We start from the raw sequence: 129,614 nt of genomic DNA, 5'->3' as shown, positions 1-129,614 counted from the left end.
CATTACACTTAAATCTACACATGAGAGAACACACAACACAATAACCTTTGACCCAATTGATAAGATGTAATTGCCCATCTAAACATACAAAGCCCTGTACACATCCATCCCTTAAAAACATTTGTAACAACCTGTAAAGGTACAGTGTGGAATCTTAACGTCACCCGCCATATTGTCCTGCCAGGGCTTCTCTCCCTCTCCCTCCCGTCTCTCCCTCCTTTCCATTCCAGTCTCCTCCTCTTCCTTCAAACTTTTCTCCTGCCCATCCTTCCTTCCCATCCAATGACAGGCCTCCTTCTATCTTGTACCTGCCTCACTTGTGACATCATCCCACAGTCTTCTGACAGCCAAGGGCACCAACCAGGCTTGCATATGGTACACGTGCACATAAATGCAAAATAATAAAATTTAAACAAACGATATTTGTATTTTGCTTATATAAAAAGTAGATGACACCAAAGAGGGTCGAAGCTTTTGGGAACTCCTATAAAAGTAGATTCTGAAAAATCGAAGCCTACAGGACACTACACTGCCTCCTAGGGTCTCATTTCCATTTCTTTAAAACCTTTTAAAATGTATATTCTGCCAGGCAGTGGTGACACAAGCTTTTAATCCCAGCACTCTGGAGGCAGAGACAAGTGATCTCTGTGGGTTTGAGGCCAGCTGGTCTACAGAGTGAGTTTCACACAGAGAAACGCTGTCTTCAAACAAACGTCACCTTGACTTACAATTTTCTTTCTTCTGTTACTAGGAAAGCCCCATCCAACTGTTACCACGTTGGAGCATGGAATTTGGAGTGACCTAGACCTGTGTTCAAGGCCTGTGTTCCATGGTCAATCATATTTGGCTTTAGAATAATCTCTTCCATTCCCTTTGAGGTCAAAATTGTGGGATTTTGTTGTTGTTGTTGGGTTTTTTTGGTTTTTTTTTTTTTTTTTTTTTGGTTTTGGTTTTTTGTTTTTCCCATCAGAGAAAGGAAGGAGGGAGAGGCAGGGTTAAATGCACATGCTACTATTGAAGAGGACCCTGGTGTGGGTCCTAGTATCCACAAGGCAGCTTACAACTGGTTGTAATTCCAGTTCCAGAGGATCTGAAGCCCCTCTCTTGCCTGTACGGGCACTTCATGCACAGGTGCACAGATATGCACGCAGACAAAGCACAAGCACACGTAAAACTTTAATAAATAAACCTTAAAAAAAAAAAGAAAGTGCTCCTAGAATTTCATAAAGGAAAGAAAAAAGAAAAAAAAAGGCCAAGAACAAGATGAGCTAAAAATCGAGACAGCTTATAGAAAATGAACCCAAAGCCACAGCCAAATATGTCTGCTCCTCTAGGCTGCAAGGAGACACTGGGTTCCTTCAGAAGACTGGAATCATGCAAAAAGTTTGCCACATGCTTTGCTGTCTGCTTATGAAGGTCCGAGAAGACAGGCAGCAGCAGGGGGAAGCACTACATACTACCTTAGGTGGGGAATTAATGCTCACATAACCGCAGGTGTGGCTCTTCAGCCACGGATAGGTATAGTTGCACCCGGCTGTCACTCTCAGACCCACCATCTTTGTCAAGCCATCCAGCTTGTCCGAGCAGCTCTACTTTTGCTTTCTTTCCCCATTTCTTTGGAATACTGGCCAAAGCTTACTCACTTTGGGAATTCCTTGCTCTTTCCCTGGAGTTTCCTCCACCCACCCTCTTGCAATATCTTGTGGGCTTCTCTCTTCCTCTTGGTCCTCTTCATTCTCCAAGTGACCTCCAGATTCAGTTTGCCTGCCCTGAGGCTCTATTTTATACTTTTTATAAGATTGTCCCAGAATTTCCTTCTGATTTGATTCTTAAATCCTTTTATGATTGAGACTACACTTTTCCAAGAGGGGAACCCAAGATGAGATTCCCCAAAGTTTGTGATGATGTGGCAACCACAAAGGGACCCTAAAGAAGCTACTCAGAGGGCAAAAGGGGTGACAATTCCAGGACCTTAGAAGCCATTCAGGCAGGACCTTACACAGCGACTTTAGCCACTCACTATAATAGCTTTCTTAAAGGAGATCCTAGATTTCTCACTTGAATCTGGCCTTGGAAACCATAGGGGAAAAGACTAAGGAGAAGCCAGATAAGTTAGACATGGTCTGGTGCCCCTGAGTGCCGACTGAGGGACTCTGGTGTTCTTTGTTCTTGGTATTCAGACTACAGTTTGCAATGCTCAGATGTTTGTATAAACTCATGGCTGTTCCCAGCTGGATGAAATCTTTCAAAGGAAAAAGAGACAGGGGAAAAAAATATTTGCACTGGGATGGCTTAACATGGGTATAGTGTTGTCTCATTGTTTAGAGTGTCGAAAGATTGGAAACACCTGTTCATATTGAGCTTCTAAGTGGCTAAGCATGGTTGCCAGGTTAAGTTTTTCCTCTTTCTTGCCCTGGCTGAGGACCAGCGTTCAGTTCCCAGCACCCAACTCAAGAAGCCTACAACTTCCAATAACTCCAACTCCTCAAGATCAGCCACGCTCTTCTGGACTCCATCGGCACCTGCAATACACGTGGCGCGCGCACGCACACACACACACACACACACACACACACACACACACACACACAGTGTGGTACATACACATAAATGAAAGTATTTCAAAATATATAAGCAAATATAAAGAGTATTGTCTTATAGACAATTGCACTAGGCTCCGCCCAACAGCTACCTAGCAACAGCTTGCGTCATCACCGCGTCTAGGCGTGAGCCAGGTGCAACAGCGTATAAAAGGACCGCTTGCTAGCCCAGCCCCACTTCCTCCTCTTTTCTCTTCCAGTGTGATCCCGGCCGGCCTCTCTTTCTCTTTTTCTCCCCTTCTGTCCTCTGTCCCCTTCCTCCCTTTCTCTGCCTCCCTCCCCTTTTCCAGGTCCCTGCTCCCCTTCCTTCCTACAATAAACCTCCTTTTATACTAGGCCTGTCGCATGCCATCATTTCTCAGAAGACACCTCAGGAGCAGAATAAGTAGAGATTCTGAGATCGAGTCGCAGCTGCTGAGTCCCCGCAGTACCGGGTGGCGGAAGGGAAAGGAAACGTCAGACAGGATCGTGAGAGAACTCTCTACCGCCGTCTAGAGGACTACGCGGGTATCATTTGCCTCTGCTGGGAAAGCTTCAGTCTTAGGATTCTGTTACAGTTGGTCCAACACTTAGGAAGTATTAAAATATTAAGTGGTCATCTGAGGAGATGGCTCGGGAGATAAAGGCGTTTGCTGCTAAGCCTCCTGACCTGAGTTCAATCCCTGGAATCCACGTACAGAACTGACTCCGGAAAATTGTCCTCTCTTGTTCTCTACACACACACACACACACACACACACACACACACACTCACACACACACTACATAATGGTTTAGAGCTAAGATGGCAATTTTTTATAAGATGGCAGCCAAACAATTTTAGATTGCATTTCTTCCTTGTGTGTTTTTTATGTGTGGACCCAGTACTTTAATGCTTTGGTAGATATCGGAGGGCAACTTTTGGGCTTCAGTTCTCTCCTTCCACCATGAAGGGTTCTGGGGATCAAACTCAAATTGTCAAGGCTTGACAGCAACTGCCTTCCCCTGCTGCTGAGCCCATCTTGCTGGCTCATAAAATAATGAACTTTATGCCTTACATAGTTTACCATGTTGAAAAAGAAATAAAATTTCAGTTTAATGAGCTCATTCTCTTTGCTTCTTTAACCCTTGGTTTCCAGACTGGCTGATTGCTTCTAAGTACTACCTAGTATTGTGTTTTTTTTTTCCAGAACATTCCAGACCCCATTTTCTCAGAGACCCAAAGACTGAACAGCGGTGATACTTTGAGGGAGGCAAAAGAAACAGAGTAGAGTTGTGCTTCTGACATCAAAGGCTTTGCAGTCTGAGAGAAGGTGTGGGGGAGGGGCGGCGTCTGTGGAAAATGGCAGTTGGTCATCAAGAGATGAGATCTAGATCTCCGGGGACCCAAACGAAATCAGCTCACATGTGTGTAAACTGACATTTCTGTGTCCTAGACCAAGGGAGAAGAGCAGACATGCAGGCAAACAGCCAGTGGGGACACATCCTTGGGAAGCCACAGGGAGGACAAGCTCCCAGGGCAGTGAGGAGGGGCCCTTTGAAATCCACTGGGACACAGTCAGAGGAGCCAGGGGAATGGTGTGTCTTGTTTTCTGCATTTTAACACAAACCGTATACAGCTATAGCAGATGCAGTGCTGGTAAATACTGGTGGATGTCAAGGGTCAAGTACTCTGTTTGCTTGTTTGTTTATTTGAGACAGGGTTTCTCTGTGTCACCCTGGCTGTCCTGAAACTCACTCTGTAGACCAGGCTGGCCTTGAACTCGGAGATCCACCTGTCTCTATATTCTAAATTTATAAGTACAGACCTCATCCTGTTTGTGATGTTGGGTCCAAGGGGTTAATAGTTTAATATTTTTCATATAGAATTAACATATTTACAATTGAATGTTTTTTCTTTTTAAAAAGATCTCATTTTAAAAATTATGTATATATGTCTGTGTGGGTTTTTTCCTCTTTTTAAAAATTATTTTTTGGGGCTGGAGAGATGGCTCAGCGGTTAAGAGCACTGACTACTCTTCCAGAGGTCCTGAGTTCAAATCCCAGCAACCACATGGTGGCTCACAACCATCTGTAATGGGATCCGATGCCCTCTTCTGGTGTGTCTGAAGGCAGCTACAGTGTACTCATATACAATAAAATAAAATCTTAAAAAAATAAATTTATAAAAAAAATAATAAAAATTATTTACTTTATATACATCCATGTTTTGCCTGCTTGTATGTCTGTGTAAAGGTGTCTTGTTCCCTGGGGTCTCAGGCAGCTACGAATCAAACCCAGTCCTCTGAAAGAGCAACCAGTGCTCCCAACCACTGAGCCATCTCTCCAGCCCTTGGGTATTTTCATTTTCTCCCTTTTCCTTTATATTTTTGAGACAAGGTCACTCTATGTATCTCTGTCCTAGATCTCACTGTGTAAGTTAGGCTGGCCTTGAACTCACAGAGATCTGCCTGCCTCTGCCTTCCAAGTGCTGGGATAAGATTATATGTAGTTTTATACAGGTCTCTGGGACTGTAGTTATGGGTGGTTGTGTGAACTGCCCCGGATGGCGGTGGGGACCAAGCTCAGATCCTCTGCAAGAGCCGTGCATTCCTGACTGATGAGCTGTCTCTCAGCCGCAGTTTGTCTCCCTCTTTTTTTTTTTTCTTTTTTTTCGGAGCTGGGGACCGAACCCAGGGCCTTGCGCTTGCTAGGCAAGCGCTCTACCACTGAGCTAAATCCCCAACCCTTGTCTCCCTCTTTGTAAGATATTTTTCTAATTCTCTCTCTCTCCCTCCCTCCCCCATCCCCCTCTCTCTGGTGTGTGTGTGTTTGTGTGTGTGTGTGTGTGTGTGTGTGTGTGTGTGTGTGTGTGTGTGCAAGAACTCACAGAGCCCAGAAGAGGGTATTGGAGCTGGAGTTACACGTGGCCGTGACCCTCCCAAAGTGGATGCTGGGAACTGAACTCAGGTCCTCTGCAAGAGCAATATGACTCTTAGCTACCGTCTCACCTCTCCAGCCATCCCCTCTCTTTTCCACTGTTACAGATACACAGGTAATATTTACGTGAGGAAATAGTTCTGCACCTTTTTCTTTAAAACAAGGTCTCCTGGGCTGAAGAGATGGCTCAGTGGTTAAGAGCACTGACTGCTCTCCCAGAGGTCCTGAGTTCAAATCCCAGCAACCACATGGTGGCTCACAACCATCTGAAATGGGATCTGATGCTCTCTTCTGGTGTGTCTGAAGACAGCGACAGTGTACTCATATAAGTAAATTTAAAAACAAAACAACAACAACAACAACAAAACAGCCCAGGCTGGCCTCCAACTTACCATGTAGCCTAGGCTGGCCCTGACCCTGCTACCTCTACCTTTCTAGTACTGGGATGGCAGGTGTGCAGCATAACACCAGGCTCAAGATCTTTTCATTGCTTCGCCTGTTAACACTTTAAAGACAGGCACTGTGATCCTAAGTGAAAGGACACCCTATGAGAAGCGAAGCTCTGAGAGTACCTGGTGCTCACCCTGAGAACACCAGGAATGCACCCCGACAGCACCAGGGTCTCACCCCAGAGCACTGGTGTTGACCTCGAGAGCACGGGGGCTCACCCCAGGCACCTGTGACTCTGTCCCTATGGCCTGTGTTACTTTTTCGTTACTGCTGTGGCAAAATAAAGAATAACTTTTGGAAGTTATTCTTCTGGAGGGCAAATGGGTCATAATGGCAAGAGCAAGGTGGGTGAGATAGCCAATCACAGTGTTCACAGTCAGGTAGCACGAGAGAGTCCTGATTTGGGGGTGCTCTGCTTCCCTCTCTATCCTGACTTACAGCTAGCAGTTTCTCACCCACTCAGCATCTTCTGGGGTTCTAAGATAGATGGCATCTTTGATTTTTGTTTTTCTTTTTTTTTTTTTTTTTTGGTTCTTTTTTTCAGAGCTGGGGATCGAACCCAGGGCCTTGAGCTTCTTAGGCAAGCGCTCTACCACCGAGCTAAATCCCCAACCCCTGATTTTTGTTTTTCAAGAAAGGGTTTCTCTCTGTAGCCCTGGCTGTCTTGGAATTCGTTCTGTAGACTAGGCTGGCTTAGAACTCAGAGGTCTGCCTGCTTGGATGAAAGGCATGTACCACCAAGCCCTGCTTTGGTTGAGACCCTTTGAAAGTTCAAAGAACCTGTTTTAGAACCTCACTGGTCTGCCTGCTGGGATGTCCTGCCATCCCCAGGGAGAGGTGCTCTCAGGGAGAAAACGCTGTAGAGAATGGGCGGCGGCTGCCTGCCTCACTCAGCGACAAGACAGACAGGCACAGTGCTTTCAGAGGCTCCCTCGAGAGTGTGATTTATCACATCGGAAAGGACACAGAGAAAAAGACAAGGGGCTGGTGGGACAGGAACCCATTCTTCAAGAGACAGTCGGGTGTGGCCAAGATGGAGAGGCTGGCTTAATTGATCTTTGAGGTGACAGAGGAGCAGGGGTAGGGCTGGAGAACTAGGAAGGGATCTAAAAGGATGTCTGCACAATCAATCCCAGTAGGAAGTACGTGGTTCTGCTGTGGAAGGAAACTGTATATATAAAAAGGACGACATAACAGCTCCATGGTGTGGTTAAGGGGAAGATTTTTACTGTAGGGAAGAGAGAGAGAGAGAGAGAGAGAGAGAGAGAGAGAGAGAGAGAGAGAGAGGTGTCAGAGATTGGAGTTTAGAGCTGGGAAAGTAGTAAATTGAACATGGCCAGTAGAGGTGGGAGGAGGGAGACCAGGAGAGCATGTGCAAAAAAGAGCAAAAGAGTGGAGGTCAAAAAGTTCTTGAGCGGGGCTGGGGATTTAGCTCAGTGGTAGAGCGCTTACCTAGGAAGCGCAAGGCCCTGGGTTCGATCCCCAGCTCCGAAAAAAAGAACCAAAAAAAAAAAAAGAAAGAAAAAGAAAAAGGGGGCTGGAGAGATGGCTCAGCGGTTAAGAGCACCCGACTGCTCTTCCAGAGGTCATGAGTTCAATTCCCAGCAACCACATGGTGGCTCACAACCATCTGTAAAGAGATCCGATGCCCTCTTCTGGTGTGTCTGAAGACAGCTACAGTGTACTTATATAAATAAATGAATAAATCTTTAAAAAAAAAAAGTTCTTGAGCAATGGTGGCTTTTGTCTGCCAGAATTTGGAGAAATAGACTTTTCTTTGGATCTGACAGAAATGGCCCGTTCCTAGGAAGCTGTACACAGAGGACAAATGAGAGGAAGACAAGAACACACACAGAGAGAGAACCAAAATAGAAGGGTTATAAGGAGATTGGGGGGTGGGCTGGAGAGTGGTTAAGAGCACTGACTGCTGTTCGAGGTCCTGAGTTCAAATCCTAGCAACCACATGGTGGCTCACAACTATCTACCTGTAATGGGATCCAATGCCCTCTTCTGGTGTGTCTGAAGAGAGCGACAGTGGACTTCTATATAATAAACCTTTGGTTAAAAAAAAAAAAAAAACAAATCGGGAAGGGAAACGCATGAGTTGGAGGAATTTTGGGTGGAGGGAGAGGCAAAGAGTACTGACAAGAGTCAGGATGCCAAAATGGACTCTGAAATGTGTGACAGGCACTGGTGATACTCAGGGAACTCAGGGAGCTCGGAGACCAGCATGCACTGGTATACTAATAAACTCCACAGGGTGCTATTTGTCCCCTCTGCCAGAGATAAGGAAAAAGGCTCCTCTTGGCAGAGGGAATCTGGCTCTACGAGTTCCTGAGCAATGGTGGCTTTTGTCTAACTGCCAGAAGTTGAAGAAATAGAGTTTCCTTTGGATCTGACAGAAGCCTCGGGTCCTTAGGAAGCTGTACAGAGAGGCAGGAAGTATTCTGATTGCTCTGCGGTATGAAGGTTTAATCTAAGGGAAGCTGTTTAATCTAAGAGAAGCCTTATCTAGAGACTGAGGTCATGGGAGAAAAGTTCCGTGCTGGCATCGTTACCGACTCTATAAGAGGAGGGAGAGAGAAGAGAGGACCAGGAAGATGGCCAACGTTCAAGCCTGATGATCTGAGTTTGAACCCAGGGGCTCACTTTAAAAAGCCAGAGAAGGTGGTGCGCATCTGCAGTCCCAGTACTCCTGAGGTGTGATGGGAGACAGAGAAACACCACCTGAACACAGTCCGGCCAGTCCCGAGGTAGCTTGTGCAGCAGCAGGAAGAGAGACCTTCAATTTCCCTGGACCTCCTCATTGCGTAGCCTATTGACTGGCTCTTTGTTTTGTTTTGTTTTCCAAGACAGGGTTTCTCTGTGTAGCCCTGGCCTTCTAGGAACTTCCTTTTTAGACCAGGCTGGCCTGAACTCAGAGAGCTCCACCAGCCTCTGCCTCTCAAATCCGGGGATTAGAGGTGTGGTTCACTCCCCCGCACACCCCCCCAACGCACACAACGTGTCCTTTGATCTTTGAGACACCCCCCCCCCCCGCAGTGCCATCTTCGGGGGAGGGGGCAATTTGAGGGAAGAAAGGACAAAGGCGTCTCAAGGCCTTGTGGCCTCTGGCCTTGTCAGACCCTGCTCAGGTTTCGCCGGCCATTGGCTCAGTGGCGCCCCTTCACCCCACGATGCTCAATCCACAGTTTGTAATGTTTTCATAGCTTGGGACTGAGAAACATCCTGGAAAGTTGCAGCGCCCCCTAGTAATTTGTAGACAAGCACATTTGCAGACGCTTCCGAGACATAATGGATCCCCGTCTTTGGTGTTTAAGAATTAGGTGGTTAACCATGTCCTATTTATTAGAATAATGTGTACGACGCTGGGTTGGGGGTGGTGGTGGTAGGCAATGGAATTTCTGACAAGAGGGCGGTTGTGAGTTGACAGCGTGCGGAAACACCAAACTGCAAGGCTGCCTTGGCCAGAGAAAAACTGGTGGGGAGGGGCGGTTATGGAGGGGAATCCACCTAATTTTTAGTCAAAATACGGTGTGAGAGTGCTCCGGGTGGTGTGAGGGTGGAGTGGGGGTTAGAGTTCCCGTCCAGCCCAGAGCAGGGGCACAAAGTAAACACTGCGCCTGGGGCACTGGAGAACGAGGGCGACAAGGAGCATTCACCGTCCCCGCCTGAGCACCGTTGGCGGAGGGAGAAGGGAGGGAGCCAGGCTCGGCATCTCCCTACCCCCACATGGTTATGTGCAGCCACTGCAAAGAGAGCAGAGAACAGGAGACTTTGCGCACCCGCTGGAGAGTGGGCGGGACTAGAGGGGAGGGGATCAGGGTGTGGCCCGACCACCCTTCCAACTTCCCTCCTACCTGGTTTATATTCAGGCAAATAGAACCAGTTTTCTTGGTGTCCATGGATAAGAAGAACGCTGTTTTAAGGATAAGGGCGCAGGGCGGGGGTAGAGGGTGGGGGCGGGGTTAGAGCTGAGACATGGTCTAAAAGACCGGCGCTCCAAAGAGGAGCCGCTCTGCCAGGTAATGGAAAGGTATTCCTTTTTCATCAGGAATGAATCACAACTACCCTCGTTAGGAGACAAGCCTGCTTCAGAGCGCTTGGCCAGGACCCATTTACTCTGACTAGAGAGTCCTGGGAAGACAAGGGGAGTACTGACTTATTATTTGTTTTACATTTATTTATTGTGTGGGAGAGTCAGAGGGGCATGCGGGTGCGCACATGCCACAGCTTGTACCTGTGGAGGTCAGAGACAACCTGTGGTTGTTGATTCTCTCCTTCCACCACGCAGGCCTGGGAATTGAACTCAGGTCTTCAGGCTTGGTAGCAAGCACTTTTACACACATATTGTTTTCCCTCAAAGTCTCACTAAATAGCCAAGGTTGCCCCAAACTTGTGATCCTCCTGTCTCAGCTTCCCAAGTTCAAGAATTATAAATATGGGGCTGGAGAGATGGCTCAGTGGTTAAGAGCACTGACTGCTCTTCCAGAGGTCCTGAGTTCAATTCCCAGCAACCACATGGTGGCTCACAACCATCTGTAATGAGATCTGGTGCCCTCTTCTGGCCTGCAGTCACATATGCAGGCAGAATGCTGTACATAAAAATAAAATAAATAAATCTTAAAAAAAAATTATAAATATGGGCTTTTTAATCCTTGGGACAATCTTTTTATTTTTGTTTATTTAAATTTTGAGACCAGGTCTTTTGGCCAACCCAGGCTGACCTCAGACTCACTCTGTAGCTGATTGAACTCCTGATTTTTTTCTGCCCTCATCTCCAGAGTGTTGGGATTAAAATGTGTATCACCACATTGGGGCTTGCTGCAAGCTAGGTAAACACTGGACCAACTGGGTTCCATCCCTAGCCCCTGGAGAAGGAAATAGGGGGTACAGACAGAAGTCACAGCCCCAGTTCCTTGTGGATTTGAACTTGGGTCTGATGTGTGCTCTGGGTGGGAGGTTCTGTTAGCAACAGGCCTCAGGATGAATGGGTGTGGGAGCAAGCCAGCTCTCCTGGCCTAACCAGGACGGGGCAGGTGCCTCACTCACCAAACATGGCCTTGAGCCTTAGGAAACAGTTGATGAAGTTGTCAAAATCCACGATCATGTTGGCATCTGCATATCTAGCAACGACCACCTCAGTCACCCTGTTGTTCATTCTGATGCCTAGGGAGCAGGCGGGAAGACAGTAAGGGTGGGACTCAGGCCCTCGAATAACCCCCCAGCTTCCCTGCCTCTTGGCCACCTGCTTTCTCTATTGCCAAGCGCATCTCGTAGGAGTTCAAGTTCCCTGAGCGGTCTTGATCACACTCTTTGAAGATTTCCTGAAGGCAAATAGGCGTCATCGGGTCCCAGTAGTTGAAAAACTGATTATTAAAGCATGATTGGCTTATAACACCTGCCCAAGACCCTGGAGCCCCGCCACTCTGATCGGCCACTTAAACCTCTAATGTTTCTGCTCTCTACAGGTTAAAGGGTTAATCCAAGCATAGCACAGGATGTTCATATCCTGCCCAGTGCTTTCTCCAGGCTCCCTTCATGACTATACCAGGCTATACTGGTTACTAACCAGTTTGACTGTGTGTATGTATGTCTCTCCACAGTTCTAATGACTTGTCAGTTCCCACAGCTCTTGGCTCTCCTTCCTTTCTTTCTTCCTTTCTCTCTCTTTTTCTTTCTTTTTTAAAGACTTATTTATTTATTATATGAGTACACTGTAGCTGTCTTCAGACACACTGGAAGAGGGCATCAGATCTCATTACAGATGGTTGTGAGCCACCATGTGGTTGCTGGGATTTGAACTCAGGACCTTTGGAAGAGCAGTTAGTGCTCTTAACCACTGAGCCATCTCTCCAGCCCCTCCTGGCTCTTTCTTGAAGGGTCATTTACCATCCATTTCTTGATCTTTTTCCATAGGATATGGAACTCATGAAGCCCCAGCTTTCCAGAATCGTCTTTCTAGGGAGATTAGTCAAGGATAAGATTAAAGAGGGCATTCTGGGGCCGAGGAAACAGAAGGCTTCCACACAGGCTAGGGGCAAGGCTTGAGGTTACTGAATGCTAACACAGAATTGGGATCTCGAGCTACCCCCCCCCCCATTCCTTCCCTATGACCAGGAGGGTACTGAGGTTGGAGAAGAGATGGCCACTTCTGAGTCAGGCTTGGAGGGGTCAGGGGAGAAGATGGGAAACACCCCCGTTAGGCTTGCCACAGGGCACAAAGATACGTCCATGAGGTTGACCATACGGCGACAGACATCCAAGCTAAAGCCCTTCGACTTGAAGCTCTTGACTGTGAGGAAGGGAAGGGGTAGGAAGAAGAGGTGGATGAGTACAGCATCAAGGAGGCGGGGAGGGGACGGGGACCAGATGGGGTGGGAGGAGCCACGAGGGTGTGGTGGACCACTCACATTTACTTGACATCTTGTTGAGAAGTTTTTGTAGGTCATACATATCTACTTGGCTGTCCTAGGAGAAAACAGTTATAATCACCTGCTCTGCCCGTGCGCCCGGTGGCCCTTTAGCTTCTGCCCCTGGCCCTCTTACCCGGTTTGCCAACGTCTCAAACAACTCTACAGAATTCTGGTCCAAATCTGCATCAGTGATGGTCTCCTGGGGAGAAGGATGGAGGGAGCCAGTCTTAAAAACACCCTTCATACTTCCAATCCCTCCAGCCCAGAGCTTCCTGTTACCTCTTGGAGTTGCTCAAGCATGTTGACTTCATCCAGCAACCTGGGCATAAGAGAGTGAAAGCTTAGGGGTAACGAGGTCAGAGACTTAAGGTGATCTGGGGAGGGTCCTGTCATTGTATGTGGAGCAGTATCTAATAATACATTAAATCTGGGCCCTGGTTTCATTCCTATTTCTACTACTAATTTAGAGGGGCTGGAGAGATGTCTCAGTGGTTAAGACCACTGACTACTCTCCCAGAGGTCCAGAGTTCAATTCCCAGGAAACATATGATAGCTCACATATTTAGACCTCATATCGTCATGCCTCAGTTTCCATGACATAACATAAGGTTGATGTGAAGGAGGACCAGAATCTGACACCCTGTATCCCCTTGGGAGCGCGGAACCTCGCCGGAGCGCGGAACCTCGCCGGAGCGAGGCTGGCCCCTCACCAGGTCTCACTGTGTTTCTCTGTGAAGACTCGAAGCAGGAAGTCAGCATCTTTATGAGGCTCAAAGGTGGAGGGGATAATGACGTACTCCCCGGGGGGCAGCCGAAGATGGCTGTTCACCTCCCTCGTGTTGGTGAAGATCTCTGAAAAGCCATGGTCCCGATATTTCATAAAGAAGTCTTTCTTCAGGTGGATGTCCTGGAGGTTCTGAAACTGTACGTACCCTGGAGGTGGGTACCGGACTAGCATAGGAGAGCAAGGAGAGTGGACCTCCCTAGGTGAGCCATCTTGTGGGCAGGTTTGATGGTGGGTACCAAGGACCACTGTTGTGGCCTGGACAAACGCCAGTATGGTCTCATCCTTCCCCGACTCCCGCCATTGGGTAATAGGAGTTACCATCCTAACTCAGGGTTCCCCAGAACTTTTCTCTGGATCCCTCCCCTTGCCAATTCATATGTAGCCAGGAGGGGGCTGGATGCCTGCCCGGGAGTAAGCCTGTTGTACCTCCTTTGGGACCTGAAAGAGAAAGAGAGAGAGAGTCAGATCTGCAATGAAGGGGTTCTGACCATCAGCGAGGTGAGTGTGCATTGTGTGTGTGATCCTCCTGTCTCCTCCTGCCTCCACCTCCCAAAAGTTGCCGTTACAAACCTGTGCCACCATGCCCAGTTTTACTCACGGCTGGGGGTAGAACCCAGGGCTTCTTGCACATGAGTTACAATGCTAGCTCTTGTTTGGTTTGATTCTTTTGGAGACAGGTATCGTGTAGACCAGGCTGGCTAACTAGGTAGCTGAAGCCAGCCTTGAACTCCTGATCCCTCTGGCTTCTGCAGGTACCTTACCTTTGTTCATGTGTACACACCCACACACAGACACACAATTAAAAAAAATTTTAATGTACATGTGTGGTGGTGCACACCTTTGATCCCCTTACATGAAAGGGAGACAGATGCAAATCTCTGCGAGTTCAAGGTCAGCTTGGTCTATGATCTATAGCAAGACCCAGGCTATCTAGGACTACATAGAGAGGCTCTGTAAATTAAATTAAAAACTAGTATTTTCTCCAGATGATGGTTGTGCATGTCTTTAATCCCAGCACCTGGGAGGCAGAGTCAGGCAATCTCTGAGTTCGAGGCCAGCTTGGTCTACAGAGGGAGTTCCAGGACAGCCAGGGCTACACAGAGAAACCCTGTCTCAAAAACCAAAACAAGCTAGATGTGCTTGTGCACATCTGCAGTCCTACCACTCCTGAGTGAGATGACCGTGAGGACAGCAGAAACACCAGCTGCTCACAGACCTACCCGTCTGGGGCAGCCATGACACGGCAGGAGCAAAGAGAGACTGCCACCCAACAAGGTATCGAGTGAGAACTGACTCAAACACACATGCATTGATGACAGAGAAAAAGGGGCAGAGGAGAGAAGACTCAGACGTGGTGTGCACACTTCCAACATTTGGCAGAAGCAGGAGGGTGGGGAGTTCAAAGCCAACCTTGGCAACATGGCAAGGACAAGGCTAGCCTAGGCTACATGAAGCCCTATCTCAAAAAAAACAAAAACAAAAACAAAAACAAAAACAAAAAAACAAAAAAAAAAACAATAGAGCCCTGGCTTTTCTCACCCTACTCTTCAGTAGGTCGTGACCCAGCAGGAAAGCCCACCACCAGACACCAAGCAGATGCCTTTGCTGTCTGCTGTGATGTCAGAGAGGTGGGGTTAGTGGACCTCTTCTGTGGATAAATTAGCCTGTCTGTGGTATTCAGTTATCCCAACAGGAACAGGGTAGGGTGGAGAACCCACAGCACAGGCTATCAACACCCTGGTTCATCTTATTTTGAGACAGGGTCTCACGGTCCAGACCAGGCTGGCATGCGACTCATGACAACCCTCCAGCCTCTGCCCCTTGAAATGCTAAGATTACAGACAGGCCACCACACAGCACATAGCACATTTATCCTGGCAGGTATGCTGGGGTACTGAGGCTGGGTATATCCTCCCTCAGCCTTAAAATTGTTTGTTTGTTTTTTTTTTCCTTAAATCGAGCTTTCTATTACTTAAAAGGCTCCATGTGCATCTAGCTTTCTGACTCTCTGCTGTGTCTTCAGAACTTTTACAATATTTTCCTGCTCCTCAGTAAGGAAGGTCTCATGAGGTTGAGTGTCATCCTGGTGTAGGGGGCCAAAGTGAGCACTGGCCTCTTAAAAATTCTTTTCCTGGGGTTGGGGATTTAGCTCAGTGGTAGAGCGCTTGCCTAGCAAGTGCAAGGCCCTGGGTTCAGTCCCCAGCTCCGGAAAAAAAATTCTTTTCCCATTTGCTTTATCTATATGAGTGTGTTGCCTGCGTGTTTGTATGTGGGTTCCTGAGGTTGTAAGTCACTCTGTCGGGGCTGGGAATTGAACTCCGGTCCTCGGAAGAGTAGCAAGTGCTCTGGTCCCTTAACCTTGACCTTTTTTTTTTTCATTTTATTTATTCTATGGATGTGTGTCTGTCTATGACATTCGTGTGGAGGTCAGAGGAGTAGGCTGTCTCCTGAGGGAGTAGGCTGTTTCCTTTCACTGTGAGGAACTGGGGGACTGAGGCCAGGTTGTCAGGCTTGGAGGCAAATGCCTTTACTCACTGAGCCCTTCTGGCCCCAACCCCTGGACTTCACTAGAAGTCTGTTAAGAAGGCTGTACTAACTGGATATCCTGACTCACTGCATAGGAGAAGCAGCCCCTTGCCCCACTTCCAGTTTTGTCCTCTTGGGATGGCGCCTAGGGTGTCCGTACCCTGGGCGAGCTGTTTACTACTGAGCTCCTGGAGAGCAGCCAGAGGCTCGGCATGCATTTGGATCTTGTCCAGTATTCCATACTTGTCCATTGTATAAGAGAGTGACTAAATGTGCGTTTTTCGGACCTTGCAAACCATGACTGGTCTTGGAAAATGCAGATTGGGGACTTCCTTTTGGCCTCACTGTAGTGAGCAGTTTTGATGGATTAGAGTTTTGACGGAGGCCACACTTGGGTGAGGGTGTTGCTGAAGTCTCTTGTGCTCAGGAATCAGGACACCCTTAGTCTCTACCTCTGCCCCTTCAGTGTGTGAGCTTGTGTGGTCCCCTTCCCTCCTCTGCTTTCAGTCTCCTCTTTTTTCCTATGGGCAGTAATAACTAGGATGTACCTAGTCTTTGGGATAATGCCTGCCACAAAGGAAGTGCTAGTTGGTGTGGTAGGTTTAAAATATAAAAAGAACAGAGTCAGGGGCTGACGCGATGACTCAATGGTTAAGAGCACTCTTTGCTCTTATAGGGGACCTCGGTCTGATTCCCAGCACCCACATGTGACTCAGAACTATCTGTAACTCCAGCTCTAGTGGATCTGACACTGTTTTCTGATCCCTGTGGGTATCATATCAGGCATATATCTGATACAGAGATGTCCTCGCAGGCAAAATATCTGAGAGAGAGAGAGAGAGAGAGAGAGAGAGAGAGAGAGAGAGAGAGAGAGAGTCAGAGAGACAGAGACCGAGAGGGAGAGGGAGAACAAACATACAGAGGCCCAGGAGAAGCACAAGATACCATCGCTTCAGCAGGGCTGTGCAGCCTTTGGGGGGCCTCACACTCACAGGGGTCTTAAGAAGTGAAGCATACATCTCTGAGTTCAAAGCTAGCCTGGTCTTTAGAGCAAGTTCCAGTTAAGGCTACACAGGGAAACAGTGTCTCAAAAACAACGACAGCAACAACAACAACACCCCCCAAAACTGAAAAAAAACACCCCAAAACCAACCCCAAAACCAAAACCTAACAACAATAAAAGGAGAGAAAAAGAAAAAGAGGGAAAAAAGAAAAAGAAAAAGAGACACACCTTTAATCCTAGCACTGGGGAGGTAGAGGCAGGTGGATCTTTGAGTTTGGTGCCAGTCTGGTGTACATGGCAAAGAAGAGGAGGAGGAGGACAGAGAAGAGGAAAGGGAGGAGGAGGAGGAAGAAGAGGGAGAGGAGGGAGAAGAAGAGGACAGAGAAGAGGAGGGGGAGGAGGAGGGAGAAGAAGAGGACAGAGAAGAGGAGGGGGAGGAGGAGGGAGAGGAGGAGGGAAAAGAGGAGGAGAGGGTGGAGGAGGAGTGAAAAGAGGAGGAGGAGGAGGAGGGGGAGGAGTCAAAGGGGAAGCACATGGCGGGGGGGGGGGTGTCCCCTCGGGAGGCACACCGAGAAGACGACGAAGCCTATGGTGAGCAGCTGGGGTCCCTCTCGAGCATGTCTCCAGTTCTTCTGCATCAGCGCCACCAGACACGTGCAAACCATTTCGCTTTTGTCAGAGCTATCCTCTGGATCATCCGTTTCTGGGAGAGAGATCCTAAACTGGGGGTTGCTCCAGAACGTCTCTGTGGAAGATGCAGGTCAAGGTGGCTGTGCCGGGTCAGAGCTTTCTGTCTTTAACTGGGCCCTTTTGGGGTGCACTGGGATTCCAACCATGTATCTGCCTGGGTTCCTGAGGGCTGTGGTACTTGACTGACTCTGTCCTCATCCACCCTGACTCTATGACCTCCTGCCCAGGCCTACTTTCCAGGTTGCCCTCACCCACCGGGGTAGTTTCTGCAGCCCCCTGCAGTGCTCCCCCTTCGCCAGCTGCCCTCAAAGAAGGTTGTGTGCCAGCAGCTCTTGTAATCCCAGGAGGAGAGCGCGTCCGGGGTGAGGTTGCAAATCTCCAGCAATGTAAAGTTGCTCATGAAGTCTTCATAGGACATCCTGGGGCGGGAGCACAGACAGCTGTAGGTACACTCCAAGTCACACCTACAGGCCCCTGACTGTGGAGGGACTGGAGGGACCCTAGGACCTCCTCATCCGAGGCACACAACAGAGGAGAAGATCATCTGAGGGTTGCCTGTGGGGAGGCTGAGGCCCCTCCAAGCCACACTGACCAGAACTCCCCGTCTTCCTTCTTGTGCAGCAGCTGCATCTGAACTTCCGGCATCACCTCTTCCCACTCCTTGGCTCTGCAGAGAGAAAATGGTGGGCGGGAAGGGCAGCCACCTCTCCCAGTTCTTATAAAACCTCGCACGCAGCACTGGGGACAAGGGTTGGCTCTGCTGTGACACTGGCTTCCATGGGGACCCTACTTGTGTTTTTGTCCCCTTCTCTCTGGTCAAAGCCCTTACTTGTCACTCCAGGCTCCATTCCACTCAATCCTGCCCCAGGGGTTCTGGATTCGAATTAGGGTTTCCAACTTGTCTCTGTAGTAAACCTGGGGAGAGAGGCATGAATGCTCAGGACACCCGTCAGGGGTGGCTCTCACACACCCCTGACTCTCACGGGAGGCCATTTGCCTGTACTCACATCTTGTAGGCCGGTGATTGCATAAGCGTGACCTTTCACCAGCATATTATGGGCCATTTTTTCCACATCGTCACTGTTGGTGGCCTACAGGAAAGAAGGGAAAGTGAGATCAGGCCTGGAAATCCTAAGAGAGCCGTTGTTTTATGTGACTCATAACACACATCTCCTATATACGGGGAGGGGGCATGTGCATGTCTAATACAACATAGAGGCTCTCAAATTCTCAAAATCTCTATCCAACGATTCTTTAAGTCCTGATTCTCCTGCCTCAGCCTCCTGAGGGTTTATAGACACGAGACAGTACAACACACACACACACACACACACACACACACACACACACACACACAGCCGAGGTGGGTGCATAGAGGGGAGAGAGAAAGGGAGAGGGAGGGAGAGACTAACTATAGCGGTCACTTGTATGTGTGTGGTGAACGTGAACACGTGGGATGGCCAGAGAAAGCCGCTGGGTCTCTTCTCCTATCGCTCTCAGTGTTTTTTAAATAAATGTTTATTTTTATTTTATGTGTACCGGTGTTTTGCTTGCATGTCTGTACTACACGTGAGCCTGGGGCCCTAGGAGGCCAGAAGAAGGCATTGGATCCCCAGGAATTGGAGTTACAGGTGCTGTGAGCCGCCACATGGGTGCTGGGAACTGAACCCAAGTCCATGGCAAGAACAGCCAATGCTCTTATGCGCTGAGCCATCTCCCTGTCTTATATTTTGAAGCGTAATCTCTCACTGCACCTGAAGCTTATCGCTTTGGGATAGGCTTTAAAAAAAAAAAAAAAAACATTGGTAGGGGCTGGAGAGATGGCTCAGTGGTTAAGAACACTGACTGCTCTTCCAGAGGTCCTGAGTTCAAATCCCAGCAACCACATGTTTGGGGGCTGGTTGGCTCAGTGGTTAAGAACACTGACTGCTCTTCCAGATGGTCCTGAGTTCAATTCCCAGCAACCACATGGATGGCTCACAACCATCTGTGATGGAATCGGATGCCCTCTTCTGGTGGGTCTGAAGACAGCTACAGTGTACTCATATGTAAAATGAATAAAAATAAAATAAACCGTGGGTGAGAGGGATTTGAACTCAGATCTTATGTGGAGAGCAGACACCTACTGAGCCATCTCCCCAGCTCCTGTACTTTAGATCTGGAAGCTGGCTCACCTGCGGTAGTACAGGGAGAGCCTATGTGCTCCTAATGCCGATTCCCTCTGTCCATTTCGCAATACTATACTACGAGCTGGGTGTGGCGGGGTAAGCCTACAGCCCCAGTACTTGGGAGGTGAAGGCAGGCAAGTTTCTGTGAGTTTGAGGCCAGCCTTGTCTACACAGTGACAAAACAAAAACGTCCCGCAGAACGTGCCAGTTTGGATGTAAACTGTACATCTCCCTCTAGCGTTAGAGTTTTGTGTGCGTGTGAGTGTTTTTCCCTGTGTGTGTCTGTCCACTGCGTGTTTACACTGTCCGTGGAGGCCAGAATGCAGCTTTGGATCCCCTGAGACTGGAGTTACAGATGGCCGTGTGCCATGTGGGTGCTGGGAATTGAACCCTGGTCCTCTGGAAAAGCAGCCAGTGCTCTTAACCACGGAGCCACCTCTCCAGCTCCTTCTTCTGGGTTTTATCACTGGTCACCTGGGGGTGGCTGTGCAGTTTTATCACACATGTGGTTTCATGGATCCGTCACCAAAGTGAGGGTATGGGTCACACATCTCTAAAGGGCCAGGCTCCCTCATCCTCTCCTCCCTCCCCTGACCATCACTAATACTCCAGGGTGATGCTGTCAACACGAGAAAGTCACACAGAGGCAGATAACGCCCCACCTATAGGGGGCATTGTTGTATCCCATGGTATGTAACAATCAGTTGGTTTAACTTAATTGATTCCCCTGCGGAAAGACAACTAGATTGCTGTTTTCTTTATGATTATGAGTACACCTTGCCCGACATTTGCGTACAGGTTCTGTGGGGAGGAAGTTCTCCTCTGCCTTTTCAACCAATGCCCTGCCCCCACAACTGCTGTTATATGGAAGCACTCTGGGTACATTTATTTATTTGAACAAATATTTGTTGAGTGCCTATTGCATGCTGGGAATCGTCTAAAGTCCCAGGGTCCAGCGGTGAATGCATCAAACAAAGGTCACCACCCTTCTGGAATATTCTCCCTCCTCCCTGGAAATGGTTGAAAACTAAGAAAACTTGCATTATGAGTTACACAGCGTCCCAGAAAATACCACAGAGAAAGGGGAGACAACTCGGAGGCTATGCCTGCTGGGAACGGCCGTTCTGCGCTACAGGCTGACAAGACTTGTTCAAGAAAGGGGCAGTGAGGTGACAAAGTGTTTGGGGAAAGAACCTTGGAGTCAGGGTGGGGAGCAACATTAGGCTCATAGGCCCAGCATCAAGAGCCAGCTTGGCTTACTTCGATGGAGCAACCCATGAGGGAAGACTTCTCCAAGGCTTTCCTGAGGAGCCTTAGCAGGTTGTGAGGGGGATTCTGGAGCCGAATGCACTGTGCTATGCCGCCTGTGAAGTCTTCCAAACCCTCCATAGTGCTGCCTCCAGTCAGTGCTTCGTAGGATCCATTCAGCCTGCAGGCAGATAGGGCGCTGTTAGGAGATGCGAGTTGGAGCGAGCAGTCGGGCAGGATGGTGGAGGAAGTGAGGCGTGCCTTATCAGGGTCTGTCTCCTCCCCTGGTTCAGTTAATGGCCTGGCCCACTTTCCTTGGCAGCCCAGGCCATGCGGCTCAAGGCCAGCCTGGTTCCTGGCCTGGGCAACTTACTTGGCGTAGGCCTTCTCCAGCAGGGCGCCCCAGAACTCCTGCCGATGGGAGGCGTGCACGAACACCAATTTGTTGTTCTTAGTGGGCAGCCGGTCGTCCACCACCACGTTCAACCAATGCCCGAACTGCCAAAGCTGTGGGTGGCAAGGGGACATTTGTCTGCATACAGGTGAACTTTGTCCTTAGAGCGCCCTCTCATGGCCAAGACAAGAATATACCAGTGACAATTTCACTCAAACTTTAGCAATAAATAAATAAATAAATAAATAAATAAATAAATAAATAAATAAATAAATAAATAAATAAATAAAATTATATGTGTGTATAAGTATAGGTATATTGTGTGTGTGTGTGTGTGTGTGTGTGTGTGTGTGTCTAACTGTCTGTCTGTCCGTCAGTCATTTTTCTCCTTCCACCATGCAAGTTTCAAGGATCAAACTCAGGTTGCCAGGCCAGGGGGTAAGTACACTTATCCACTGAACCATCTTGACCAAGGCCCAGTCATTCCTTAGAATAGGGGAGTGAACAAAAGCCTTAAAATCTTAAAATCCTTCACCATTTCTGCACCTCCATCCCCCCTCCCCCCCACCCCTGTCTGGCCCCAGCATCAAGAAAACCCCATCCACATTCAGACTGACACCCTATCCTGAAAATAAAAGGCAGCTGGAGGTTGGAATTTCAGAGATCTTAAAATCCTCTCCCCATTTTATGACAGTTAAAATAGTTCCTTTATGGGTTAAAGGACCAGGTCATACAAATAATATGGTGGAGATTTTCAGTATCATGGTACCTAATGTGCATTTGTGGATGCAGGCACGTGTGTGCACACACTAACACACACACACACACACACACACACACACACACACACACACACACACACGCACACCAAGAACAGGAAGAGAGCCACAAACAGCTCATCGTTTTCTTTGGAGCTTTAAAAAAAAATAACTTTCGTGATTTCTTTCATAAGCAGATATTTCTTTGAAAATTAGTTGAAAAGTGTCCCCAAACAGTGTCACGTGTGAAAAACAAAGTAAGTACATACATGAGCTCTCTCTACCTCCCTCCCTCCCTCCCTTCTTCTCTCCTTCTATCTTTCCCTCCCCCACTTTCTGGTTTTCCCTTTACCTGAAAATGGAAGATGCCAGCATAGTTTTTCTTGAAGCTCTGACTTCTAGGCACCACACGGAACAGCAGTTTGGGGCTCGTGGTAAGGGAGCCAATGGCGGCCAGCAGCCAGCAGTCTCCTTAAAGGCAGGGAGGTAGGGGTTGCTCACATGTGTGGAGGCCCCAGATGCCCGACCAGAGAGGCAGACCCAAGGATCTCTTTCTACCTTTTCACTGAGAAGTGTTAGAAAAGGGGCCAAATGGGGAAACTGAGGGAACTTGGGCTCTGGGACAATGAGCTCATATCCTTGTTCAGTCAAGGGAGTCACAGATCATGCTAACATGCTTTGGTTTGGGGGAATTTGGGTTTGGCTGCATAGCATTCTGCTTGCTCTCAAGGCGGGCTTCTATCTGTTGAACGTATCCACTAACTTTTCTCTGCGGCCCCCCCCCCCAATTCCCACTCTATGCACAGGGTGCAGTAGTAGCCAAAGGCCCACGATGACTCCTGAAACACTTGTGTAATCTTGGCGTCTGGGTGGTGGAGGCTAAAAGGGTTGTAAGTTCATGTGTCACCAACCTGTTCTACAGAGTGAGACCTTGTCTCAAACCACTCAAGAGCTGGAGGGATGCTCAGCCATTAAGAGTACACCTTCTCTCCTACAGGACTGGGAGTTCAGTTCCCAGTAGCCATGGCAGGTAATTTGCCACCACAGGTAACTCTAGGACTAGGGCAATCTGACAGACAGCGCCCTCTTCTGGTCTCCACAGGCACTGCATTCATATGCACATACACACAAAATTAAAAAGGAAAATCGTGCCTGGTAGTAGTGGTGCACACCTTTAATCTCAGCATGCAGGAGGCAGAAGCAGGTGGGTTTTTTAGTTCAAGGCCAACTTGGACTATAGATCGAGTTCCAGGAAAAGCAGGGCTACCGAGAAACCCTGTCTCAAAAAAAACCAAAAGAAAAAAAGGTGGGGGAGGGGTGTAGAGAGGTCTTGTTGCTCTATCATAAGGACCAGAGTTCAGCTCCAAGCACCCAAGTCAGATACCTCACAAACACCTGTAATTCGAGCTCTAAGGGACTGGATGCCCTCTTCTGGCCTCTGAGGGCACCAGCATTCTCATTCTCTCTCTCTCTCTCTCTCTCTCTCTCTCTCTCTCTCTCTCTCTCTCTCTCTCACACACACACACACACACACACACACACACACACTTTAAAGAAAAAATTTAATGTAAAAAAAGAAATATGCCTCCCCCATCACCCACATTGTACTAGAGATGCTGTTCTGTGTCTATCCCACTGCGAGTCAGTCCTGGAGCACAGGGCCATACATCAGACATCTACTGCTATCTGTCTCCTGGGATCAGTCCTCAGTGACAGGCCAGGTACGAGGTGTGAATTCTGGGGCCTGGCCAAGCTTTTGGGCCCTGACAAATTTGTGATGGCTAGAGACCTCTGGGTATTGGAGGGAGGCTGAAGGCAGGAGGCAAGATTAAAGACTGCAGTCATCACCAACACAAGGGCACTCGGGGGTCACTGATTTCTCGGCCTCCTTTACCCAGCATCCCTCTGGCCCACTGAGCCACAGAGGCAACTGTGTTTCTAGGGCTCCTTGGTCTCTTGCTGTACTTATTTCTGCCCCTTTTCCTGCCACAAAGAGAAAATAAAGTGGTTGTGGTGTCTACCCTGGTGATGAAGGGAGACTGTGAGGCAAGATTAGCTCAGGAAGGAGAAGGTAACCCGCTCCCCAGAGCAATGTCAGGAGGCTCTGCTGACCCATTGTTTGAGGACCTGTGCTAAAGTTTTAGTGCTTATGTCAGACAATCCTTTGACTTCTTTCTCCTCAAAAGATCTGATCAAGTCTTCTTCTTCTTCTTCTTCCTTTTTTAAAAGTCAGGGTCTCCTATAGCCCAGGCTAGCTTTAAACTCACTGTTTAGCCTGAGGATGACCTTAAATTTCCCCACCTCTTCCCCCACCCCCATCCCAGGCTCCTGGCTAGCCTGGAACTCACTGTGTAGACCGAACTGGCCTTGAATTCATGAGTAATCCTCTGACCTCATCTAGCTCTTGGGATTACAGGTATACAGCACCATACCCAGTTTTCCACAATGCCGAGGATGGAACCCAGGACTTCCTGCATGCTAGCCAAGTACTCTGCCCACTGAGCCACACCCTAGCCCCATAATCCTTTGCATCCTGAGTATGGGCCACGTTCAGGGCTGGCTCCTAACAAAACATTGTAGAGGTATGTGTGTGTGTGTGTGTGTGTGTGTGTGTGTGTGTGTGTGTGTGTGTGTGTGACATTTTTATGTGCATGGAGGCCAGTATGGGGGGGGGGGGGACACTGGATTCCTTGGAGCTAGAGCTTCAGGCGTTTTGGATAACGTGGATAACGGACTTGTTACTTAGGTGCTAGGACCTGAACTCTGGTCTTCATCTTTTTTTTTTTTAAAAAAGAGCTCTTAACTGCTGCCTTGGGTGATTTATCCATACATCAACCTCACTACCTCAGCTTCCTTCCACTCCAGATGGCAGGAGGGACAGAGGTCACATGTGGCACTTCTGCTGACTGTCATCTCTTGGAAGGGGAGGAAGAGGGAAACGGAGTCCTACTCTTCCAGGTTAGAGAGCCATCCGGTTGCCCCCAGTCTTTCTTCCCACTTTCCTCGTAGATGGAGGCTAGCTCCCTTTCCCCTACTTACCCAGGATGCCTTGGCAGATGTCCGTGGGAGAGAAATCATTCGTAATGAATTGGGGGTTATGTATGATATCCTGTGGCGAAGGAAAAAGAATGTCAAGAGGTGACGAGGGTCCCCTTCCCCAGCTCCCTTTACCTCTGATTTCTAGGTGAACAGTAGGGGTGCCAAACCCAGAGCACAGCCTGGGTGCAGCGGCCCCTGGTTAAACTAGGAGGCTCGACAGAAGCATATTCACAGCTGCTCCCAGCTCTGACGGCGCGTCAGAGCTTAGTGCTGGGGCCCTCCCTCTTTCCCAGTGCCCACCTTGGGCCGCTGCCAGTAGACGTTATGCACTTCTTGAGACTTGGGGCCCAGCTCCTTGAAGCCTATAGACTGGGGTTCAGCAGGAAAAAAGGGGTCTTCGAACAGTTCCCCCATCTTGAGACATGATGCTCGTAGGTCCTCAAAGTTCTGATTCTTATAGTTGTAGGCATTTTGGTATTGGCCCACGCCCTTGTCCTTGAGCCTGTTGCTGTTTATGGTTGCCACCATTCCCCTTTCAGCATAAGAGATGTCTATTCAATAAAAGAGACAGATAAATCACTTTGGAATGGTACTGTCGTCGGACAGGTGGGCACACCTGGAATCACAGCTATTTGCAAGGTGGACGCAGGAGGTCAGGGGCAGACCATCTTCAGGAGGTCAGGGGCAGACCATCTTCAGCCACAGAGATTTTTGTTTTGTAATATTTACTTAGTTTTATATGCACTTGCTTGTGTGCCTGAGTGAATGCCTGTGTACCCTATGCTTGCAGGAGCTCACAGAGGTCAGAAGAGGTATCAAATCCTCTGGAATTGGAGTTACAGATGGCTGTGAGCCATCATGTTGGAGCTGGGAATCAAACCAGGTCTTCTGCAAGAGCAGCTAGTGCTCTTAACCACTGAGCCATCTCCAAGCCCATTTTTTAAAATAAAGATTTATTCTATATATCTATGTATCTATGTATCTATGTGTCTATGTCTCTATGTATGTATGTATGTATGTATGTATGTATGTATGTATGTATCTATGTATCTATGTATCTATGTATCTATCTATCTATCCATCCATCCATCCATCTAGTCTTACTATGTAGTAGTTCTGGCTAGTACTCATGGTCGTGAGCTATCATGTGGGTACCGGGACTTGAACCTGAATTCTCTGGAAGAGCAGCCAATGCTCTTAGTCATGGAGTCATATCTCTAGCCCATGAATTTTTTTCAAGTTATGTGTCTATGTGTGGGAGTGTGCACACGAGTGCAGGTGCTCAAGGATCCCAGAAGAAAGCATTAGATTCTTTGGAACCGGAGTTACAGGGTATTTTGTAAACCCCATGTGGTTGCTCGGTACTCATGTACATCAAACTGATCTCAAACTCACAGAAAACAGTTTGCCTCTGTCTCCCAAGTTCTAGAATTAAAGGTTAGTCCCACCATACTTAACCCCATTTAATTAAAAAAATGTGTATAAGTATCTTGCCTGTAGATATGTCTGGACAGGTACATGCAGTGCCCACAGAGGCCTGAAGGGCACTAGATCCTCTGGGACTGGAGTTAGAGATGGTTGTAAGCTACCTTCTGTGGGTGCTGGGAACTGAACTGGAGTCCTGTGGAAGTATAGCCAGTGTCATCAACTGCAGAGCCACCTCTCCAGAAACATAAACCTAAAAGATGTCTGTTTGTATGAGTGTATGTGTAACTGTGTTGTGGGAGGTCATTGGGGGAGCAAAAGGTGTCAGATCCCTGGGAACTGGAGTTAAAAACATTTGCAGGAGGCCCAGCTTCTTATACGGGTGCTGGGTTTCAAATTCTGGTCCTCAATTCTTATGTACCAAGTGCTCTTGATTGTGGAATGGTCTCCCCAGGGCCATAGCACAAATATCATATTTGTAGAAAGCTTAGATTAAATGATACCCTGCCTCCAAAAACAAACAAAGAATGGTATAGATAGTTTTAGGAAGACCAAGGCCACCAAGGGATGTCCCTTCCATGGTCATAGATGGGACACATGACAAGGTGAGGAGGTAAAGACATTGGAGACCTTGAGCATGGCCAGGAAGACTGGAAATAATGAAGTCCCTTTGGAGAGCATCCTCTGGCAGTGTCTCAGTTAATGAAACACAGGGACTGGAGAGATGGCTTAGTAGTCAACAGTGCTGGCTGTTCTTCCAGAGGACCCAGGCTGGGCTTCCAGCAATCACATGGGGCTTACAAAATACCCTGTAACTCCGGTTCCAAAGAATCTAATGCCTTCTTCTGGGATCCTTGAGCACCTGCACTCGTGTGCACACTCCCACACATAGACACATAACTTGAAAAAAAAATTCATGGGCTAGAGATATGACTCCATGACTAAGAGCATTGGCTGCTCTTCCAGAGAATTCAGGTTCAAGTCCCGGTACCCACATGATAGCTCACGACCATCTGCAACTTTAGTTCCAGGGGATCTGATTCTCTCTTCTGGCTTTTGAGGGCACCAGAGACTTACTTGAAGCCCAGATGTACATGCAAACAAAGCGCCCATGTACATTTAATAACAAAACGACAACAAAAGATACTGATAGCACTTGGGAGGCAGAGGCAGGAGAAGAATTTCTATGAGTTCAAATGTGGTCTATATAGCAAGTTCCAGGCCAGCTAGGGCTACAGAGTGAGAACTTGTCTGGAAGAGAGAGAGAGAGAGAGAGAGAGAGAGAGAGAAAGAGAGAGAGAGAGAGAGAGAGAGACTGACTATTTCACCAAGCCTAAGGACCATTGGCCATGTCTAGAGGTGCTTTTGGTTGGCACGACTGGAGGGTGGTTGCTATTGGCATCTAGCAGAGACGAGCTAACAGCTTTGCCTCCATGAGGACAAAGGGTCACCTGACTGAGATGTCAGAGTCTCTGCAGAGGCTGTGAAATCTGGGGCAGAACCCAAGTCATTTACAGAGATGTGAGCTTCTTGGTGCCTTCCATTCAGGGCAATCATGGGAGCTTCTGCCATGTCTACAGCGTGGCTGAAGGTGCTCAGCTCAGATCACAGAAGCTGCTGGCAACCAAGGGAACTGGTCCTCACTGAGGGCAGACCAGCACAGTGAAGGTACACCCTTCCCTCCCTTACTTCCCGGGAAGCTCCATCCATGGTTATTGTCCAGTGCAGGGAATCATTTCATACGGACCGCAGACCCTGCTTAGAATCCCCATTCAAGTCCCCAGTGTCTGAGCTCTTGACCTGGCAAAGACAGCGGGGAGCCACACGCCCCACCTCACCCGCCACTGCCGTTGCCATGGCAAGCATCTCTAGAGAATACAGCTACCATAAGACTAGCCACATGGTCTAGCAAGGCACTCTGCTGTAAGCCTGGCCACCATTGTCGTCTTCATCAGAGTGGCTGTGATTACTTGCAATGGACTCCCGAGATGGGGGGGGCTGTTGATATTGCCTCGTAGAAGAAAGAGTCGTGGAGGGTCACCGGATCCTTACCTAGGTCTCAGCCACCATCTCTTGACCTTCCTAGTTCGTTGGCTGTATTTCTGCCGATTGCATGCGGTTTTGGGAAGTACCAAAGACAAAGTGTACAAAGTGCGGAAGGCTAGTTGAAGGGGAGGGGCTCATCTGTGTGGCTTCCAGGAAGCCGTCATCCATGCTAGGGTGAGACCTTTCAGCGATGCATTTGTTATGGGGTCACCCACTGTGTTGACTGGTCTTAGGTCAACTTGACACAAGCTAGAGTTATGTGAAAGGAGGGCGCCTCGGTTGAGAAAAATGCCTCCATGAGATCCAGCTGTAAGGCATTTTCTTTAATTAGTGATTGACGGCGGAGGGTTCAGACCATGATGGGTGGTACCATCCCTGGGCTGATGGTCCTGGGTTCTATAAGAAAGCAGGCTGAGCAAGCCGGTAAGCAGCACCCCTCCATGGCCTTTGAGTCAGCTCCTGGATCCTGCCCTGTTTAAGTTCCTGTCCTGACTTCCTTCAGGGATGAACAGCAATGTGGAAGGGTTAGCTGCACTTCGCTTTCCACTCATGGTGTTTCGTCACAGCAATGATAACCCTAACCAAGTCACCCATGCTCCTACGAGCAACTCCTCACATGCAGATAAGCCCAATAAACCCATCAGTTCACCCATGGTGGAATCCTACCTCGGTCTCTTGTTGGGGGTCTCTTTTAACCTGGGATGTGTACATGTTTGTTGATGTCATCGAGTTGAAAAGTTCATGCAACACATGGGCTGGCAGGAGGGAGGCAAGCTAAGACAGACAGACAGCCGAGGCTGGCAGAAGCTCAAGCAGACGGCCATGGGAGTGTGTTTGTTGAGGGACATGACTACATATCAAACTGCCTCCTCCATCAGACTAACAGCCAACCCCAAAGGTGGGGCGCAGCCTTAGTCAGATTCGGAGCCTGTAGAGTTTAGAAAACTTCAATCGAAGGAGAATCTGGAAGTACATTACTGTAACCTAGCATTTCGGAGGCAGATGTAGGAGGATCTCGTCTATCCCATCCGTTTACTTATTTGTTTAATTTGTATGTCTGGAGGTCAGAGGACAACCTGCAGGGGGGCTCCCTCCTTTCACCTGGCCGGTCTTGGGCATCGAACTCGGGTCATCAGTCAAGTGCCTTGCCGGCAAGGATCCTGTTTCTGAGGCCTAAGCCACATAGTGAAACCAAGTCTCTAGCACAGAGCACTGCCTCCTCATCCCCTATTCGTTAACAGTGATCCTTCGTCTCAAACACCTCACACACTGTCTGTGGGGTGCAACGCTGAGTATGAAATCTAAGGGTTTCTGTTTCTGTTTTAAGACAGGGTCTCACGTAGAGCCAGGCTGGCTTCAAACTCCCTATGTAGCTGAGGACACCTTGAACTACAGACGTTTCTGCTTCTACTTCCCGTGTGCTCAGATGACAGGTCTGTCTTTACGCTGGTTTTATATGGTCCTGGGGCTAGAACTCAGGTTTTTATGCATGCAGATACTCTCCCTCTGCCAACTCAATTATACCCCAATCCCTACGTCCGGTGATTAAAAAGAAGATGTATTTTTTAATGATGTCTCTGTGTACCTGAGTGCAAATGCCCACAGAGGGTAGCGGTATTGCATCTCCTGGGAGCTGGAGTTAGAGGTAGTGGTTCGCCACCCAACACAGGTGCTGGGAACCCTTGGGTCCTCTGCCAGTGTGGGTTCCTAACGGCTGAGCCATCTCTCCAGCCCCCAGTGTGATTCTTAAAACCATTATTTCATTATAATCAGGGAACCAATGGCTTTTTGGATAGCTGGATCTCCAGAGCTTGGAGGAAACCAAGACACTGTTTCAGAAAACTTTAGAGGTTTAGGGTCTCCTTCAAGCCTAAACATGCAGGGGTCAAGTTTCTAGCCTGTCACAGAAGCTAGAAGGCAGAGTCCTCCTTCGTCCTCAGAGCGGAGCTGAGCCCCACTCCTCTGTTGCTGAAGCTCGATGCCCCCCACCCTGCCTCCCAGCCTCTCAGCTGTTCCTTCCTGCACCATCCACCCTAGACGTGAGGCCAGCTAGACTCTAACCAAGTGGTTTGCTCTTGTCTTAGGACCTGATATTTCAGGACCAAGGCGAGAGAGATTTTCTCTGTTTCCTAAGGTTTACCATATCTTTAATGGCTGACGGGCTTTTATACAAACCCTGTCCCAACAGCTATGATGGAGGAGTGTGGGCCCACCCAACCCTCGCCAAGCTTCAGTGAGATAAAGGAGGAAAGCCCTCTGCCTAGTCTTTCCCTAAAAGTCTGAAAAAGAAATCACTTTTTTACTCTCTGAGCATCCAGCCTGGTAAGAGAGGTCCCAGTCTGAGGTCTCAGGGGGACAAGGTGTCATTTCTGCAGGGGAGTCTATGGGGAGGGGCGGGCCCCACGAGCAAGCGCCTACCTGAGAAGTTCAGCATGCTGAAAGCTATCAGGTGGACACCTAGAACAGCTAACACCTAGCACAGTACTTGACAGTTGAAGGTTCTTGGTGGAAGCAGGGGGTGGGGAGGGGGGGAGCAGAGACCACCCCTCCCCCACCCAGAACTCTGCAACGCAGGGAAGTCTTCAGTCAGGAGCAATGGTTTAACTGCTGCCTGTCTCCTCATCTGCTCTTTTGCCCTGGCCCATCTGATTTGCCAGGACTGAGGCCTGTCCTTACTGGGTCAGGGAAACAAGCACCCAACTGGGGCTGCCACTTGGGGCAAGTTCCTCCCCTTCAATCTACAGAGATCGTAATCTCTGGAATCGGTTACTCCTATACGCTCAGACTGCACTTTTTTTTTTTTAAAGATTTTAAAAATTTATTGTATATAAGTACACTGTAGCTGTCTTCAGACACACCAGAAGAGGGCATCGGATCCCATTACAGATGGCTGTGAGCCACCATGTGGTTACTGGGATTTGAACTCAGGACCTCTGGAAGAGCAGTCAGTGCTCTTAACCTCTGAGCCATCTCTCCGGCCCTCAGCCTGCACTTTTATCCCGAAGCTTCTTACTTACAAAAAAGCCACGATCCCACATCTTCCTGGGTTATGTCTTCATGTCTTTTACCCCCTCACACCATTTTAAAAAAACAAACAAACATGTAGCCCAGGCTAGCTTCAAACTTGTTACATAGCTAAGGCCTTGAGCTCCTGGCCCTCCTTGTCTCTACCTTCCAAGTACTGAGATCATGGGTATATGTTACCTCTTCCTCCTCCTCCTCCTGTGTGAGTAGAACCCCATTTGCCAGGGTGCATGTGAGAATCAGAAGAAAACTTTAGAAAGCCTGTTCTCTTCTTCCACCATGGATCCCAGGGCTTGAACTCAGATCATTATGACAAATGCTTTTTACCTGATGGGCTCTCTCCAGAACCCCTAACCTTCCAGATTTGGGTACTGGGATCACGGGTGTGCACCACCACACCAAGTTTGTGCCTTCCTGGGGATCAGATCCATGTCTCTGCGTGTGCTACAAGCTCCATTCTCAGCTCCATTCCCATTTCATAGGTGAGGATCAGGGGTGTGGTGTCATTTTATCTTTCGGGTTTTTGAGAAAGGGCTTCTCTGGCTGTCCTGGAACTCACTTTGTAGACCTGGCTGGCTGTGAACTCAAGAGATCCTCCTGCCTCTGCCTCCCAAGTGTCTTTACTCCTGGCAGATGTGATGCTTTTTGCTCAGGGTCACTCCACAAGTAAGAAGCTGAGCCAGAATTTGAACCTAAAGTCAGAGCTCTTGCCTATTATCCTATAGAGGAAGGGAGGGAAGGAAGGGGAGGGGGGAGGTGGCTCTAAAGCACTTCCCTTCTCCCCCCTCCTTCCCTTCCTTCCTTCCTTCCTTCCTTCCTTCCTTCCTTCCCTCCTTCCTTCCTTCCCCTCTTCTTCCTCCTCCTTCTGAGACAGGGTTCCTCTGAGTAGCCCTGGCTGTCCAAGAACTCCGTCTGTAGACCAGGCTAGCCTCAAACTCAGAGATGCACCTTCCTCTGCCTCCCAGACACGCATCACTACCATCCGGCTTTCCTCTTTTCTAGACCTGCAGACCCCAGAAGGATAATAGGTCATGGAGACTCCTGGGTTCCTTGAAGGACCCGGCCCAGTGCTAAGCACTGTTGGCTAAATGATACTGATTCTTCCCTGCTGACCTGAAAGTTGTTTGATCCCAGGAGCAAGGAGTAGGTTGGCTTGGGCCTTCTCCACTGCAGCCTTCTGTCCTGGGGAGGGGCTCCCCTCAGCACCCTTGCTGTGTGGGCTGTTTGAGTTGTACCTCATTCCCCATCCCAAAGCATTAGAACGTGAGGTCCACCAGGAGACTCCCCATGACACAGCCAGGAGAACCCCACCCCACCTTAGTGCATGGAGACAGAGTATAGGTGGCTAAGGTGGGGACTAAGGTCAGTACAGATCACACCGGGCAGACAATAGAATTCTCCAGGTAAGGCCTGCTCACCCATACAGAGAATATGCTTAGGAATACTGAAGAAAAGGCTTGCTCCTGGCTCCTCAGTTTCTGCCCATCTGGGAGCTGGCACCCTGCCCCCAACCCTTGGCTTGGCGGTTGTCCTAGTTCCAATACTTGGAGGGGCTCCACCTAGGAGTTTAGCTTCACGAAGGCTTCAGATCTAAGTTTTATGTGAAGAGTAGACTGAGGTCACTCTTCCCATCAGGGCTATGTACTTGTGGTGCAGAGGCCATCACCATTGCTGGGGGGGGACCTCGCTCCTGTCCCTGGTGACCTTTTCACTGGAGTCTCTGCTCTCTACTGCCAACTCTCTTGCTGTCTCTCCAGGCTTTTTTGGTGCCTGTATTTTTTTTTTTTCTTTTTTCTATTTTTTGGAGCTGGGGACCGAACCCAGGGCCTTGCGTTTGCTAGGCAAGTGCTCTACCACTGAGCTAAATTCCCAGCCCGGTGCCTGTATTTTTTTTTTTCCTTTTTTCTTTTTTTCAGGGCTGGGGACCGAACCCAGGTAGGCAAGCGCTCTACCACTGAGCTAAATCCCCAACCCCTGTATTTTTTTAAAAAAGAATTATTTTATTTATGAGTCCACTGTAGCCGTCTTCAGACACACCGAAAGAGGGCATCAGATCCCAGTACAGATGGTTGGGAGCCACCATGTGGTTGCTGGGAATTGAACTCAGAACCTATTGAAAGAGCAGCCAGTGCTCTTAACCACTGAGCAGCCCTGCCTGTATTTTTTTTTTTTTTTTCTTCTCCTCCATCTCCTGGACTCTTCTCTCTGGGCAGCTACATCTTATTTTCTCATTTTCTGTTGAAGGACTGAAAACTCGCCAGGCGGTGGTGGCACATGCCTTTAATCCCAGCACTTGGAAGGCAGATCATCTTTGAGGCTAGCCTGGTCTACAGAGTGAGAACTGGTATATGGAGGCTAGGGAATGGTATGTGGGGCTGGCTTTAAAAGTTACCTGGCCTCGCAATCCTGATGCGACTGAGGAAACAAGTCCAGGGGTCTTCTGGCTCCTGCTGCGCGCAATGCATTGTGGGTATATACATGGTTGTGCCCTTGCTGAGTGGCCTATAGAAAAGCCCTTAGAGGTAAGTCGGGCGTCTGGAGAAGAGCTGGGATGGCTGGACAATGTGGAGCCCTGGAAATGTATGGGGCGGAGGAAGGCCACCCTGAGGTGCTAGGGAGGGCCTTCCTCCTAAGCCCACGTGGAGCAATGATTTTCCAGATGTTCGCTCTTGACCCACAGGGCTGGTGTGAGGTGATGCGAGCATAGAGGCTCTTCCTAATGACATTTTAATAAAGCAGAAGCTCACTCCGGGACTCCAGTTGGGTGCTCCTGGGAGGACAGAGGATGAGGTTCCAGGGAGGACCTCCAATCAGACACAAACTCACAGCTTTTGTTTTTATTTTAAAGGAAAACAAAAACAAAAACAAAAAAAAACAACAAACCCAGTGCAAAACCCCATTTTCCAGTGTCAGCCATGCCCCCCTCCCCCTGGGGTCAACCCCTGGCTCGGGCCTGACTTTTTCCCCCTACTGTGCACCCCTCCCATCTCCTGCATCCCAGAGGGCAGCAGGTTCCACGTCCCTGGAGGCCCAGATCCAGGGGCAGTGAAGGAGAGGAAAAAGACTGGGTGGCAGCTCCTGATCTTGCTTTCCCCAGGCCTCCAGCCATGGCTCCGGGTACCCACCTTGGCTCTCATTAACCCTTTCCTGGCCACACTACTGGGTGGTGAGGCTGATCTGGGGGAATTCACTCCACACCCCTCTTTGCCCCGGGGCCTGCTCGGGGCTGTCCTCACTGAGGTTGGGGGGCTCCCTCTCTCCCTCCATGGTGGGGGGAGAGTGGTGAAATCCCCAGGTTTAAATACCTTAATGAAAGCAGGGGATGGGGTAGGAGGAGGGGGCTTTAGTTCTAATAAATTATTAGCGTTTTGTTTTTTAGTGTCCGTGGGGGTGGGGGGAGGGGCAGGGCGTGGCCTCCAGGGCCCCTCCCTCCCCTTACTGGTGAATTTCATTCTCTATGAGGCTGTCCTCGCATGACTGGAAGTCTGTGTCCGTGAGGCCATCAGGCGGCATCAGCAACTCCTCGTCTTGGGAGGAGGACGATGGGGGCTCATCACCTGAGCTCCCAGGAGCCCCATCCCCGTCCCCGTCCCCCTCTGAGTCCTGCAGCACCTGAGCGATGTATTTCTGAAGGGGAAAGGAATAGGGGTTGGGTGATTAGCTGTCCATTATGGGTAGGTAGGTGGGGGCCGGCAGCATAGTGGGCAGCCCCAGAGGACATAGTGGGGAGGAGGAAACCAAGTCTTTCCCATTCTGGGATCCACCGCCACGAGATCTGGTACAGGCTGGCTTTTGTGGAGGACTACAGGATTGAGTCTCTTCAAGTCAAAGCTTCCCCCCAACCCCTCCACCCCACCCCAGGCTGTGGTGTGAGGCACTCACTGCAGATTTGGGGACAGCGCCAGCAGTGGGGGGCCGTCCATTACTTCTGGAGCTCACCGCATCTGTCTCTGTGTGTTCAATCTTAAGGGGTCCAGGGAGAGGGGAGGAAACATTCTTGTCTTTAGCCCCAATCATGCCCAACACCTTTGCCCCGCCCTGGCCCTGTATACTACCCCCACAGAAAAAGTTTGACCCCAGCCATACTCCACCACCTCTTCTCCTGCCCTATACCTTATAGTTGTGGGCACTGAGGTATTTGAAGTGTCCGAAACAGACGTGGCAGAGACAGATGACGATGGTGATTACCAGAACGACGAAGGTGAACATAGACGTGGGGGCTAGGAATCCTGGGGTGGAGAGGACAAAAAGGGGCTACCACCTCCACCTCTGAGGGGCTACCGCCTCCACCTCCGAGGGGCTCACTACCTCCGACTCCTTCATCCCATCCATAGGACCTCACCAAGACCCTTCTTGGCACTCTCTACCATGTGGCCCTTCTGTGGCAATTCTATATTCAAAAGTCCCTTCCGTCCCTGCCACCCGATCCCAGTGGGATGGTGGCCCTCACCCGTGCGCATGGTGGAGAAGAAGAGCAGCCAGAAGAGGCAGAGGATGGGCGCGGCCACCACTTGGTTCACAGCCCCCGAGTGGATCTTCTTGTCCAGCTTGGCCGGCAAGTAGGCGTAGTAGATATTGTACCTGTCTACCAGGTGCTTCAGCAGCATGTACATGAGCCCTGAGGAAAGCCAATGGCCCTGACCTCGGAACCAGCGCCCACAGGCCTTGGGTGTCTACCACAGGCTGGAAACTGCAGTTCTCCTCATCAGTCCCTGCACCCCACAGCCCTCCTTGCGGAACGACCGCCAGAGAGCCATTTATGTAGATGTACAAGAAGCCTTTGAAACCCATCTTACGTTTTTCTACCCCGTCCCTAAATAGTTAGGTGTAAACTAAAGGGCAGGTTCTACTTCCTGAAGCTGAGGGAGCTTAAAACAAGGGCGAGGTTAGTGTGAGAGTCTGGAACCTTCGGCAGCCGCAGAGGGTGGGTGGGGAGTTGGGATGCTATTAGGGAAGGTAGAGGCTATCAAGGGGTCATGGTCAATGAGAAACTTAGCTGCACACCTTCTAAGAGGGAGAGAGACCTGCTCAAGGTACATGGCTGGTCTGCACTGGGACATGTCCATGAGGTACAATGACCTAGCTCACTCTGGACTCCAAGGGTTTTTCCTGATTTTTGTAATCTGTGCACAGTGTAGATGTTAGTGTGTGTATATGTGTTTAACAACTCAGAGGGAGGGATGTTCACGTATACCCAGAGAAAGGCCTCAATGCCAGTAAATATTGCTGAGGTGGGTGGCTTGACCCAGAGACCAAGCATGTCAGGTGGGCTGAATCTTGATAGGACTGCTCTCCCCCTCTCCCCCAAGGCCTGGCCCAAGACTGAGCCAGGAACCAGGCGGGAGGCCCGAGGGGCCGGTCTCCCAGCCCGGGCCCTGTCCAATCAGGGTGGCCTGCCTTACTAGAGTGGAGCGGGTGAGGCCCTGGGTTCCCCCGAGCAGGGCCCAGGTCCCGGCGCGGCGGTGCCTACCGAAGGGCACGATGATGGGGCAGGTGATACTGTAGGTCATGACCACCGTGAAGACGCACATCATCCAAGCGTAGGCTGCGCCAAACTGGAACTCGTAGGCCTGATGCTGGGGGGGACATGGGCAGGAGGGTGGCTCAGGGTGGAGGGGGACAGGCTGCAGGGATGCAGGGCAGGCAGGAGGTGGCCAGGAACTCTAGGGCTGGGGATGAGGCCATCGGGAGTGAGGGACCTAGTGTGGGGGTGGTGCAGGGGACAGCAAAGCAGGTGGGAGGAGGGAGCTGTGGCTGAGAGGGAGGCCAGGCAGGGCAGTGATGGGACATGGGCAGGTGGGGGCAAAAGTTGAATGGAATAGGGGACAGGTTCTCCAGTGCCCTCTTGTGGAATGAGGGCAGAGGGACCCTAGATCAAGGGAGCTCCGCCTCTCCCAACTCCAAGCACATAACACTATGCTCTCAGAACTCAAGGACCTCCTAATGACCTATGTCCACCCATAGCTCTATGTGTGGGAAAACTGAGGCTTCAGATGGGAACTAAGCTCCCTAAGTCCCAAGCATCCTTGTGCCCACCACCAGAGCCTGACTGCTGCTGTTTCTGGTTAGGCCACCAGAGGGCGCTGTGCGTGTTGCCGCTGCCCTAGGCGGCCATACCCGCTTCACGTTGCGTCTTTCGGCGGCGGAGCGCGCCAGGCAGAGCCGGATCATGTACATGAGTAGGCCTGGGATGCGCAGCAGGTCCATGGCGTTACCGATAAAGGCTGAGGCAATGACGTAGTTCACGAAGAAAGCGCCGTTGTCGGGCAGGAACACACACCTGCGGGCAGCAGGTGCTCCAGCACTGCACCCTTGGGGTGATCTGGTGGCTGTCTGCCTACCGCTAGCGTGACAGCACCCCATACTCTCACCCTCTGTTGCCTCCTCTACATGTACACCCCCAGCTTAGACCTCCCCCCCGCAATATCTGTGTTCTAATCTTTCCACAGTGTGAACCCCAGAATATCAAAATAACAAAGCCAGTCTAGATGCATACCCTGAAAACCAGCCCAAAGACCTACCTAGATGGCATGCCCTGAAAACACCCAAGGAGAGTTCAAGGCCACAAAAGGCCACCAGCCTGTGCAGCAAATAACTGCTGAGACTGCCACAGAAAATCTCAATGGCACCTCAGAAACCTCCAGGGATGTAAGCCCCAGGAAACTGGGTAAGTTTTCCAACTCAATATCTCCCACAATAGAGCCTCAGACTCCTTCCCTACCAGTTTCAGAAACCCTCAAGTATCTTTGGTGTGTGTGGGATGACAAGAACCAGAGAGTTCCTAAGTCCAAGACGGTCACAGACAACTCCATCAAGAGCCTGGAGCTTGAGCCCGTGAAAGTCACAGTATACACCAGAACTAGTCCCTAACAGGGGTCCTCATCTGCTACATCCCCAGCTCTGAGCCCCAGAGTTGTCAATTGGAGAGAACTCAGTAGATGAAGGCATGGCTTCTAGTGACCCTCAGGGATACTCTGGGAGTCCCCAAGATAATGACCAAGTTTCCACTACAAATAACTCCCCCATCTCCTTGGAGAAATTCAAGACCCCTACAGCAGTCCTAGAATAAGAGCCCAAGTCCTTACAGAACCCCCAATTGTGGGCTCTGAAGACTTAACTCTACCTTGAGCATGCACTCATCTGTTCAGTGCACTCCTGATCCTGAACCCCAACACATTTCGTCCAAATACATACCCAACACCCTGAGGGCTGTCTTTTGGATAACCCAGGAGACTCATGTTAATCCCACCCCTTACAGCTTGGAAGCTTGGTGACATCCACCCTTGTTAGTTTTCTTTCCCCAGGTGTCCTGGTCACTCACTCAAACCGAATAGCTGCTTCGGCCAGGAATTTCTTGTCAAAAAGCCAGCGGAAGAAGAGGTCTAGGCTGTAGGAAGAAGGATGGGAGATGGCATGGGGCAGGCACCCATGCAGAGGGTCTGCCAGGAGCCTCTGGGGAAGCCTGGGACAGGTAGGCCTCTGGTCCAATGGCTCTCTTCCTGTCATGCGCACCCACCCCAGCTCCCCCTGGGTCCTTTGATGCTCACCTGCTCAGCCCCAGTGAGGGCAGAAGCAGTACCATGAAGATGAGGAAGGTGTAGCACTTGTGCATGGTGGTCCTGTTCTCCCCGGAGCTAGGAGGGCAGTGGCAGAGCACAGGCAGAGGTCACAGCAGGCCAGCGCACACTGGGACCATGCCCTGGGAGGCTCCTCTGGGTGGTGGAGGCCTCTCTAGGTGAGGGGACAGGGCCCAGGGCTGCGAACCTTCAGAGCAAAGGGCTGCCCGGGAACATGGTGGGTGGAATACGGGCAGCTTACCGTGTCCAGTGTGCTTCAAAGAAGGCAGAGTAGTAGACAATGGTGGGGAGCAGGGCCGAGAAGCACCACAGCAGTAGTGTAGGGAAGAACTGGGTGATGATGGGGTTCTGCGGGGGACAGGGAGTGTCAAGCACAGATGGACAGGTGGGTGGGGGTGGAGGCTAGGGTTAGGGGAACGACTTCTGGGTGAGTGACTGTGATACCGTGGAACACCTACTGTGTGACGAACACTTGTGCATGTTCTACACACTAAACCTCATGACCACGAAACTGGCTCAATGTCCCAATGCGTCAACTGAGAAGACAGAGACTTGATGGTGTGGCCAGCTAGAGAGCAGTGGGGGTTGGGTTTAGACCGGGGTCTGCTTCTTATCTCCTGTGCTTTTCTGAGTGCTGACTTTCTTTTTTTTTTTTTTTGGTTCTTTTTTTCCGGAGCTGGGGACCGAACCCAGGGCCTTGCGCTTCCTAGGTAAGCGCTCTACCACTGAGTGCTGACTTTCAAAGAGGCATTCTCTGAGCACAGCAGGAGGGCCGATGCCTGGCGGCCACGGCCTGGAGGTTCATGTTGACAAGATCCTCTGAATGTACACGTGAACGGCAAGGGACCAGTTTTTTTTTTTGTTTTTTTTTTTTTTTTTTGGTTCTTTTTTTCCGGAGCTGGGGACTGAACCCAGGGCCTTGCGCTTCCTAGGTAAGCGCTCTACCACTGAGCTAAATCCCCAGCCCCAAGGGACCAGTTTAAACCTTCCACTTTTCAGAGAGGAGAAAAGGGGGTTTGTGTGTGTGTGTGTGTGTGTGTGTGTGTGTGTGTGTGTGTGTGTGTCCAGGAAATGTAAACCCAAGGTTGGTCTTTCCTGAGGGCAGGACATGGTGGATTGGGGTAGCCTCTCTTGTCCTAAGGAAACATCCTGGAAGGGCTGGTCTGGAGCACCCAGAATCAGAGAACTACCCTAGGGAGAGGGAGGTACTGCCTGGCACTGATAACTCATGGCTCATCACGGAGGGCTGGGTGGGCATGGGCCTCACGTTGAGGTACTCCACAGGCTTGGTGACGTTGAACTTGTCCATGGTGGTGATGATGATGGCCGGGGTGGTGAGGAAGAAGAGCAGGATGAAGAGGACCACGTTGATGACCAGGCAACGCAGCCACCAGATGAAGCCTCGGATGGAGAGGTGCTCCCTGGGAAAGCAGGGGAGGGGTCACTCTAAAGGTTTTGAACTGATCGGTCTCTGGTGACATCCACCCTCTCCCCATCCTCCAGGAGACAGTCCCTAAGTCTGTCAGGGGCCCCATCCCACCCGCTGTGGCTCACCAGTAGATGTTCTGAGGGTCAGGAGCATAGGTCACTGTCCAGTTGGAGATGTGCAGCGCCTCACTGCAGGAGGAGGCGCGCGGCTCCCCACGGCAGGCACAGCCCTGGCATTTGCACACGTTGAAGTCCTTTAGGATGCTGCGGGTGGGGGGGGGGTAATAGGTACTTGTTACTTCAGCCCCAACTGCGGTCCCCAGTGGGGAGTACAGGGCCCTGAGAGAGGGAGGGGGAGGGGGTGTGTGTGACAGGAGGAGATGGGGCGGGGAGCTCACATTGCTGTGATGGTCTCATTGTGGAAGGTGACAAAGGCCATGCCCAGGGGCTTCTCATTCACTTTCTCCTTCTCCCGCCTGTAGTCTTCCTTCAGCCTCTGCTCCAACTTTGTGTAGTACTCAATGGCCTCCACCTGCAGGGGGCAGGGCCAGGGGCTCTGCTCAGAGCTGGGAGGCATCCACAGCATCAGTAGGGATCAGCCCAAGCTCCCCAAAACTTTCTCATAGGCACAAGTCACTCTGTCCCTCTAACCTCACGAGGTGGGCACAATGGGGAAGCCAAGGAGCAGGGTAACTAATGGATGTATTAAAAGTGGAAGGGGCGGGGCTGGGGATTTAGCTCAGTGGTAGAGCGCTTGCCTAGCAAGCACAAGGCCTTGAGTTCGGTCCCCAGCTCCGGGGGTGGGGGGTGGGGTGGGGGGGGCTGGAGCCATGGCTCAGCGGTTAAGAGTACTGACTGCTCTTCCAGAGGTCCTGAGTTCAATTCCCAGCAACCACAAGGTGGCTCACAACCATCTGTAGTGGGATCTGATGCCCTCTTCTGGTGTGTCTGAAGACAGCTACAGTGTACTCATATAAATAAAATGAACAAGTAAATATTTTTTTTTTTTTTAAAAAGCAGAGTATGACCCTGAATTTCCAGTCCTCCTGCCTGTGCTTCCTAATGTTGGGATTTACAGACATGTGACATGGCTGATTTTACGTGGCACTGGGGATCAAACCCATGGCCTTGAATCTGCTAAGCCAGCACTGAAGGACATCCTAGCCCCCTGCTATGCTCGCCTAACCTACAGTTTTAAAAGTTATCACAAACCGGGCAAACCGAATAGTGAGAACAGGGCTTCAAGGGCTGACAAGATGGCTCAGTGACTAAAAGGAGCTTGCCACCAAGCCCAATGACTAGAGTTTGAGCTACGGAATCCACATGATGGAGAGAACTATCACAAGTTGTTCTCCGACTTCCACACATGCCCCATGGTATGCCCTCCCCACATAAAAGAAAGATTTGGGGTTTCACGGACTCTGAGGCAGTTGGAGGCTTGCTGGGGTGTGACCCATGTCTTCTTTCTGAGAGAGTCTCTTTACCTGTGGGTCTTACTGTCTACCACACTTGTTTGTCCTTGGGTAGGGGTTGTGACTACCCTGGGGCCTGCCCAGACCTCCCCAGCCTTGCCAGGGACTCTGGCCACCCAGCAGCCGGCCCACACGGTACCTGCTCGCAGCCTCGAACCACACAACAGCAGAGGTGGCCGCACGGTTTGGGGTTGATCATGGCGGGTACATTTTCCTTGCTCTGCAGGTTCGTGAAGTAGAGTTTTCCCCGCTCAGCCTTCTTCCTGTGGGATCCGGGGGCCAGTCACCTACTGCTTAGTGTCTGGGGCTGGCTGGGAGGTGGGGGGAGGGAACCAGGCTTGGGGGTGGGGGTGTGTGGGGGTCACAAAGAAACCCAAAGCTTCTTAAACTGTGGGGCCACGACGTGGGATGGCATAACAGGATGTGAGGGGTTAGGAAAGAATCAGGCAATAGTCAAATGTTTCTGAAAGTGCAAACAGCACAGATTAATTAAAAACAAACACATTGTGAGTCTGAGGTGTTTCTGGCAGGGCTGGTCTGTATTGCAGCAAGCAAGTCCACGGCAGCCTTGGTTCTCAACCCGCAGCCGGCACGGTCTGTGTGGCCTATGCCACCATGCCAGCCTGAAACATCCTGGTTCAGGGTCGGGACTGGACTAATGAGTTGCAGTGATTTTGCCGTACATACAAAGCCTTTTGCTCTTGTAGAAAACGATGGTTTAATCATGGAAAACAAAGAGTTAATGTTTTCCCACTGTCCTTTCTTTTTGGTGTTGTGCACGACATATGCACTCAAGTTGGGAGTGTGTTTTCCTCTTCTGTGTGCTACGGGGGTGCCTGGGTGAATGCATGCTTGTGTATATGTGTAATTGTACACGCACGTGCACATGTATACACGGAAACAAGGTTCACACAGGATGTGTTCCCTTCTACAAGTTAGACCTGGTTTGTTTGGCTTTGTTTCATTTTCAGAACGGTCTTTCTGCACAGCCCTGGCTGTCTTGGAACTCACTATGTAAACCAGGCTGGCCTCAAGTCTGACCACCGCATCCGCCTCCCAGTGGGCCACCAGAGGGCAACCATGTCACTGTGTCTTAGTTTTTGAGGCAAGGTCTCTCAGTGAATCTGAAGCTCATAAATCTGGCCAGGACAAAAGAGTCTCAGGGGCTGACTGTCTCTGCCCCAACATACCAGGTTCTAGGTGTACATGGAGACTGCCATTCGTATGACATTCATTCACATGAACGGTGGGGAGTCCAGCACAGGTCCTTACCCTTATATGACAAATGCTGCAGCAACTGACCCATTTTCCCCAGCCTGGTCTTTTCATTAAATAATAAAAATATATGCGGACTCCGGAGTGTTTATAAAATGGGTGTGTGCACGTGCACACACTTACGGAGACCAGATGATTAACTCAAGTACCACCCTCATTCTGGTCGCCCACCTCCTTGAGGTAGGGTCTCCTATCTGTGCCTCACCAACACTGTGGTCACAAGCGTGTGCTATGACACATGACATTTTTATGTGGGTGCAGGGGACTGACCACAGGTCCTTGTTCCTCAAGGCAAGCTCCTTGCCAACTCAGCCTGCCCTCCAGCCCCAGGAATTTTTTTTTTTAATAAATTTTTCTTTTTTTCTGGGGGATGGGGGTGGAACAGGGTTTCTCCATGTAGCCTTAGCTGCCCTGGAACTCAATCTGTAGACCAGGCTGGCCTCAAACTCATGAGATCTGCCTGCCTCTGCCTCCTGAGTGCTGGGACTAAAGATGTGCGCCACCACCCGGCTAAAAGAAATCTTATGATGTATTCTCATTAATATTTGGCTTGTATTCCTATTTATATGCCTCGAGCTTGAGGTCATGTAAAATTCTCTCAGGCGCAAAGGGCTTGGAGTGGACAAGACTTTAGAAGGTTTGCTTCAGCTCAGTCCCTAAGGGCAGGGGCCATCCTCTTAGGCTTGTTCAGCCCCTATGGCTCTGCTACAGGTCCAGCCAAGGGTCTCCTTGCCCATTTCTGGAGAGCCAATTCTTACAGTCTGCCATAAATCTCTTATACTGTAGCCACCAGATGTGAACTGTAGACCACTCCCTCTTGCAACATACGCTAAGCTCCAGGCCTCAGAAGCAACAGAGACTCCCAAGGTATAGTCACATTCAAAATGCCCCCGAAACCGCCCGAAAGGAGAGCCCCGTTCCCACAAGGAGGCCAAGATCCCCTTCATGATGAGTAGAGGGCCTCTTGGCGGCACCCTCCCCATCCCCGACCCGGTACCTCTCCGCGTCAAGGAACATAAGTCGAGCCACGTTGTAACAGGGCCGGGCTTCCAGAACTGTGCAGTTGGGGTAGGCCTCCCTGAAACACAGGCAGCTGTCATGCCCTGCAGGGCCCCATCCACATACCTGCCCTCACTTCCATTCAGGGCACCAGCACTTCAACACTCCCAGCTTACTGGCTTCTTGGTCTGCAGTGCTCCTCAAGGGCAGAACTTTGGAGTCCTTACACTGTGTGAGTGGGGACTGGGTGCAGGTGTGCATGAGGCCTGTGTGGAGGCAGCAGGTGATGAGAGACCGGGTGTGTGCATACTCCTGTGTGCGAGGAGCTGGGGAGGCTGAGGCTGTGCTCTGATTCTTGTCCAGAGCTGTAAACTTGAGGTTCGCAGAAACTGTTCCTAGTTGCAGGCTGAAGTTCTCTTAGCCCTGTTCCCGGAAGACCTGGTCCCGAGCCAACACTTGGCCTTGACTTTGGATTTACTCCAACCAATCTTGGCCCAAGACCAACAAGAAACTGATCCTGAATTTGATCTCTAACCCTGGCCATGACCCAGGCCCAGGGCTGACCTTCACCCCCAAAAGATGGACTGACGGGGCTTCCTGCTCTGCCTTACGGGCACATGGCTCCAGAGAGCATTCACAAAAGGTTTGCTGATTCGCCCAGCAGGGTCCTTCCCAGCTGACTGCAAACTCATCCAGTCCTTAATCTTGACTGGGTTTCCATCTTTTGGATGTCATATTAAAATTTAATGAGGGGCCACCAAGTATTCCAGACGTTCCTTAACAGAAAGATGAACTTCATAAACACATGAGAATTTAGACACTCAGAGCTGGCACAGGGTTCCTGAAAATGAACGGCCACAGGGCTTTCCTTCACAGCTCTCTGAGCTTCCTCTTTGGGAGGGCAGGCTCTCCCCCTCATGGGACTAAGCGCAAATCCTTAAAAGCTAACTCTCCTTCTTCCGGGTCGGTGGTCCTCTACTCCACAAAGTCTCCAGACCTGGACCATGAGCCTCAGTGAGCCCTGATGACTGCTCCAGAGCGCAGTGAGGACAAGGCCTGGCTGCTAATCCTCACGTGGGGAGTCCTCTGTAACAGCCTGCCCACAGCCAGTGCTCAGCCAGGTCAGCTGCATGGACAGTCGGATGAAAGGCTGACTTCATTACACTCATCTCACTCAAAGCCCCAGAGTCTAAGGAAGACCAGAGCCTCTGGACACCTGCTTTTAGAGTGAGTGAGTGAGAGTTTTAATCGCAGGCTGTTTTCCTCAACAAAATTAGAACTAGCCCTGAAGCACCCAGCCAGAGCATGTCCCTCTCGCCTGGCCTTTTGCGTCCCGCAGCACATAGTAAGCCCATCACAGAGTGGACCAGGAGGGTGCACTCCTCTGCTGTGCTCGCATCTCTGTTCAGACAGGAGGGTCCCTGTCTTGCACACTCCTTCCTCGCTCAGGAGAGCACCTTAGCACCCACACGATGTGACATCCTCAGACTAGGACTAGTGAAAGAAAAAAATTCTGGTTTTGTTTACTGCTGTATACTGCGCCTTCGCCCAGGGCACGCCATTTGAGGTCTGCATCAGGACATGTCAATGGAAGCTGATAACTGTCCAACTGGACAAGATGTCACTCGACCCTGAGCACACGCTAGTCCCCATCTCGACCTAGTGTGCCCTTACGCTAATGTAAGCTCGAACGTCAAATCATTCTCTCGCCTGTTTTGTAAGCCGTATGAGGCCAGGGCTTGCATGCAGAAGAGGTTCGATATGTGCGTGTCAACCAGCCCATAATAGTACCCACCCATCGTTTAGCTACAGAGCCCTGTAACACAGCTCTGGAATGTGACCTGACCAGATACTGCCTCTGATCCTGCTGAGACACTGCTGCCGAAGGGGTGACAAACTGACCTGCTCCAGGACAATGACTGAACTCTGGTTTGGACCAATAACAGCAGACCTGGACCTCAAGAATAAGCCTCCGGCTGGAGGGATGGCTAGGGTTTAAGACTTCCTTCCAGAAGACCTGAGTTGATCACCAATACCTACCCAGCCACTCACAGCCAGGGGATCTGTCTCCCTCTTCTGGCTTCCACAGGTACCACACCCATGTGGTACACAGGCATACATAGTCAAATACCCATCCATACACATAAAATGAAAATAAGTAAAACTTAAAAAAGAAAAGAATAAGCCCTGAATCCACCTGAATCTTGAGCTGAGATCCAGACCAGTAATGTCCCTTGTCATGGCCACTAGCTGGCTCCTAATCTGGGTCACAGATTGACTTGTCCCTTGTCATGGCCACTGAGCGGCTCCTAGTCTGGGTCACAGATTGACTTGTTCCTTGTCACGGCCACTGAGCGGCTTCTAATCTGGGTCACAGGTTGACTTGTCCCTTGTCATGGCCACTGGCCGGCTCCTAATCTGGGTCACAGGTTGACTTGTCCCTTGTCATGGCCACTGACCGGCTTCTAATCTGGGTCACAGGTTGACTTGTCCCTTGTCATGGCCTCTGAGTGGCTCCTAGTCTGGGTCACAGGTTGACTTGTCCCTTGTCATGACCACTGGCCGGCTCCTAGTCTGGGTCACAGATTGACTTGTCCCTTGTCATGGCCACTGGCTGGCTCCTAATCTGGGTCACAGGTTGACATGGACCAATCTCCGCTGAGACTGTAGACCAGTCCCTACAGTTGCTCTCCACCTTGAGCCTGGGTGACTTTTCACTCAGCTTCTGCTATGGTGACTGATGAGACTCTGGCACTAAGTGAGTCAACATGTGACAGGACCTCTAATGCTGTGTGCAGACGGTCTCTCTATGTCCCTACAGCTGGCCCTTAACCTTTTTAGTTTGTTGTTTGAGACAGGGTCTCTCTCTGTTGCCAGGGTGACCTCTTTCACAGGCCAGGCTGGCCTTGAACTCACAGAGATCCACCGGCCTTTGACTCCCAAGTGTTGAGATTCAAGGTGTGAGCGACCTCGGCTGGCAGCCCTTGACTCTCTACCCCATGGGCTCAGCACCAAGGGGCTGTCCATACCTGAATTACAGAGCCAGAGAGGCAGAAGAACAAGACTCCTCAGACTCCTTCAGATGCCACCATAGCCCACATGCTTTCCCACAACATCTGCATATGCACCAAGTAAGTGCTGCTGATAGATTTGAGGAAGCGTCCACCTCGGGGCCCTGGGCCAACCACCCAGGACCCAGTCCAAGCCAGAGGATGAAACAAATGTCACAGGCTGCACTCTAATGTCACAGGCTGCACCCTGATGTCACAGGCTGTACCCTAGTGTCACAGGCTGCACCCTAATGTCACAGGCTGCACCCTAATGTCACAGGCTGCACTCTTCAGGAGTCCCTCCCATTTCTCCAATTTTCTAATTTTTTTTTTTTTTTAAGTAAGTGCTAGGGGTCAAACCCAAGGCCCGGTGCATGCTAAACATGGCTGTATCCCAAGTGACCCCCTCAGCCCTCTCCAGTTGTCACTCAGTGAAAGTGGGAGACCAGCCCAGCTTGGCATGTGAGGTCTTCCTAGATCTGCCCCGCTCGGTCTGTGTCTTGGACTGCTGAGTATGACTCCAGGGGTGCAAAGATGTTCTTGGGGCTCAGGGACAGGCAAGGGTCTGCAGGCCTGAGGTGGGGTGGGCCAATTACTCACTCGAAATGTTTCTTGATTTTTTCTGACTCTGCGTATTTGGAGATTCCATTGATGAAAAGAGTCCGCTTGACCTGGGGAGAGGGTAGCAGGCTTGACTTCCTGAGGGTGGGCTCCAGAAGAGCCAGAGGTACAGGGAGGGGCTGGGGGTAGGAGCGGCCTGTAGGTGGCTATTCTTTGAGCAGGTCTCAGGGGTCACCAGGTGGGTGGACACTTAGAACCTTGAGGACCTAGCACAGTGACTAGCATTTGGTCCAGGCTAATTAAATAAATGGTTGTAGATGCTGAGGGAGTATTTCTATAATCCTTATCAAGGAAGACGACATTACAACCATCTGACACTACTACCAGCCATGGCCATTCCCCAGGGCTGTACTTAGCATGGCAGGGCACAGGCATTGCCTTCCCAGGACCTCTAGAGAGGCACCCTTATCCCATGTGTAGGAGGGAACCCAGGTAGCCTAACTCTATAGCGGCCACCCTGAAGGCTGATGGGGAAGCCAAGCCGGGCTGCCCTTCCTCACCAGATCATCTTCCTTGTAGCGCATTTTAGAGGTGTGTCTCCGCATGCTGTAGACCGTGAGCAGCAAGTACAGGAAGGCGAAGGAGGTATGCAGCCAGAGGAGGTTATTCCTACGGGAGCACAGGACACAGGGGTCACCATGTCAGCAGGGTCTACCTCTGCTGTCCGCCTGTCCCTGCAGCCTCCTGTCTCTTGCTTCTCCTCTGGACTCCCCCACCCCACCCCACCCCACCCCACCCCACCCCACCGCAGAGCTGCCCAGCCTCACCCTGATTTCAAGTTGGCAATGGTGGTTCTCCCGAAGCTGTAGGCATTGTTCTCTGGAAGGCGGGAAGGAAGAGGGGAGGGTGCTGGGGTCAGAATGGACACCTTCTGCCCCCTTCTACTCCAGCCACCTGGCCGTCACTGACCTAGCAGGTCCCCTGAGAAGTTGACAGGCAGCACGATGCCTACGGAGAGGACGCCCACGACAACCAGCAACCCAATGATGTGTCTTTGGAAGGACAGGTAGTGCACAGCGTCACCCCCACACTTGTCCCGGATCTCATCGTCCCTGCAGGTCATGGGAGGCAGACAGAAGATGCTGGTTAAGAACAGTAGAGACAAGGCTGGAACCAGCCTGTCCCACCCCCCGGCCATCCCTGCTGATGGAACAGCAATAAATGGGGTTGAGACAGAATTTCCCATCCTGATTTCCTGGGAGGGAGGAAGGAGAGAGGGGAAAAGAAGGAGAAGGAGAAGAGGAGGAGGAAGAAAAGGAGGAGGAAGAAGAGGAGGAGGAAAAGGAGGAAGAGGAGGAGGAAAAGGAGGAGGAGGAGGAGGAGGAGGAGTGGGAGAAAACAGGAAAAGGAAGAGGAAGAAGAAATGGAGGAGGAAGAGGATGAGGAAGAGGAAGACAAGGAAAAGGGGGAGGAGGAAGAGGAGGAGTGGGAGGAACAGGAAAAGGAAGAAGAGGAAGAGTGGGAGGAGCAGGAAAAGGAGGAAGAGGAGGAGTGGGAGGAGCAGGAAAAGGAGGAAGAGGAGGAGTGGGAGGGGGGAAGAGCAGGAAAAGGAGGAGGAAGAAGAAATGGAGGAAGAAGATGAGGAAGAGGAGGAGGAAAAGGAGGATAAGTAAGAGGAGGAATAAGAGGAGGAGGAGGAGGAAGAGGAGGAGGAGGAAGAGGAGGAGGAGGAAGAGGAGGAGGAGGAAGAGGAATGGGAGAAAACAGGAAAAGGAAGAGGAAGAAGAAATGGAGGATGAAGAAGAGGAAGACAAGAAAAGGAGGAGCAGGAAAAGGAGGAAGAAGAGGAGTGAGAGGGGGGAAGAGCAGGAAAAGGAGGAGGAAGAAGAAATGGAGGAGGAAGAGGAGGAAGAGGAGGAAGAGGAAGAGGAAGAGAAGGAAGAGGAGGAGGAAGAGGAGGAAGAGGAGGAGGAAGAGGAGGAAGAGGAGGAGGAGGGGGAATAGGAGAAGGAGGAAGAGGAGGAGGAGGAGGAATCCGCAGAGGCTGAAAGTGGCAGCAAAAAGAAGAGCAAGAGAAGAAAGAGAAAGCAAGATTGGGAATGGAGAAGAAAAGACAGGAAGATGGAAGACAGAAATGGGAAGGGACAAGAAGGAGGGATGTTATGGGAGGAGGTTGGGAAGTGGGCAACAGCAGCTCCTTCTAGGGCCTTAAGGCTACCAGGTCAAGGGCCCAGAGCATGGTTAGGGGCCCAGTGCTGACCTGTCCCAGTTCCTGCCTTTCTCAGCGCTCACTGCCTGCCCATGGACTCTGGCTGGATCTCCTGAGTTCTGCCTCCTGGCTGCTGGCTCTGCCTGCGGATGGCTGGCTGCTTCCAGCCTGCCTGCTGCCCCTACCCACCGGCTGCACAGAGGCTGAGGTGGGGGCTCCAGCCCCTGCTCTCAATCAAGCTGTGGTCAGGGCTGGCATGGCTGACCTTGTGCAGGGTGTCACAGAGGAGATGGTGGGTCAGAATAGGTATTGGCGGGCAGGGAGGACAGCAGAGGCCTCTCTGCACCCTCTGCTTGGCCTCTTGCAGTAGGGTGCAGGGCACTGTGATGGTTAGGAGGCCTAAGGCCCTCAAAGCTCTAGCCTTGGTTTTGGAGGGAGGTGACAGGTGCTGAGGTTTCTGTCTCTTTCTCTTTAGAGTGCCCAGGCCATTAACTTACTTTATCCTGAAGATGGCTGTCAGCCAGGAACAGAAGCCCTGGGGAAACAGAGTGAACACAACTGGAGATCCCAGCCTGCCAACCTGACCCCACTTCCCTTTAGCTCCACCCACTAGGTTCTCAGAATTATCTCCAGCCTGTGATCACGAGGACACAGCTCCTATATCCACCCCTGCTACCTGAAGAAAAACCCCACGACCACTACGGTGTACCATCCACGGATGTAGGAGCATCTGCCTAGCGTGCGTGAGACCCTGGTATCTATCTCTAGTACTGAAAAACATGAACGTGTATGAGTGGGGAAGAGGGAGCTGGCTCAGTTAGTAAAGTGCTTGCCTCGCAAGCAAAAGGGTCTTAGAGAAAAAAAGCAGGGTGTGGTGGTACACACTCCCTACCCAGGGGAGGCATAGACAGATGGATCTCTGGGGTTCACCGGACAGACGGGCTAGCTAGCCTACCAGGAAGCCTAGGTCCCAGTTAAAGACCCTGTCTCAGAAAGACCAAGTGGCCTGTCAAGATGGCTCATAAAGGTCCCAGCTGTCAAGTCTGATAGCTGGAGCTTGATCCCTGGAACCTAACACAGTGCAAGAAGAGAACTGACTTCCCCAAGCTGTCTTCTGTCCTCCATACACACAGCTTAGTGTGTGCGTCAGTGCATATGTGCATCATGGTGGGTAAATGAACAAAAACAACCCAAAATCCCAAGGTTGATAGTACCTCAGAAACAACAGTCAAGTCCCCATGTATCTGTATACATATGTACACACACGCACACACACACACACACACACACACACACACACACACATAAACCACACACTCCTCACACACACACTCACACACGTGTACACACACATGCATGCATGCACACACATGCACACACACATGCACACACACGCACACACACTCACACACACACACATCTGGAGATGCAAGTAACTGCAAAACCCTGAGGTTCTATGAGCCAGATGGAATCCTAATCTCTGGCTATTAAGAAGAGTTTGCAGGCTGGCAGGATGGCTCTGAAGGTAAAGGTGTGGCGGCAAAACCTGACATCCCAAGTTCAATCCTAGGGACCCATGTGGTGGAAGGAGAGAGAGTCAAGTTTCTGAAAGTATTCCTCTGACCTCCACATATACAATGTACACATATCCACATACATGTGTACACATATGGTAAATATATCCACAAACTTAATAAGTAAATTAATTAAATTTAAAAAATAGGGCTAGGGCTGGAGAAATGGCTCAGAGGTTAAGAGCACTGCCTGTTCTTCCAGAAATCCTGAGTTCAAATCCCAGCAATCACATGGTGGCTCACAACCATCTGTAGTGGGGATCTGATGCCCTCTTCTGGTGTGTACAGTGTACTTATATATAATACACAAATAAATCTTTAAAAGAAATAAAAAATAGGGCTAAAAAGATGGCTCCCTCAGCAAAGCAAAGGTACTTGCTTCCAAGGCTGACAACTTAAGATCCCATAAGTTGTCCTCTGGTCTCACATATGAGCTGTGTTTTATCCTCCTGCTTCTCATATATGGGTGAGTGGGAGTGCACAGCGCATGAACACACACACACACACACACACACACACACACACACAATGTAAACATCTATACAAACAATCACGGCTAACAAAAACAGAGGGGTCTGCCTAAGCTTCTGCCTCTGTCTCCCAGTCCACCTTGGAGGGAAAAAAATCAAAGGTGCCTGGGCTGCAGGTCTCTCCCTGTCCTCCTTTCAGTCCTGTCTGCAGATAGAGAATGGATGCTTAGAAAGAGGGCCTATCTTCTACCAAGAGAAGGTCCACATCTAGTACAGGATGGGAGAGTGTGCCTTCCATCCAAGGCTGGTTGCCTGAACTCTATTCAAGTCTGGGGGCCATCTGGACACCTATGTCTGGCAGGGACAAGCCCTGTAGCTTGCCATGTACCCTGTGAGTCTGAGGAAGCGGATAGGCACCTCGGCTAAGACTGATGCAGGAGCTCCAGCCCAAATGGGACTGACTAGGTCCACCCCAGAGTGTCAGGATTAGCATTCTGCCTGGGACTAGGCAGGAAACTCCTGTGGCCTGACTGGAGGAAGGGCGGTTCAGTCAGCATTAACCCCCAGCAAGACAGCAGGTTCCTCTGTGCATGGACACCAGCTGGTAACTCTGTGTAACGTGATGGTATCTAAGTCTTACTGCACAGACCCTCACGGCTTATTATAGTTTCTAAAACCACGATCGGAGAAAAAAGGAGGTTTAACCAATAGTGGAGGTGGGCATCAAACTCTATTGTGGAGGACAAAGTTTGGAACTGACAAATGTTAGAGGCTCCGAGCCTGTGCCAGAGGGGCTCTGGGCCTGAGAAGTCCACACTAATATCCCTGATCTTACAGCAGTGTACCCAAGGAAATTGGGGGGAAGACACTCACATTGTCCCTTTGGTCAAAGTCGACAGAGCTGGAGACGGAGGTGAGTCGCTCGTACCGGTCATGACTGTCCCCATGCATAGCAGATGCCACACTGGGGGTGGGGAAACAGAGCAGAGGAAGGTGTGACGGGGGGAGTGTGGGCCTCAGAGGACCAGCTATGAGCACCCAGAGGAACTAAAGAAGGCACAGAAAGCGCAGAGGCTGAAGCAAGAGTGAACTCCCCCTACCCACGCCTCCCTCGAACAGGCCTACTTTAGGCATCACTGGTGAGTGGGCCTTATTCGAAAGGGTGTCTTCATCATTGCCCAGGATAGAGGCTGAAGCAAGAATGTTAGCAGTCCCTGCAGTTCCAAAGTTGACCAGCAGGGGGAGTGGGAGGTGGGCAACAGAAACCGTATTACCCCAAAAGCAAAAGGGAAGTGAATGAAAGGGGGTACCAGAAGAACCCATGGAGGTAGCAAGACTGGAAGATGTCTCCTGGGCAGGACCCTCCCCTCCCGATTCCCTGAGCCATTAGCTGCCACAGCTCCAATTCCAGGCCTACGGACAGAGAGCATAAGGAGTCAAAAAGGCCACAATGGGGGCTCCTTGGGGCAAGGCCCAGCCCAGACCTCCAGACGGAGCATGGAACCCTGAAATATGAAGAACTAGCTGTTGGGGGATGGGAAGCTGTTGGTGACACCTGATCTTGTCTCTGCATCATTGTGCTGGGGATTGTCTAGGGAGTTCCCAGAGGACAGTCCCTTGCCCCTGCCAGTGAAGGCTAAAAAGGCAGGGATACACAGAGGGGATTTTCTTAGGCAGGGAGCCTAAGAGGAGCAACTGAACCAGGAAGGGCAGAGACAAGCTGAGGAGCCCCCTGCTCTGCAAAGCGCACCGCCTGCGTTAATCTGAACCATGAGCCTGCAGAGGAGAAAACTGCAAAAGAGAAAACCAGCGGCTGGCGTGAAGAGAAGAAGCGTGAAAAAGAAGAAAAAAGGAAAGAAGGTTTAGTGTGGATGAGGGGGCTGGTGCCCCACATACTATTCCTGTTCCACTCGCTCTCGCTCCTGCCGGCGAAGCCTGGAAACAGAGAACAGAAAGGGTTAGGTGGGGCAGATGTGAGTCCCTGGAGACCGGTGTGGGACAGAAGCCCAACTAAAGGTCCTCACACCTTCCCATGTTGGCCTAAGGTCTACTAGTCCCTCTCCATCCCCCAACGGAGGGGATGGGAGAAGGCTGGCATTCCCCGTAGGCACTGTGAAACATGATGTTTGTGTGCATAGTGGAGGGAGAAGGCCTCAGCTCTTTCTTACCTGTCTGCATCTGTCACCAAGGCCAGCCGCCCATAGTCCCAGGCCACCTTCCGGAGGATGGAGAATAAGAAGAGCAGGGCCTGAGGGCAGAGAGGAGGAAAGTGGAACAACCGTCTACAGCCAGGGGTCAGAACCTTAACTTGGAAGGAAGGACCGTGGCTTGGATGAACGGACAGCAGTTGGGAAATCCAATCCCTCTTTCTTGGTTGGGTCTGGGAAGGTGGACACGGATCAGAGGTAGAGGGTATTTGCAGGGAATGTCCTGGGCCCAGATGTCAAGGGTGGGCACGGTATGAGGTCACTCACGAGGAAGCACATGAAGTCCAAGGCCAGCACGGTGGGGACGCCCCCAAAGGGCAGGCCCTGTAGGACGGTGCTGCGGATCCGGGCACTGTAGCAATAGTCCTTCGGGTTGCTGCTATTGAGGGCGGCGGTGCCCAGCGTGGCCAGCAAGAACGGCAGCATGGCTGCTACTGCCGCATGGTCCTCCTGGGCAGAGGGCAAGTCAGTCAGCTGGGTTCATCTCCTACCCACCCTGGCCTTGCAAGGTGGGTACAGGGAGGGTTGACCAGCTGCCTCAGTGAGTGGAAACCCTGCTCGTAAGAAACAAGAACCCGGAGAAGAGAAGAATGAATGAATCATGTGGATTTATTTCCTGGCCCCCTCTGGCTACTGCTCTACAATAGGTTAGGGCAGCATACCCTGATCCTACTGGGGAGACCGGGTTCACCTCCAATGTATAGAGAATCTCTCTTAGCAGGAGAAATGAGGAGGTGTGGACACTGGAGCGATGATTCAGCTGTTAGAGCTTTGCAGCTTTCCTAGACGGCTTGGCTTGGGTTCCTAGCACCCGCATGGAGGCTCCTGGTCATCATAATTTCATTGTATCAGAGGATACAAAGCCTTCTTCTGACCTCTGCAGGCATCAGGCATGCATGTGGTGCACACACGTATGTGCGCATGCAGACAAAACACTCACATATAAAGCAACAGAAGTACATTTTAAAATGATGGGTAGAGGCCTGTGTCTATGCCAGGGAATAAGAGTCCAGAACCAACATTATGATCTTCTCAGAAGAGGCCCTAAATTCAATCTCTGGGACCACAATAAATAAATGAAGAATTAAAGGCGGGGGGACTTCTCTGCCTTTTGGCTAAGTTTGTGTGAAAAATATGAAAAGAAAGTCAGAATGAACAAATGTGCTTAGAGTTTTTAATTCTGTTAACCTCCTCCACACAACCACCTTCTAAACAGATGTTGAACATCAGAACTGCTCCTGTATCTTCGGAGCAGAGCACTGGGTTGGAAGGCAGGTAAAAGAGCCAAACGTCAGGGTCGGTGTCACCATGCTGGCCCCTGCCACACCTGCTTTTCTCCACCACATTTCCAACCCAACTTTCCTCCCTTCTCTCCAACTAGCTGTACAGGGGAAAAGAGGGGTGTAAGGACTACAACTCCCAGAATGCTGTGCTTCTGTCTATGGAGCAGAGCAGGCTGGGAATGCTGTGCCCTCCAGCCAGCTTTTCCATTGGCAAAAGAGAGGGAAGAGTGGGCGAGGCCTCTAAAGGCCCCCAGCAACCACTGTACTACTGTCTTGCCTGGTGCCTGCCTGGTACCCTGCCACAGCCTTTGTGCTCTGAGTGGATGAAGGGCAGGAGAGAAGGGAAAGGGAAACCAGTTGGAGCCCTGGGCTCTGGAACTGCTTGGGAACAAAGCTGAGCAGGGCCCTGGGGAGGTTCACCGGCTAAAGAAGTGTGGCTACAGCAGAGACAGCTACCACGGCAGCACAGCTCTCCACTCCCCCTCCCGCCTTCACCCTACTCAGGGGCCCCTGGGGGCCCCTTCTGCTGACAACATGGACTGTCTGCCTCAGGGAGGGTCCCTAGGGAAGAAAGGCAACCAAACAGAAAGAACAACAAATCTAGATGAGGTGACTAGTAAGTTGGAAGCAACTGTCTGTCCCTCAGCCCCCTAGGGCGACCTAGCAGTCCTGGGGTCCCCTCTTTCCATTCAAACATCCAATCACACAGGGGAGGAGCCAGGAGCTCTCTAGGAGGATGTGGGCATTGTTTGTGTGTTTCTCTTGGTCCAGAGGAGTCTTTCCAAAGCCTGCTTCGGCACAGAGCAGGGAATAACGCCTTGCATGTGTTATTCAGGCTCCTTTTTCTGGCCCAAAGCTGCCTTTAAAACCACACCAGTTTAATCACTGTAGCAAGTACCAGCTATCCAGTGTCCATTGTTTGAAGAATAACAATATATGGGGCTCCGGCTGTAGCTCAGCTGATGACAACACTGACTTCTCTTGAAGACAACAAGGATTCAATTCCCAGGGCCCACATGCTGGCTACCAATTCCAGCCCCAGATCTGACACCCTCTTCTGGCCCCTGCTGGTACTGCACCCACATGGTACACAGACACTTGCAGGCAAAACACTCCTACACATAAATACCAAATCTTTTTTTTTTTTTTTTTTTTTTGGTTCTTTTTTTCGGAGCTGGGGACCGAACCCAGGGCCTTGTGCTTCCTAGGTAAGCGCTCTACCACTGAGCTAAATCCCCAGCCCCCCAAATCTTTTTTAAACAAAAGACTAACACACACGACTGCATTTAATCCTCAAACATCCTGTGCATTGTATCACTGTCATTTGAAGATGTGAGTACAGGGCTCAGAAAGGTTAAGGACTTTCCCACAAGGTCTCCAATAAAATGATGGCGCTGAATTCAAACCTAAGTCAACTTCTACCCCGAGGCGGAACCCTTCGCAGGCGCTTTGCAGATTGGCCTAGAACAGAGGAAGGTGTAGCGGGGCCTCACTCTTCCAATCTGTAACAAAGAAACACCAATGTGGCTTTCACAGAGAGGTAAAAATGTATCCAGAGTGGGGGAAGCAGGCACTGTCTCTGTCTCTCACCAAGAGACACTGCTTTCACAGAGAGGTAAAAATGTATCCAGACTGGGGGAAGGAGGCACTGTCTCGGTCTCTTTATGTAGCCTAGGCTGATCTCCAACTTCCGATCTTCTGCATATATGGAAGTTTCATAAATAAAATACTTATTTTGTTCTTGGGCCAGTGAATACAAGGAGTCCAGACATATGTTCAGATATATCAGTGTGCTCATATGTGTGTCTGTCTGCATAGTGTGCTAGATAATTACATGATAGTGTGCAGAAATAAAGGGACCGGTGGCCTCTGATTGAAGGAATGTGTGTACACATGTGCATGTGCGCCTGCGCGTGCGTCTGTGTTGGTGTATATATTAAGATAACATAGATGCTGAAATGCCAGGATAGGTTAAAGGTGGGTATAGGTATTTTGGGGAGGGAGGCTCTCATTAGTCCTTTCCCCCACACAACCACCCCCTTTTTTTCTTTGAGACAAGGTCTCATGTATTGCAGACTGACTTTAACTCTTGCTCTGAAGCGGTGGATGATCTTAAATTCCTGTCTCTGCTTCCCAAGTGCTGGAGCTCCAACCTAGGGCTTCACAGCTACATCCCCAGTCCTAACGTCTCTGAACTCCAGGAACTTCAGTGCCTGTTCCCACCCTTGTCCATACTCTTTTAATGACCCCCCCCCCCGTTCCTGTCTTCTCTACTCTGAAGAAAGATGGAACGTTCCCGGAGCTTCTACAAGATGTGGCTCTGTTAGGGTGGGTGAGAGTTTCCCAGGATCCAACTATACAGATCCTCTCCTGCACCCAAGGCAAGCAAGGCACACCCAGATCACCCAGCCACAGGAAGGAAATAGGGACCAGGGAGTGGAGCAGGCAAGGTCATGAGGTAGGTAAGAGGTGGAGTTGGGCTGGTAGCTTTGCTACTTGACAGGGTGACTTCGAGCTCTTTAACTATAGGGGTGGGGTTGCTGGGTTGTGTCATCCACGGTGGCAACTGCCTTCAAATCCAGCCTAGCACTGGGGAGCCGAGCAGAGGACAGGAGTAGCAGGCAAAGGTTCTCCCAATCTAGACAAACCTAGCCAGCTGTGAGCCCATTTCTCTAGTTGGATACTGAAGTTGGTATTGTATAGGGATGGGGATTTTAGCTTAACCAAGTCAAGGTTGTCATTTCACTAATAAAAGCTGTGTTATAGATAAGAAATTAATTTTTCTTGGTTTGTTTGTTTTCCTTCTAGAGTTTAGAGCTTCTTCAGGTTCTTAACAACAGCAGTGAATAAGAAATTAACTCTTAGAATGCTATCCCAGCCTCAGTCTTCCAATCTGTAACAAATACGGCCAGTTTTGTTTGGCTTTGGTGGAACTCAGAGAAAGGCAAAGGTGTATCCATTGTATCCACCGGGAGGGGGAGGTCCTCCCCCAACTCTTCAGAATCTCACTATGTAGCCTAAATGGAGCGTATGCTCCACCACACCTGGCCTGTCTTACTTTTAATCTGTCCCAGGCAGGATTTCATGAAGCATTTTGTGAATGTTACTACTTGCCACCCCTTACAACCCCAGTAGGCCACTGAGGCACAGAGATGGCAAATAACTTGGGGAAGGTCACACAGCAGTCTCTGATAGAGCCAGAGATCCGCCCAGACAGTTTGCTGCTCCTGCCAATAGGAGAAGCCACTGGCAGGGCTCTGAGGGCTATCAGTACCAGCTCCGAAGAAGAACGCCATGCCTGATAGCTACAGGTTTGCCTTTTGTGGCTGATCCTTGACTCTGGTGTGGGGTTTGTGGGTTCAAGTTCTGAGGCAGGGGGAGAAGACCAAGGGCACTATGATGAAACACACTTGACTTTTTATTCAGGAAAGGGTACTTAACCAGCTCAAGTCCTTCCCCTATAAAATGGAGACAACTCAGCCCTGTGGCTGCTTGAAAGATTAAATAAAATTAAAAACAAAACAACACAAACCACCAAAACTCTCAGGTCACAGCTCGTAAAACAAGCAAGCAAACAAACAAAAACCACCACCACCACCACACACACACACACACACACACACACACACACACACACACACACACACACATGCACGCACACAGACCAGCTGTTTAAGGCAAACATGCTGGTATACACCTGGAAGATGGAGGCAGGAAGATTAGGAGTTCAAGGCCAGCCTGGGCTAAACGGCATCCCGTGTCAAACAAAATAAAACACAAAACAGCTGTTATTAATAAGATATAGACTCCAAGAGGTTGCTTTAGTGGAGGAAGGCTGGTTAAGACCGAAATAAAACATATAATTTCATGATAGGAATAGAATAGAACTCCTCAGTGCAGGGAGGGTACTTCCTCTACATTAGGGACTCTCTCACCAAGTCCCGGATGTACCTCCATCCACCTGCAGTAGGTGGGATGGGACTCCAGGGGAGACTGATAGGTCAGGAAGTTCAGAGATCTGAACCCATTATAATCGATCAACTGTCAGGCCAAGTGCCAGGCTATTTCTCTGCTTTTAAACTATTGGATCCCAAAGACGCACCTCGGAAGGAGGTGGTAATAACTAATCAGACTTTTAGATAGAAACAGAGGTTCAGATGAGTTAAGTAACTTGCCAAGGTCGCACAGCTCAAGAACAGCAGCGCTAGGATTTGAACCCAGTTTCCTGTTACTCTGCTGTACTTGGAAGGAATTTGTACCGATGCCAAAAAGGGGTTCTTAGCTACTTATCACCCATCTTCTGCCTCAAAACATCCCCACCCTCCTACTCGCTCACTCACTGGCCAAGACTTCAACAGCAGGCCCCAGCATGTGCTACCTGGGACATGCCAGGACGTAGACCCTTTGGTACCCGGGAGGACAAAGGTACTGCCAGCATACCCACCACCTGAGCCTGGCAGCCACTCCCCTTCCCCTCCTCTCTTATATCTGGAAAGCAGAGGGCTGTGGGCCCCTGTTCAGGAGGTGTTGGGTACAATCTTATCCACCCCGGACTACTGCAGGCCGCGAGGAGGTTCAGGGTCAGGGAGTGGTACTAGGTAGGGAGCAGAGCCCCAAGCCCCTTTGGGCAATGGGCTGACAGACTTCCGATCAGGGGACCAGGGCGGGTAGCACACAAAGCTCCAAGGGCAGCCAGCCCCTCTGACCTCTCTTCCCCACTTCCCGGGCATCCTTGTTTTTTCTGAGCAACACAACGACTAGCTTTGGGACAGTCCGCACCAGGCGGTCAAGACGGCCGGGAGGGACAAAGCGCGCCCCCTCCCCCTCAATAGGGCCTTTGCCTACTCCGGATTCGCATCTGAATCTTCTCCCCACCTCACCCTCCAACGCAGGCCCGGGCGGCTCATGAATGAACTGCTCTGTGTGGGGCGCAGGAGAGGACATGCTCCCCGGGCCGGCCGCCCTCTCCAGCCGGCAAACCAGTCCCCACCAGGGCTAGGACAGCCACCGGTCTGGTGCTAGCACCCTTGAGCCCTGCCCTTTGCCCAAGCCTGCACCCCTTGTTTGAGGCCAGCTTCGTCCCCAGCAACAAGAGAAAGAATAAAAAAAGAGACTGAGGGCATCGGACTTGGCGACCCTAGAATGCAAAACTCGGGGGCGGAGGCGGGTGGTTCCCTTCAGCGGTGCCGGCGGCTGGGGAGCAGCTGGGACCCGAGGAGGGCCGCGCACCTGGACGGAGCAGGTGGAACTAGAGTGGCACTCGAGGGCCGGGACAGAGGGGTCCCACCCCTTGGGATATTCCGGCGGGGCGGGGGCAGAGGAAAGCGCACATCTGGAGCCCCGACAGGGGTGGGAGGACTCACATCTGGCCAGGGACGGTGCGGGTTTGGGGACAAAGCGTGCCTCCGTTGGGTCCTGTGGGGCCCGGGCACCTCTGGGTCCCGCAGGAGGTGGAAGGGAGGGGACGCGCAGCTGAGTCCGGGTGCTTTTTTTTTTTTTTTTCTCTTCCTTGGGGTGGTGGTGAGATCCTATGAGCCAAGTAAGGGGTGCTGGGGAGGGGTCCGCGTACTCACCCCTAGGCGCAGACTCGGCTCCGACTCGGGAGCCCCGGCTCCGGGCGGGGCGGGGCTGGGGAGGGGGAGGGGGAGTCGCTGGGCGGCTAGAGCTCTGGGCTCCTGCGGCGGCCGCGGCAGCGCGTGGGGGAGGGGGAGCAGAAGGAGGGAGGGGCGAGGGCGGGGGCTCCCGCAGGACACGCCCCCACGCCGTACACGTAGAAAGTGCGCGCGCACTCACGGAGCACCACTGGCGCGCAGGCGCAGCGTGCAGGGCGGGGCCTTGCAAGCGGGGTCCTTGGCGGGAGATTCCCAGGCTGTCAACGCGGTACGATGGGGGATCAGGGGGCACCTCGCTCTCCTCGCGCTACTTCTTCCGGTTTCTTCTCTGCAGTGGGGGAGGCGCTGTCGGGGATGGGGGGAGACAAGCCATACTGGGCCCCTTGGAAACCCGGGGTTAAGTGAGAAGGGTTCTCACCCTTCGCGAGGCCTCAGATCTAGACCCTCTTGCCTCTCTCGCGTCCCCGATGCGCTCACCTGCTTACCCAGGTCCTGGATTTAGAGAGAGTCTCGGGGAATGGTGGCTGCGGCCTAGCCTGGGCTAAGTGGCTTAGACCGCTTTCTCTGACGCGTCTCCTACAGTTTTATCTGCTTCTCTCTCCTGCTAGGTCTGGAGATGAGTTTGCTGGAAGCTTCTGTGGTGTAAAGAGGGAGGGAGTCCTTGCTTTCGCTCTGTCAGACTGAATGACTCCTTTGGCCCAGGGGATTCCCAGACCTCACCTAGCGGGGAGGGAGTGTTTAAGACTGGAGAGATGGAGAGGCGGAACGCCCCTTTTCTGTATGTCACCACACATCACAAGCACAAAGACAGGACAAACACCACCTGTTTAATTTCGAAGTCTTAAAGGGTACAGAGGAAATACTGCTTCCCACTGTACGCAGTCAGTGAGCTTTACACGCTGAGACGTTAAGGGACTAATCGTGTAGCGGTCAGTCACCTTGTTGTTACTTGGGAAATGGTGGCACCCAGGGTCTTGCATCACGGCTGGACACTACCTTCCTGGTCAGTGTGTGAAGTATGTGGATATTCAGCTGTAAGATTTTGTCTGTTGAAGTGTCTTTCAGACACTTCCATGAGCGACTTGGAAATCAGTTTAGTAGATCATGGCCGTGTGTGTGTGTGTGTGTGTGTGTGTGTGTGTGTGTGTGTACGCGCGCGTTGTGCTTACAGTAAGTGTTTTGTTTGGGACACAAGGGCATGGGAGTGTATTAGGTGTCTTATACTGTTTCTGTGTGTTGTAGAAAAGTTTGGAAAAGTATTGATCTCTTGTATACCTCATGCTTTCCTCAGCTTGAGTGGGGCTTGCCAACCATAATGCCAGATGTAGGCATGTATTCAAGGTCATCCTTAGCTGCTTTGGGTGTGCAAGGCCAGCTTGAGATTGCCTGAGACCATGTCTCAACCAAACCAAACCAAACATACAAATTCCCTAACCTGGAGCATTTTGTCGGTGATAAGAAAAAAATGGAGGAGTGGTTGTCACTGTAGACTAACTAGTGTCAGGAGACTGTAGGTCTGGGTTCTGAGAAGCTGTATTGAGTAAACAGTTTTTGATGGTCTGGGTGGTAGTGGTGGCACAAACCCCCCAAAAACAAAATTAAGGACTTTTGCATCATCCAAGATTCTGGGCATATAATAGCATGCCACTTGAGAGATGAACTCAGGAACCCAGAGCTTGAATTCCACTTTATTATTTTTTTAAAGTAGTAGAATTTTAGAAACATCTTCCAGTGATCTCCAGAAGTCCCCAAATCAGCTTCCCAGACCCTCCACCTCCAACTCTGAGATACCCCTCATCAGAACTATTTGGGCTCAAAGTGAATTTTATTGTTCCAGGGAGTGAGCCTTGCTAGTTTTCCACAAATGCACACCCAAATCAATACAATTATGCAAAAAGTCCCACAGGAAAGACAAATCCAAGAACCCCTGTGGGTAAAATGGATAACCTGTTTTATATTTTTTAAAAAATCCTTTTTTCATTAAAAACTACTTTTATTTATTTAGTTTTTCTATGTATTTTTTGTTTTGTTGTTTTTGGTTTTTGGGTGTTTTGTTTTGTTTTGTTTTTTTACAGGGTTTCTCTGTGTAGCCCTGGCTGTCCTGGAACTCATTCTATAGACCAAATTGGCCTCAAACTCAGTGATCTGCCTGCCTCTGCCTCCCCAGTGCTGGGATTAATGCAAAAAAAGTCCTTTAAAGATTGCCTTGATCTGCTCCTCTGTTGTGGACAGTGATGTCCACTGTCCCACATGGTCCTGCCTAAATGTATTTTTCCATTGTTTATGTTACTTGGTTCTATGGTAGCTTGGGAAGGCCTCAAGAAGCCACAGTATAGGTTTTTATTTTATTGGTTTGCCTGTTTTTGTGAGACTTATGACCCTTCTGCCTCTGCCTCCAAAGAGCTGGGATAAAATGTGTGTACCACCCCACCCTACTTCAGTCTTCAATCTTAGAGGTTGAAGGTTTATTTAGTATAATTTTATAGGTATGTTAACAATTATAGTCAGTGTTCAAGAAAGGGCTGTGATTCAGGGCTCATATATTGTTCTGGATTATAAAATGTGAGGTCCCAGAGGAGGTGTCAGTAGGGAAATAGAGTAGGAGGACCCCTGTCAAAACACTTAAAAATCATGTATGTTCTCAGAAGGTCAGGAAGCACTTTCTTGTGTCTCCTTTAAGCTGAGAAGACTTGGAGGACTGTGTGGTTTTCGAGGGAGAAGGGGGAGCCTTGTGATAGAGGAGTGAGGCCACTCTTCCTGGGCCTAGCACAGGACACCAGCTGTTTTACTCTGTAAACCAGAAGGATTCCCCAACTGGAGTGGTCTCTCCCCTAAATGAAGCTAAATCACTTTGATATTGAAGCGGCTTTACTGTTCCCAGTGACCCCTGTTCACTGAGACCTGGAGAAGTGATTTCAAGGTCACAGACTTCTCAGAGAGGAGTGGCTGGTGCTGAGAGATGAGTCCTGCCAGTAGCATTTCCTCTTTGGTTCTGACTTTGCTGTCCTGCATTCCTCTGGCTACCTGACTTCTTATTCCTGGCTCCTTGCCACTGCCTTAGTTAAGTCCTCAGAGAAAGTTAAACATAAGATAAAAACTGTACACCAAGTTGAGAAAAGTTCAGTGGCAGCTGTTGTAGAAATTGATCTTTGTTAAAGGGAGTTATTAAAGGGAGCTCTGCTCATTGGTAGTGATGCCGGGAGAGCTCACACCTGGGCAGGTGAGTCAGATCGGCCTCTGCTTTGCTGTGGTTAATAATAATAATAATAATAATAATAATAATAATAATTTAATTAATAATGTAATTATAATTAGTAATTTTTAAATAATAATAAGAATAATAATTATTATTATTATTGACAGGATCTTACTGTGTAGCCCTGGCTAGCCTGGAATTCAATATGTGGACCAGGCTGGTCTTGAACTCAGAACAGCCACTTGCCTCTGCCTCCCAAATGCTGTGATTATGGGATGAGTCACCACGCCTGGCCTTGGTTGTTTTGCTGTTTGTTTTCTTTTCTTTTTGACACAGTATCATGTAGCCCAGGCTGACTTTGAACTTGTATTTGGTTTTGGTGACGTTTTTAGTGGGTAGAACTACATTTGAAGCATTCCCCTGCCTTACAGAGTATACTGGGGTAGGATCAAGTTTGAGCTCTAGTCTGGACTGGTTGCCTTATAACCTGGGTGGAGTGGCAAGCAGTGGTGCCATTTCTGATTTCATTCCTCCACCTGCAAAATGATGCAAGCCCTCACTGGGCCAGCCTCCTTCAGCAGGTGCCTGTTCTTATTTGTTTTCCCGTTTCCAATGGATCCAAAGGGATGAAATCATCAAAGACGGTGTTCTGGCGGGGATACTTTGAGAGTTGCAACATGTTAGACTTGTATGAGATTAAATTATACACACAAAATAAACTCCTGAAAGAGAAAGAAAGTGGGCCAGTAGGGAGACAATAACAAGTGTTTAAGCAACAAATACAAGTATTTGTTGGGTCAAAATGAAGAGAAGGATTTGTATGGGAGCATGGTGGTCTTTTATGACTCTTCAGAGTGGCCAGGCCTTTGCCTTTTCCTGTTTAACATGATTTATTTGTTTATTTTTGGAGACAGGGTCTCTGTAAAGTAAAGCTGGTTTAGAATTCCCAGGCTAAAGGTGATTCCCCTCTGCTTCTGTCCTCCAGAGTGCTGGGATAGAAGGTGCGAGCCGGCAGGCTTGGCTTGGAAACAATGTATGCCCGTTGTACTGCATAATTGTATAGGGAGACACTTTGCTGGTTACTTTGTAACTGAAATTCAAAACCCAAGTAATACCTGCAAAAGATGGCTCCGCTAAGCAACAACATTCTTATGCACAAGTCTGAGAACCTGAGTCTGCTTCCCAGAACCTGTAAAAGGGGAAGGAGAGATCTGACTCCACAGTTGCCCTCTGCATGAACTCGCACACCGGCAGGCACACAGGCAGGCACACAGTAATAAATAAACATCCTCAAGTAACCGTGCTCCCCGCCCCCTACAAAGCATTCCAAGTTTAGGTGCTTCCTTGGTTGTTCTTCTAGCCCTAAGTATGAAAAGTAGCAAAAATCCACCAGACCCAACTAACTGAAAATAAGCCCTCTAAAGCAGTGGTTCTCAACCTTCCTAATGCTGTGACCCTCTAATACAGTTCCTTATGTTGTGGTGACCCCCAAGCATAAAATTATTTTCATTGCTACTTCATAACTGTAGTTTTGCGACTGTTATGAATTATAATGTAAATATCTGTGTTTTCTAATGGTCTTAGGCAAACCCTCTGAAAAAAATCATTTGACCCCAGAGGGGTCATGACCCAGGTTGAAAACTACTGCTCTAAGACATCAGAAGCCTGGATACATAAAAAAGTCAAGCCAGGCATAGTGGTGCATGCCTTTAATCCCAGCACACAGGAGGCAGAGGCAGGTGGATCTCTGAGTTCAAGACCAGCCTAGTCTAAAGAGCGAGTTCCAGGACAGTCGAGGCTACACAGAGAAACCCTGTCTTGAAAAAACAAAAAAGAAAAAAGAAAGAAGTCAAGCCACACAAACACACATGGACAGTCTAGGCTCTGTTTGACAGTCCCTTAGCTGTAGCCATGTGCCGATAGCTGCTGTCCACCCTAGAGTACTAAGCAGGGCAGGTACTGGTCTCTGCCCCCAGGGAGCATGCATTCCAGTGGGAGGTGCGTGGGTGAGCCTAGTGCACGCCTCACCACTCTGCATCGTGATGGCGAGTTTGACAACATAGGAAAGGGGCTTACATCTCGGGTGGAGAAAATCATCTCTGCCCTCCTGCCCTTTGAAGGAGAGGTGGGGATCACAGCCTGAAATGGGAAGATAATGCTTTGAGTTGTCCAGAAAGTCACATGAAAGGCCACCTCTGGCATTGGAATCTTCCCAGGAACCTGGCTCCATGTAAAGGAGTGTCATAGAAGAAATACTGAAGACCATCTGGGCAAACACAAGGCTTAGAAACAGACACACAGCATTCTTCGTGCCAGAGTCTACCAAGCCTCAGAGCCTGTCTACAGGATGGGCTCATGCTAGCAGGTAACACAAGGGCCTGTTAAGAGTTCTTTTTTTTTTTTTTAAGATTTATTTATTTTATATATGAATACACTGTCACTCTCTTCAGACACACCAGAAGAGGGCATCAGATCCCATTACAGATGGTTGTGAGCCACCATGTGGTTGCTGGGAATTGAACTCAGGACCTCTGGAAGAGCAGTCAGTGCTCTTAACCGCTGAGCCATCCTCTAGCCCCTGTTAAGAGTTCTTTGAGGGGGTTGGGGATTTAGCTCAGTGGTAGAGCGCTTGCCTAGGAAGCGCAAGGCCCTGGGTTCGGTCCCCAGCTCTGGAAAATAAAGAAAAGAAAAAGAAAAAGAAAAAAAAGAATTCTTTGAAGTCCCTTGCTGCCCATGGCAACTCCCAACCCCCATCCAAAGCAGTTATATAGTGATGGATGGACAGTGTTCACACTAGACTGGGATGTACTTCCCGAGCCTTGCAGACAAAGCATGGGCTTCCCCAACCACTAGCACCATCTTGGCACCAGGGGGCCCTTAGAGGGATTGGTTCCCTATGAAGTCCCCATGTCTCATCAATGTGGGGGGGGGGGCACCTATCTTATTACTGCTCTCCTACTGTTTTTCCGGACCTGAGATCTTTTCCCAGCGAGTGAGAAGCAGGTGAGTGTCTGCGACTGTGCCTTCTGGCCACAGCAGTGCTTTTCACCGCTAAGTCAATTGCAGTTGAGGTCAGATGTCACAGTCAGTACCTTAGAAACTGAAAGTAGTCAGTTAAGAGAGTTGAGGCTGAGCAGTGGTGACACACACCTTTACTCCCAGTGCTTGGAGGCAGAGACAGGTGGATCTCTGTGAGTTCCAGGACAGCCACGGCTACAGAGAGAAACACTGTCACACGAAAAATGTTGAAGCTTTCTCTGTAGGCCTTGTGCCTGGTGGTAGGGCACAGAGCTCCTGCCTTCCCAGTACCTGTGGCCATTTGAGGTGTCCTAAGTGTCTGAACTTGGGGTAGTAAGCAGCAAGGGGTCTAACGTTCTAAGAGCCCAGTGCAGAGGCGAGGTTCGTGTGACCTCAGGATCGACAGTGTGGGCTGTGTTCAGTTCATCTGGAATAGCCAGGGGCTCATCTCTGGGAGTGAGCCTGAGGGCCTGCTGGCATTGGCGGGCACAGCTTAGCTGGGGTTTGACGCCACAGGCTGGCTTCCCATCAGAGATGTGGGTTTGTACACGTTTTTAGTTATACACAGAGCATGAGCTTTTCTTGCTACCTACACCACAGATTTTCTTTAGAAAATCTTAGGGGTGGGAAGTCACTAAGTGCTCTCCAGACACAGTCAAGGGCCTGGGTGCAGTCCTAGTGCAGGGCACAGCTGAACCTTAGGTCAGACTGAAGGGAGTCCTCCTCACCTGGTATTTCAGGTCCTTCAGCAGCAGTGAGGAGCCTAGGGTCAACGTGGACGTATGTCAGTGTTTTGGTTTTTGAGATGGAGGTCTATCTGTAGTCCCCTGGCTGTCCTGGAACTTGCTTTGTAGACCAGGCTGGCCCCAAACTCTACCCAGGGTTCCTGAGTGCAAGGATTGAGGACATGTACCACACCTGGCAAATGTCAGTATTCCTGATGGAACCTGAGTTTGTTAACAGTTGGAGAAATACTAATATTTACTGTTGCCATGCTTACTCTGGCCTGAGTAAGTGTGAGAGTTCAGGAAGCTGGTTACTGTGGTTCAGATTGTCACTCAGCCATATCACCGTGGCCGACTTAAATTCTCTGGCCTCGTGGGGAGGGGGGAGGGAGAGGTCAGTAGTGTGTGCTGTAGTGCCGTGAGTTAATGAGGCGACAGTGCCATTTAGCCTAGAATGTGGCGTGATATAACTGCCTCAACAATAGTTCAAGAGAACAGAGGGACCCGGCAACTCAGAGTCTAGGGGTGCAGAGGGCCTGAGGCTCTATGTAGATTTCTAAAAGTCTCTGTGCCTGACTCCTCGTCTTTGAAGTGAGATGGGAATTAGAGAGCTAGGGGCAGGTACGCAGCCTGGGCTGGGCCCACCGAATGGCTCTTGCCTGGGCTCACAGTTGCCCAGGAGCTACTAAGCTGGGCTCATGTGTCCAGTGCTCGGGTTCCTGGGTTAGCTGCTACCTGCTTCAGGTTGTCTTCAAGTTGTGGGGTAGCCCAGCACTTCACGGGTGTCCCCAGGAGAACACTGAGGTGCTGGGATTTGCGGTAAGGCACCAAGTGCCTGGCATTTGTGGAATGCTGGCCCATGGAAGCGAGCGGTGAATTCTCCCCACCACCTTTATTAAATAGTCTTCTCTGTGGCGCCTTGAAGCCTCATGAAGAAAGCTGTGTGTAAATACTCCAGTGCACAGGCATGGCTCTGTGGGGCTCTCCAGCGGTGCCCTCTGCAGCTGGGCGTCTGGATGGAAGAGCTGGCCCGCACACAGCTGGGGTGCCCGCCCGCCCGGTGGGATCCCTTACCATGCTGCAGTGATGCTCCTGCCCTTCAGGACCTTTCAGCGTGTGCGTGTGTGTGTGCGTGTGTGCGCATGTGTGTGTGTGCGTGTGTGTGTGCGTGTGTGTGTGCGTGTGTGTGCACGGGCACCTGTGTGTGTGTTTGTGTGTGCGTGCGTGTGTGCATGTGTGCATGTGTGTGTGCACGGGCGTGTGTGTGCGTGTGTGTGCGTGTGCACGGGCACGGGTGTGTGTGTGCGTGTGTGTGTGCGTGTGTGTGTGCGTGTGTTTGTGTGTGTGTGCACGGGCACCTGTGTGTGTGTGTGCTTGCGCATGTGTGGGAACTGGACTCCCGACTCCTAGATGCTGTAGTGCTGTTTCCTGTTTGGGGATGTTTTTCCATGCTGTGGGGGAGACTCACCCAAATATAGACTTTGGTCAGTGCTTTGGCAAGGGTGGCTTTGGCCCTACTTCGCCGACCTTGGGCTCTACAGGTGTCCTGGCATTCGAATTTGGGGGAAGGGTGATCCGTGACCAGCGGCTTAGGAAGCTGCTCAGATGATCAACGTTTTCACCCCACTTCAGCACTAGGCACTGAACCCAGGGCGTGTGCAAGCACCCTACCACTGAGCTATATTCTCAACCCTTTAAAAAAAGTATTTATTTTTGTTTCACGTATACTAGTGTTTGCCTACGTATGTGCCTGGTGCCCAAGGAGGCCAGAAGATCCTCTGCAAGTACAGCTGGTGCCCTTAACCATCGAGCCATCTCTCCAGCTCCATGCTCTGTTTTGTCTTCTTTGAGTCAGGGTCTCATGTAGCCCAGGCTGGCCTGGAACTCACCAGGTAGCTCACAGGTCTTGAACTTTTCATTCTCCAGCCTAGGCCCTCCACAGGCTAGGATTTCGGGTATAAGCCATCATACCTGACTTAGTAGTTTTTAATATGGGAGCTCACTCTGTTGTCCGGCCAGGTGTGGAATGTGGATCCTCCAACCCAGAATAGTTGGGATTACAGACCTGTGCCTCCAGGCGTGGCTAATCCACTTTCTTCCTGGGTGCTGAAGTGGCACTTTCAGAAGGCACGCTGGTGTCAGGAGAGAAATGGCATTCACTTTCTCGACCCCCTTGGGAAGTCGTGGCTAGCTCGGGTATGCAGAAAGACTACGTTTTCCTGGGGAAGCTGAGGGCGGTGGGCGTTCTCTATGCTGGTCTGTTAGAGCTGACCTTCGGGGAGTGTGACTCAGCAGAACTGGGAGCTGGAGTTCTGTCTGATCATCCGTGTATCTCTCAAACACCAAGATTCTTGTTTAGTGACTGATGACCTTGTGCTCCTGTGTCCTTCCACACAGGTCCCCAGAGAAAACAGCCTCTGTCCCTTTTCTCGCAGGTTTGCCGTCTTGGGACCCCATGGCCGTCCTTACTGGGCTCTTTGGCTCCTTTGCCTATGTCAGAGGAGCCGTCAGCCAGCGCTGCTTCAGGTAATTCTTAACATCTGGTTCTCAAGACATGTCCCTGGGTAAGCCTGCCACTCTGGCTGGATCCTGTGGCGACTAGAATGGGAGAGGAAACTCAGAGCTGTCAGGGTCAGCACCGGGAGAGTGAGGGCAGATGTGAGGGAAGAATGGCCTGTGGAGAAGCTGTCCACCTGCAGTCCCTGCCAGTTCCTCAGAGTGCTGCTCTGAGCCAGTCAGTCCTGGGGCTTGTAAATCCCTCGAATTTTGAAAAATTCACTCTGTGTGGTGTGTAGGAGATGGAACTCCCAAGGGGGCAAGACCGGATCTACCCCTAATACTTTTCTGTCCCTGAAAAGGAGCGGGTTGGGAGGGTGGCCGTGCTGGAAGACGTGCTCTTATTTCCCATGTTCGAAGGCTAAGGCAGGAGGCTCACTTGGTCTCAGGAGTGGGGCAATGTGGAAGACCCATCTCTATTAAAAAGCTGCTACCTTGACACTTTCTAGTTTCTGCCATATTGTGTCAGGGCTCCCCCAGAATAGACTCTCCAGGTTCCCAGACTCTGTGAGAACAGGGAAGCAGGACCTGGGGAAGCAGGTTCTGCAGGACCGGCGGGGTGAGGCAGCCTATGGCCCTCCTTGACTTTCAGAAAGCGAAGGCTGGAGATGAAGTTTGCCTGAGGTTTCCTATCACAGAAAATTTGGAATCTTGGCACCCAATAGAGGCTCTTAGTTTCATGAGAGAGTAAACAGATTGGCCTCAAGCCTGTGATCCTCCTGCCTCAGCTTCTCAAGTGCTAGGATTACAGGTCTTTGCCAGCAAATCGTCTCAGAAGCTGTCCATTATAATAAGGAATTGGGTAGTTAAGACTTCACAACCCCTGACTTTTTGTCTTGGTTCCTGGGTCACCCTGCTCAGTGTGTACATGTGTGTATATGCATGTAGCTGACACGTACCCTCCTGCCCTCTGAGAGGCCCAGAGAGATCTCTGTCACAGACTGACTTTTTCCCTCCCTTCAGCACCTCTGGGAGCCTCAGCGCAATCCAGAAGATGACTCGGGTCCGAGTAGTGGACAACAGTGCCCTGGGCAACACCCCCTACCACCGACCACCCCGATGCATCCACGTCTATAACAAGAGCGGGGTGGGCAAGGTGGGTGACCAGATCCTGCTGGCCATCAGGGGGCAGAAGAAGAAAGCACTCATCGTGGGCCACCGCATGCCTGGCTCCCGAATGACTCCAAAGTTTGACTCCAACAACGTGGTCCTCATCGAGGACAATGGCAACCCTGTGGGGACTCGAATTAAGATACCTATCCCCACCAGCCTCCGCCGGAGGGAAGGAGAGTATTCCAAGGTGCTGGCCATCGCTCAGAACTTTGTGTGAGCAGAGCGGCTCTGAGCTGAGCAGCCATTCCCTCCACACTGGTGACAGTGTCCTGGAACTGAATAAATGTTTTGATGTCTGTTTTCTTCCTATGCTGTCCGAGCTGTGGTTGTGAGGTGGGTGACTAAAGCAGTTGAATGCTGGAGTCCTCCCTAGATTCCAGGAATGGCCTGGGCTTCTCTTACATCTGACAGCCTTGGGCCTATGCAGACACAACTGCTTCTTGTCTCTTTTTTTCGGAGCTGAGGACCAAACCCAGGGCCTTGTGCTTGCTAGGCAAGCGCTCTACCACTGAGCTAAATCCCCAACCCCGCTTCTTGTCTCTTTGTCGATCTCCTTATAGGGAGAAAGTGCTCCATTATTTCTTTTATAGACTCTTATTAACTCACAAAGCCATTTGTTTAAGATACTATGAGGTTAGAGAGATGCTTGGTGGTTAAGAGCAAAGACTGCTCTTCTAGAGGACCCAGTTCCATCGCCATCAGCCATATGGTGGCTCACAACCTTCTCTGGCACCAGTTCTGATGGATTGATGCCCCCTTCTGCCCTCTGTGGAAACTGCATGCTGGCAGAACATGTCTACACATAAAATAAAAAACGATAAATTAAGAAATACTATAGCCACTTATTAAAGCATCTTCTTGGCCTCTGACAGGTTCATGAGGGTGATGGTCACAGGGTCTGGGATCAGGCTGCCTGGGTTTGAGTCACAGCTCCTCCTGTTACCACCTTATGACGTTGGGCAAGTTGGTTTACTCTTCTGAGCCTCAGTGTCTCCACATGATATTTGATGATGATGATGCCCACTTGGTACCACGGATACGAAGATTAAAAGAGCCAGTGCCTGGTGAATGCCCAAAGTAGTTTCCAGCACCAGGAAGCCTTGGTATAAGCTGTTTCTTGTATTGTAACTGTGCATATTGTGAGCTCTAGGAGAGCAAAGGTGAGAGAAAGCAGGTGTGGCTCTCTTCCTCCTGGCACTTAGAGTATGACAAAGGAACCCAATAAATTCCTCTAACCAGGGCTTATAATGAAGGGTTAGACCTTCAGGTTGGTGCTGTCCCAGAGAAAGCATTGCCTCAGCTGTAGTCTAAATAGGCAATGTGACAGAAACCCAGATGAGGGGCTGGGTGTGGCGTGAACTGGGAAGGAGCAAGAGGGAGCCTTCTGGCCCTTGGGAATGTGCTAGACTTAGCAGTTGCATGATTATTTATATCTGTGAATAATTGATAAACTGTACACTCATGTCCTTAAAAGAGTGGGGATTTGCTAGGGAGAAAGGAACATGTGTACAGTCCTTGGAGCGAGTACCAGGACCTTTTACCTGTCAGCCTTTGGGGCACTTCAGATCCTGCTAGACTGAGTCAGGAGAGGAGTGGGCCTCCATTTACTCCTGGCTGCAAGGCCGGGGGAAGGAAGCTTATCTTATCTGAAGGCATTAAGATGCATATGATGGGTATTTAGGGACAAGGTGGAGAGGTGGGTTGGCTCTTCCTTGAGGAAGGTTTGAAGAGGACTGCACTACTGCACGATGCCACCATGGGCTGTGGCACACTCGGAAGTAGGTGCTTGAAGAGGTGGGATTGGCAGTAGGCTGATGTGGAAGAGGCTGAAGATGAATCTGGGGTTCCTGGAATCACCCATGCAGAACATAGAGCTTGGCTGTTAGTGGAGAAGCCTGGGGATCTGAGAGAAGGGGTTGTCGGTGGGTAAGTGGCTGTTCCTCTGAGGTGCCAAACAGGTAGCTGGGAGTAGTGTGCTGGGGAGAGGTCCAGGTATGTGCATATTCTTGGTGCTTCTCACAGTCCTTGGGTTTAAGTACTGGTCCCATTGCCTTTGAGGACAGTTTCAGAGGTCATGTGGGAATTCTGGGTCTCAGGCCAGGTCTCTGTCTTCCCCCTAGCATCCCCATTTCCCATTTTTCCTGTTCCTCTCTTTTGACTCCTACCACTTATGATCCTACAGGCTGCCATTTTGATTATCTGGAATACCTCAGGTTAGACCTTAGGCAGTGGAGGTGGGGTTGTCAGCCTGAATACTAGGAGGCAGAAATTTAGCTTATGTGTCCAGCCCAAGTGGGTCCAGCTGCCTGAGTTTGCTTCAAGGGACCCTGGGTATTGTGGGATCATAGCCATATCCCTCCTGATCTGGCCCTCCATAATGCCTGGCGCAGTGTGGCTGCCATAGTGGGCCCTAGGGGTGGGCCAGCTGTGGCAGAGTTCTCACCAGCACATGGCTGTTTTGCTAGGGTGTTTACAGCTTTGGTGCTGCGGCTTAGTGGACTCTTAATACCCTGCTGTCTTTGCAGCTTCTGGAAGGTGGACTGGTGGGGGTGGGTGGGGGTGGGGGAGGATGAGGCCTCCGTCTTGGGGCAAAGGAAAGCACCGATTGTCCTCAGCCTGACACAACCTGCTTTCCCCTGGACCTTTGCCCTTCACGGGGCAGCTTGGCCCGTGCTATCTCCGCTTCTCTGGCCATTTGCTTAACTGGAGTTGGGCCCTCCCCTCCCTCTGCCCTGCTGTGTGCTTTCAAGGTGCCGACTGCGCTGCTGTGCTCCCTCAGCCCCCTCACCTGCCTCCCAGCTGTTGAAGCTCACCACTGTCCTCTGAGTGACTCTATCCTTGCTGTCCCCTCTGGTCTCTTATGGATTGAAGCGCTCCTCCCAAGGTGTTCTGTGCTGACCACTAGAAGCCTGTGGTTTCAACACAGGCTAGAGCCTGTGACGCAGGCCCTGGGAACACACTGCCCAGAATAACCCCGGGCTGGTTGCCCTTCCAGCTGTCCTATCACTTTGCAAAGGGAGATCTAATTTGTAGCCCTACTCCCTCCCGCTCCCCCCATACCCACAGCCGGTACTTTCTTTGCCCATGAAATATTTATAATCACAGATTATGTTTCCTCGGGAGTATAAGCTTGCTTTTGTTTGTTCCCCTTCTGTGCCCTTAAGAAAGCCACCCCTGTTGGGTTGCAGGCCTCACTCATCTTCCAGAGTTACCACGACTTCCTTGCAGTGTCTTTGCTGGTGTCCTGCCCACCCACAGTGTGACTCTGCCACACTGCTACTGTGGTGGGAAAGGCTCCTACATGGACATCTGCGGTTGGAAGCTGGTCACCGACCGGCTTGCTGTGTGTCTCTGGGCAGGCCGCAGACTCAGGCTGAAGGGAGAGGCAGCTTTTCCTTTGATGGCTTGGTGCTCAGGATGCCTGGTTGATGGCTTCACTTTGCAGATCCAGCCTGACACTAAAATATAAGTCCTCGCCCCATCCACCCGGAAGAATGTGCCCAGGACTGCAGATAGGGACCTGGCATCGCAGCATCCATGGAGGCTGTCAGTCTCTGGCAGGACTGTCAGCTGGTCTTCCCTGACATCCCCAATGCCGTCAGCCCCACCCCCAGCGTGGTCTTGGTTTTCTTCACCTCTTACGTTCCTTCATGGTGCTTGGTTAGAGAACTCTAGAGCATCTCCTGCTGAAGTGCAAGCTGGCCTGGTGCTTTCTGTGTAGACTAGGCTGAAATTGCTCATACTTGTACAACCGACTTGTTGTGGGTGTGTGCTGCTAGGCCTGGCTCGGGCTGACAGAAGATTTTTGCATTACATTGGAGTTCAGTGCACGGCTGGAGTTATTCTCTCATCTTTACGTCTATACATCCCATCCCGTCCCGTCTATACGTCTATCCACCACGTCTTTCCTTTCCCTCATTTTGTAATTCACTCTTCAGCAAAGAAAGAACACTGGTGTTTTGTCTCCTTCTTTCCCACCTGTTTGGCTGTGGGCCATTGGTTGGTTCTCAGCCATTGGGACATATTTTTGCTAAACGGTTTTACCAATTTTGAGTCGCTTCCTCTGCCTTTCCTGAGATGAAAGGAATTTTCGTCGTGCTTAACGCATTCAGGGTAGAGATGACCTCTTGCCATTTGCTCAACAGTATGACGGGCCATCTGTCTTCTTGGATGGCATTTTGAAGAGGAAACCTGACTTTGAGAATTTAAAAAGAGTTCTTGCATAATTGGGATACCCCCTGGGTATTGTGAAACCTGGAGGAGTTGAGTGCTTGAGGCCCAATATTTACACGCCAAACAGAGAGAGGCAACCCTTGCTCCCCCAGGATGGAGGGGCCAGCTGGCCATTTGTTACCTGTGTCCTGCCCACCCCGGCTGCCAGATTCCTATTGAATTGACCTTGCTTCCCCAGAGCTGCCTGGCCTAGGAAGAAAAGGCTGGCCCTTCTCTCCCAGATGCTAGCCTTGGCAATGGCTGCCACACCTAGCCTCTGGTGGATTTTCAGAGCTGGGAGTGACTGTCCTGCCCTTTCTGGGTTAATTCAGTGCCTTCCTGGCTAACCACAGTTGATGGTGGCCTATTGGAGACAAGAAATGAGCTCTGTATGTCCATAAATCTTCCCAGTGTTCTGTTTATAAGAAACATTAACTGAATTGCTGCCAGCCCCGGTTTGAGGGTGTGGTGAAAGAAGAAGAATGCTTAAATTGAGGTTTTAGGGTTCTTTGTAGAACCTCTTTTTCCGGGACAGGTCCCTGTAATTATAGATAGTCTTGTGGTTTCCCAATTATCCCAAACAACCTTTGCTGCAGACCTCCCAGCCCATAGACACCCTTTGTGTTTAGTCTTTTGCAGAGACATGTGTTCATTTTGTCACACCTATAAACTAATTTTACTTTATGTTTATTAGAGGCCAGAAGAGGTGTCTGATCCCCTGGAGCCAGACTTACAAGTGTTGTCAACCATGGGTCCTTGGGGAGATCCCTTCCCGGACAAACCACCCGAGAGAAGCAACTTTAAAGCAGGGAAGACCTCATCTGGTTTGTGGTTTCAGGCCATGGTCAGATGCTCTACTGTTTTGAGGCCTGTGATGAGGTACAACGTGGAGTGCATGGAGAAGGCTCCTCCCGTCACAGGGGCTGCAGAGCAGAGAGGAAAGGCTTAGCCTCCCAGTATCTCCTTCAAGCACGAGCCCCCATGGCCGGACTTCCTTACACTAGACTGTCCCAAACAGTGCCAACAGCTGGGACCAAGCTTTTACACATGAGCCTATGGGGACATTTAAGGTCTTAGACATGGTGTTGCTGTTAGTCTGTGAGGATTTGGAGGTCTCCATTTCAAGATTCCCTGCTCAGGATGGCGATCAGTTGGCAGAGTACTTGCACAGCATCCGTGAAGGCCTGAGCTTGATTCCCCAGCGCTGTTCCAAACAAGTGTGGTGATGCACGCCTCTAATCCCTGTGCTCAGGAGGTAGAGGTAAGAGGATCACGAGTTTGAGGTCATCCTTGTCTGAGTTTGAAGTCAGCCTGGGCTACATGAAACCCTGCCCTTTTTTTTTTTTTTTTTTTTTTTCGTTTTCTTTTAAATCTAATGCTCAGAGATTGGAAGGGGGTCTTTCTCCAAGGTCAAGGCTTCGTTGTAGTCAGCTGACCTATGGCTTAAGGATAGAGCTGAAGTAAACTTACTACCCTTCACTATGACCATGGAGATGTGGGGGCTAAAGAATTCCCTGAGGGATTGGAGAGATGGCTCAATGATTAAGCACGGGGTGTGCAAGCCTGAGACCAAATACCCATGGAGATGCTGGGAGGGTGTGGTAGCCTGCCTGTTACTCCAGCATAGGGAGGGTAGACACAGACTGGCCATATTGTATAGCTCTGGGTTTGATTGAACACCCCTGACTCTGTGAATCAGGTGGAAGAGTTCATGACATCCACATGTACATGCACCAACAGACATGTACCCAAACACATGGACAACACACGGGGGGAGAGAGAGGGAGAGAGAACGCTCCCAAACGTGTGAAAATAACAGCTTTGGGGTTGGAGAGATGGGCCAGCAGTTGAGAACACAGTCTGCTTGCTCTTCCAGAGGTCCAAGTTCAATTCCCAGCAACCACATGGTGACTCACAACCATCTGTAATGGGATCTGATGCAGTGCCCTCTTCTGGTGTACATTAAGACAGTTACAGTGTATTCATAGACATTAATTAAATAAATCTATAAGAAAGAAAGAAAGGAGAGAGAGAGAGAGAGAGAGAGAGAGAGAGAGAGAGAGAGAGAGAGAGAGACAGCCTTGGGACACATCCAAGGTCTTCAAAGGCCTGGGTCTTTCTCCCATGAGTCAGGGGACCCCTGAGGGCTCTTTCACCATTGACTTGATGAATTCCCTGAATTCTTGATGAATTCCCTGAAAGATGCTTTGAGAGTTAGCCAAGGTGGCATATGCTTATAATCCCACGGTGTGGGAGGTAGAGGCAGGAAGATTGGGGGTTCGAGGCTAGCCCAGGCTAGCCCAGGCTACACAGAAACCCCTGTTCAAAACGAAACAACAGAAAACTCTCCCAAAACAAAACAAAACAAACCAAAACCCTGTGGATGAGACTAGCCTAAGAAGCTGGACTGGTTAAAAATGGAGGCTGCTCTGAGGTGGGGGCCCAGGGCATAGTGAGGCAAAGTCGAACGTGCAGTGGCACTGGGCAGGAGGCAAGGCATTGGGGATGCTGTGTGGAGACTCGCTTTTGAGCCCTTTGTCCCCCACTGCCTGCTACAGCCCAGGAAGCCTCCTCTGCAGGACTGAGCACTTCCTTATCTGGATCCCCGCGGCTTCTGAACAACACGGTTGCAGGCCTACATCCGCCTCCGCACCCCCCAGGGCTTCTCCAAGGCCTTGTAAAGATTAGTCTCTCCTGTCAGCTTCAGAGACTCACCTAGAAGGGAGGCTGGCCATGCCTGCGGGAGGAGATGGTTTTGATTAGGTTAATTGAAGTGACAGGCCTGTCCCCTCTAGGTAAAACTGGTTCCAGAGCTGGGAGCCTAGACTGTAGAGAGACAGGAACTGGGCAGAAATGTTCATCCTGCTGGCATTGTTTTTCCTTTTAGACAGGGTTTCTCTGTGTAGCCCTGGCTGTCCCGGAAGTCACTCTGTAGACCAGGCTGGTCTCAAACTCAGAGAGCTGCCTGCTTCTGCCTCCTGAGTGCTGTGATTAAAGATGTATGTCATCATGCCTGAATTAATTAATTGATTGATTAATTAATTAAATGTCTAAATACACTGTGGCTGTCTTTAGACACACCAGAAGAGGGCATCAGATCCTATTATAGATGGTTGTGAGCCACCATGTGGTTGCTGGGAATTGAACTCAGGACCTCTGGAAGAGCAGCCAGTGCCCCTAACTGCTGAGCCATCTCTCCAGCTCCTGAAGTCCCAATTTTAAAGGCAGAAAACTGAGCCCAGTGAGATGGCTCAGTGGGTAAAGACACTGGCTGTCGGACCTGACAACCTGAGTTGGAGCCCTGGAAGCCACGCGGTAGAAGAGAAGTCCTGCAAGTTGTCCTTTGACCTGCGGGCAACCGTGTACACACTAAATGAATAAATAAATGCAAAAGAGAATTAAAGAGATGGCTCATCAGTTAAGAGCTCTTGTTGCTTTTCTAGAAGATCTGAGTTCAGCTTCCAGCACCCAGGTTGCGTGGCTAACAACCACCTAGATCTCTGTCTCCGAGAGATCCAGTGGCCCCCCTGCCTTCCTTCACAGTGCTCCTTATATCCCTGTGGAATTTGCCAAGCCCCCCTGAGTGCAAGTTCAGCTTCTGTCCCTTTCACTACTGCTCTGTCTCCAAGAGTTCCATGTTAAGATTGGGGCTCCACTTCTCTTGCGGCTGAAGAGACGCTCAGTGCCTAAGAGCACTGGCTGGGGGGTTGGGGATTTAGCTCAGTGGTAGAGCGCTTGCCTAGGAAGCGCAAGGCCCTGGGTTTGGTCCCCAGCTCTGGAAAAAAAAAAAAAAGAAAAGAAAAGAAAAGAAAAAAGAAGCAAAAGACAAGGGTTCAATTCCCAGCACTCACATGCGACTCACAACCACTGGTAACCCCAGTTCCAGGGCATCCAATGTCCTCTTTTAGACTCAGAGTACCAGGTGATATGCACACGTGCAAGTGAAGCACTCATACGCACAACGTAAAATAAATAAATCCTTTAAAAGGAGAAAAGGCCAGGGCTCTTAACTTGTTTAGATTATTTATCTTCTTTTAATGACTTATTTATTTTATGTATGTGAGTACACTGTCACCATCTTCAGACACAGCAGAAGACGGCATCATGGTCCAATTTAGATGGTTGTGAGCCACCATGTGGTTGCTGGGAATTGAACTCAGGACCTCTGGGAGAGCAGTCAGTGCTCCTAACCACTGAGCCATCTCTCCAGCCTGCCTGCCTTCTTTCCTTCTTTCCTTCTTTCCTTCTTTCCTTCTTTCCTTCTTTCCTTCCTCCCTCCCTCCCCTCCCTTCTTTCTAATTATTGGTTGGTTGGTTGGTTGAGGTAGAGTCTTGTGTAGCCCAGACTAGGCCCTGTGCAGCCCAGGCTGACCTTGAACTTCTGATCCTCCTACCTCTAATCCCCAAGGGCTGGGAATACAGCCTTGTGTCATCACACCTGACTCTTGTACTTTGAATTTAGTCATAAAAGGAGTCGTAATACAAGGGTCTAGCATAAAGTTGGCATATCAACATTTGCAAGTTTGGAACAAGCACCCCATGCTGGGCATGGCTGCCCATTTCCCAATAGATTCTTACCCCCACAGACTTTGCCCATACTGGCTGGGTGTCTCGAGCTTCCTACTTGTGAGGCGTCTTCCTGTGCCAAGTCTAGACAGATAACCCAGTTAAACTGGAGTCTGCATTTCTGTGCAGAGAATCGATGTGTTTCTTGGAGAGAACCTTTGCTGATGTGACATTTGGCTCTACCTTTGGTGTCTATTCCAGGACTAGGTATGAAAAAGGGGTTTAACTGAAATCTACTCTCCTTTCTCCCTCTCCCTTCCTGGAGATAGTGTCTTACCATGTAGCCCCAGCTGGCCTGGAACTCATTTAGTAGACCAGGCTGGCCTGGAATCTACAGATTTGCCTGAGTCTGTATTCTGAGTCCTGGGAATACCCTGACATACCCTGCCCCGCCCTGCCTTACTTTGTCTTTAAAAAATTCTATCTATGTACATGTACATACAATATTATATGTATATATTATATGTGTATAATAATATATGTATAATTATGATATGTATGTATGTATGTATGTATGTATGTATGTATGTATGTATGTATACCCTTGAAACAGTGTTTCATGTAGCCCATGCCAGCAAATGATATGTAACCAGTGATGAACTTGAACTCCTGATCCTCTGGGTCTGCCTCCTACGTGCTGAATCACAGGACACAGAACTACACCTTACTATAACTGGTTACTTTCTTCTCCAAATTTAAATACTGTTTCCTGTCTGCCACTGCCTCCATTGCACAGAAGTGACTATGATCTAGCAGTTCACAGTGTTGGGGGAGAGGGTTACAAAGTGGCCAATGGAGCCCTTGCTTCTGGGAGAGTGGAGAGTGGAGCCATCACCTCAGTCTGGGTGAGGGTCTGTGTCTCAGATGGATGGGAAAGGGGAGGGGCTCAGGCAGGGGGCAGACAGGAAACAGAAATAAAGAGGAGTTACATCTAAGGGAAATGACATCCTGCTACCACAAATTGGACTCAGTGTTCTTCAGTTTGCTGAAAGATAGATGTATGTATGTGTGTATGTGTACATGTATGTATGTATGTATGTATGTATGTATGTATGTATGTATACATGTTTTCACAGGTGACAGGGTCTCAACAAATAGCTCTGGCTGGCCTGGGACTCCCATTTGTAGAGCAAGCTGGTCTTGAAAACTTGCTATAGAGTCCTGTGCCACCATGCCTGGCTGTCGGATGTTGCATATGAACAAGGCCTCTCACCTCCTGGTTTTCCCTCTTGTCTCCACCCAGAAGACTGTGGAATAAACACGTTTATTGACAGATTAATGTTGACTTTTTAATCTTTTTTTTTTCTGGAGCTGAGAACCGCACCCAGGGCCTTGCACTTGCTAGGCAATCGTTCTACCACTGAGCTAAATCCTCAACCGACTTTTTAATCTTAAAAACAAACAAATAAACAACTTGTTTTATTTGTGTGTGTGTGTGTGTGTGTGTGTGTGTGTGTGTGTGCCTGAGTATGTATGCATGTATGTGCACCTGGGGTGAGGGTGGGTCAGAGGAATCGTCAGTGAATACTGTCAGAGGACCGGGGCCAGTCAACTCCCAGAACAAGGTGGGGGTCCTTGTTTCATGTGAGTGCAAGCACAAATCTCAGCCAAGGCTTAACCTTGGTTGCACCTGCTGGATGGCATGGAGGGTCACCTGCCTGGTCACAGCCAGGACCATGTTTTCTGCTCAGACCTGGTTTTCCTTGACCCAGCAGTAGTGGCTTTAGCCATCTTCCTCCCTCATAGGCTGACTGACAACTTATATTCTGTTTTTAGTTTCACAAGTTGCTTTCCCCCTCTTCCCCTTTAAAATTGAGAGGAGCAGAGAGCAGGCAATGGTGGCACACAGCTTCAATCCCAGCACTTGGGAGGCAGAGGCAGGTCGATCTCCTGAGTTCAAGGCCAGCCTGATCTACAGAGCAAGTTCTAGGAGATCCAGGACTACACAGAGAAACCATGTATCAAAAAACAGAAACCGGGTTGGGGATTTAGCTCAGTGGTAGAGCGCTTGCCTAGGAAGCGCAAGGCCCTGGGTTCGGTCCCCAGCTCCGAAAAAAAGAACCAAAAAACAAACAAACAAACAAACAAAAAAACAGAAACCAATAAATAAATAAAGAAGCAAATTAATTAATTAAAAAATAAAATTGAGGGTTAGAGAGATGGCTCAGAGGTTAAGAGCACTAACTGTTCTTCCAGAGGTCCTGAGTTCGATTCCCAGCAACCACACAGTGGCTCGCAACCATCTGTAATGGGATCCGAAGCCCTCTTCTGGTGTGTCTGAAGACAGCTACAGTGTACTCATATAATAAATAAAGTAAATAAATCTTACGAAAATAAATAAATAAAATTGGGACAACGTCTTATGTATACCAGGCTAGCCTCAGATTTGACTGTGTAGTCCCTAATAACTTTTTGATCACCTTGCCCTACCTGCCAAGTTCTGGGATTACAGGTGTGTATCCCATGCCTGGTTTATGTGGTGCTGGGAATGGAACCCAAGGCTTCAAACCTGCTAGGCAAGCGCTCTTGGAATCATGTTCAGCCCCAAATTCTGCCCTCTATGGAAGCCTCTACTCCTCCTTCTAGAACTCCACACACCTGTTTTTCCATCCCAGGGCCCCCCCCCCCCCATTCTTGCCTGCTGTAAGAGTTTGTGTAAGAATCTTAGCGGCATCCTGCACTACCGGTTCCTGGGAACAGAAGCCACGCCAATTCCGCCTTGAGATATATACTAAGCGTATAGGAGCCATACGAAACAGGAGCAGGGAGGAGAGAGCATTTTTTTTTTCCGGAGCTGGGGACCGAACCCAGGGTCTTGCGCTTGCTAGGCAAGCGCCCTACCACTGAGCTAAATCCCCAACCCCAAGAGAGCGTTTTTACATCTTGTCGTCCATGTAGTTCTCTCATTAGGGTTCCGATCGTTATATGCCTGTCTTAGGAGAGCTGACCAGACCTCAGGAACTGCCCGGCTAGTGGCAGGCTGGGATTCCAAATCGGGACCATCTGACCTCATGACTTCTGCTCTTTCAGCTCCCCTGACCTGTTTTGAAACTATTTCTTGCTAAGGTGCCCTCCCCAGCAATTAAAACTGAAACTGTCTTCCGGAAGCAGCCTTTGGATAACCACCAAGATATTTGGAGTTGCTTCCGGTTACCTCTTGGATTATCTTCTCCTTGCCTGAACCGAAGGCCGTGTTTTCCACTGGAGGATGCCTGTCTGCTTCACCAGTTCCGCCTCTTGTCGTCTCACAGTTGCATTCACTGTGGCCAAGGAAACGGGCCCGTTGCCTCCATGGAGCCTGTGCCCTGTGCCGCGCACCACAGTGCACTCAGGACCCAGCAAGGAATGGTTTCTCCATGTTTGCTTAATAAATAACTAAATGAAGAGTGTTAGCCCACACCAGGGATAGTTCTCTCTGGCTCTCCTTCTCTCTTCCATCCCGGACTGTGGAAGCCCATTAGGTGCTAGGTGAGCGGTTCTGTTCAGTTGGTTCCTGCAGTAGTGAGGTGGAGTTTAATCCCACTCAGGGGGTCTCTCATTTGGTCCTTCTTTCTTCTGCTCTAACCCTAGGATTTCTGCCTTGAGTTCCCAGCATAAGCCTTCAAGAGCTCCTGGGTGACCCTGTGGCCAGGGGTGTCCTTTCTTTCTTTTGTTAAAAAAGATTTATTTACTTCGTGTGATTACACTGTTGCTGTCTTCAGACACACCAGAAGAGGTCATGGGATCCCCATTACAGGTGGTTGTTGGGATTTGAACTCAGGGCCTCTGAAAGAGCAATCAGTGCTCTTAACGGCTGAGCCATCTCTCCAGCCCCAAGAGTGTCCTTTCTTGTCTGGAGACATCTTATGGAGTCTTGACTGATCATCTTATAGAGTCCTGCTCATATTTCTCATCAATGACGTTTGGATCAACAGACACTTATAAAATCCAGGCTGGGTGTGGTAAGTGGCCCCTCAGGACCTGACCTGTCTCTTTCCACACTGCTCTGCTTGGAGGACAAGAAGAGAAAGGGATGGAATGTCTGCCACTGGTGCCTTTTCCCTTATTCAGGCCTGCCACAGCCCACTTCACAGCTACGCCATAGACTAATGTCTACATTGCCCAGGGCCATGCAGCACCCACACGGGCCCACACCTTTAAAAGCACTCCCTTTGGGTCCTACCTGTTGCCTACTCTACTCTCGGCCTTATGCAAGCTTTCAGTATGAGCTTCTGAAGACACTCCTGGGAGGAGCCCTCCAGAACATTCTATTCTGGGATGGTGTTAAGACACCAACACTAGCAGCCGTCAACTTGGGACAATGAGGACTTCCAGAGAGATGGCCAGAGCTAGGGAGACTAGTAAGAGTTAGCCAAGAGACAGGGTTAAGTGAGAATACCCTTGGTCTTGGCCAAAGCCACAGATGTGACAGTGAGTGGACTGTACGAGATGGGCCCACAGCTGTGGTTCAGAGCGGTGATGGTAACTGGCCCAGGAAGGCCTGTGTGTGGGCTGCTGGAGGGCTGCAGCTTAACCCATTGTCACCCTGTTTTATGCTTATGGCTCCTTGTCCCAGTGTACTCAAGACACTGGTCCTAGCAGCGCCTGCACTCACATGTGCACACTCGCATGTTTGCACTCACACACATAAAGGAGACAGATTGACAGGTTTGGTGGCACACACCTGTGAATCCAATCTTAACTTGACTGGAGGTGGAGGCAGGAGGACCAGGAGTTCAAGGTCATTGTCAGTCACATAGGATGTTCAAGAACAGCCTGGATCACAGAAGACCTTATCCCAGAGGGATGGGGGTGGGGGTTGGGGAGATGGGGTGGGAATAGGTATTTAGCAGTCTAAGGAAACTTGGCATTGAGGAGTTACACTAGGCATCCGAACACTGAAGGCTAGTGAAGAGCTGAGTCTATCTGGAGTCACTTCATAGGACTGGCGACCTCTGGGGGACAACACAGGGGGAGAGCTGAGGTAGGGCAGGCCTATAGGGGAAGTGTGGCCAGCTTAGTGAGTGACTTGTAAAGTTTGGCCTGAGGTGGATAGATTGCCTTTGCCATCTCTTCTGTCCTCTATGGAGAAGTCTGGGCTGCTGCTGTGTGACATGGGCCATAGAGCTGGCTGCTGACTGTGACCCTTTCACTGAGGAGCGGCCCCTCATTGGCCTCTAAATCAAGCACATCCATGCCTGTCCACATTTCAGCCTTCAACTCACAGGGCTGCTTATGTCTGCAAAACTGGGCAGGACTTCAAGAATGGCAGGAGGTGGGCAGTAGAGAGAGCTCAATGGTTGAGAGCACTGGTTGCCCTTGTAGAAGACCAGGTTTGATTCCCAGCACCCACATCATGATTCACAACCATTTGCAACTCCAGTTCCAGGGAGTTATCATATAAATCTCATTTTAAAAATACTAAAAAAAACCCAGGCATGGTGGCCCCAGCTCTCAGGAAACAGCAGCAGGAAGATCTTTGTTAGTTCGAGGCCAGCTAGGGTAGGCTACACAGAGAAACCCTGTCTCAAAACAAACAAAAACAAACAAACTAAACAAATAAATAAATAAATACTGGGGGTAGGAGTGCCTGACGATCCACTTTAGGTCTTGCCTGGGGTTCAGGATAGACGGAGTCTGGAATCCTGGGAGTGGAGATGGAGGAAGGGAGTCTGATATCAGTAGGAGAATGTTCAGAGGCAGTGAGATCTACTTGGTTCAAGGCCTGGCAGATCTAAGTGAGAGATTTCGGCAGTGTCTGAGAAAGAGAAGGAGAGAGGTGCAGTGGGCCAAGAGCAGACATGAGTGGCAGAGAAGGAAGCCGGGTGAGCACCAGGACCGACCAGTGAGGAAGGAGGATGGGGATGAGGAAGTGGAGTCCTGGAGGTGGGAGGTGAATCTAAGGGGAAGTGGGCAGGAGCTGGAAAGATGGCTTAAAGGTTAAGGGCATTGTTTGCTCCCTAAGAGGAACTGGGTTCAATTCCCAGCATCCACATGGCAGCTCACAACTGTCTGTAACTCCAGTTTCAGGGGATCTGACACCCTCACACACATAGACATACGTGAGGTCAAAACACACGTAATAAAAATAAATCATTAAAAAACAAAAAAACAAAAAAAGGGGAAGTGGGCCGCCTCACTCCTGCAGAAGGACAGAGAAGGGACCACAGAAGTCACAGGTGAGAGTGCTGGGGTCAAGGTCTCCTGAGGCATTGTGGGAAGGAGATGGGGTCAGGGATGTTTTCCACAGCGGTCTGAGAAGGGCTGAGGTGAGAAGGCAGACTCAAGGGCTTATCTGACTCAGACTGGGGGATGCTTTAAAATTATTATCATTCTAATTATTGTTACTTCGTGTACCCTGGTGCATGAGTGGAGGTCAGAGGAGAACTTTCTAGATTCTGTTCTCCCCTCCCACTGTGGGTTCAGGGGTCAAGCTCAAGCTATCAGGCTTGCTTGGCATGTCCTTTAACTGAGTTACCCTGCCAGCTCAGGAGGATGCTTTGATGAGGACCACACACTGCCCAATGCTGTCCTTGGACTCTGTGTCACTGTTATCTCTGTTCGCTGATAGTGGTTCTACGTTCTTTGAGACCCTGGTGTGGCGGAAGGTCGCAGCCAGTCTTCACATTTGGCGAAGGTCCCTCCTTCTCTGGGTCCCCTGTAAACATGTATTCCATCCACATCCTTCCGTTTTCCCAGGAGCTCTCTAAGGCAGGCTCTGTCCACATCACTGGGGTTTGCCCTGTGCTCCAGACATCAAAGTCAAAGCTCTGGAGGTGGGGCATACATATAAGAAGCTAGGCTGAGACGTGGTTGGGCTGGGCTGCTTAGCACTGTGCAGTGTGGACATACAGCAGTGGAGGGAGAAGCTGGAGGAAGGGAGATGGTAGAGACTGGTGGAGGAAGACACAGCAGAGATGGAGATCAGGAACATGAGAAGGTGAAAGGGTGTCCTCTTCTGAGCCGGGGAGGCAGGTGGATTGGCAGGGATAGATGGAGGGTTGGGAGCATAGCGGACTTTGTCAGGGAACTAAGCTTGTGTGCTGGGTGTCTTAGGGTTTCCATTACTGTGAAGAGACGCCATGACCACAACAACTCTTAGAAAGGGCAACATTTAATTGGGGCTGGCTTACAGTTTCAGAGGTTCAGTCCATTATCCATCACAGCGGGAAGCATGGCAGCATGCAGGCAGACAGGGAGCTGAGAGTTCTGCAGCTCTTGTGAATAGAAGACCTTAACCCCCAGCCCAAACCCCACCCTCCAATGACATACAAGGCCACACCCACTCCAAAAAGCCCAGTTATTCAAACACATTGAGTCTATGGGAGCCATTCTTTTTTTTTTTTTTTTTTTTTTTTGGTTCTTTTTTTCGGAGCTGGGGACCGAACCCAGGGCCTTGCGCTTCCTAGGTAAGCGCTCTACCACTGAGCTAAATCCCCAGCCCTATGGGAGCCATTCTTATTCAAACCACCCCACTGGGTATGTCTGTGGTTCATGTGCACAGGAGGCTGAGGCAGGAGGATTGAAATAAATTTGAGGCCAACCTGGACTGCATTGTAAACTCAAGGCTAGCCTGGGCTGCAGGGCAAGACTTTATCTTAAAAAAACAAAACAAGGGGTTGGGGATTTAGCTCAGTGGTAGAGCACTTGCCTAGCAAGCGCAAGGCCCTGGGTTCGGTCCCTAGCTCCGGAAAAAAAAAAAAAAGAAAGAAAAAAACAAAACGAAACAAAACAAAAAAGCAGGGGCCTAGAGAGATGGCTCAGCTGTCAAGAGCACTGGCTGCTCCTCCAGAGGACCCAGGTTTGATTCTCAGTGATAACAGTGGCTCACAACTGTCAAACTCCAGTTCTAGGGGGATCCAGCGCCCATTTCTGGCCTCCCATGGACACCAGTGGTACGCAGACATACATGCATGTGAATACCCATTCACGCCTAGAGAAGCAGGGGAGGGGGAGGAGGATGCGGAAGCTGTATACGTGGGATATGGCATGGGAGAGACGAGGACCAGCTGCCACAGGGAAGGAGAGGCGGGAGCGGGCTCCTGTGAATTTTCTACCACTAGAGGAAGATTTTATTCAGCTGGACTCTGTGGCCTCGTGTGCAGAGACAGAATAGAAAAGGAGGAGGCCTTTCTGTAGTACGCACCTTAAGTGTGTACTACAGGGTACTCTGAGACTATCCAATGCCTGGGACAGAATCACATCCCAGGCTGGCCTTGAGCTCACTGTATGTAGGAGGATGCTCTTGAACGCCCCATCCCCCCCCACACACCATTTCTACCTCTTCCGTGGTGTTCCTGCCATGTTTGGGTTTTGCAATGCTGGGGCTCTGATCCCTGGTTTTGTGTATTCTGAGCGAGCTCTCTACCAACTGAGCTCCAGGGTTTTTTGGGTCTTAAACATACTCTGTCCTGGGTGCACTGAACTGCATGCCTGGCTCAAAAGAGCGAGGAAAATGTCTTTTGATGTCTTTGGGGCTTAGCACGAACGCCAGTGTTTGAGTCTCCTCCTTGAGTGCAGATATCTCGTTTTTGTGCCCCTGTGGGTTCCCCCAGGGTGCACATGTAGCCCTGACCCCCTGACCAAGCATTTGCCCGTCAGCCTGGAAATGCTCCATGGGAGGAGGCGTTGCTGCTTCTCTGCCACTCTGCTCTCCTTTATGTCTGCCTTTGGTGTACACACACATACACACACGTGCATACATACACATACACACACACATGCATATACACACATACACACACACACCAGCAAATACACACACATGCACACACACATACACACACATGCACACACACACATACACACCAGCAAACACACTAACACACCAGCACACACATGCACACACACACATGCACACACACACTAGCAAACACACACACACACAGACACACATGCGCACACACACCAGCACACACAGTTGTAGGGTAGACTCTGACCATCCATGTTCATATATGTGGTACCCACACACACTGCTTCTGTCCTGGGCTGTTCCTGAAGGCCTTTCCAGGCCCAGGCTGGACCCTGCAGCCACACATTGTTGAGGCTCCACCAGACCCAATTGTTCCTAAGTCTTTTTTTCTTTTCTATTCTTTTATTAAAAATTTATTTATCGCTGTTGTTTGTTTTCAAGACAAGATTTCTCTGTGTAGCCCTGGCTGTCCTGGAACTTGCTTTGTAGACCAGGCTGGCCTCAATCTCAAAGATCCACCTGTCTCTGCTCCCCCAGCCCTCTACCGAATGCTGAGATTAAAGGCGTGGGCCATCATCACCTGTCCCTAAATCTTTCTGTCTGATCTCTCTGTCTCTCTGTCTCTCCCTTTTTTATTTTTTAGGCAGAGACTCATGTAGTGCAGGCTGGCCTGGAACTCACTTTATAGCCAAAGATGAAACCCTGACCTTTCTGCTTCTACTTCCTAAATGCCAGGATTACAGATGTGCACCAGCACTCCAGATGTGCACAGTGCAAACCCTGGGCTTCCTGTGTGCTAGCTAAGGGCTCTACCCAACTGGGCTACATCCCTACCTTGAACTTCTGATTCTCCTGCGTCACCTCCCAAGTGCTGGGGTTATAGGTGTGTGTCAGCAATACTTGGCCTCACTGCTGCTAATTTGTCCAAGACAGATTTGGGTTCCGATCTCAAGGGAGCTGCAGACCTTGGGCAAGCCTCGGTTCCTGCCCTTGACACAGTTGCTTTCAAGCACTTGAGTGGAGGTCATGCAGACAGTCCATGCAGGAGTCAGCACCAAGTCTGACAGCTCTCTACACAGCCCCATGTCATTTCATGGAAACTAAGGCCCCAGTGTTAACTGGCTGCCCAAAGGCTTCCCTGGAGGAGTGGAGTCAGGCTTTGGCCCAGGACTGGCTCCCTTGGGTCCCCTCCGTACTGCACTGCAAAGCTGGAGACAGGAGTGCCATGCTTTTGCTGTCTCCTTGAGCATGTACCATGGGCTAGCTGGAACATGAAGGAATGAAAGCCAGTACAGGTCCTGTCTCTTGGCTCCCACAAGGCCACCAAGAGCTTGAAACCTGGGATGGTTATAGGCACTCTCTGTAGCACAGTTAATGCATACAGAGCGCACATATGCAATTTTAGGTGTGAGGTCAGGGGTTGGACTCCCACCCTAGGCCTCCTGCGACTCCCAGATGGTAAACAACTGTGAGAGTGTCCGTCAGCATCAAAGGCTGATGGGAGGAGACAGTACACTTGGAGCACACATCACTGCACGAAGGAGCCTGCATGGGTGTTTGTCTCGGCCGCCATGTTTTGCTTTTTTAAAGTAGGCTCTTGGCATGTAGCCAGGCTGGCCTGGAGCTCAGGAGTCTCCCGCATTAAACATTTAAAACATCCCCATTTAAAACAAGGTATTTATTTTATTAAGAAAATTTTCTTTTGAGACAAAGTTTCTCTGTGTAGCCCTGGCTGTCCTGGGACTTGCTTTGTAGACCAGGCTGGCCTCAAACTCATAGACATTTACCTGCCTTCCAAGTGCAGAAGTTAAAGGTGTACATAGCCACTGCCCATCCTAAAGTTATTTCATACAATATATTTTGATAATACTCCCCATATCTCCCTCATGTGTTCTCTCTCTCTCTCTCTCTCTCTCTCTCTCTCTCTCTCTCTCTCTCTCTCTCTCTCTCTCTCCCTCTCTCCCCAGTGCGAGTTTTTAATAGTGAGAATTAGGAATGAGCTCCATGGCCATCAATATGAGACAAGTAAATAGGTCAGATCCTCTTGTCCCATGGAATATTACATGGTAGTTCTGAGAAAGGTTGGTAGCTAAACAGACATAAGTTCCAAGACATTCGACCGAGGAGAATTACTTACATAGAATGAACACATTACTTACACAATACTTGCATAGAATGAACACATTACTTACATAGAATGAACCATTACATATTACTTACATAGAATGAACACATTACTTACACAATACTTGCATAGAATGAACACATTACTTACACACTCCTTACATAGAATAAACATATCACTTACACATCGCTTATATAGAATGAACACATTACTTACATAGAATGAACACATTACATATTACTTACATAGAATGAACACATTACTTACACATTATTTCCATCGAATAAACACATTACTTACACACTAGCTACATAGAAGAACACATTACTTACACATTACTTACATAGAATAAACACCTCACTTACACTTAGCTACATAGAATGAACACTTTACATATTACTTACATAAAATGAACACATTACTTACACATTATTTCCATCGAATGAACACATTACTTACACACTAGCTACATAGAAGAACACATTACTTACACATTACTTACATAGAATAAACATATCACTTACACATTAGCTACATAGAATGAACACATTACTTGCACACTAGCTACAGAGAATGAACATATTACTTACACATTAGCTATATAGAATAAACATACCACTTACACACAAGCCACATAGAATGAACACATCACTTACATGTTAGCTACATAGAATGAAGCAAAGTAACTTCAAGCAGCAGTGTCACTTACCTCTTGGAGCTATATAAACGCTCGTGCATATGTACATCAAAAGCACAGCACCGAGACTCCCAAACTGCTAGCAGAAATTCCGCAGGGAGAGGAGGGCCTGCTCTTAGGTAAGACGGTGCTATCAATGGCATCATCTGTGTTGGTCTTTGTGTGGTTCTAGCGACAAGACACACAGGGTCCTGCACATGCTACACGTGTACTCTGCTGAGCCACACCCCTAGCCCTTTTAAAAAAATTTTAATTAAAAATTTTAATTAATTAATTAATTAATTATTGTCGATATGTGAAGTGCTAAGCCCCTGGAACTCCACAGAGATGTGAGTTGCTTTTTGGGAGCTAGGAATGGAACCCAGGACCTCTGGAAGAGCAGCCAGTGCTCTTAACCACTGAGCCATCTCTCCAACCCTTATTTATTTTACATTTTTAATTTTAAAAGACAGGGTCTTACTATATAGCCCTGACTGACTTAGAACTCACCATCTAGACCAATCTGACCTCTAGTGCACAGAGATGTGCCTGCCTCTGCTTCCCGAGTGTGGGGAGAGCACCACCGTGCTTTAGTAAATCTTGTGGGGTTTTTTGTTTGTTTTTTGAGACAGGGTCTTATTATGTGGCTCTGACTGTCCTAGAACTCACTCTGTAGACCAGGTTGGCCTTATAGAAATCTGCCTGCCTTTGCCTTCTGAGTGCTGGGATCAAAGGTATACACCACCATGCCTGGCCTTTTGTTTTATTCTATTTTTTCCTGTCTATGTATGTATCTATGTATCAATGTATCTATCTACATATCTATCTATATATCTATCTATCTACATATGTATGTATGTATCTATATATCTATGTACTTATGTATGTAGGTATGTATGCATGCATCTGTCTGTCTGTCTATCTTGTTTCTCCAGACAGGGTTTCCATCTGTAGTTTTGGCTGTCCCGGAACTCACTCTGTAGACAAGTCTGACCTTGAACACACAGAAATCTGCCTGCCTCTGCCTCTGCCTCTGCCTCTGCCTCTGCCTCTTCTGCCCTCTGCCCTCTGCCTCTGCCTCTGCCTCTGCCTCTGCCTCTGCCTCTTCTGCCCTCTGCCCTCTGCCTCTGCCTCTGCCTCTGCCTCTGCCTCTGCCTCTTCTGCCCTCTGCCCTCTGCCCTCTGCCTCTGCCTCTGCCTCTGCCTCTGCCTCTGCCTCTTCTGCCCTCTGCCTCTTCTGCCTCTTCTGCCCTCTGCCTCTGCCTCTGCCTCTGCCTCTGCCTCTGCCCTCTGGCCTCTGCCTCTGCCTCTCTCTGCCTCTGCCTCTGCCTCTGCCTCTGCCTCTGCCTCTTCTGCCCTCTGCCTCTTCTGCCTCTTCTGCCCTCTGCCTCTGCCTCTGCCTCTGCCTCTGCCTCTGCCTCTGCCTCTGCCTCTGCCCTCTGGCCTCTGCCTCTGCCTCTGCCTCTGCCTCTGCCTCTGCCTCTGCCTCTGCCTCGGCCTCTGCCTCTGCCTCTGCCTCTGCCTCTGCCTCTGCCTCTGCCTCTGCCTCTGCCTCTCTCTGCCTCTCTCTGCCTCTGCCTCTGCCTCTCTCTGCCTCTGCCTCTGCCTCTCTCTGCCTCTGCCTCTGCCTCTCTCTGCCTCTGCCTCTGCCTCTCTCTGCCTCTGCCTCTGCCTCTCTCTGCCTCTGCCTCTGCCTCTCTCTGCCTCTGCCTCTGCCTCTCTCTGCCTCTGCCTCTGCCTCTCTCTGCCTCTGCCTCTGCCTCTCTCTGCCTCTGCCTCTGCCTCTCTCTGCCTCTGCCTCTGCCTCTGCCTCTGCCTCTCTCTGCCTCTGCCTCTGCCTCTGCCTCTGCCTCTGCTAATGCTTCCCAAGTGCTGGAACTAAAGGTATAAGCCACTACCACCCGGCAAGATTAATTTCTTATCTCTCACGTGTATCTGTGAGCGCCTTTATGTGTGTCTGTGCACCATGGTCATGCCTGTTGGTCCTGGAGGCCAGAAGAGGACCTAGACTCCTTGGAATTAGAACTATAAGCAGCTCGGAGCTTCCATGTGGGTGCTGGGAACTGAACATGGGTCCACTGTAAGGGCAGTAAGTGCTCTTAACTGCTGAGTCATCTTTCAGGCCCCTGAGTACTTTAATTTTTTAAGAAGGAGAATGTATCCCTGTATTATTTATGAACTTATGACCAATTTTTTAAAATGCAATGTTTACTCGGGGGTGTGGGGTGTGAGAGAGAGAGAGAGAGAGAGAGAGAGGAGAGAGAGAAGAGAGAGAGAGAGAGAGAGAGAGAGAGAGAGAGAGAGAGAGAGAGAGGAAGGACAGGATTCTGTAGGGAATGGTGCACTGCATCATGGAATACTGCTTTCCTCCCAAACAAGCCTGTGTTCCAGTCCTGACCTTGACAATGACCTGCCAGCAACTCCAGGCCTGTCCTTTAACTCCCTGAGCTGATACCCACTTATTTGTGAAGTGGAGACGGCAAGGATGATCTTCAGGGGCCCTGGTGACAGCCAGGTCAGAGCAAAGACCTAGGTGTTTAATCTACCATACCCATGGTTTCTCCTTCAGCCTTTACTCCTAAAAGGTTGGGCTAAAAGCTATGAGACTGTCTGGTTCCAGCCAATGACTTCTTCAAGAAGCTAAGCCAGGTAAGTCAGAGATGGACGCTGTTGGCAGAAGCCAGGAGCGAATACTGCTTACTTCCACTGTGGGATTCAGAGTCTGTTTAATCTGTCTCCAGACAGAACTGAGAAGCACAGATCCTTGAAAAAAGAGTTGTGTAAGGAAGAGCTGTGGGGAATTCAGAAAACTGGGATAGCCCTGGAGAAGAGAAAGGCTCGACTGGGTTTTGCAGTGGGACTAGCCTCTTTCTGAGACTTGTGGTGTTCACTGGTCTGCGTTGCTTTGGTTAGTACTCAACTCTGGGTAAGCCCGACAGAGAGCAGGAGTGTGCTTTATATATGTAAGACGGTCTTCATAGAGGATGCAGGGCCAGTGGCATCTCCCTGGCAGACATCTCCCTGAGTTAAGCCAAGAGGAGTGCCAGCAAGGGCCACCCGGGGAGGCCAGGGAACCCTTCAAGAATCAGGTAAGAAATCTGCCTGCCTTTGCCTTCTGAGTGCTGGGATCAAAGGTATACACCACCATGCCTGGCCTTTTGTTTTATTTTTTTCTGTCTATGTATGTATCTATGTATCAATGTATCCATCAATGTATCTATCTATCTATGTATCTATCTACATATCTATCTATGTATCTATCAATGTATCTATCTATCTATCTATCTATCTATCTATCTATCTATCTATCTATCTATCTATCTATGTTTTATCTATGTATCTATCAATGTATATATATTTATATCATGTATGTATGTATGTTGGGCATCCTCTGTAGTTAACATTAACGAATGTTCTGCAACCCAGGAGTTCTTTGTCTTATTCACACTGGGAGATGGGGAGGGGTGCGTGCATGAGGATGCTCAGGGTAGGCTGTTAGTTGGTGCTGGAGGGTGCCTGGGTATCTGTTAGAGACCGTGTGTAAATGTGAGGTGCCCACCAGGGACTAAGTATACTCTTAGCCATATGAATAAATCTTAAAAATAAGAGGGGGAAAAGTAAGAACCATGCACACCCTGGCTTAGTTTCTTTTCCTGTTGATATGATAAAATACTCTGACAAAAACAAATAAAGGAAAAAGTTTATTTTAGCTTTTTGTTCAAGGCGCACACAGTAAAGAAGCTGAGCGTGATGAATGTGAACTGCTTCTCTGCTCGTTTCCCTACATTATACACGTCATAATCCTCTGCCTAGGGGATGACTCTGCCCACAGTTGAGATAGGTCTGCCTGCTACAGTTAACTTAATCAAGAGTCTGGAATCCCAGGTGGTTCTAGATTTTGTCCAGTGTGAACACACACCATCAAAATACTAAGAATGAGGAACAGGTATAGTAGCCCATGATTTTAGTCCAGCAGCACCAAGGGGGGTGAGGCACAGGCCAAGGCAGGTCAGTCTCTGAGTTTATGTTTAGCCTGGTCTGAATAGTGAGTTCCAGGCTAGCCAGGGATACATAGTGAAACCCTGTCTTTACAAACAAAGTAGTAAGAATTTTTAAAAATGCATTCACTTGGTTTATAGGAACATATATGTGGTTGTTGTGGGTGGAGGTGAGGAACTGGGATAAAATAATGATGAATGAATTGGGGTAGTAAACTCAGTCCTCTCCCGGGTGGGAGGGGAGGACCAGCCGGTAGCCAAATTTCTGTGCACTTTGCGCCCTCTGTTGGACATGAGGGCTACCAGCAAGTGGGTCCTGGAACTGAAGTAAGACCTCGACACCCTGAACACCTATAGTGGCTGTGTGTCTATCCCCAATCCCAACCCCATCCCCCAACCCCGTCCTGTTTTCCAGTAGAGATGTAAAGTGAGAGCCAGAAAGCCAGAATTGGCTGCGGGGGTCGGCTGGGAACAGGGCAGTCTGAGGTAAGTTGGCCATTACATCAGCGCTGTGCCTGCTTCTAGTGCAGTTTCTGGGATCTCAGCCTATTTGAGCGGAAGTCCACTTTGGGATCTGCCCCGGGGTGGGGGAGGAGCGGAGACTCAGATACCGCATCTCCTCAAGCATCTCTCCATTCTGCTAGGGAAACAAAACATCTGGCAGGATCTTCGAAGGAGAAAGGGAGAAAAAGGAGGGAGAAGGCACTGGAGTGTAACCCTGGATGTAACCCGGACCAGAGGAGACCAAGGATTTGGATACCAGACCACCAGGGACCAAAGTGGGTAAGCCGGTCATGCCTCAGTTTCCCCCCTTGGAACATTACAGTATCTATCTTATAGAGATGGTGTAAAAGTAGTGCACTTTTTTTCTAAAGATTTATTTAGGGGTTGGGGATTTAGCTCAGTGGTAGAGTGCTTGCCTAGCAAGCGCAAGGCCCTGGGTTCGGTCCCCAGCTCCGAAAAAAAGAAAAGAAAAAAAAAAGATTTATTTATTTATTATATGTGAGTACACTGTAGTTGTCTTCAGACACACCAGAAGAGGGCATCAGATCCCATGACAGATGGTTGTGAGCCACCATGTGGCTGCTGGGATTCGAGGACCTCTGGAATAGCAGTCAGTGCTCTTAACCACTGAGCCACCTCTCCAGCCCCAGTAGTGCACTTTTGATGTTGCCCACGGGCAGAGTGTTTGCCCAGCATGCATGAGGCCCTGGGTTAGAGGCCCTCTACCACATAAACCCAACACAGTAGAGCATGCCTGGAATTCCAGAAGCTAAGAGAGAGAGACAGGAGATTCTGAGGTTCAAAGTCATCCTTGGCAGTGACTTTAAAGCCAGCCTGAACCATAGGAAACCCTTTCTAAGAAACATAAAAGATTCTGGGTGGCCATGGTGCATGCCTTTACTCCCAGCACTCAGGAGGCAGAGGAAAGAGAATCTCTGAGTTCAAGACCAGTCTGCTGGTCTACAGAGTGAGTTCCAGGCAGCCAGGGTTGCACACAGTGAGAGAGAGAGAGAGACACACACACACACACACACACACACACACACACACACACAGAGAGAGAGAGAGAGAGAGAGAGAGAGAGAGAGAGAGAGAGAGAGCGAGCGTGAGTCACCACCCCTTGTGTTCCTCCAGAGTATGGGCCTTGTAGGCACTGAAGAGGAGTGGTTATGGGTGTATGGGTGCCGTGGTCACCATCAGGAAGTCATAGGCTGCTGTGCTTCCTGACAAAGGCTGGCTAGGAATGGTCTCAGGTGAGTCTGGGAGGAAGTGGGTGGGATGCAGAACGGTGTGTCCGATGTTGGCCACCCCCTCATAGGGCATGTGTATATTTCTTACTTATGGCCTGCCAGTCACTGGGTGGACAGCACAGTGTGATCTAATGGGAGAGACTCATCACAGAAAATGGCATGCAGGGTCTTGGGTACTTTAGTGACTGATGTGGGGGGGGGGGGCCCAACCCATTGTGGATGATGCCATCCCTGGGCTGGTGGTCCTGGCTTCTATAAGAAAGCAGGCTGAGGAATCCTTGAGGAGCAAGCCAGTAAGCAGCACCCTCTAAGACCTCTGCTTCAGTTCCTGCCTCCTGGATCCTGCCCTGCTTGAGTTCCTGTCCTGACTTCCTTCAGTGATGGACTGTGGGGTGGAAGTGTGAACCGAATAAACGCTTTTGTCTTCAACTTGCTTTTGGTCCTGGTGTTTCATTGCAGCAATGGTAATCTTAGCAGGAATCCTAAGACATCTCCTTGCCCCCAAATCTGTCCCCTCACCTGCTATAGCCTCTTTTTCTGGCTCTCAACTCAGACTCCTGCAACTGGGTCTTCTTTCCAAAAAATAAAACAAAACCAAAAAAAAATCAACAACACTCTGTGTGTGTGTGTGGGTGTGGGTGGTGGTGGTGGTGGTCAGAGGACAATTTTCTTTCAGAGTGAGTTCCTGGGCTTAACCAGGTCATGAGGTTTAGAGGCAAGTGCTTTTACAAGCTGTGCCAGCTCATTGGCCCTGGCTCTTATCTGTCTGTCTGTCTGTCCATCTATTCGTCTATCCGCCTGTCTATCTGTCTGTCTGTCTATCCGTCTGTCTGTCTGTCTATCTATCTATCTACCTACCTACTTACTTACTTACATTCAATCGAGCCCTTCCCTCTTCTCCTCCCAGTCCCACCTCACAAATCCTTTCCCCCATGACCTCCTCCCCTTCTCCAGCACAGCCTCCCTTAACCTGTTTAGGACCTTCCTTGGCTCCCTGCTGCTCTTAGAGGTAACTCAGATGCCAGAGCCTCTGGTCAGAGTTCCTGAAACCTGTGTCTTTCCGACATCTACTCTTGGCAGCTTCACCATCCCCCAGCTCCCACCAGACTATGTATTTTCCCTGCTGATCTTTGCTCCCAAGGGGTGGACGGTCCTGCTGACTTCCCAGGCTTTTCCTCCCTCTCTCTTCCCCACCCAGCAAGGCTCCAGTTCTTCAGGCCTTGTTCTCGTTGGCTCCTATACAAATGAGCCTTCCCTGTAAAGCAGCAAAGCCCCCCCCCCACCTCCTATCACTGTGTCGGTTGTAGGGGCTGAGGATTCAGTGCCGTCAGGGGAGGACTTATTCGTCGTTCACAAAGCTCTGGGTTCCATCGTCAGCACTTCATAAACCACACCTGGAATTCCAGCACCCAGGAGATGGAGGCAGAAAGATGACAAGTTCAGGGTCATCCTTGGCTATCTAGCAACTTTGAGTCCAGCTTGAGACAAATGAAGATGCTCGGCCCTGAGTAATTCACAGGGTCAGGGAGATGGCTCAGTGCGTGTCTTAGTTGGGGTTTTACTGCTCTGAAGAGAGGCCATGCCCGAGGCGACTCTTTTAAAGGCTGGCTTTTGGGAGGAGGATGGGGAGGGGAGGGGGAGGAGTTAGGGGGGATGTTGGCCCGGAAACCAGGAAAGGGAATAACAATTGAAATGTAAATAAGAAATACCCAAGGTAATAAAGATGGAGAAAAACAAAGCAAAGGAAACTCACAAAAATAAATAAATAAATAAAAAATAAAGGCTGGTTGGGGTTGGGGATTTAGCTCAGTGGTAGAGCGCTTACCTAGCAAGCACAAGGCCCTGGGTTCGGTCCCCAGCTACGAAAAAAAAGAAAAAGGCTGGCTTTGAAATGGGGCTGGCTTACAGGTTCAGAGGTTCAGTCCATTATTGTCACGGTGAGAAGCATGGCAGTGTCCGGACCGCCATGGTGCTGGAGGAGCTGGAGTCAGAAGGCAACCAGAAGGAGAACGTCTCAAACTAGGTGGAGCTTGAGCACTAGGAGACCTCAAGGCCCTCCCACACGGCTACTCCAACAAGGCCACACCCACTCCAAGGCCACACCTCCTAATACTGCTACTCCCATGAGCCAAGCTTTCAAACGCACGAGTCTACGAGTCTACGGCAGTCAAACCTATTCACACAGTGGGTAAAGGCGCCAAAGCTGATGACTTGACTTCCATCCTCTACCATCCACGTGGCGGAAGGTGAGATCTGACTCCCAGAAGATCCCTCTGACCTCTTCATGCGTGCTACGGCACGCATTCCCCAATACCTACACACAAATAGAGAAAAGCAGTTGTCATAGTAGCTTCACTGGCTTATTTCGTGTTGGAGCAGCCAGCCCAGCTCTTGATCTGTACGTGGAGCTGCAAAAACCTGTCCTAGACCTGGAAAGATTCTTGGCTTGGTCACTTGAGTGACTTGATACCTGTATCATATGAGCCTCCTTTTTTCCTCTCCCGCTAACTGGGATAAAGCCCACAATGCACACCTGAATCCCTCCCGTAGCCTGCAGGGCCAGCCCAGTCTCTTTCCCCAGTCCTCCTGCTCCTATGCTCCAGCCTCATGGCTGCCTGACTTTTTTTTTTAATTTAGAATTTATGTATTTATTTTATGAGTACACTGTAGCCATCTCAGACACACCAGAAGAGGGCATCAGATCTCATTACAGATGGTCGTGAGCCACCATGTGGTTGCTGGGATTTGAACTCAGGACCTCTGGAAGAGCAGCCAGTGCTCTCTTAACCTCTGAGCCATCTTGGCTTTTATACAGCTATTTTCTACTTGAGATCCTCCAGCTCTTTTTCAGGGTCCCTTCTGAGAGGCCCTCTGCCCACGCTAAATCTGACTGGCTCTGCTTGGTCCCTAGTTCTGTTTACTCTGTTCCTCTAAGACTTCTCCTCATGGCAGCTGCTCTACCTTTCAGGTCGGTTGCTGTTCATAAAGCAAGGAGGGGCTCTTGGGAGGTGAACAGATTTGGTGTCAGGACTGACTTTTCTCTCTCCCGTGGGATGGCCTGTTTCTATAAGCTCCATCGCACAGGGGCTTCTGTTCCGAATATAAACAGGTTTATACTCTTGTCATTAAGCCCTGGCCTGGCCCACAGTGGCTTGAAGCCTCCATCCATGAACCCACAAGCATGGTTGATGTTGAGAATCAGCCTCTGTCACCCTTCTTCTTTGAGGCAGGCTCTCTCAATCAAATCCAGAGCTCTCTGACAATGGCTAGTCTTGCTAGACAGCTCTGGGGATCAATTCCCTTCTCCTGCCTCCCAGGACTGGGGTTACACACAGGCGGCCAAGCTCATCTGTCCTTCACATCAGTTTCTGGGAGATTTGAATTCTGGTTCTCATGTTTATGTGGCAAACTTTAACCACTGAGTCGCCTGTCTCTAACCTCACAAAGACAGGACTTTAAGGGGAGCCTGAGGCCTCATTCATGCTTTCAATGTCTCCTGATCTAAAATGATCTTGCTAAACCCTAGAGTCTGGAAAGGGCCAGGAGGGCAGAGTGGAATCCAGTCTCTTGAAGGGGCTATGTCCTAGTTAGGGCTTTCCTGCTGTGAACAGACTCCATGACCAAGGCAACTGTTATAAAAACAACATTTAATTGGGGCTGCTTTACAGGTTCAGAGGTTCAGTTCCTTATCATTAAGGCAGGAACATGGCAGCGTCCAGGCAGGCATGGTGCAGCAGGAGCTGAGAGTTCTACATCTTCATCCAAAGGCAAACAGGAAAAGATTGGCTTCCAGGCAGTTAGGACTAGGGTCCTAAAGCCCATACCCACAGTGACACTTCTACTCCAACAAGGCCTCACCTTCTAACAGTGCCATTCCCTGAGCCAAGCATATTCAAACCCTCACATTCTACTCCCTGCCCCCCATAGGCTTGTTCAAACACATGAGTCTCTTAGTCCAATCCAAAGCCCCCATAGTCTATAGTGGCATCGACAATGTTAAAAGTCTAAAATCCGGGGTTGGGGATTTGGCTCAGTGGTAGAGTGCTTGCCTAGCAAGCGCAAGGCCCTGGGTTCGGTCCCCAGCTCTGAAAAAAGGAAAAAAAGAAAAAGTCTAAAATTCAAGGTCTCTTCTGAGATTCATCCAATCATTTAACATCCCCAAAGCAAGACAGGAAACCAGCTGGACAAAGTCCAAACTCTGCATCTCCATGGCTGAAGTCAAAGCCGTCTTCAGACCTCCACCTCCTTTTTCATCTTTGTTACCTCCAACAAACTTCTTTCTTTTGGGCTGGTTCTACTCCCTGTTAGCAGCTTTCCTCAGCAGATAAACCAAGGCCCTGGCATCTCAAACATCTTGGGGTCCCCAAGGCATCTTCAATGTTACAGCTTCTTGTTCCACTGTCTGGGATCCACACATGATCTTCTGGGCTCCTCCAAAGGACTGTGGAACTTCTCCAGCTCTGCCCTCTGTAGCACTCTACTTGACTCCACTCCACTGTCACTGCTGTTGTTGGTGATCATCCCATGGTGCTGGCATGTCCAATACACTGGGGTCTTCTGCTGCAACTAGGCTTCACCGATAGCCTCTCCTAGGCTCTCTTCATGGTGCCAAGCCTCAACTCCTTTGCATGACCCCTTCAGTCCTAGGCTATCAACTGCAACTGAGGCTGTGCCTCCACCAATGGCCTTCCCTGGCCTCTCACAGTGCCCAGCCTCAGCTGCTCTCCATGACCCCTTCATATGTTCAAAACCAGTACCACTTGGGTGACTCTTACACATTACCAAGTTCAGCGGCAGCACGAGGTACAACCTTGTCTACCTCTGGAACATAGCTTCTTTGTGCTCTCAGAAAACACTTTCCAGATTTCACCTCAGTGTTGCTGGTCTCTTCTTAATCACCACTACTTTCTTAGCTCCAGTTAACCAGCACCAATTGTCCCAGTTGTCCCTTCTCCTCTTGACTATAAAGCCAGCCATGCATGGCCAAAGTTGTTGAGTTCTGCTGCTTGCTGGGGCTGGAACACGGCCCCCTTGTTCTATTACATCATCACCAGCTTTCTGTTTTCAATGAATTTATTCTGTCTATACTTGGTTATCCTGGAACTTGCTCTGTAGCTAACTTTGAACTCAGAGCTCCCATTGGCTGTCTCCTAAGTGCTGGGAGTATAGGTGTGGTCCAGAGATACTAAGAGTAACAAGTCAGCCAAATATCTGCCCCCAACATTGTAGAAATGCTTGTATTCTGGATCACCTAAGTCATTGCCAGTTAAAATTGCTGGATCAAGAGAATCAAAGGCATTAGCTTCTCTAAGTTTGAAATATAGTTTTCACCACGGTCCTTCAGTATTCCAAGCTCCCAGGAGAGAGTATCTGGAGAGGTTTCAGTGGTTGAAGGTGCTGGCACATTATTAAGCCAACTCCAGATTATTACAAGATTCACCTTTATGCTTCTGCTCCTCTAGAACCCTAGCTCTGGTGCCAACTTCTGTGTTAGTCAGAGCTCTCTAGAGTCACAGAACTTATAGAATGCCTCTATATGTTAAGGGAATTGATTGTGATGACTTTAAGTCTTTGCTGTCCAACTAACCCAGCAATGGTCATCTGTGGATGGGAAATTCAAAAATCTAGCAGTTGATCGGTCCTGTGAGGCTGGTTGCTTGAGCTGGTCTTCTGTACAAATAGATTCCAACAGATGTGCCAGCAAGTAAGTGCAAGCAGTTGAAGAAGAGTGAATCTTCCTTCTTCCAATGTCTTTATTTGCGACAGCAGAAGTTATGGCTCAGATAAAAGGTGTGCACCACCATCCCTATCTGGGACTTGCTTTGTCCTAGGCTGACCTTGAACTCAGAGTCTCCTGGCATTAAAGGCGAGTACTACCTTGCCTGGCTCTAAGCTTTTCATGGCCACTGTGCCTCAAGATCTCCATGCCAAGATCTAGGTCAAAAAGTCGTGTCTTTCAGCCTCAGGATCTGCATCACAGGTGAGCCCTCCAGTTCTGGATTGTGGTCCATTCCAGATGTAGTCAAGCTGACAACAGGAATAGCTATTACAGGCTACATGGGCCGAAGGGACCCAGGTTGAGTGGGATCCACAATCTAGTGAAGCCTCAGGGGTTCAGAAAGAAATGGGCAGGGATTAGACCTCAGCTCTTTGGGCTTGCACAGCTCTGAGCCATCTCCCCAGCTCTTAGGAAATGGATTTTTCAGTTCCTTACTAAAGAAGACTCTCGACTAGGTACCGGTCGCCAAGCTTGCCCTGAATCCTGTGGTAGGAGAGAACCCACTCCTGCAAGCCATCCTCTGACCGCCTCCACATGTAGAGTGTGGTGCTGGGATGTGTGTGTGTGTGTGTGTGTGTGTGTGTGTGTGTGTGTTTTCCAGGGCTGGAACTATGGCTTCCACACTCACTCAGCATTGATGTAATCCAGCCCTCATGATTGTAGGCAAGTTCTTTACCCACTGAGTCATGAGCCATAAACACACACACACACACACACACACACACACACACACACACACAGATACTCACATACTCACACATACAGACACTCATACACACACTCACAATACACACACTTATAATACATACTCATAACACACACTCATAACATATACTCATAACACACACACACACACACACACACACAAAACTTGTGGTCTTGGATTAACACTAGGATTTCAAGGCTCAGGATCACTAAGCCGTAACCTGGCCCCCTTTTGCTATTTATTTATGTATATATTTATGTATATATTTATTTATTTGTTTATTTTTGAAATAGAGTCTCTCTACATAGCTCTGGCTGTCACAGAACTCACTATGTAGACGAGGCTGGCCTTGAACTCACAGAAATCTGCCTCCTTCTGCCTTCTGAGTGCTGGGATTAGAGGCAAGGGCCAGCAGACCTGGCACTTTTTGCTTTTTGCTTTGAGACAGCATCTTGGATAGATTTCCAAAGCTGATCTTGACCTTAAGATTTTCTTGTCTCAGTTTCCTGAGAAGCTGGGATTATAGGCCTGTCCTATCAGGCTTGGCTAAAGTCATCACTATTTAAATAACAATGCTTATAATATATAATATATATGTATGTATACACATAATATGTATGCGATAATCCTTAGAGAGACCTGCTAGCATTCTTCACTGATATTTTGGGCTTGGGATGGGTGAGGGCAGGGTCAGGGGCCAGCCCTGAGCTATTGGATGTATGCTCTGGGATGTTTGTACGCACACAGTATAGGAAAGAAAACAGTGTTGACATGCAGGAGAAAATGCTGGGAGATGGCTGGATGGCTCAGTGGGTAAAGAACTTGCCTACAATCATGAGGGCTGGGCCACATCAATGCTGAGTGAGTATAGAAGCCATAGTTCCAGCCCTGGAAGGCAGAGCCAGCCGGTCCCGGAAGGAAACTGGCTTCATCTTTTGAAGTTCTGAGTTTAGTTGTGTGACTTTGCCTCAGCGAATAAGGGGAAAGCAGTCGAGGGAGATTTCTCACATCAGCCTCGGGCACACACATGCACATACAAGTGACTATGATTACCCGGGTACATCACACACATGGACATACAAATAAAGAAAAGATGGCACTGAAGTCGATGTGGTGCTGAGAAAGGGGTGCTGCTCACCCTGAGTATTTCCCGCCTGGGTCTGGAGGTGTGGAGTCCCTGGGTACCGTAGCCTCTGGGAGTCAGTTGGTTTTCTCTCATCTCTGCCGTGGACGGACACGACGTCTGTGAAACAGGATGGGTGCAGCTTGTGCCCACGGCCTCTTCTGAGGGCTCGCACAGGTGAGATCTGATTCCCCCTCCTTCTCTTCTTCTTCCTCCTCCTCTTCTTCCTCTTCCATTTCTTCTTCTAGGCAGGGCTTCTCCATGTAATCCTGGCTGTCCTGGAACTCATTCTGTAGACCTGGTTGGCCTAGGACTCACAGAGATCTACCTGCCTTTGCCTCCCAAGTGCTGGGATTAAAGCTGTGTGCCACCACACCTGGCTGCACTCCCTTAAATTTACATTTTATTACAGTCATCCTAGTCGAGAAATGGCACCTCACTCTCTGCCTGTGCATTCACTTAGAGCTGTAGTTATGTATCCGTGTGTGGGTAAATGCACACATGTGCAGGTGCCCTGGGAGGCCAGAAGGGGGCGCCAGATCCTCTGGCAGTTGTGAGCCACCTGATAGGGTCCTGGGAATCAAACTCCTTTGCAAGAGGCAGGACATGCTTCTAACCACTGAGCCATTTTTCTCACCCCTCACAGAGGCTTTATTTTATTTTATGTTTGTTTATTTTTGAGACAGGGTTTAACCATGTACCCCTGGCTGGCCTTGAAGTCAAAGATCCACCGGGCGTTGCCTCCCAAGTACTGGGATTAAAGGCATTCTCATGCCCAGCCTCCTCAGTGTGGTTTTAATTTACATCTGAGGGCTAATCTTCCCTTGTCTTTGCCCATAAGAAAAGCAGATACCCCACTCATACGTCAATTTGCACTTCTCTAAATTGGCACTCCAGCGGGTGGGAGAGTTAAGTGAAGGATTTAGCTTCATGTTAGACACACAGCAGGGCTCAGTCGCCCCCAGCACTCATGAAATCCTGGCAGAGACTGGCTGCTTCATGGACCCCTGGCTCTGACCAGAAGGCATTCTTCAGCCTAAGTTACAGGAGCTCCTCTTTACTTAGCGTCCTCATCCTCTTTCCCAGCACACGGGGCGCCACACTGAGCTTCTGCTTTCAGGGGTAGAGCATCTGATATACGTGAGGGGAGCCGCCGCCGCCTCTCTCTTTGTGTTTCTATTCGTTCTTGATAGTCCTTTGCCTTCTTAGCAGACTGCCCTTCAGACAACTCAGCTACTGCCACCTAGTGGAACGTCTTGGAAGTGCATCTCTCCCAGGATGGGCTTCAGGAAGTCTTCTGGGGTTGCTTGGAGTGGGGACAACCGTGAGACATAACTTACACCCTAACGTCGTCACGGGACCAGTCAGAATCATCCTTTACAACTTCCTTTCTTCCTTCTCTGCTGTCCCACAGTCCTTGCAGTTTTCCCAAGAGCGCCTCCAAAATCGCAAAGCCAAGCATGCTCAGTTCAGGATCTGCTTCAGGGCTCTGGCATAAGACGCAGAGCACCCACTGTGTTACACCTTGTGCAAAAACGCTGAGGTAGACAGAAGAAAACCAGCTGCCATTCCTCCTGCATCGGTGCTGAGTCCTGGGTTGGGCTAATCCAAAGCAGCAGTAATACCAGTCGGCTGCGTCGCCGTCACCACGGGCAAGCTCAGGGTTGCTCACTTGCTGCACCTTCTTTGAACCACGTAATAGCTCTGTAACAGAAAACGAAGGCCCAGCGAGGTCAACCGTTTCTTGTGGGTTGCACGGCCCGGAAGTGGAGGCACCCACTGTGAGAGACCAGTGCTCCTTTATAATGTCTCCTCTTGGTAGGGAACCCCACGCAGGTGCGCCATGCATACAGAGCAAGGGTCGCTCTCCAGGCCACTAGTAGAAGGTAGCAGTGTTTTGCTACTGGTCTTGGCAAACTTCCTTGGGACTAGAGAGATGGCCCAGTAGTTAAAAACACTGATGCCCTCTCTTCCGAAGGACCTAAGGTTTTTTTCCCCCAGTGTCCTTGTCAGGTGGCTCACAACTGCCTGTAACCTGAGCTGTAGGGGACCTAACAACCTTCTCTGGCCTCTGGACACCCTGCCCTCCAGAGGGGGTTGTGACAGATTGCCTGGGTGTTTTCAAAGGGCAGGTCCCTTTGAAGACTGTCTGGAGGTTGTCTCAGTTAAAAGGGCTTCAGGAGCTGCTGCAGCTGAGGTCCCCAGGATAGACAAGGTGAGGATGTCCCAGTTACCACCATTAGTTGGACCCTTGGGGCAGAGCCCCTCCACAACATCTCCATTCAGACTCTAGGAATCAAAAGCATCAAGTCAGGCTGTCGAGCAGGACTGGAGAACTGAGTGCAGTCTGACAGAAACTTCTGGAAACGTCTCTGCTCTTCTCAAGCAGAGTGACTTTGGGGAAGCTGTGTATCCTCTCGGCTCTGGGGAGATCACCTGCTGAATGGGAAACATGGCTGTCACCAGCCTCTGGACTTGAGAGCTAAGTGAGAGTTTCAGAGCAGGTAGAACACAACCTTGTGTGTCACAGATTGCCAACAGTATTATTTTTCTTGTTATTGTGGAAGGCCAGGCCAGGCAAGGGTAAGACTCCCAACTTACAGGCTGGAGAGATGGCTCAGTGGTTAAGAGCACTGACTGTTCTTCCAGAGGTCCTGAGTTCAAATCCCACCAACCACATGGTGACTCACAACCATCTGTAATGGGATCTGATGCCCTCTTCTGGTGTGTCTGAAGACAGCTACACTGTAATCATATAAATAAAATAAATATATCTAAAAAAAAAAAGACTTCCAACTTACTTGGGGTGGTTCCTTGTCGATCTCTTCCTAATGTCCCCTCATTGGGATCAAGATTTAATGGGGGTTGACAGACAGACCACTCAATGGTTAAAGTGACGTTCAGTTTAGACTTGAGTTCCAGCCCCAGGACCCCTCCCAATTGCCCTCTATAAACACCCCATTCCCACAGGCAGACAAAATAAGTACAAATGTAATAAAGTTAAAAGAAAAAGAGATAAAAGTCCCTGCCTCCCTGTGTCCCCGCTCTCCCTTTCTGGCTACATCTGCCCCACGCAGGGCCCCTGTGTTTCCTGACTCCAGCTTGGGCAGCAGCGGGACCTAGGAAAGCTGAGGGGAAGGGGCTGTCCCAGGGATACCCCACCTTAGAAAGTGAGTGAGAACACTGGTCACCAGCCTTGCGTTGTGGAGCTGGGTAATTGTTGGTCTGGTGCCCCACGCCTGTGCTGAGCCCAGCTTCTGTGTTTTGTGCCTGCTCGACCTTACAGGCCCTTCCCCTGGTCCTGGTGACTTTTATGGGCTCTTAGTAAACAAACGTTGCTTTATTTGTTCCACAGCTCACCTGGTTCTGCTTAGCCTGTGGAGGCGGAGGCAGCAACCAGAGGAGCCAGGAGCTGGTAGGGCGGCTGGGGCAGTGGCTTTCTCTGAAGGATCATGACTGGGGCACTTCCTGTTTCAGGCAGGTGCTGTTGTTTGAGAAGCCAGGGCCACGTGCAGGGTGAGGCCCGGAACAAGGGCCACACCTATTGGAGGCCTGTTCCAACCCAGAGCTTCACTCTGCTGTGACAGGGCCAGGTCTCAGGCGCTACTGTCCCCGGCTTCAAGGACTCTTTTGAAAAGAAACAGAAACTTTAGCCATACGGTTGCCCAGTTCTGAGGTTAGACTCTCCTTTCCTAGCCCCGGGCCCTAGATTGTTGTGAAGTGTGCCTGAAACAGCTTACTATCCCACAGACATTTCAGAGTTTTATCTATAGTAAGGACTCCTCTGAAAGGGAGAAACAGGTCAGCTTATAACTACAGGAGCTTGTGACAAGGGACGGGCTGGCTTCCCGTTTTCATAGCATTTGCTCTTGGTCAGAGGTTCCTTCCTTTTCCATTTCCAGTCATAAATGGGCCTCTGAATTGAATAACTCCACTCTGCCCAAGATGGTCCCTTCTTCCCCGAGCTCTGGAGGGGCAGAGGGATCGGTGACCTCTGTGGGCAGCTTAAGTCGTGTCCCTTGTGATTGACTGTAGCTCTTGTCTCTGCCTGAACCTGTGCTGAGGACCAGGGGGCTGTTTTTTCCCTGGTCGGTCTGAGATGCAGGATTGATTCAGGTGATGGATGGCACCTGCTACCTTGCTGGTTTTGTTTATTCTGTACACACACACACACACACACACACACACACACACACACACACTCATACACAGATACTCACACACACTCACACATACACTCAGACTCAAGCACACACACACACATTCATACACAGATACTCACACACACTCACACATACACTCAGACTCAAGCACACACGCGCACGTGCGCACACACACACACACACACACTCAGGGAGGGGTACATTCCTGGGTGGGGCCTCTTTTCTTGACCATTCTTCACCTTCTTTTAAAAAAAGATTTATTTATCTTTATTTTATGTGTATGGGTGTTTTGCCTCCCTGTATGTCTGTGCAGTGTTTGTATAGTGTCTGTAGATGCCAGAGGAAGGTGTCAGAGCCCGGGGCTGCAGTTACAGACAGCTGTGAGCTGCCTTGTGGTTGCTGGGAATGGAACCCGGGTCCTTTGCAAGAGCAGCCAGTGCTCTAACCACTGAGCCATCTGCCATCTCTCCAGCTCTGCCCACCCCTTATCTTTTTTTTTTTTTTTTTGATTTTGTTTCCTTTTTCAGAGACGAGTCTCTTACTGAACCTGGAACTTGCTAGACTGGCCAGCGAGCCCTCAGATCTTTAATTTTTAATTTAATCTCTCTCTCTCTCTCTCTCTCTCTCTCTCTCTCTCTCTCTCTCTCTCTGCCTGACGTGGGTGTGGGGAACTCAGCTTGGATCTTCTGGAAGAGCAGCAAGTGTTCTTAACCACTGAGCTCTTCCCTGCCCCCCTGTGCCTGGTTTATCTTTATTGCTAAGGATCTGAACTCAGGACTTCTTGCTTCTGCCCCAAATGTTTACCCATGGACCCCTCTCCCTAGCGCAGTGTATTTGTCTGTTTCTACCCCTTCCTTCCTCACATTCTTCCTGCTCCCTCATGGTGGCTTCTAAAAGTGAGGCTGGCTATTTCCCGAACATCTTTTACTATTTCTTATACTTTGGTAAATATCGTTGTTAGGTACCCACAACCACCCTTGTTGCTTCAGATCACTGCCTGTACCCCAGATGGGCAGGTATACCGTGTAGCCCAGGCTGGCCTTAAACTCTTGACAATTCTGCCTTAATGAGTGCTGGGATTATCCCCTCAGGCTGGCACTCCTCCCTGTGCTTATGAGTTTCGGAGGTTTTCTTTCTGTCACTCTCCTGTCTGTCTCTCTTCCCTTTTGGGATAGGATCTCTGTCCTCTTGCTACTTTGCAGAGCCTCCTTAGTGGTCTAGTCTGGACACTATCCAAGATCCATTTGACTCCGGGAGCATCCGCTGTCATTCTGTCCTCTTCGGGCACTTTGAAATCCGACTCTGCTCCCGCCTGCAGGCTCCTCAGGAGTGGATGGCGCAGAGAGGCCCTTCTCACTGTCTCTGCCCTTTTGCTAAATGCCAGGTGTCAGAGACAAGGTACAGCCTGCACCGGGAACTGCTCTTGACATAGACCCAGGTCCAGGGGAGGGACAGGCCAGGGGAGCATGACAGTGCTCAGTGCCCTGGATCTTTGCCTGGGGGGGTCCTTGGCTAGCAAGGACAGAGCTGACTCATACATACTCATCATAGGTTAGACCGTGATGTCAGATCTGGGGTCTCCAACTTGATGGGGACCCTGTATCTAGCAGCAAAAGCTTCGGAAGAGGTGTGTCCTTAGCTCAGCTGGGCCACATAGCGGGACTGCAATGGCCGCAGAGTGGGCTTCCCCGGGGAGGAGACTTCCGCCCTAAAACAGGACAGTTCCTCAGGCCTCGGCAAGGACTTAGTGGGTGGCAATGGGGCCCAAGCTCTCCCCATCATGTCTGCAGCTGTGGCTTCAAGACCCTTGTCCTCTTGGGCTTAAGGGAACTTTGTTCCTGTCTTGCCTTTCTAAATGGGGCAGACAGTGAGGAGAAGCCAGGGCCAGGTGACCTCCCACCTCTGCCTTCGCTCTGAGTGAGCTGGGGTAAGTCCTTCCTCTCGGGGACCTTGCCCCAATGCCCTATTCTGAACACTGTGGGCTTGGCTTGGAGAGATCTGCAAAGGCCCTCTCGAAGTCTTTGGGAAGATGTCAGCACATAGTAGGTGGTCAAGGAAAATGAATAGGACAGGGCTCCATGGTCCCCTGGCTCCAGGTCCGCTGTGCTTCCTCAAATGGCCCAAGCCCTCCATTTTCCCTTGCTCCCCCAACCTCTGTCCCAGCCCTGCTGACCCTTTCAGAGCTTCTGTTTCCCCCCATCTTTCTGTGTTCCCAGTGTGCCTGGGATGCCAGCAGTCCTTACTGCTACACAAAGCCAGCGACACTCTTCTGCAGGCTCTACCCTGCAGTGGAGCAATCTCAGAGACACCCTGTTCCCGAGACTCAGCAGGGTAGAACTCGTGAAGCAAGACACCCTCTAATGGCTCAGAAAGTCTGGAGAACTGGGCTCTGGCAGCTGTCCTGGAGCGTGCCTAGCGCGGCCAGTCTGAAGGTGACGTGCTTGCCCTGCCGGAAACTTCTAAGTTATCAGAGGGGAGTGAAGAGGCTGGGACTCTCAGCTCCCGGGACGTGCAGGGACTCATGCCCCGGAGTGTGTGCACGTGCCTCTGTGTGTGTCTGTCTGCACGTGCCATTGTGTGGGTTTCAGGCCACTGCAATCCTGCCCCAGAGGAGGGGTGGGAGGTCTGCATTCCCAGCTCTCCCAGCTTCTCATTCTAGAGGTTCTCCCGTACACGGCCCGAGATATTTCCACGTTAGACCTGCCTCCTCTAGTGGGTGACGATGCAGCCTGGCTGTCTGTGTGATGGCTCCCAGTGGGGATCTTCTGGGGACACCTGACCAAGCCACCCTGAGACTTTAGCCTGGGTTGTACCCTGGCCACGGACTCAGATGCAATTGGGGAAGAAACGGCGTTTTCCCCCTTCCAGTGGCAGAGTCTTTGGGGGAGTTAAGGAGTGCCCCCATGAAGGTTCTTGTCCTGCTCTGCCCCCCTTCTTCTCCTGGGTGTTACATTCCACAGTGGAAAGTGATGCCTTCCTAAGACACAAACAGGGCTGGCCTGGGCTGCCCTGGGATTGCAGGGGCCAGTCTTTCCCACATGGCTCCCTCCCTGCCAAAGGCACTGGTAGGGGCTGATACTGGCGCACCCCAGCCTGAGGAAGCATCGGGACCTCAAGTGGGAACGGGACAGTCTGTGTCACCCTTCTTCCACGGGGGTTGACACTTGGAGAGGGAGGGAACTATGTGCAGGTGTCCCTAATGGGCTCCTTTAGGGGCTGGCTGGGGCCTAAGCCCTTGGATCTCTGCATGCCTGGCCTCTTCTGCCCCTTTACTTCTGCTCTTACCCCCGCCCTCAGGCTGAGCCCCCCATTCATACTAAGCTGGAGATTTCCGCAGGCTGAGCCAACCGCCTGACCCTAATTATGGCGCCTCCATCCTGTTGGGGTTAAGCTCCTTGTGGCCTTCCCTCCCCTACCCCAGGGGCCGGGTCTGAGGTCAGAGACTAAGGAGGCCCAAGCCTGCTATGGAACCTCAGTAAGGGTTGTCTGGTATCCTTCTGGGGGGGGCCCTGGAGGAGAGGAGACCACGATGGATCTGGGTCAAAAGGTTAAATGGTTTCTCTGGAGAAGCCTAGGGATAGGGAGCTGCTCTGAGGGCACTGGCATCTGAAGTGGTCTGAGGAGAGTTGTACCAAGAAGAGTCTGAAAGATAAGCCTGCCTCAGCCCTATCCTGGCTGGTTTTCGTTTCCCTATTACTCAGAGCTGGGCAGAAACTCTGCACAGAGATGGCCATAGTCAGCCAACTTGAGAATCGTCCTGTGGCACAGTTAAAGTTGGAGGCTCAGTGAATTGCGGGCCCTGAATGCAGTTCACCCCACAAGCTGGGACTTGAAGTCTCTAAGCCCGGGCCAGGTCATTTCCTTTTGCTCTTCTCTGTCCCCTGGAAACTTCTTGTCTGGGGTCCTCTTTGTTGAGTATCATCTCTACTACCTGTGTGTGGCGGAGCTATGTGACAGGTATGGGTCACTTCTCTGTGCCTTGCCTTCCCCTCTGTGATACCAGCGAGCGTGAGAAGTAAGCGCGAGGGAGGGCTCACTCGTTCTGCTTCTGTCTGGGGTGGGGGCTATAACGGCAGGGGCAGGAGTGCAGAGGCTTCTAGATCAAGCCCTTATCCAAAGGAGCTGGAGTTTTGGAGCCAGCTGGTGGCTCTGCAGAGGCTAACCTGATTTGCTTAAGGGCCTTGCAGTTACAGAAATGGCCACTAGGTGTCAGCCTCAGCTCATTCTTGAAGTGAGGCTATGCCTCGTGGTTACAAACTTAGGAGCTCTCCCTCTGGGGAGATGGTGGGCTTAGAGAAGTGGCACAATTGGCTGGGCTGGGCAGGTAGTTGCTGCGGGAAGGGGTCTGTGGTGACACACCATCCCAGGATCTGAATGACATAGGTAAGAGGCTCACTTCAGACCTTGATGTTGAACAGTTTGCAATCAATGTATACAGTTTCTTTATGTGGTACCTGCTGCACAGAGGCAAGACTCTTACAGGATGACATACCCCCCCCCCCCACGTCCCCAAATTCCTGCAAGCCAAATCCTGAAAACACAGTAGACCAGCCAGTATCCACAGCAATAGAGTGACTAACCAGTTCCACATTACAATGAGGAAGCTCGTGCACACACCTGTTGCCCACTTCAAGGAAGACGGAGTCCTCTAAAGCCAGATTCTTTTTCCCACAACAGGTGGATTTCTGGAAACTTCTAGAATGTCAAGCCGAGGCAGGCTTCCTGTAAGGTTAGGAGTGGCATGGTTGGTTGGTGATACCCCCTGTTGTTTTTTGTCAGCTATGCTCTTGGGACACTCATAATGAGCCCAGCAGATGGAAGAGGGGGGTTGTGCTTCCTGGAGTAGGTTTTGGGGTGCCTGGTGTCATGCACAGGCAGGCTGTAGACACAGGGCACGTGAGAGATGTGTCCCATGTCTTCTTCTGAGTAATCTCCCACCCGAGGCTTATTTCTGTTTCTTTATCTGTGAAGTATCTACAGGTGGATCTGTTTCCTCTCCACTCTGTCCCTGACATTCCTTTCCAGGCCAGATACTAAGGTGGACTGGACAAGCCAGCTCCACATAGTGCCACGTCACATGTAGACCAATGACTTCTCGAGGTGTTTTTGATTTTGTGTCTTAGCAATTAAAAAAAAAAAAAAAAAGGAAAGGCTTCGCACATGCACACTTGCGACTTATAAGTTTTTGTTTGTTTGCTTTTTGAGACAGCCCTGTCTGTCCTGGAACTCACTCTGTAGATCAGGCTGGCCTTGGACTCAGAGAACCGACTGCCTCTACCTCCTGAGTGTTGGGATAGAAGATGAGCATGACCATGCTCAAAAACTTGAGCATTTTTACACATTTTTGTATTGTCCCCTCCTTTGGTGACATACACTCATGCTAACTGAAAGAAGGGATGAAATACAGTTAGAAAATGCATAGGCATTCTAGCCATTTCTTGCAGCATGCCTGCATGATGCATACATCTCTCTACAGCCGCAGCACGTGGGAGGAAGGGGAACTTAAGCCCCACTCAGGATGGCCTTTTATGTCCTGGCAAAGGGAGGGAGAAACCTCAGGCCACAGGTGCGAAGTGGGAGCTGGGCTTCGTCTTGGGATGGGGAGTGGGGGCTGAGGGTGCGGTGGGACCAGGATGACCTAGACAAGAGCTGATTCTTACATTCTAAATGCTCACCGGGTGAGCTCATCTCTGCTACTGCAGGTGACACAGAACCGGGACGCCGTGTCCTAGATGAAATCAGACTTTAACAGTTCTATTTCATTTTAAACAGTTGGGTATACCCCTTCTCCTCACAGGGAACCCGCTGGAACCCCCCTCTCAACTACCATACATGAAGGACCGGGACAGAGACCGGCTCTGATACAGTCTAGGAGTACTATCCTTGTCGGTTTCATTTTCCTCCTGAGTATGGTGAGGTCACTGAGTTCCCACTGTCTGGGCAGGGCAGGTCCTTCTGCAGAGCCAATACTTGAAGACTTCCAAAAGGAGTTGTAGGAAAAAAGGGGTTGGAGGTCACATGTGCAGATCATAAGAGAGCACCCCCTCTTTGGGCCCACTTCCGCAGGACAAGACTCTCCCCCAACCCAGGACAAATGGCTTGTGAAGGATCTGTCTGCCATTGAAAGTGGCTGCCAGGATGGTGGCTATGACGGCTGGCCCAGTTGTGGGTGCCTTTGTGCGCTGTGACTGGGTGTCTGTGTCTGGAGTCACTGAGCGCTTGTTCTGTGGGGTAAGGGGTGTGGGGGTGGGGGCACGGCCTGTAGCAGGGAGGTACGTGAGGCTGGGCACGAACAGCCTCACCCACCAGTCCTACTCTTGCCAGGTACAACCAGCTGCTTCGGACCAATGCCTACCGCCTCCTCCCTTCCCTGGGCACGGCCAGGCCGGGGGGCAAATGACTTGGCGGGCACCTCCCTCACTTGGACCCACTGGGGCAGAGCCAGCTCACCTGGGGCGCAGGCAGGGTTCCTTGCTGGTGGGTGCTCTGCCAACCGCCCCCTTTTCCTGGACTCCCAATGGGTATAATGGGGAGGGGGCGCTGGCCTTGAGACAGGCCCCCTTCTGTCCCACTCCCGTAGATGGGTCGAACTGGGCACAGTATGCTTGATGGATAGAGAGGACAGTTCTCTGTTGAGGGCTCAGGAAATGATTTCCATGCAAATGAGATGCAAACTCCTTAATGAGTTTGCAATTAGGAGTCCAAGCCTGCCAGGCCCGGGCAATGCCTTTGGGTTTTATGAATGGGCCGGGGCCGGGAGGGGGGAGGCGGCGCGCCGGTCCGCCCCCACAGCTCCCTGTCTCCGCGCCCGCGACATGCCGCGCCGCACGTTGCTGCCTCTCGGCCCGCCGCAACTTGGCGGCCCGCCAGCCGGTCAGCTGCTCCGGACCGCGCGGGAGGCTGTCGGCCAGAGTCCCCGCCACGCTGCCTGCCGGCGTCGCGTTGGGGCCGAGGACACACCCCCTGGGGCCCGGTTAGGGCTCTGTCCTCCGGCGCCCCTTTCCCCGTTATGGCAATGGCTTCTCGCTGCCGAAATAGCGAAGCTAGCCTTTGGGCTGGGAGCGTGCTGGCTCCTCCTAACTTGTAGGGCTGTTTGTGCGTGACCTTGGGCAGGGTGCAAACAGAGGTGACAGAGAGGGACCAGTTCTCATCCTGGAGTCCCTGTATCTCCCGAGCTTCCTTCTTTGGTTTTCTCTTGGCTCACGCTCAAAGGTGATTCCCTCCGAACCCAGAGCACCTGCTTTGTTGCATACAAAGCTACCTCTGTCTGTCCTGGGCCTGGATCTACCTTGGGGTCGAAAAGAAAGGCCTTTTAAGTGGGTGCATGTGCAGAGGAGAGTTATGGTCCCGAAAGACTCACCAGATTGCCAGTAGAGACCGTCTTCTTTCCCTAAAGCTTCCTTTCCTCCCCTCCCCCAATGCTTTCAGAGTAGATTAACTAATTACCTCCAATTAAAGCGGCTTGATCTCTGTTCCTCCTGGGCTTCAACACTGCCCCTAGGACTCTTCCTAGGCAGCCTCGGTCTGAAAGGGGACCTGGCCACTTAGGTGGATCAGTGAATCAGTTACATAATGCAGAGGGCCACAAAGGAAGCCCACCGGGTCATGTGCTTCACGGGGAGTGGTGCAGCCGAGCCTAGTTCTCTGACTCTGTCGGGTTTCAGGCCCTAATGGGTCTGTTGGCGTCAGGAGCTGTCTTCTTTGGAGGTAAGGCAGTTGGGTGAAGGGCCTGCTGCAGATACTGAGGGCTAGAGAAGCAACAGTCAGAGGGCAACCCAGAAGCCACCAGACCTTGGGGACACTTGTGGCCTCCCTCACCCAGGACTCAGGGACAGCAGACTCTAAATGTCCCTCCTCACTCTAACCTTGCTACCCTCCCATGTCTTCTAAGTGCTCCACCCCTCACTGGCCTGGGCACTAGCCCAGCCCAGTCCATCCCAGGCCCCGCCCTGACCCCACGTGTGGGACGTGAGGGGAGGGATACCTGGCATCGGAGGTAGGATGTTGGGTTGTGACCCAGGTCTCACCTCTGGACAAGCTGGCCTGTTTTGGTCAGGCAAGCTTATGCCAGGCTGTGACTCAGGGCCTAATTCTACCATGAGTCCTGCCATAGCAGGGATTTGGGCTTGGATCTCTTGTGTATGCAAAATGGAGGGGAGACAGCTCCTGTCAGTGGCAGGCTTCTGTCTTGAGGTGCTCTCTCTTTAAGCTCCTAGGTTCTAGGGTACTAGCCATAGCTGTTCCTTCCAGTGTGTTGCCCTGGTAGGAGGTGGCAGGGAAGGCCCTCTGTCGGGAACAAGGGTTTCAGGGGCAGAGGGCAACTGAACTATTCAGGGCCGGAAGTGCTACCTCTGGGGTGTCAAAAGTCTGTTTGCCAGTTTGCTTAACCCCTACGCCCATGTAAAGCCGGTCACAACTAACTCACTTCTAGGGGTGTTTCTTTATGTATGCTCAGACCGTTGATAGGGGAGCTTAAAGTTTTCACTTGTTTCTCTGTTCCTTGTCCCCTTCTTCAGCCCTTCCCTAAGTGTATCTGTAGGACTTTGTTCTTTCCGGCACTTCGTACTGGCCAGCAGAGGGCGCTACCCAAGGACTGAGGACACCAGGGAAGTGGGTAGAGAATCCTTCCTTGTGTATGTCTAGTGAGTTCAATCTCTCTCTCTCTCTCTCTCTCTCTCTCTCTCTCTCTCTCTCTCTCTCTCTCTCTCTCTCTCCTCTCCTCTCCTCTCCTCTCCTCTCCTCTCCTCTCCCCTCCCCCCTCCCCCCTTTCCTGGGAAGTTTGCCTTCCTTTCTGGTGATCTAGACTTAACCTGTCAGTAAAGGGTTAGAAGTTAGACCACAGGATGAACCCAGGTGGCTTTGGGCAGGAAGAAGAGATTGAGGGGAGCAATCATCACCTCTCCCAGCATCTTGAATGGGGAAGGCTGACTGGAGATGGCCGGCTTTCCTTCCCTGACCTTGGAAGAAGGCTTGGGAGGGGCCGCATAGAATAGCTGGGTGTCCCACCCTGTGGGAGGGACTGCTGTGGATATTTGGGCCACATCTGGAATCCTGGCAAGGCAGCTCATGAGTTATAGGATTCGGCCCCTGATGGCCTCTCACCATTACGTTCCTGGGGACCCCTTTATAAACAGGTACACACCTGCTACAATGGCCTATAGTTGTAACGTCACTGAATCCTGGCCAACTTAGTCGTCCCGGGCAGCAGGAGGCTCCACTAGATCTTTCTGTGTCTGGTTTGGGGGGTGGGGTGGGCTGATACTGGCCTTTTCCACGTGGAAATACTGGGACCTATGTCCTGGGGTCCATTCTGACTCCAGGTGGGTAGGAGGGAGGAGAGGGTGGCCTCACCACCTTTCAGAAACTCTGCCTCATGGTAGGCCGAGTGGGGAAGGGGTTACAGTTGGGTCGATTCACACAAAAGCTTGACAATGTGGTTGGGACAGAAAGAGAAGGAGGGGACAGCAGGGGCTATTCTTTCCTGCGTCTGGGGGTTCTGGAAAGGGAACAACACAGAGAGGGTTAAAATAAAACAAAACAAAAACCCCAACCAACCTCTGGATCCGCTCCTGCCAGGAATCCCGGGAGGGGAGCAGGAGGATGGCCGAAATGGCCTTGCAGAAAGGAGTTGGAGGGGGAGGGGGACCCGGGTCGAGCGCGGAGCCCACCCGGACTGTCCCCCAGGTCGGCCCGCTCGGGGGGCCTGGCCCCTCTTCCCAGCCCCTTCCCCGCCGGCGCGGCGCGGCCCCTCCCCCAGGCCGAGCGCCGCCTCCCCCTCCCCTCCTCCCCCTCCCACCCCGCGCTGCAGCTGCTGCCGACGGCCCATTCTGCACGTAGCGAATGGAGGAGCCGCACAAGGGAGGCCTCGAGTGCGCGCGCGCGCGCGGGAGCCCGGGGCCGCGCGGGCGGGGGAGCGGAGGAGTGCGCGCGTGCGCGGCGCCGTGTCCCGGAGCGAGCGCGTGCCAAACTCTGGAGCGCGCGGTTTGTCCGCGCGCGGCTGCGGGGCTGGTGATGCTCAGCTGTAGCCACCAGTCCCTCTCCCAGGGTCCCTCGGCATACGCACTCCTTTTCCAATCAGCGCAACCTCTACCCAGGCCCCTTAAATCTCCCACCCCAAGAGCACGGTTCCTGGCTCATAGTAGACTCGTCTTGTAGTAGGGGTATTGGCTCGCCCAATGGGGTCACTGCCCTGGAATAAACCAGGAACTGGACTGGGAGCTGAAAGAAGACTGAAACCGATGGTCCTTGGCCATAAGAGATTACCATGCTTCCTCCAGGAGCCTGCACCTAAGGCAGGCCCCATGAAATCTCCTGTAAGGGTCTGGAGAAGCAAAATACTAGAGGGTTTTGACCTCTCTTTCCTCTGGATAGAACCTCCCAAGGGAACGCCTTCTGCAGTCACTTCTCTTTCTCTGTCACCTGCACAGTTCCTACTCCCTTGGGTGTCCCGGATCTGGTGGGGCTCTGCCCACACTTCTGGCAAGGGTGTGTTAGAGTGAACACAGAGTCTGTTCTGGGAGGATTGGGAGGCTGTAACATGCAGTTCTCCAGGGGCACCCTCCCCGCTTCCTTAATCCCTGATCTCAGGCTGACAGGTAAATACTGTAGAGACTGTCCCTTCCCTACATGACACAGGTTGGCATCCTGCTTCCTCCCTCTGCAGGCCACTTTGTGGGAGCTTCCCTAAGTGTGGGCACTTAGCAAGGCTTGAATAATGCCCTCTGCCTTTGGCCCCCTTGAAGGCGGTAGTAGGGGTGACTTTGAAAGGATGCTAATCAGCAGCATATTATAGTGAAGGTGACTGAGGGCTCTTTATCTTGAATTTGATTGTGCCTAGGTTGTTTGGCCTCCCTGAGACAGAGGCTCAGGGATCATCAGTAAGAGGCAAAGCGCTTGTTTTTTTTCACTATTTTGGTTGGCTCAAGGGCTGGGAACATTTCCCCGAGCGCTTATTCCACGGACAGAAGTGAATTCAAAAGCCAGTGCTGGCAACACCTTGGAATTTGGAGGTGGGTTTTCAGGAAACCTAGAGGCTAAGCTACTTGTCTCGTTTACGTCACCATCCAAGAACGAACCATTCCATACTGGTTTCCAGACATTAATATCCGAAACCTTAAAAAAGAGAGTTACTACATACTTCCCGACTTTCTTAATCAGAGGCTTCGGAACATGTGAGTCCGTGACTCTTGGCTGCGGTCATATTTCCTGGTGGTAACAGAGAAAGACAGACCTTCACACCAAACACTCATTTCAGGGTTTCAGCCTCTCCCCTCTTCCCCCACCTTGGGGCCAGAATTGGTTTTGCTCTTTAGAGACAAGGTCCCAGGCTGGCTTGCAACTGTCTGTGTAGCCCAGGCTGGCCTCCAACTAGTGATCTTCCTTCCTCAGCTTTCCAGGTGCTTTTTTTTTTATTTCCACTGTCCTGACTACTTTTAAAGACTCACCTGTCGATTGCCACATCTGTCACCCTGTTAGATGCTAGTTCTATAGCCTTCATTTTGGGGTCTCCAGCAGACCCTCCCCACCCCCAACCCATCCTTCTCAGTTTGTTTCAATTCGTCTGTGGGCTGAGAAACCAGAAGACCACATCTGTTAGGAGATGTGAAAAACAAGATCTGTTGAATTTGACAAACTCTATTAAAGTTCGTCTGGTGAAACAAGCATTCTGGGCAAGTGGTACATGAGGCTGCTCTCGAAAGCCCAAACAATAAAGTCTGGGCTGGACACTAACACGAGACCACGCAGGCAGATCAAAGGGACAGAGTCAGCCCAGACATACACCCACATGCAGCTTCAAATTTAATATATGAGGGGATGGCATTTTGCATCAGAGGAGAAAGGATAAATGATTCAATCAAATCGAGCAAGTGGCCAGCTGTTTACGAAACATACTAAATCGAGTCTCCTGCTTCTGAAATAAACTCCAGATGGAGGAAGGATATAAAACGCAGAAAGAAAAACCATAGAATTACTAGAAGAAAATATTAGGCAAGAAAAGGATTCTTTGGGAATATGACAAAACAGGAGAACCACAAAGAAGGGAGTTTAAAACAGAACAAAACAAAACAAAAAAGTCCAAAAACCCAGCTAGCTTTAAATGTAATATCCTGCACACCTCTCTACCTTGAGATAGGGTTTCTAGCCTGGGCTAACCTGGAACTCGTTATGGAATTTGACCTTGAGCCTCTGATTCTCTTGCTTCCGCCTCCTGAATACTGGGAGTTACAGGTGTGCATCACCACACCAGCTCCTGAGGTGCTAGGGACTGAACCCAGAGCTGCATGTATGCTGGCAAACACCCCATGCACTGAGCTGCACCTTCAGCCCGAGGGCGTGAGATCTAAAAGCGAATAACCAAGGAGCAAAAACCATTTTCAATGTGGATGACAAGTGAGCTCTTCTAAGTCAACAAAGAGAAGACGACAAAAACCGGGTTGAGCTGTGAACAGAAAGGAGCTACAAATGATTATCAGGCAGAAAACACTCGCCTCAGTCCAAATCCCCTGGCATCAACACTAGGGGATTCGAAGATTCTCTTTTCTCAGATAGGACTGGCTATGCTGAAAAGGCCAGCAGCTCACTGTGTGGATTCAGGTGTCCTCAGGGTACAAAGGCAATCGTGCCGTGAAGGGATTGGTAACAAAAATGAGGATTGACTCATAAACAGCTCAAAGAACCCACGCCAAGGAACAGAGTCGTGGGTGAGACAGCAGACATTGTAGCAGATGATGCAGGAGGATTTCCAGTTGGAGGAGCACTGTGTCAAACTAAATGAACACACAATTCCTCCAAAAAACCCCCAAAGTGTCAGCTGCATTCCTAGTAGGTATATATGTCGGTGGTTTGTCATAATTCTTTATTCTTTTTTAAGATTTACTTCTTTTATGTACATGAGTACACTGTAGCTGTCTTCAGACACACCAGAAGAGAGCATCAGATCCCATTACAGCTGGCTTGAGCCACCATGTGGTTGCTGGGAATTGAACCCAGGTCCTCTGGAAGAGCAGTCAGTGCTCTTAATTGCTGAGCCATCTCTCCAGCCCCAAGATTTGTCATAACTCTACTTCTAAACTCGAAAGCCTGAGTTTGAAAAGCAATGTCAAACACGTCGGGAGGGGCCTGCTTCTGTGTGATGGGCAGTTCACCCCCGTGTGCAGCACAGTGGAGGGAGGCCCTGCTTTGTGGGCCACTCCCATGAAAGACACTTGGCAGGTACTGCTCCGAGGAGGAACAGACAAGACAGCCTATCTAATACAATGTTGGGCCACCTTGGACTATTGGATCAGGAACCCTGGGGCTGTGCCCTTGTGTTGTATGTAACATGTTTTATATGTAATGTATGTTCAAGAAGTGCTTGTGGGAAACATGGATTAAAAATGCATTCTGGCAATTCTGCATTGAAATTTCTAAGGCTCAGTAGAAATGGGCTTTGTAAGAGCAGAGTGAGGAGGCAAAGAGGGGCAGATCTTTTGAGCCTTGCTGGCATTGATTGGCCCGGAACTCAGAGAGCTTGGCATGTCTCTGTCTCCTGAGCGCTGGGATTAAAAGTGTGTGTCAATGGCCCCGGCTTGCCCATTTCTTTGACACATTTTTATGGAGCTAGAGGCATGACTCAGAAGTTAAGGTTGCTCTTCCAAAGGACCTGAGTTCAGTTCCCAGCATGGATGTTGTGGTTTACAATCAGCTGTTCCGGGGGAATCTGATGCCCTCTTCTGGCCACCACAGGTACTGCATGCACGTGATAGAGATGTACAAGCAGATAAAATATTCATATATGTAAATAGCATGGTAACAACAACAACAACAACAATAATAATACAGGGGCTGGAGAGATTGCTCAGTGACTAAGAGTACTGCTGCTCTTCCAAAGGACCCAGGTTCAAATCCCAGCACTCACATAGCAGTTCACAACTGTATGTGATTCCAGTTCTATGGGATGGAGGCAGAACATCAGTGTAAATAAAATTAAAAAAAATATATTTAAAAACATTTTTATTTTATTTAGTGTGTGTGTGTGTGTGTGTGTGTGTGTGTGTGTGTGTGTGTGTGTGTCACAAGCCATAGCATGCATGTGGAGGGCAGCTTACCGGAATGGGTTCTTCTGCTTCCACCGTGAGGGTCTCAGAGATGAAACTCAGATCGTCAGCCTTGGTGTCAAGTGCCTTTACCTACCCAGCCCTTTTAATCCTGGGAATACTTTTATTTTTCTAAAACAATACTTAAAGAAATAACCTCTTTGGACTGGAGGCACACAGCTCAATGGTGGAGCGCTTGCTGAGGATGCTAATGGCTTGGGTGAAAATAAACAGTGTCTCAGACGGAGAAAGAAAGTGGGGTACCCTGGCAATGGGGCCCTTTCGATGTGCTACACTTCATCATTCATTGGAGAGAATGGACACACTTGTAATATTTAGCCCTACTAATCCATGAGTCTGTATGTGATTTACCATTTATCTAAGCCAGTGAGTCAGAATTACCTGGAAATTTTGTTAAAATACAGGCTACTCCCAGGCTGATTCAGCGGGTTTATTTGGTGCCTTAACATTTGCATCCCCCACACCCCACCCTCTAAGGTCTCTCTCTGTAGACCAGAGAACTCACAGAGATCCTCCTGCCTCTGCTTTCTGGGCGCTGGGACTAAAGGTGTTTGTTACCTTGAATCACTAGTTTCAAGACTGTACCTCTGGGATCCCCACGGGGCTTTCTTTTGTCTTTGAAAAAAATTTTTTTTGTTTGACAATTTCATATATTTATTTAGATACTGAATTTTAGTTTTTCCGCCCCTCCATTTCACTCTCACGGCTGTCTGTCTGTCTGTCTGTCTCTGTCTCTCTGGAACCCTTCTCATCAAGTCTCTTTCATACTTTAATACCCCTTTTTTTCTTCTTTTAAAAAAAGATTTACGTGTGTGTGTGTGTGTGTGTGTGTGTGCGCGTGTGCGTGTGCGTGTATTTGCACCACATATGTGCTGGGGCCCCCAGAGGCCAGAAGAAGTGGCCGTCCGATCCCCAGGAGACGGAGGTAAGAGAGGTTCAGTGCTGGAAACTGAATCTAGACCTTCTGCAAGGGCAGTGAGTGCTCTTAGCCCAGGGCCATCTCTGCAGCCCCCGTTTACTTTTTGTGTGTGGCCCACTGAGTTGACTTAGGGTTTCTTGCCAGAGCGTGGGTGTGGGGAATTTTTACAGGAGTGAGGGCAACTTATGGGTGGTTAGCAATGGAGTAGAATTCAGCCTTCAAAAAGAGACCCCAGGCTAAGACCTAGATGAATCTCAAGGACATTAAAAGTGAAATTACCCATTCACAAAAGGATGGCTTTTATGGTTCCGTCTGAACAAGGTCCTAGAGTTGTCAAACACAGAAAAGTGCCTGGTGCCGGCTGGAGGCTGGGGAGTGAGGTTTAGTGAGAACAGTTTCAGTTTTGCAAGACAGAGTCTGGAAAGGGCTCACGGCAAGGGTTGTGCAAGAGGGGCATATGCTCCGTGTCACCAAGCCGTGCACTCAAAACTGGTTAAAACGGGAAACTTCACGTTCCGTATGTTTTGAACAGCATTAAAAGTTAAGAAGAAAAGCCACCCCAACCCAAAGATAAGTGAACCAAAGCTAGCGACCGGGGTCAGGTCCTGCACGCGAGCCTCCCTCTAGATCCCGGGGTGTAAACTTGACACACAGGCTTGCTGATAACTCTTGCACTTTCCTCTGTGTGTGCAAGCCTTGGCATCAGATAAGAGAGGCTCTGGGAAGTGAGACGCCGACCTAAGAGGCCCGATGCGCTGACAGATGGCACAGGGTGACAGTAGGCACCGAGGGAGCAGTTTGGGGATTTCCTGGAAGACAAAGGCATGCTGAGTTACAGGAAAGCTGGCTTATCACCCATCCCTTTCGGCTCTCCTGAGAGGGCCAGAGTTTTATGGAGAGAGTATAGAGGGGTGGCCCAGACAACTCCCGTGTGTAGGCAGATGGGTTGAGTGAGATTTGTGGGACAAGGCAAGTATTTCTTGGGGATGAGCTTGGGCTAGGACATCGGGCTGGAGTGAGGACCCTATTGGAGAGAGGAATGACTGCAGGGTTGGGGTGGGAGAGGAGGGGCCTGGATGTGAAGGAACCTGGGCACAGAAAGCAGTCAAGAGGCTGCAAGCTTCTGCCAGGTCCTCTGCTAACAGCTGGAGGAGGGGGCTCCTGTTTGAGGCTGGGACTTCCCTATGTAGCTCACTCTGGCCTGAGCCACCTTTGATCCCGCCTGTCTAGGCGTGTAGAATCTGGAGCTGCCAGAAGTCAAATGTGTGTGTGTGTGTGTGTGTGTGTGTGTGTCTGTGCGTCTGTCTCTGTGCATCTGTCTGTGTGTGTGTGTCTCTCTCTCTGTGTCTGTGTGTGTGTCTCTGTGTGTCTATGTGTGTCTGTGTGTGAGTGTCTGTGTGTGTGTGTGTCTGTGTATCTGTGTGTGTGTGTCTGTGCGTCTGTCTGTGTGTGTGTCTCTCTGTGTGTGTGTGTCTCTGTGTGTCTATGTGTGTCTCTGTGTGTGTGTCTCTCTCTGTGTGTTTGTGTGTGTGTATCTGTGTATCTGTGTGTGTGTGTTTGTGAGTGTGTGTGTGTGAGTGTGTGTGTCTGTGCATCTGTCTGTGTGTGTGTCTCTCTCTCTGTGTGTCTGTGTGTGTGTCTGTGTGTGTGTGTGTCTGTGTGTGTGTGTCTGTGTGTGAGTGTGAGTGTGTGTGTGTGTGTGTGTGTGTGTGTGTGTGTGTGTGTGTAGAGGAGGTCAAGAAGGAGCCCAGAGGGACAGTCCTGGAGCTAGGCTATTCAAGCTTCAGGGCCTGCAGAATCCCAACCCTAGGCTGTCTGCTTTTCTGGCTCCCATTCAATCCACTCCCCAGTAAGCTCTTCTGGGAAAGCTGGAGACCAACCCTGACCCCTGATCTCAGGGAGCTCATGGTCTGGCCGGGAGAAGGGCCACCCTGACTCAGGCAGTGTGGGTGTCAACCATCGGCCTGACTGGGTCTCTGTAGGGCAGGATCTGTCCAGATTCTGCAGAAGCCACAGGCCTTAGTTTCCCTGTTTGAAAAGTGGGGTTATCTCAGTGTACCTCAGGATGGACCATTCTCAGTGGTAGCTGGAGAAGTACCTGGTATCCTGCAGATGGGGCTGTCAGCGAGACAGAGAGAGGGCCCGGAAGTCTTTCCAGTGATGATCAATGGTTAGAGCACTTACCTGGTATGAGAGAAACCCTGGGTTTCATCCCTCAAACCAACCATTATAAAACAAGTTCTTTTAGGCTGGAGGGATGGCTTAGCAGCCAAGAGCACTGACTGCTTTTCCAGAGGACCTTGGGTTCAATTCCCAGCACCCACATGGCAGCTCACAACTGTCTGTAACCCTAGTCCCCAGAGGACCCAATACCCTCACACAGACACACATGCAGGCAAAATATCAATGCACATAAAATAAAAATAAATTTAAATAAATAAAATTATGGCCACCCCAGTCCCAGCTCTGCGTTTCTAATTCTTGAAAGGGGGATAGGAGGTGGGAGGCCAGAGAGGCTCAGGGAAAGGGATTCCCAAGGACTGCTTGTTTTTACTCCAAGGTAGACCTTCCTTTCTGGGTGGCACATCGCTGGGCTCTCCCTCCTCTCACTCCAGGAGCTGGAGCTGAGACCAAGGAGATATTGACAGACCCCCTTCCTGTGCAGAGCTGGATTCGTGGACACAAGATGCTGGCTTGCCTGACATTTTCAGATCACAGACAAAGGTGTTCAGGCTTACCTGTCCACCTTCATGTGAAACGGCTCCAGCTGAGGGCACCGAGCTGGGGATAATGGTATTGAAATGGCTTTTCTCACAGTTGGACCTCCTGCACACCTATCCTGTGTCCCTTCCTTGCCTTGGCTGCCGTGGTGACCTAGCGTGAGAGTCTGGGGCTGTGTTGCGAGCGAGGACCACCACAAGAAGTAGCACACTAGCTAGAACTGGCTACTCACTGAGAGTGACTGTCCTTCCTCAGGAGGGTGGCTTGCGTGGGTGGTGCGGTTGGTAAAGGATGCATGCGTCTCAGACACCAGAGGAGATTGACTTCTGACCCAGATTGGTGGAGCGGTATGGAATCTATCTTAATCAAGTTCACAGTGGAAGAGAGGAGATTCTCCCACCCCGGAGCCTTGGGAGACCCAGGCCTAGAAAGACAAAGCCTACGCTTCAGTCTGAGGGAAGACCTGTTCCCATCTTCAGGAAGCCCTGCTTTGAGGGAGATGCAAGCCCATCCTTAGACAGCCCAGTCTGAGGGAGACAAGAGTCATAACTCTTCAGGAAGCCCCACTCTGAGGGAGACACATAGTCATACCCACGTCTCCATGGTGATGAAGAAATGCCAAGTGTTCCCCACTTCCTCCTTTCCAGGCATTTCCCCTGCTCAGTCTTTTCCTCTTCTTTTCTGGAAGTTTCCATCCCTCAAAAGGAATTAAGTAGGGGCTTGGGCAGTTCCGGTCTCTGCCTTCTGCCCTCTGACTCCACACTGGCTCATGGAACCTGCCGTGATTTGAAGCTGAAGTGGGAGCTTCCAGGCAGAGAGGGACTGAGAACAGTGAGTCAGGATGAGCTGACCAGCCCTTTGTGGCTCTATCAGGAGTGACAGGCTGGCCCGGTGGAGAGAGAGCTTGGCTTCCGCTAACTCATGATCCCGATGCCCTCTCCCATGTGTCTTGGAGCTGTGCACATACATGCGGGAGAGCTTACGGCAGTCCATCCATCTGAACGCTCGTGTTTCGCCTCTTAGCTGACATGTGAGGCTCGATGAATCACAGGTCAGGATGAGAACTAGATGTGGTCCAGCTGTTTGGGGCAATGAGCCCAACCACTCCTGGGCAAGACATGGTGGCCTTCTTGCCTCTCCACTCTCTTTCCATCTCTCAGCCTCTCAGAAACACTCCCAGGAGAGAGCCTCTTCCCCGGGATCCAACCATGGATCATTGGTCCCCCCATGTAAGGACTTTTCTTTCCTCCCAAGGACACAGGTAGAGTCGAAGGTGTAGGTAGGGTGGGCCCCGAGAAGCTACTCACACCTATGCACATATGTATGCTGGGTCTGAGTGCTCATGGGTACAAACACCCCAGACAGTGGCTTCCTAAAGTTAGAGGCCATGTCTGAGGGCGGGAATTAAGAGTCTCGCATTATTTTTGTGGCTGCCTGAAGTAGAAACTGTTTCCTCTCGTCTGGCAGGAGCTCACTGAGTGCAGGCTGGCCTGTCTCCACCAGCGGACTGGAAGATCTAATGGAAACCAGGAAGGTACGGAGGCCCAAATGCACAAGTGCTTCCTCAGACATAGACCCCCCAGCTGGGGGTTCCCTCAGTACACAAGAACTGTGACTTATTTCTCAACCAAGCTAAATTAGACATAGCTTCCTGGCAGAGTGGAAGTTCCCTGAAGACAGACCTCCCTTTCTCTCCTTGCTTAGAAAGGCCTGTCTCCTGGGCCAGGCTGGATTCCCAGAGGGCAATCTCACCATTCCACCATTCCAGGACCCTCTGAGAGGACTGGCTGCACCTCATTTCTCAGGCTATTTCCAATGTAATCTTGGAGGCAGAGTCAGCCACAGGACCCTTGCTTGTCTCCAGTGCTTAGGGCAGTTGCAGGGAAGGCAGCAGTCTTGGCATGGCTAGAGACTCTGCCTCCTCAACCTCTCTTTCTTGTCCTGCATGCCTCTCAGTCAGGAGCCACGGCACGGTGGGGAATCCCCTTGACTCCTTCCTTCTCTGACGTCCATGTCTGGCTCCCATGTCCTTCTGGCCACCCACGCACACTGTGGCTCTAACGTGTAGGCAGAGTTTGGTCTCTGGGGAGGTGTGTCACAGATGTGGTGTCCTCTCCTCACAAGCCTGGAATGTAGAGGGGGAAAGTGAGCTCCCTGTGACAAGTGAAGTCACATAGCTCGAGGGAGCAGGCTGGCCTGGCTGTAGGTTTACACTGCCTTGCTTGCATCTGACTATGAACTGTCCGTGTGGGCAGACGCTCCAGCCCCCTATCCTGTCTGGCCTCGCTTCAGGTGCTTCAGTTTCCTGGG

General features: G+C 50.3%; 3 protein-coding genes and 2 long non-coding RNA genes across 17 annotated transcripts; 2 read left to right on the top strand and 3 right to left on the bottom strand.

Moving 5' to 3' along the window:
• Positions 1-9,255: 9,255 nt before the first annotated feature.
• Positions 9,256-30,983, bottom strand: Capn11 (calpain 11). Of its 5 annotated transcripts, NM_001002806.2 has the most exon segments (22): positions 9,256-9,697; positions 9,809-9,867; positions 11,001-11,117; positions 11,197-11,275; positions 11,841-11,909; positions 12,179-12,243; positions 12,362-12,419; positions 12,498-12,563; positions 12,644-12,683; positions 13,075-13,286; positions 13,578-13,589; positions 17,250-17,425; positions 17,626-17,789; positions 17,963-18,037; positions 18,200-18,285; positions 18,378-18,461; positions 20,799-20,967; positions 21,160-21,293; positions 22,291-22,409; positions 24,978-25,047; positions 25,278-25,528; positions 30,867-30,940. In NM_001002806.2, coding segments are annotated over 22 exon segments (2,148 nt in total). In that variant the 5' UTR covers positions 30,883-30,940; the 3' UTR covers positions 9,256-9,670.
• Positions 30,984-34,294: 3,311 nt separating this feature from the next.
• On the bottom strand, positions 34,295-61,287 carry Tmem63b (transmembrane protein 63B). 4 transcript variants are annotated; one of them, XM_087566615.1, is made up of 24 exons: positions 60,941-61,287; positions 54,562-54,744; positions 54,256-54,335; positions 53,984-54,022; positions 52,961-53,051; positions 50,541-50,578; positions 48,804-48,946; positions 48,662-48,713; positions 48,395-48,503; positions 47,874-47,944; positions 44,222-44,302; positions 42,089-42,212; positions 40,876-41,009; positions 40,604-40,741; positions 40,317-40,470; positions 39,291-39,397; positions 39,020-39,106; positions 38,794-38,859; positions 37,590-37,752; positions 36,943-37,048; positions 35,923-36,090; positions 35,586-35,701; positions 35,355-35,435; positions 34,295-35,099 (listed from the first exon to the last, which is right to left on the bottom strand). In XM_087566615.1, the coding sequence occupies exons 2-24, from the start codon at positions 54,718-54,720 to the stop codon at positions 34,908-34,910; spliced, it is 2,499 nt and encodes an 832-aa protein (XP_087422741.1). In that variant the 5' UTR covers positions 54,721-54,744; positions 60,941-61,287; the 3' UTR covers positions 34,295-34,907.
• Mrpl14 (mitochondrial ribosomal protein L14) lies at positions 60,090-72,252 on the top strand. Of its 6 annotated transcripts, none has more exons than XM_087565097.1 (4): positions 60,090-60,175; positions 66,602-66,750; positions 70,564-70,654; positions 71,648-72,106. In XM_087565097.1, exons 2-4 carry the CDS (start codon positions 66,741-66,743, stop codon positions 72,012-72,014), a joined length of 468 nt encoding a protein of 155 aa, XP_087421223.1. In that variant the 5' UTR covers positions 60,090-60,175; positions 66,602-66,740; the 3' UTR covers positions 72,015-72,106.
• A 22,362-nt stretch (positions 72,253-94,614) lies between these two features.
• On the top strand, positions 94,615-97,800 carry LOC103690501 (uncharacterized). The gene is made up of 3 exons (XR_015629937.1): positions 94,615-96,529; positions 96,688-96,826; positions 97,682-97,800. It is a non-coding gene; the product is annotated as an uncharacterized LOC103690501 (long non-coding RNA).
• An 8,284-nt stretch (positions 97,801-106,084) lies between these two features.
• LOC148003627 (uncharacterized) lies at positions 106,085-108,687 on the bottom strand. Its single transcript, XR_015629028.1, has 3 exons — positions 108,568-108,687; positions 108,007-108,150; positions 106,085-107,844 (listed from the first exon to the last, which is right to left on the bottom strand). It is a non-coding gene; the product is annotated as an uncharacterized LOC148003627 (long non-coding RNA).
• Positions 108,688-129,614: the final 20,927 nt, after the last annotated feature.

This window comes from Rattus norvegicus, chromosome 9 (assembly GCF_021556685.1).
Source record: "Rattus norvegicus strain SHRSP/BbbUtx chromosome 9, alternate assembly SHRSP_T2T, whole genome shotgun sequence".
Classification (NCBI taxonomy): Eukaryota; Metazoa; Chordata; class Mammalia; order Rodentia; family Muridae; genus Rattus; species Rattus norvegicus.
Note: the sequence above shows the minus strand (reverse complement) of the source record. Positions and strands in the feature narration are given on the sequence as shown.

Excerpts from the sequence above, each read along its gene's own strand:
- Mrpl14 (XM_087565097.1), top strand. Across the intron at positions 70,655-71,647 it reads GTCAGCCAGCGCTGCTTCAG|CACCTCTGGGAGCCTCAGCG; the intron begins GTAATTCTTAAC and ends CCCTCCCTTCAG.
- Tmem63b (XM_087566615.1), bottom strand. The coding sequence starts at position 54,720 with ATGCTGCCGTTCTTGCTGGCCACGCTGGGCACCGCCGCCCTCAATAGC. Across the intron at positions 48,504-48,661 it reads ATTGCCAACTTGAAATCAGG|GAATAACCTCCTCTGGCTGC; the intron begins GTGAGGCTGGGC and ends GTGCTCCCGTAG. Across the intron at positions 42,213-44,221 it reads ATGTTCCTTGACGCGGAGAG|GAAGAAGGCTGAGCGGGGAA; the intron begins GTACCGGGTCGG and ends CGGATCCCACAG.
- Capn11 (XM_087567173.1), bottom strand. Across the intron at positions 13,287-17,249 it reads TAGGCTTCGTCGTCTTCTCG|TTTCAGAACCTCCAGGACAT; the intron begins GTGTGCCTCCCG and ends GGGTACGTACAG. Across the intron at positions 11,118-11,196 it reads CTTGGCAATAGAGAAAGCAG|GCATCAGAATGAACAACAGG; the intron begins GTGGCCAAGAGG and ends CCTGCTCCCTAG.